We start from the raw sequence: 144,179 nt of genomic DNA, 5'->3' as shown, positions 1-144,179 counted from the left end.
GCTGGCTAAAGACGAAAAGACGAGCGAGATACCTATCAAACTCTTGATTCCCATGCAAACCCTGCATCATCTGTGTTATTATATGCACTGTGAGGATCAGTCGTGCAGAATAGAGTTAAACACAATAGCATTGCTGATACAGCATCTGTGTTAGGGCTGTCAGTCAACAATTTTTAATCTAATCAATTACATGGTGTCGATTAATTAATCAAATTAATTGCACATTACATTTGGCTGTGGAAATAAAAAATATAATTTAAAGCTATTTTTGGTTTAATGAGAAAGTATTAAGTAGGCATTACAAATAGTAGCTTTAGAAATAAATATTTTATTTGATTCCGTTTATTACATATAAATGTTTAGGCTACAACAGCATAACATAACATAACATAAACTATGGAACATTAAAGAAGATAATTTAATTTTTATTTTTTTTAGTTGTTCATGCAATGGAAGTCATTGGGAACCAAAACAGCTTTGTTACCAACAGTTTTCAAAATACAAAAACTTATTTCATTCAGGTTTGAGTAAATTATAGATTTTTGGGGGTGAAATATCCCACTCTTTTCCCGCCTTGCAAAAACAGAAAGTCAAAAAAAAAAAAACATTTCTTGTGCTTGTGTCACATGAGCCACAGAGTTAGACGCATCATTTATGTCTGCAGCACAAACAGCACAAGACAAAACTGAAAGTTATTGGTTTGTTTGAATCATTAACCCTCAGTATGAGCAACAGCCTGACTTTTAGCAAACTCTGCTAACATTGGCCTTTAGTTCTCAGCTATTGATATCTGCTGGCCTCAGTCTGGTCTGATCAATGTTATTGACCGGTTCCTGTGGTGGGCGAGATCCAGTCCACTGTGTGCTGAACAGCTTTTAGTTGCCAATTAGCACCATTTTGCTTCCTTTTTTTGACCCCAGTATTGAATAACACCGTATCCGTCAGTATCAGTCCCTATGCTTTAAAAAAATATTTATTCTCTCATTTAGAAATGCTTCTCTCACCTACTTTTTGAGGCATTAATATCCTGCTTCCCAATTCACTTAGTAGTATGCACTACAAAGGGGTGTGTAACAAATAACAAACAGCATCCCTTCAATGAACACTTGACCTGAAATATGAGTTTAATAGTAAAAATCAAACAGTATTTTTAGATTATGTCTGTCTTATTAAGACTCTGGCTAATTATTGATCATGTGACTTCTTGCTGGGTGTTGTTGTCAAAGTTCACTTGGAAGCATGAGTGTGTGTCAGAGCAAATGTTTCTGAATGAATATGTGTAATAGAGAATGGGTAGAGTTAGGTTTGGCAGCTTTAGACACACCCATTAGTCCAACACTGCTCTGATGTCAGGGGTATCCAGTGTCACTCGCAGGTCCGGGAACATCTTTCTCTTTTAGGCTGGATTTACCAGGTGAGGCATTGTTTTATACTGAACAAATATTTTAAGTCTAAATCAAATACTGAACGTCTCTCTTGAGTAAATGATTGCATGTGTAAGGGTGATTGTCACGAAACCAGTCAAGAATATGTCCAGGGTATGTTTCACACCAAAATCAAAAGAAATTTATTTTATTTTATTATGCTTGTACACTGTAAAAAATATTTTTTAAGGTACATAAAAAAACACTATAAATTTTTTTTCTGATTTCAAAATTGCATGTTTAATTCAATGTGTTTCTTGCTATTTACTTGTAATTATTTATGAAATGTGCTAGTAATGGTTTCAAAGTAAACTCAATATGTTTGTCAGTTTAAACAATGAAGCATATTTTTATGTGATTACCAATATGTGAAAAATGAGCATAAGATGTAATTTATTTATTGACATCATTTATTTAATAATTTATTTATCATGATATTTGTAGTATTGGCTTTGATTTTTGCTATAAAAAATTGCATTCCAATAATTTTTAATGTAATAGGGCAACTTTATTAAAAGAATAGAATCTAATGAGAATCAATACTGATAGTAATATATATATATATATATATATATATATATATATATATATATATATATATATATATATATATATATATATATATATTAATAAACATCTGAATACATTATAAAAATGAACATGTGAGAACAATAATAATGTAATTAAAAATAATTGATTTGTTTCAAGATAGTTTCTTTAATTTGATTTTGCGGTGAAATGTAATTTATTGCAATGTTAGTCAAGGTAACAAAAGCTGGAAAATAGTGAGTTATAATGAATGATGATGAATGAATGAAATTCCAGTGACATCAGATGTCAGTTATGCAAATATGCCTTTTAATATCACATTAATAAAATGACATCATGCATTATGATTGAGTGTGTCATCCACAGTAATGTGAAGCTTTTCTGTCAGTATCACAGACAGAAGTTTCCCTCTCAGCTCTTCTCTTATTTCAGTACCGTCACCTCTCAGGACTGCTCTGATCAACTGGATGTAGAGCTGATAGGCTGAAATTGTGTTGACTTGTGCAGGGCAGCATGTCAGCGACGGCCTCGGTGTGTTTGGACATCCGGCCTGTTTCTGTTGGCCGTGTGGAGAGCTTTTGGGAGAGAGGTGTTTAGTTTCGGTGCAGGGTGCCGCTTGAATATACTTTATTTATAGCTACAGACTGCAAAGAGAAGCCGGTCACATGCTGAGGAGAATTAAGGATAGAAAATCACTCATTTATATGCCCAAAAAATAAAAAACACTGAAAGAAAACTGGTGTAGGGTTTACTTTGAAACATTTTTATAAGATTTTAACTACATTGGCTTATGCTGATCAGAGAGAAACAGCTTCTGCACATTGCATCTGCACATTTTTATTTTTGACAGTGACAGTGATAGAAATGGATATAAAACAAAATTAAATATATAACATAGAAGTATTTATTTAAAATTTGCATAATTTTTTACTTTGAATCAATTTTCTATAACTTCTGTTTTATTATTTATTATTTTAAATAAAAAATAAAACAAAATTTTATAAATTATTATTATTTATTATTACTGCTTTATTATTATTTTTGACTGCATTAGGTTAAGATTCAAGATTTTTATTCGTCACATACACAATTGTATAGAGCATATATAACCAGCAGTGAAATGTGAGGTTAATATCTGCACCAGTGTTAATTTCGTTGACTAAATATTTTCGTCATTATTTTCGTCACGAATATATTTTTGCTGACGAAAACGAAACGAAAACTAAAATAGAAGGCACTGATGGAGACTAAAACTATGACTAAATTGATTGACATTATCGTCAACGAATAAAGGACGAGACGAAAATAGACTGTGACGAAAATCAAATCAGCAGACGGGAGAGATGCGAGGAATGAGCAAAAGAACCGGCAAAACAGAACAGACTGCATGAGAGAAGAGAACCAATCAGAGCCTGACTTATTGAGACGTGAAGCGAAGGTTTTCAGTTTTTATGAGCTCCCGGAAAGTCGGCATTCGAAGAGGTGATAGGGACTTTAAGCAACAGCCTCTGGTGGAACGGCAACGCCATTCTGGCGTTGTATTACGCCTGCGCGAATTTAACTGCTACTTTGTGACGTTCTAATTTAACGGTCTACTACGGGAGAACAGCTGATTTGCCGGAGTCGCTACAACGTGAGAGGTTAGGTAAATAAATGTTATGTTTTTAGACTTATTTACATCATACAATATTAAAAACTCCTCTTCTGACAAAAGATTGTCATTTAACGCCAAAAGCAATCCTTCTCTTGCTTTTTTAAATTATATATTTTTTTGGATCTCAATAAATGAATTAATGCTGCGTTGCGCTGTTCTGTTTTACCGTTGCTTAGTGACTTTTACGTTCTTGGCTACAGCGGTGTGACGGCAAACTTCCGGTCGCTGTAGCCGTTCCATTCGCAGCTGTTGCTTAAAGTCCCTACTGTCTAAAAGAGCGACAAAATGTCCACAGCTCACTTCACGTTTGACGACGAACAAAACAAAACAAAGTGTAAAGCACGCAGAGCGCTCATTCGTGGCAAGAACACAACCAATTTGAAAAGACATTTACAGACGAGCCACCCGGACATTTTCTCAAATGTAATTTTACAACGATGTTCTTTTGTTTATTGAGCTAAGCAAAATTGGAATAGTGCAGTGCGTAGATGTTGTAGCATTAAATATTACGAACTGAAAAGTACTGTAAAATAGCCCCTTCTTCAAATTAGATGCGAGCACAATACTAATACGTAATATCATGATAAATACATTTGATTAATACTAATGTTTAGTATATTTTATAATGTTCTACTTGTTGACAATATCACAAATATTTCTATATTAGTCATGTGAAACATGAATGTTCACATCCTATCATTATACATACAAATCTAGCAATATTGTAGTATTTAAAACATACAATATTGCTAGACAAATGAATACCTTATAAAATCTTGTTACTTTTTTTATCCACCTAGCTGCCAACTTATTAAATATTTACTTTAAATGTATGCACTTATTGTTCAGCTCAGCTGTAAGCTTTAAGGTCCTGGACCTAACGTTATTTTTCTTTTATTGATGGTCAATTGGCAGCTAGTTATTGTTTACATTATCATGACAGTGTTTGTTGCTGCATAAAAGCTTTTGAATCGAAATAAAGACACAGTTGTGTTGAAATAAAGTTGAATTTGTGTTTTATATATTTTGGTTAAGTTTGTTTCCTATACCAGCTGTAAAAAATTGTCTAGTAAATCTGTTATTGATTTTAGTCTTATTTTAGTCGACTAAAAGACCAAGCAATTTTAGTCGACTAAAAGACCAAGCAATTTTAGTCGACTAAAATACCAAGCAATTTTAGTCGACTAAAATACCAAGCAATTTTAGTCGACTAAAATAAGACTAAAATTAAAACAAATCAGATGACTAAAACTTGACTAAAACTAAAAAGAATTATAGTCAAAAGACTAAGACTAAAACTAAATTAAAATTTCGTGTCAAAATTAACACTGATCTGCACATTTAAATAGTATTATTTTAGTATCTGTAATATTTATGTAAAAAAATATCTAAAAATTATAAATTATAAAATGCCACAAAATAAAGCATATTACAATTTGTGACGGTTGGGTTTGGGAAAAACACAAGAGGGTAGGATCCAATTGCAAGTATGGGTTTATTTAACAGAAGGGTAAAATACAAAATAAACAGTCTTGAGAGACAAACAAAACCAAAAAAGGGAACCGGATGAAAACGGGAACTCGGATGAAACGAGAAGGTAGAGAAAGACTCGGGAGACGAGCACAATTCACACATAGGGTAAGGACTCCATACAGACAACAGAGAAAGACAGCTCTATATAGGGAGACTAATGACAAAGGATTGTCAGCACCTGTGCGATTTAATTGGAGTGCAATTACTGTGATGACATGACCAGACTAGCGGAATTAAAGTGCCTATGGTGAAGTGCCTAAGGAGAAGTGAGCTCACTAGGGGACACCCAGGAAAACAGAGACTGACAGCGTGACATTACCCCCTCCCCTACGGAGCAGCTCCCAGATGCTCCACCTGAAACCCCTGAAAACCCAACAGAAAAAGAGGTAGGAGGGAGGTGGAGCGGCGGCGGACTAGGGGGGGGGGGACGGAGGGTCAGAAAACAGAGACAAACAACCAGGTGGAATGGAGAGACAAAGACAGGACAACCAGGTAAAATGGAAGAAAACAGAGACGGAACAACCAGATGGAATGGCGAGGCAGAAGCAGGAGAGGTGAAACACAAAACAAGGAGTCCAGGAGGGTGGTGGACCGGCGGAGGAAAAACAAAGGGGAGGGACGGAGGGTCAGGTCCAAAGGAGGAAAGTAGAAAAACAAAATGAAAACAAAAACATGGGTAAATGGAGGACATTAGGTGATGCCCACCCGGGCGGAACAGAGAGCCATCACACCCATGTGGTTAAAGCAGAAGCCCCCCAGGGCGGAGCGGAAGACCACCACGTCCTCACGGTCAAGGCCAGAGTCCCCCAGGGTGGAGCGGAAGACCACCACATTCTTGTGGCCGGACCCATGGGGGGACGAAGATCACCGGTGACTTGACTCAGTCCTCGAAGATCACCGGTGACTAACCTTGTCTCTGGAAGGTCGACGGTGACTAACCCTGACTCTGGAGGGTCTACCAACACCTGACTCGACTCAAGACTGCCTGTGGAGACGTGAGACACCTCTACTTCGGGCTCTGCCTCTGGAACGGCCTCGAGCACCGCCTCGGTCCCCCGAACAGCAGCGGGCACCGCCTCTGCCTCTGGAACAGCATCGAGCACCTCCTCGAGAACAGCCTCGGGAACATCATCGGGCACCGCCTCGGAAACTACATCGGGCACCGCATCGGGCACCGCATCGGGATCTGCCTCGGGCACCGCCTCGGGAACTGCATCGGGCACCGCCTCGGGAACCGCTTCGGGCACCGCCTCGGGAACGTTCTCCGGACCTTGAGTAACGGCAGACGCCTGTCTCCTCCTCCGTCCTTTATGATGGCGAGTCAGTGGCACCTTATCAGGAGACTCAGGTGTTGAATCGGCCATCTTGTGCTGTGGTGCTAGGCTGGCGGCCATCATGGGTTGTGGCGCTGGACTGGCGACCATCTTGTACTGTGGCGCTGGGTTAGCGGCCATCTTGTGCTGTGGCGCTGGGTTAGCGGCCATCTTGTGCTGTGGCGCTGGGTTAGCGGCCATCTTGTGCTGTGGCTCTGAGCGGGCGGTCATCTTGTGCTGTGACACTGGGTCGGCGGCCCTTTTGTGCAGCAGCACAGGACTGACGGCCATCTTGTACTGTGGCGCTAGACTGGCGGCCATCTTGTACTGTGGCGCTGGACTGGCGGCCATCTTGTACTGTGGCGCTGGACTGGCGGCCATCTGGTTCCACGGCGCTGGTTCGGCCGATCTGCGTTTCCTCCCTCCTCTCGGGACATACTGGGGAACTGGCAGCCCCCAACCGAATCCCGGGTCGACGGGCGCCCACAGTGGAGATCGCTGCCGGACCTCCTCCCGGCTGTTTGTTCCGGAGCGACCTCCCCTGGTTCCCCGGAACACCACTAGGCGAGAGCCCTCGAAGCCACCTTTCTCCCGCTTGCTGGCTGGGGAGAACATGGCAGCAGACATACCGCTGGATCCTTGTTTGATGGAGTCCTTCTGTGACGGTTGGGTTTGGGAAAAACACAAGAAGAGGGTAGGATCCAATTGCAAGTATGGGTTTATTTAACAGAAGGGTAAAATACAAAATAAACAGTCTTGAGAGACAAACAAAACCAAAAAGGGAACCGGATGAAAACGGGAACTCTGATGAAACGAGAAGGTAGAGAAAGACTCGGGAGACGAGCACAATTCACACATAGGGTAAGGACTCCATACAGACAACAGAGAAAGACAGCTCTATATAGGGAGACTAATGACAAAGGATTGTCAGCACCTGTGCGATTTAATTGGAGTGCAATTACTGTGATGACATGACCAGACTAGCGGAATTAAAGTGCCTATGTTGAAGTGCCTAAGGAGAAGTGAGCTCACTAGGGGACACCCAGGAAAACAGAGACTGACAGCGTGACACAATTAGTCTAAAAAAATTATTTTTATTGATTATTATTAATATTTATTGCAAATAAATAATAGTGATAATTTTTACAGTGTCTATATGCATTTATATTAAACTATTGGATTAGATTGGAATAGTAAAATGCAAAATAGAAGGATTTTCAGTGGGGGTGTCATATTTTGGACCCTGGTAATAATAATAATAATAATAATAAATTAAAATAAAAAATAAAAAAAACATCCCCACTCTTCTTTTTTGCAGTTCACTTCCAAATTCTGACAAAAATTTCTACAAGTACAAATATTCCAGATATTTTCTCAGTTGATGTAATGTAAAACAATGCATGATAACTATTCAAAAATGTTCTAAAAATATGTTTTCCATTGACTATATAGCATGTGACACTGTTGGGCATCTAAAACGTTGTATTAGTTGATATAAAGCTGTTTATCAGAATAGACGTCTTTATAAGACTTTTGCAAGAACTTGAAGTGGTTATATATGGGGAAATCAGCATCATGAGCCGTGACATCAGATCTGGAGTCACATCACACATGCATGATGAAGCATTTCAGCTGACCGAGAGAAAACACAGCCCACATGGCTCAAGTTAAAGGGCTCTGACATATGCGGGTACCCAGGGACCCTCGAATCGTTTGTCGCTGTGATCCGTTAACTGAAGGCAATGTATTATTCATCATTCCTGGGCTCAGAAGAACAGCTGATCATAATCCTGCCACTCTTGCATTTTCAGAAACGTGCACTGAAAATAAAAATGGCGTAGGATTTGCTGGCAGTTTCCACACAGAGATCGCTAGTAAATTTCACAAACAAATTAGCAACGCATTGAATTAAACGTGATATTCTGAAGTAGAACAACTGAAACTGAATGCATGATAAAAATAGTGTGCTTTTCCTGTGTTGACTTTTTCTGAGTACGTGTTTCTCTGTTAGCTGGATATGTGATAAAACAGAAGCCAGACTTTTATTGGCAGCTGAAAGCATGACCAAATTAGACAAAGTTTTCAGCAAACAAACATTAAAGGCAAGAGGATATGTTTCAGTGGATGACTAACAAGCATCAGAATTCTTTGGAATTCCGTGGAACTCTGTGCAGCTCTGGGATCTGGAAGCGCTTGTATGTTTGTGCTACTGAAGCGGTGTACAGACTGTGCTCGTCTCTATTGATCCGTGGGTCTCCTGAGTGCTGCAGTGCAGAGGTGCAGTCCCTGCAGATGGACAGGTTATTACAGCTCAGAGCATGTGTGCAGTTTGAGTCTGTAGTCACTGAAGACCTTCATTCAGCTGACCAAAAGTGTGTTCAAATATAAATGACCCTTTTTAGGTAAAATCATTTGTTATTATTGAATTTTATTAATTTAAATATATTTTTTAATTGTATTATTTTACTATTTATTATAATTAAATCAACCTGACTGTTACGTCTGATCGGACAGAAATAGTTGCACATTTTAACAGTGAAATTAATATAAAACAGCATATATATAGGGAAATAAGGGAAAAAAACATTTCACGGCTTTTTAAAGAATTTTTTTAACTAACCAAGTTGTTTTTATGCATTTAAATAATTACACATGCTAAAACACAGAATTAGGTAACAATAAAACATATGGTGAAGAAAAAAATAAAACGTTTCATAGGGCCCTAAACGTAATATTTGGCATATTTGTTTTTGCAGTAGTTTTTGGGGGGTTATTTTTCCTATAAAGATATCGAGATATATATCGTATATAGAGATATAGCAAAATATATCGAGATATATTTTTTGCTCCATATCGCCCAGGCCTAATATATATATATATACATACACATATAAAACTATAAAATAATAATTAGCTAATAATAAATGGTACATTTTATATAATTTCAAGTACTACAATTAAAATTAAAAATAGATAAAATTTTAATTGTATTATTTATAATATTCATGAAATTATATTTATATGCTATCTACCACCCATATAGCCACACCATTGCCATAGAAATTGCTTTTTTTTTTCTTTTTTCATTTATGTGTGTGTGGGCTTGACTGGTTTTGCTGCTCATGCTGTTCCTTCTGCTGACTGATCAATAAGAGTCAGTTCTCCTCCTCATCCGTCTCTCATTACGTCTTTCTTCACTCCATCCTTTTTGTTTCTACCTCATTTTGTGGTTTGAGGCATACCAGAGACATGCATTGCAGATTTTACTTACATTATATATGTAGCAAAAATACCCCAGATATATCTTTTGATATCATTTCCATTCTCTCTTTAGCTGTGATTGAATGTGAAGTGTTTGAGGTTGGACGTGCACACACACTGCACCTTCAGTCTTTGAACAGCAGTCGAGCAGCTTCTGATAAGTTATCTGAACACAGTTGTGTAGCAGCATGCCTCGAGCATCTGTGATGATGATGTCAGACTCCATTCATCACTTTTTAGACCTGATGATGACGTTTTTATTCAGGACATTCTGTGATGCTGAACGGTATCATATAGTGTGTTTTTACATAAATGATAACTGATTACTGATTTGTCAAAAATGTGAATTTGCTCTGTCCCAGGGCACAATGATGCATTAAATTGACCAGAAGTGACGGGAAAGACTTATAATGTTACAAAAGATTTCTGTTTCAAATAAAACCTGTTTATTTTGAACTTTCTGGGGATTAAGGAATTCTGAAAAAGTATCATGATTTGAATATGAAGCAGCTTAATAATTTATTATTTTTTTTAACAATCAGCCATGTTTCTTGAGCAGCAATCAGCATATCAGAATGATTTCTGAAGATCATGTGACACTGAAGACTGCAGTAATGATGCTGAAAATTCAGCTTTGCATCACAGGAATAAACTGGATTTGAGAACATATTCAAACAGAAAGCAATTGTTTAAAATAGCATTATTTCACAATATTACTATAGGTTTAACCATATTTTTAATCAAATAAATGCAGCCTTGGTGAGCGAAAGAGACTTCTTTCAAAAACATGAAAACATCTGACAGACCCCCGGCTTTGGAAAGGTAGTATAGAATGTACATTTTTGGTATTTCCAAAAGCAAATATATATATATATATATATATATATATAAGATATGCTATATAATAAGTTAATAAAATAATACAATTTATACAAATAAAAAATGCTTTAAAATTCTAAAAGAAATCTGTTAAAAATAGCACCAAATATTGTCTTCAGTGTTGTTTTTGTTGAAAATAAATAAAAGCCTTAAAGCTGAATTCACCCCAAGCCCCCCCCCCCCACCTCACTCTGTCAGAATAATTCAAGTCAAATGTGATTAGTCTCTCTCTCTCTCTCTCTCTCTCTCTCACACACACACACACACACACAATGCTGCACTTGTGAACACCCACTTTTTTCACCAAGAAGCATTTTTAACTACTCAGCATTAGAGATACAGTGAGTTTGACTGCATCTGCAGTTACTCTAAACCCTAACGAAGCACTTAACCCAGGAACAAAGAGGGCGAACTGAACAAAAGTGTGGAGTGGAGCGGAGGTTGGCTTGTTTTTTGGCGGTGGAGGGTCCCACATGTCTGGGTTGTGAAGGCAGCCTGTGTCCTGGCTGAACGCGGGGGATCGGTGAGCCTTTTGTTGCTTTTCCTCTTTTGTCGTGGCTGGAGCGTTCGTCATCAGTATGGAGGAGATGATGCATGTGCTGGAGGAGAGCTTTGTTTGGGGGAAGCGTGGGGTTTTGTTTTTGTCTGTCGGACTTGTATTTACATTCATGCATTTAGCAGACGCTTTCATGCCTCCTGCATTGCATTCAAGGTTTAAATTGAATTATGATTAGTTGAGTTTATCAGAGATACTTTAACATGTAATAGCTGGAGTCTGTGTTTTTGTGTGTATTTTAGTGCATTCATACATGCAGTGACCTTTGATCTGTTGGCGTGTAGATTGTATTTGAATGTGCTTGTATTATTTATTACTCTAGCATATATTTTGAAATGAGATAAAGATAGTATTAAATTCCAAGACAAGGTTATCTTACATATTTGAAGGCATTTTAATTTGATCTAAATATAAAAAGTGGTTAAAGTTTATGATCTTAAATAATGTGGCATGTTTAATGCATTTGTGATGACATGGTTTGAATGTTGCTATGATCTAAGTCGATCAACAGTTTAGGATGCCCAACCACTTTTACAGTTCTTTTGTCTGATGTGCCAAATAGAGTCATGTGCAATGATTAAAACGCCTCCCACTGCCGCCACGTCAGTTTGAATCGATTAACTGAACATGCTGCCCAAATTGAGGCCATTTTGCCAATTTGATTTTCAGCAACTTGCACACCAATTTCTTTAACCCTGTCAAGTTTTTTTTTAAGCTTTAGAAAAAATATTTTTCAAAAGTCATTTTAATTTTTTTTTTATTTTTTATATAAATCAGGCTTTTATGTCTCATACGGTATATGAAGCAGAAAAGAGCATGGATTACAAACGAAAAAAAAAAAAATATGCAATTATTTTTTATTAAAAATATGCAATTTAGTGCATATGTGACCAAAAAGTTAGAAATTCTGGTTGTGATATAAATCAATGAGATCGTTATAACAGTATAACATATACTTAAATAAAATATTCATCATAAAAGCTTTGTAGTTTTAAAACATATAATGCAATGCACATGCATATACATGCATATAATATTGCATGCAACGCAATGCAATACAACACATGATGATGGGAGATAAACAAATAAATAGAAAACATGAAGTGTTCATCTTGAAGAATTGCCGTAACACTACAAAAAGGTTCCATTAAACATTAACATTAATTAACATAAACCAGCAATGACAAATACCTATAAAGCATTTATTAATCTTAATTTAGATTTTATATAATGGACCTGAGCTAACATGAACAGCTGTATTTTTATTAACCAATGTTAACAAAGATTTATAAATTCTGTAACAATGTATTTCTCAATGCTAGCTAATGCATTAAATATAGTTAACAAATAGAACATTACTGTAATCATTACTTTTGTCACTAATCATTACAAAAAGACACGTCTACCACAATCTTTAAGTGGACATTTGTACAGAGATGCTAAAAAGCTTTGTGATACTAACTATCAATCGGGTGACAGAAAGTACTGTGTGCAAAAAGTAGATCATTTAAAGTCCTTATTTGTGTATCGAATATGATCCAGTAGGCCTTAAAGGGTTAAAAAAATTGTTGTGAATTTTGGTGTATTTGCGCTGTACATCATCGTCTCTCTCTCTCTGAACTGTGTTCATATTTATTGGTTTCAGTTGAAATCAGCCCCCCTTCTGGTGTCTTAATAAATAACTGGAGGCCCTTAAATCAGCACGTCTCTTCTTGTCAGGTCTGAATAATGGCATGACATCATCATGGCTCTCCTATAATTTTATTATCATTGCAAACACTCAGCAGTCACTTGAGTCATTTGTCAATGTCGTTTTTGTTTGTTTTCCTAGTACGCCTTCAGCGAGCCTTAGTATACGTTTTCTCCCAAGGTTATGTTAGATGTCTATTGTGCATTCAGGTCATGTTTGTATTTGTCTCTTCTCTTTGGGTTCTCGTTCATTTCCTTCAGTGTTTTCACTTTGATCGATGTCCATCACTTTGACGAGATAGTTGTCAATCACTGATAGAGAGTTAAATGATCATGATGCAATCAGGCCTCAAACTGAAGCTGAGTGTTTGTTTCCAGGGATAATGTGGTCAGGTATAAAGTGGCAGTGGGATTTAATCATACTGAATCATTTGTGAAGTCTGGTCAGATGACACCTTTGTGTTCAAAGTCTGCTCTTTTGGTGACTATTCTTTAAGTGAGAATATTTTGAACAGAATATCAGAATATATCCAGATGAATATACAAAATCACATGATTTCTACATTGCTAATCACATCACATTAGCATGTTATTGAATGTTTTGTACAGGCAAAAATGACATTTAATTCAGTTTCCTTTGACAGATTCAATTAGGTATTGTCTGGGTTTAGATAAACACAAAACAATGTAACTTACAAGCAATTATTATTGCAAATATTCCCTGTGTTGTAGGAAACTGCAGCGACATGCTTTGTTTTGATTCAGCTGAAATTATGGTCTTTATCATAAATAGCCACTCCCAGAAATATTGGGTTAGTGCAGGAACTAAATTGGTTTAAAATAACCTTGTGAATCCATCTGAGAGTCTGCACGTCCAGAACAACAGATCTGGTTTCCACTTGATTGCTAAAAGATTCCTCCAGGGGTGTTTTGGGCTCCACTTTTTCTTTTTGTCAGTGATTTAGTAAAAGGCATGTAACCGAATTACAGTTTTAATATTGAAGTGGCTACTTGGGTTGGTAGTCAGCAACAGGTCACCCATTATGGACTTCTGTGCAAGTTTGTAAACTAGTCTTGAATGCTCAGAAAACTAAATTCATGCCTAACACAAAACTAAAAACTTCACTTTTCATGCGTTTTGGACTATTTAAAGGAAAAGTTCACCTAAAAATTAAAATTTGCTGAAAATCAGGCCATTCAAGATGTAGATGAGTTTGTTTATTCATAGGAATAAATTTGGAAAAATATAATATTCCATCACTTGCTCACCTGTAGATGCTCTGCAGTGAATGGGTGCCGTCAGATTGAGAGTCCAAACAGCTGATCAAAACATCACAATAATCCACACAAACCCAGTCCATCAGTTAACATCTTCTTAAGTAAAAAGCTGCATGTTTGTAACAAACAAATTAAACTTTATCGCTCTTGGCTAGTATATCGCCCACAGCTGGAAAGAATATTAGTTCATAATTCATGATAACGTTCATTAAAATCCACAAGCATCTGTGTTTAGAGCAGTTTGGGATTTTTTTTGGTTGTAAACGGTGCTTGATCTGTGCTGATTTCTCTCATGATTCAGAAGAGAAAACTTTTTCACTGCAGAAAGTGATGAATTTAGGCCTATATTTTAGCCCGAGACAACAGTTTGAAGTTAAAACGTCTTAATGGTGGATTTGTTTCATACCAGATTGTAGCTTTTTGCTTCACAAGTTGTTAATTAATGGACTGGAGTGGTGTGGATTATTTTGATTTTGGATTCTGTTTTGGATTCTCATTCTGACGGCACCCATTCACTGGAGAGCATCCAATGCATTTTACAGTGAACTATTCTTTTAAATTACTTGATGCATGGTCCAACTTGACATTTTGATAAAATGTCTGAATGTCACAATACATTAAATGTATTTAACAAAGCATCATTTTCGTGTAGGAGGTAAAATACTTTACTTTGTTGTTTCTTGGTAGATTTTTGCACAATAGTGTTTAGGTTCTTTTGTCATTTTCTCTTCTCTGCAGTACATGGTGAATTGCATTTGTTAGCTTCAGTCCAGCTCTGCCAAATCTCACATCATGTCGGGTGCCTACGATGAATCCGCCATGTCCGACGAGACCACGGACAGTTTCTGGGAGGTCAGGCTCAAAATCTTACTACATGTTGTTTTTATATATTATTTATCACACATATCATCATCATGTATCCAGGCATGTACAGGCAATCATGGCTGTGAAGCTCTGATGGTTGATTACAGTGACTGTCACGTGATGTTGTATCATATTGACTAAATGACTTTCAGTGATGTGGAAGTGTGTCATTCAGCCAAAGGGCAACCAAACATTATATTGAATCAACATGGTATTAACATAGTATTAGAAGTAGAACTGTGTCATTGTTGTTGATTTATCTGCCATAAATTATAAAGCAGACTCTAGTAAGAGCCCATTCACTTTCTCCACAGAGAAATCTATTTTTAACAGATAATATAAGCCTTTCAAACCAGACTTAGCGTGAGGTTTGAAAGCGTTACAAACAAGTAAATATCATTTTGACTCCATATAAAAATGTGTTTGATACAATACAATTTCTGGCATAATCCTAAAAGAGATTTTACAGATTATGTAAGTAAGTATCCCAATGTTTTTAAACAATGTAATTATAAAATATATTTAATTAAAATAAATTAAATAAATGTCTATATATAATTTCAATATATTAAGAATACATTTTATTGAATTTTTCTTTTAAATAAATTTATATTTTTGTTTTATTGGTTGATTAAGAACATGGACTATACTACTCTTACTAAAGCTAGTATATAGTATGCATAAGGCACACAGTATTCAATTTTAAATGTATACTCTTTATGTAATTTTTTATATTATTATAATAATATTTTTATATAATAATTTTTTTTCATGAAATGTAATGTATTGCATTATGTATATATATATGTATATATATATATATATATATATATATATATATATATATAATTACTTAATGCAATATAAAATTACTGAGATAAATTATATATATATATATTATTTTAATATACTTTCTTCAGTCCAAATGAAAATGTTATTGGTTGGTTAAATTAATAAGATGTATTTTTATTATTATTTTAGGTTAGATTACATTTTTATAGATTACATTTGCTTGTTGTATGTTTTTTTTTTATCCATACTGTATGGAACCAAGGACACTGAGAAAGTGGAAAGTCACGGTTTTTCTATTAAATAACAAATTCTATTTAGCTCTAATGCTTTACTGCTGACTTATTTCAGAATCTCTCCATGTTTCTCAGGTTGGTAACTACAAGCGTACAGTGAAGCGAATCGAGGATGGCCATCGACTCTGCAGTGACATGATGAGTTGCATCCAGGAGCGTGCCAAGATCGAGAAGGCCTATGCGCAGCAGCTCACCGACTGGTCCAAGAGGTGGAGGCAGCTGGTGGAGAGAGGTACTGCATGATTGATGATGTGCTCATGGAGGATCCTTCAATAGATTTAAAGTGACAATCTTGAAAGCAAATGTTTTGTTACTTCTTAAGCCAAATAAACTTCTCTTTCGCCCTCGCTTTCTCACTCATTAATTTTAATGTGTTGTTTGTTGCTGCTTGCAGGGCCGCAGTACGGGACTTTGGAGAGAGCCTGGGTCGCTCTGATGACAGAAGCAGAAAAGGTGAGCGACTTGCACCAGGAGGTGAAAAATAACCTGCTGAACGAGGACTTAGAGAAGGTGAAGAACTGGCAGAAAGAGGCCTACCACAAACAAATGATTGGCGGTTTCAAAGAAACCAAAGAGGCAGAAGAGGGTTTCCGAAAAGCCCAGAAACCTTGGGCCAAAAAACTCAAAGAGGTGAGGAGACAGAGCTTTGCGACACTTTCTATTTGAAATATGCAATGTGCAATGATGTTCTTTTGAACTTTGTATTTTTCAAAGAATCCTATTAAATAAAATGTATCATGGTTTACACAAAAGTATGAAGCAGCTCAACTGTTTCAACATTGATGATAATCAGAAGTGTTCCTTGAGCATCAAATGAGCATACTAGAATGACAATAGAAATGGAATCAATATCAACAAAATCTTAGATTTAATCATGCAAAATAAAATATTAATTAAACACGCAATGCACGGCGGCATACTATGGTTTGAAATGTTTATGTGTTCTGTTTCACATACGCAGCATTAGTATTCTACTGCAAATATAGACTTAATGCACCTTTAATGTTATGTCCTGACTTGGAACTACAAGACATTTTGGAAATATCTTTGCTCAAAACGACAAACAATTGTCTTAAATTGCTTATGCTTACCAAATTCATCTTATCTTCACTCTGCAGTTGGAAACAGCAAAGAAAGTGTACCACATGGCCTGCAAAGAAGAAAAAATTGCATCCACAAGGGAGGCCAACAGCAAAGGAGAGGCGTCAGTCTCATCAGATCAGCAAAAGAAACTCCAAGAGAAGTTGGACAAGTGCAAAAATGACGTTCAAAAGGTCAGGCAAGGAAATAATGCATAATATGCACAACATGCATTATTAATAATATAAGAAAAGTTATGTTTACGGTCATGCACTTTACACATTCTACAGAACAACTGGGACATTTCTTTAAATTGTGTGAATGCCATACATTATTGTCAATATTTGGTTTTGTATTTTAACAGTATCCATAAAATTTTGACCTGCTGGCCTGGTTTTTCTTTCGATATGGATTTTATATAAAATTCACGTTGCACTTCATGTGACATTTCTTTCACCCGTCTGTCAACAAAAAATAATAAAAATCAGCTTTTAAAGTTCAACACAATGGAAGCAACAGACGGCAGCGAATGGAAATTTCCTCAAGCAATTTCATCTGCTGTTCATTACACCAGCAGGTCTGACTCCCCAGAGCTTCCTTTCACATTACATCTCCGCCTTTGCAACACTTAATGGGAAACCACACAGGGACGTTCAATAAACGGCCCTCTAACGCACTGTACATCCAATTCATTAGCCTTTAACCTAAGCCAGCATCCATTAGAAGCACTTAACCCAGAGTCCCAGAGGAATCGGCTGAGCCACAATACAACAATAGACAAGTTGGACAGTAGTTGTCTATGAAACCATCCCATTTGCATTTATAAAACTGACCCGTATAATGATGATATGTCAATTATGATAATGTTGTTGCAAGTAAATGCAGGTTTACTCATGTTTCACCCCAGAATCTAAAGTTGTCTTACAAGATTCATAAGCATCTTTTCTTATTTTCATCATTTTGGTGATTCTTAAATTACTGTAATTATAGTTATTTTACATTTAATCAGCATAATGTCACATTACACAAGGAGTCCAGGAATGAGAGTCTTTAATAATCCAAATGGGGAACATAGAGCACACAGAAGACATTAAGAACCGACAAACACTAACAGAAAGGACTAATTAGGGATAATTAGGGAAACACAGGTGCATGGAATAACTAATTAACAGTGACACAGAACACATGTGGAGGGAAAACACAACATAATGAGTCCAGGAGCGTGATTTATAATAATATACACCTTTTATTCTGTATTTCTTTCTTCTTATTATTATTTGTTGTTGTTGCTCTTGTTTTACAATATTTGTGGAAAATAGCACACAATATATATGAAAAAAAATCTTAATTGTCCTAAAACAGTTTTATTTCTTATGAAATATATTTATTTAAAATGGGTTTTGCATTGTCATTATTTTCAAGACACTTAGTAATCACATTTCCCTGACAAATATTCATTATTTCAGTGTGTCTAAAAATTGCTCATTTCTTATTTAATATATCCATGTAAATTGACTATGAAATGGATCATATAAAAATCTATTTCATATTTTTTTCTTTACAGTCCACCTCTAATATTGTCTTCTCTGGCTCATGAACTGGGTCAGAACTTTACTCTCTGTTCTGATTGGCTCGCCTCTTCACATTTGCATAAATGAGGCATCTCATATCCAGTAAGTCAGATGATTTAAGATGCTGTTTGTTCTGTGTTTCAGGCCAAAGAGAAATATGAGAAGAGCCTTGATGAGCTCAGCAGGTGCACGCCGCAGTACATGGAGAACATGGAGGTGGTGTTTGATCAGTGCCAGCAGTTTGAGGAGAAGAGGCTGAGCTTCCTTCGGGAAGTGTTTCTGGATATCAAACGCCATCTCAACCTCACCGAGAGCCAAAGGTAAGCTTCAAACCACTGATCTGATCTCCTAAACCTGGTGCTCGGAAGCCTTGACTTTTCCTGAACATAATACATTCATAAACATGATTTCTGGGTTTTGAGTTCATCTATATGCTAGTGTTCTGTTGAGGAATTAAACTTTTAGCAGATTCAAAATTTGGGATCAGAAAGATGCAATGATGCATTCAATTAATAAGTGACAGTAAATTATTTTTTACAAAATATTTCTGTTATGAATTGTATTATGAAGTAATATTACTTGAGCATCAAATCAGCATATTATTATGATTTCTAAAAGATCATGTGACATTGAAGACTGGAGTAATGATGCTGACAATTCAGCTGCACATCACAGGAATAAATTACATTTTACAATATATTCAAATAGAAAACAGTCCTGTTCAATTTGAATAATTCTTCACAATATTAAAATGTGTACTGTAATTTTTTATCAAACAAATGCAGACTTTCAAAAACCCAACACAAAATAATCTTCCAGAACCTATATCTATATACAGTACACACACACATACACACACACACACACACACACACACATATTACATATATAGACTTATTTAATAAAAAATCATACTGACCCCAAACTATATGATTTATAATTTTTCTCTCCAAATATTTATACTGGCGCATATACAAAATTCTAAATTTTAATAGCCTTTCAATGCCCTGCTCCAACTTCAAAAACATGAATATTTAAGAAAATTGCATGTACCGAACCAGTCATCAGTCTCTAAATAATCTCTGTAATTGAATCTGTACAGCTATGCTGCAGTCTACAGGGAACTAGAGCGAAGCATCACCTCAGCCAGTGCTCAAGAAGACCTCAGGTGGTTCAGCAGCGTCCACGGACCAGGCATGCACATGAACTGGCCACAGTTTGAGGTAAAGTTTGCATGTGGGATCTGTGAAGATGTGCAGGTGCCAGTTACTGAATACCCCTCATAATCCAACCTGTCTCTGCATCAGGAGTTCAACCCAGAGCTGAGCCACTCCATTAATAAGAAAGAGAAGGTGAAGAGGAACCATGATGGAGTCACGCTGACTCAAGTCACACATGCTGTAGATCAGGGCACACCGCAGACTGCAAACCGGGGCAGGTGCTGATGCTTTTGTGCTGTCGGAGCTCTGTGTTGATGTTTTCATCTACGAAGAAACTAACTTGAGCGTCTCTCGTCTGGTTGTTCTCCTCAGCGTGAGCAGTTCTGAGAAGAACCAGCAGTATTCTGCCGAATGGTCCGATGACGAGCAGCCGCCCGCGGCTCAACCAGCCAGCGAAACAAACGGCGCTGGAAATCCGTTCGAAGAGGAGAGTAAAGGAGTGCGAGTGAGAGCGCTGTATGACTACGAGGGCCAGGAACAAGATGAGCTCACATTTAAAGCAGGTGAGAACCATACTGCGCTTCAGAAGATTTTGAAATGTTTTTGAAAGACGTCTCACCAAGGCTGCATTTATGTGATTAAAATGCAGTAAAAAACAGTAAAATTGTGAAATATTATTACTATTAAAAAAAAGATTTTCTATTGTTATATATTTTAAATTGTAATTTATTCCTGTGATGCAAAGCTGAATTTTAAGCCTCATTACTTCAGTCACATGATCTTTCAGAAATCATTCTAATATGCTGTTATTATTATCATTAATGTTGAATATAGTTGTGCTGCTTCATATTTTTGTGAAAACCTTCTTTGATGAATAGAAAGTTTAAAAGAACAGCATTTATTTGAAATAGAAATATTTTTGTAACATTATAAATGTCTTTACTGTCACTGTTTAATAATAATTATATTATTTTGTTTTGTATGTTCTATATGACAGTGAACCGTTGATGAACTAAACTGAAGGTGATTTAATAGAATTAAAAAAATACCTAGAATTTTATTCAGCAGGGATGCTTTCAATTGATTGGAAGTAACAGTAAGTACATTTAGAATGTTAAAACAGACAATATTTTTAATAAAAAAAAAACCATTATATTCATCAAAGAACCCTAAAAAAATGGCATGAAATGGCAAGAGGCATGAAACTAGCACAGTGACTATAAAATGAGAGTTTTATTCTTAAAAATGCTCATCTTTGCATTTCATCCGCTCATATTAAGCACAGGTCCATATGTTTTGGCAGGAGAAGAGCTGACCAAACTGGAGGATGAGGACGAGCAGGGTTGGTGCAAAGGCCGGTTGGACAGCGGTCAGCTAGGCTTGTATCCAGCTAACTACGTCGAGCCTGTTTAGAGCGGTGAAGAGAGCCTTAAAGACTTTACCCCGCACTGCTCGAATGCAAGATTTCAGAGAAACTCTAATGTCCTTGCCTGACTGACTTGCTGAGAAGCTTTACGCAGCGTTTCCTCAATACCATAACGAAAAACAGTATCTACAGTATCCAAAACACATATCATACCCCGGCGAGAGCAGGGAATGATTCTGTGTCTATGTAGCCATGTTCAGTATGATTTATTGTGCTGCTGACATGTGTTCGTGTATGGTCTCCTGTAACAATATTAATGTGATGACGTCCATGAAGCCTAGCATAGCGAGAATCGGCTATGCAATGTGTATACAAGACTTTTATTTTGAAGTGGAGGTTCTGTGTTAAACCTAGTGGCCCTTTCTCGTGTATCAACATGAAATCGGATTTTCAATCTATTTTGCTTACATAATTTGATGTATTTATGGAAATTCAATGAGTAAAATGTAGAGCGGGACTTGCTTTTATGCTAATTGGATGTGAAAAGAGGGCTAGAATGAATCCATGTGGTTGAGGGGAGGGGCTTGAAAATTAAAGGGCTTGATGACATCATTCAACAAGGAGAGTTGTTGTAGAGGCGGAGCATTTTTATTGTTTTAACATATTTTTCTTGATTCACAATAAGACCAGAAACATGTGTAAATAGGGTCAGTTTTGTTTTAATACATCATGATTTTTTCCCCAAGTGTAAATAATGCCTCAAAACACATTAAATTCACTTTTTTTTAACCTATTTTAAGAAAACATAAAAGCCTGTGAACAAATTGTAAGCTTTCACTTAAAAGAGAGCAGAACTTTAGAGAAGTGTCTTGAAACTAGAAAGGACTGCTGTTCGAAGTGTATGGATTTAATGATACAAATTCAGAATATTTGAGTCGGGATATTAGTTATGATTTCATGACCACGAACTGTGGTTCACAGTGGTGTCTGGGCACATGCTATTTCTTCTGCCTTTTGCCTGTTTATGAGACAGTGAATGTCTTTTAACATGAAATCCATAACTGATTGGGGGGGGCAAACTCCTTACTGTAGCACAACAATGTTGATAATAATCTATGGTGATTTAATTTGTCATGTTTTTAGCTTCGCTCAGGCTCGGCTGTAATGGATTGTGGATGGAGGAATCTCTGTGATGTGTATATACTGTATGTTTAGACTGGACTGATGTGCTTTACTCTTCATGTCAGCGTACTAACTGTTCCATTCAAGATCACAATAAAAAACCTCATGAATCTGAGACCAATGCAGATGAGTGAAATACAAAGCTTTGGGTCACCACTAGAGGTCAGGATTGCAGAAGTCCTTTACTAGTCTGATATATATATATATATATATATATATATATATATATATATATTCTTTTTTTTTATTTTTATTAATGCAACCAGATGTACTAGTCTGATTATAGTGTCCAAAAATCTAGAGTAAATTAGCCATATTTCGCCTCAAAATTGCTAGCTAAAAAAAGAAGTAATATTTATCTTAAAGAAAAGAGAAAAATATATATGTTTTTAGATTTGATTAATTACTATTTTTCATAAAAATATTATAATTATTCATAAAAATACAAAAAAGGTATTATTAGAATAAAAATATTGAAATGATGAAATTCAATATGTAAATTGTATTCATTGAATAAATGTATAATATTTAGTCTGAAAATTGTCTTAATTTTGTTTACATCTCAGCAGAAAAAATCTCTAACGTAACAAACTCAAAATAAGTAATATTAGAAGAAAATAATGAAATTATATATGTAATATATAATATTTATTTATATCTAAAAGGAAAAAAAAAGAAAAAAAAATGTCTGGATGCATCATGGTATTAAGTATTTGGAAGGAATATTAATTGTCATGGAAGACAAAAAATATTGCAAAATAAACATGTCTTAAATTAAATCTTTTGTGAGACACAACAGGATGCAAAAAAGAATATTTAATAAAGAAATGCATTAGGAACAACAACTGAATGTACATGAAAAATGACCTCTCAGCTTTAATATAATTGTATAATTACAGATAATATTTTGTAATAACAGCATTAGTGGAAGCAACTGTTATCCAGTGACTCTTCTAGATTAGACTTCACAATAGAGATTTACAAAAATACAAGAGCCACAATAGAAACCTAACCTCTCTCAGGCTAAAAAAATGACTTTCTCTGCTAAACTCAGACTTCAGGACTTAAACCTGTCAATTAACCGTTACAACACACAGGACAAATGCAGTGTATGAAAATCCACAGGCTGCTATAAGCCCTCGTTTGCATCAGTGTGCAATGTGACGTGAGCAGGGAGGTGCGTGCAAAGGTGGCCGATTACTGAAGAAAGTGGAGAAAGTTCACATGGGCGGACTTGAAAGGTTTGCAGTGCAATTAATCACAAACCAGAAAAAAAGGGGATGTTTGCTGGGTGGCAGCCAGAGATTAATGCAAACTCCAGTCTTTCCACTGCAAATCATGGGCAGGGAAACCAAGGTTTGCTCAGAGATTCACACGCTGCGTGTTAGCTGACAGGCAGACCATGCGAGTAACCTGTAACATACTTCAAAGAATATCTACTAAATCTCTCTTAGAGGGCTTCTGTTAAACATCATCATTTATTTGACAGGCTTTTCTTAAAGTAACAGAAAGTAGCAGTGCAAAGCTGATACTACATTTTAACAGACACAGGAGTTTTTAAAAGAGTGCAAGTACACATCGGACATTTCCAAGCACGATTATGTCTTGGAACTTGCTTGCACCTTTCTTGGTTTCACTGTCATGCAAAACCCAGAAGTAGTCTCAGGAGATGTGCAGGAGGGCTTGTCGGTTCTCAGAGGTCGAGTTCACCATCGCTCTTAGACCGGATGGACGAACTGATAGACGAGTCTTTGTGAGACATCTGGCTTGCGGATGATGCCCTTTTTATAGTACTGCCGAATAGAGCGGCTGAGTTTGTCATAGTTCATAGCCGGACGGTTCTTCCTCAAACCCCAGAGACGCGCCACATGAGCCGAATCTTCGATTTTGAAGATCCCTGTGAAGACACACATCCCAAACACGTCCGTTATGGCATTAGGTAAGATGCTTTGCTTACACACCAAATAGCAGAGTGGTACTGAAATGTTTCTAGACAAGTATACTCAGGTCCAGCAATGCCATTGAAGAACAATTTCTGGTTCCTCAAAGACACTCCTTAAATGACCAGTTCTACAAAAAACCTGTTTTTCTTAGTGTGGAGAACATTTTAATACACCAAAGAACCTTTTTCCATTGTCACTCTTAAAAATAACGGTTTCAAAATAGGTTTTCGCAGCAATTCCATAGAAGCACTTGTCCATCTGTCATAGATTGAGTAACATTTTAAGAATAAAAAAAAAACACTATAAAGAACCTTTTGTGGAATATAAAGGTTTTTCATGGAGCCATTATTTTTTAAGAATGCATCTTGGAAATACCTCAGCAAACTTTCATCTAAATGTTCATGGAAAGTGTGGCCTAATTTGAACCGACCGTGGGCATCCATTATTGTGCAGGAGAGCTGTCATGTCCTCACCTTTCTCTTTATTCAGCCAGCGGATGCAGCGTCCGTAACTGTGAGGTTTGAGCAGGAGTTCTCTGAGGAACTGCCACAGATGGATCGGCTGACCAGAACAAGACGAATCCGCTTCAGACCACAGCTCTTCACCTTCTGTGAGACAACACACACACACACACACGCACACGTATGACATTATAGTTACATTTCAGGTAATAAGACATAATAAAAAACAAAATGTAGTCAGAATAGATCATAGCCAGAGCTACCCTTTTTATAAAAAAATGCATTTATATCTAGACTACAAGCATGTGACAGAGCTCAAAAAACAATAAGAGTGTCTGTTCTGAAAAAACAAAGTTTGCGGGACAGAAGGAGTGAAAGTGCAATTTTAAAAAAATATAAATCAACATGTATCATGGACCAGTGTTATTATTATATATAATATTATAGTATTTATTCATATTTTGAACTAGCTTTATTTTTAGAGTTTTAGTAACGTACTAATGTAATTTAGTAATTAAATCATCATCATCATCATCATCATGGTCGTCTCTATTTTTTCTATTTAGCTTTATTATTGTTTTTTTTAATTAAGTAACAAAAACAGTTACTAATAGTTTTAGTTGGAGTTAACAATAATAAGACTTCCATGGAAATTAAATGGTATATGTATATTGTAAGCATCCGTATCATGACATTGCCAGAATATTTATACAAGTTTACAAATGTCAATGAAAATTCTTTATGGAAAATGTCCCAGGATAACCTCTGTTGTTTATTGGCATTAATTGATCTGATCTGAACAGGTTAATCATTAGCTGACAATGACAGTCCTCTGCTTTCACTAGCACTATGCTCTGTGTGTGGTCTGTTTGTAAGGGAATGCCATGGTATTTTTCTGTATATTGGTATCATCTGATCTGTGGTGTTTCTGTGACATACCTCTCATCCTGGTCTCTCCACCTGAACATCTTTCCTTCATCCAAGCAGCTGAATGCACAAAGAGAGAGAGAACTGCAGCATGAATACACATGCATGCAAACATTCTGCTTACAGGACTGAGTTAAGACTGCATTATATAATACCGTTTCTCAAAATGGAATTAAATTGGAATAGAATTAAATAACAGAGCTGGTGAAAGTTGTTTTTAATAATGAAATAATCAAGAAATCATATTTTTCATTTTGAATTACCTGTAATTATATCATTAAGAAATGCATTGCACATACAGTATAAGATAATAAATAGTTGTTATTATTATCATAAAAATAGCAAAAGATATTTATTAATATTTTGACTGCTTTTGTACATTCACATAATGTTCTTAGGATTTTTTGTTTACTTTTTAGTGATTTTATTATGTGTTGTTTTGAATTTGATTACTTTTTAAGTATTTCTATTCATGTTTAACTTATTTCATTTCAGATTTAGTTCTAGAACATTAAAAAAAAAATAGAACATTTCTCATTTTCATTTAATGTTTTTAAGTTGAAAGTTTTTAGCCTATTTTTTTCAATTACTGAAAACAATTTTGAATAGTTTTAGGTTTGTTAACAATAACAACACGGTCACCATGCTTTATTTTTTTTATCGTATTTTAATACGTTTCCTGCCATTCGAAATCTGATTCAACTTCCTGTTTGGCTAATTCAATTCAAATTCACACTGATTAAATGAAAGGGACTGAATTCTTAAATTCTGGATTATGCACAGCCCTAAATTCAAACAGTCATTTGCATGTGCTTTTCATCAGACTATTTGTATTTGACCTGATTTCCAGATATCCAGATGTGCATGTAAAGTTTCGCTGCACTGAGGCGAACGCTGTCGGAAGTCTTCCTCGCTCATGGAGCATAAATCTTTGCCATCCAGGTCCTGGAAGGCCTTCCCCACCTGCGGGAGCCTGTAGAGATGCTCCGTCCACAACAGCCACTTCTGAACGTTCCCACAATTCCACTCCATCGGGTCTGAAAGATCAGATCAGATAAGTGTTCAGTCTGGAGAGCTCAGCCATCTCTGACAAAACACACTGTTGGCATTCAGAGCTGTTTGGACTGATTCCAAAAGTCTTAGTGACGGAGAGCGCCATTCAGAAGAGCAAACAGCGGGGATGGGTGTTTACGTAAGGTGGTGTGACTAAATAAAGACGCAGAATTTAGCATGATACCACAAATTGCATGAACGTGCTTGTAAAATAGGGACAAATCGATAAATCAGTTATGAGCTCAGACAATTATGAGCTATTTTAAGATGCACAGGTATTTGAAAACAATACGTATTTGAATGTTTGCAGCTCATCATCGTTATACGGGAGGGGTTCGAATGTCCTAAAGGAAAGCTCTCAGCACATTAGTGAAACTCCGGTGGATTAGGCAGATCCTGGTCTATGTGCTTTCAGCTGCCTTCAGGGCTGCGGGAGTCAAAGGCCTTTTCTAACAGTTTCATTATGACTGTTTGCTCGGCTCAATCATAACTCAGATCTGTCTGTCACTCACATTGAACAGGAGTGATGAATGGCGAGTTGTTCATTTGAATAAACGTCATGATAATATCAGCACGGTGTGTTTTACTGCGGAGGCTGTGAACGAGACGTGTCATGAGTGTGTTACTAAGTGTTTTTTATCTGTCAACACATTCGGAATGTATTTTACTGAAATATTTGACCTTAATATATGTGAATATGCATGATATACTGGCATATCGAATTATAATCTGTAATGTAATGTAAGCAAAATTTGAATTTATAACAGTTTAATATTGTCTAAACATTATTTGTATGTATCTGGCATCAATAAATGACTTTTATCATGTCTTTGTTATATATTATTAAAGCTGCTTATCTTATTTTGCAGTTTAAGATTGTAAAATCGTATCTTATCTTTTGCCTAAACATCTTTAATTTTGAGGAATATTTAACATAAATATTAAACAGTAAATACATGGAATGAAAGGGACAAATATTTTCTACTCATTGTAGATTTTGGCAACAAAAAGACCAATATATAAACATTTTATTGTTTTATAAACATTTAACAATTTATTGTGATATTTTATTTTACTATATTAATATTTATTAAATATATAAATATTTATACATCTTATTATCTTTATTAATTAAAATAATATTCGATTAATGTTTTCTTTGAAATGTGTGTCATTTTAAATGTATCTAATAATTTAAAAGGTAATATTTAATCATTTGAATAGTTAATTAATTTAATTGAAATAATATTTATATTTTCATATATATATATATATATATATATATATATATATATATATATATATATATACATATATGAAATTTTAATAATTATGTTATTATATTATATTTTATTATTTTAACAATTGTTTAAAAGTTGATTCATTTAATTTAAATAATATTCATATTTTGATATAAGTGACCCTTGACCACAAAACCTCAAGTCTTAAGTCGCAAGTCCCAATAGCCAATAATATGGGTCAAAATTATCGATTTTTTCTTTTATGCCAAAAATCATATTAAGAAAGATCATGTTCCATGAAGATATTTTGTACATTTCCTACCATAAATATACCCAAACTTAATTTTTGATAAGTAATATGCATTGCTAAGGACTTCATTTGGACAACTTTAAAGGTGATTTTCTCAATATTTAGATTTTTTGCTCCCTAATTGGAAAGATTAGAATGAATACCTGGTGTGATGTTGAGAAGTTTGCAAGCGGTCTCGATGTCCTTCAGAACTTCTCCCACTACCAGGCTCTGCACCTGTTCTAAAGATCTCTCCTCCACCTGTTCCTCCAGAGTAGGAGACAGCGGCGAGGCTCCCAGCCCGGGGCTGTCGATCACCGGACACTGCTCCGGCTCCTGACACGGCTCCAGTCTGGGCCCGACGCCTGTGGATGTGGACGAATCCGACACCCTCACCAGCCAGGCAGCATCCTCGGTGAACAGCATGTCAAAGCAGGACAGATAAAGTCCCGGATGTCCTCGGTCCAAGCCGTCAAGACGGGGTTTGTGGTCGATCATCTCCAACCCATCTTCTCGCTTGAGAAGGGCCAGCGAGCTCTCGGTGAAGCCTGTGGAGTGCGGCGGCTGAAGAACAGCGCTGTCTGACTGGATTCGGACAGGACTGGCCATTATCTCCTGCAGAAATCAAAGAGAAGAGTTGTCATTAAACCATACACCTCGATATTATACGATTGCATGTCTATGTAGTGTGTGAAAGAGACGCCGTACACCAGAACACTCAGCAAACCGCTGGTTCTTGAAGGTTTTGGTGCTTCATAGCCAAGCAACTCATCCAACCCAAAGAAAACTCTGAGCCTAAGTGATGCTGTTTCTGTTTTTAAGGCTTTCAGGATGAATGGGAGTGAACGCAGAAAGTCAGTGCAGCATGGGGGAAGCAAACTGGATTTGACTGAGTCACTTACTCATGGGTCACTTGTACAGAATGGTGACTGACACTGAAACAGAGCAACGGTTTGGAGGACTGCTTTCAAGGTGCCGTCCCCGGTCTCCTGTCTCCTGTGTCAGCATGAGTTTTTAATCAAATCGTAAAGAGGAAAAGATGCATCAGATGTAAGATGACAGCAGAGGCGGGGCGGGAGCTGATATCTATCTCCAGTGGCCAGAAGGTAAAGACACAAAAGGTGGGAAGATTGCTTGAAGGAAAGAGCAGCTCGGGTTATAAGTTCACTGGAAGATCATTATGCTTCGGAAGCACGAATAGCCACAAGGAAACATCTTTTTAAACTGCCGACTGAAAACAAGAGTTTCCTAAACAGTTTGTCTTGAAACAGTCATCTACAAAAGCGAAATATGCCTTAAAGTGAAATGCAAGAGATATTGCAGGAAAAACAAGCAAAGAGAACAAAGATGACAAGCTGTTTTGGTCGCATCAACACATGTGGTGTCAAAAAACAGGGATGATATTGTTAACTAAAACTAAAACTGTTAAAAACTGTTTTCAGCTATTGAAATAAAGCTGTACAAATGTATATATTTTAGTTTCAATTAATATTAAAACAATATTTTAATATGTAAAAAAACATTTATTCATTTATTAAATAAAATGTATTTTTTGTTCATATAAAATAGCTCAAACTAAAATAGATGATAAATTAACTAATTAGAAATGTCAAAAGCAAACAATATCTAAGGAATATAGTTTTCAGTAATTAAAAAAAAAAAATAAATAAATATAAACAGTAAATGAAAAACTAATTTAAATTAGAAATATTGTTGCAAATAAATGTTAAAAATCTATTTAAATAATCAATTTAAATGATCAAAACTTGAAAATAAATCAAATGATTAATAAACTGTACTATATTTTTTGAGTGGTTCTTTCTACAATCATGCAAATGCGCTGAAGCTGAACCTTTCCTGAAAAAAAAATAAGCTGTTCTTTGAATGAAGGCTGTGTAATTTTAAAATATGTCTTGGGGCATCTAAGAAACTACTCTGAGGAATGCAAGAAAGCTGTAAAATATTCCCTGTGACAGACACAATGAGCATCATAAATCATGAAGGTCTTGTCAGGGCCTCTACATTACATGAAGAACATCACAGGCAGCCAATGAGAACAAAGCTTGCTTTGGTCAAGCGACTACAACTATAAGTGTTCAAATGTCACAGTTGCATTTGTAAAAGCAGAAACCGATGGTTCACAAGTATTTCTTTATTTATTTTCTCCAGTCTTAAAGGGACAGTTCACTCAAAAATGACTTGATGAAGTCACACAGGTTTGGATCAGCATGAGTAAATGACCAGCTCTCTGGTTTCTGTGTCTTCTTAGACACACAGACGTTTTATTACTAGCCATAAAAGTTTCACATATAGACCATGTGAGGGTATTTTTGGGGCGGCCTCCTCTCTTCATAAGTAAATGCGGGTGTAATAGTTTGATTTTAAGTTCACGGCACAGATGGAGAGTAAGACGTTCTTGTCGGTAATCTGTTGTCATTAGAGCGTATGTCTACAGGACATTCCCCATCTACCACATGTTCTTGGACATCCTCCGTTTGTTTGGACACACCACTGCCGTCATTCATAAAATGGTGAGATCGCTCCACACCCAGCGATAGCGGAGGAAAAGAGGTATAAAAAGAAAACAATCATTCAGCTTATAAAGGATGGATTATTATGGCTTAAACCTTTTATTGTGTCTCTCAGTTGACTTTTACCTCATTTTTAAAAAGCTTTCAAAACATGACCTTTTAAATTCAACTCTATAATACATTTAAACCACAAATATTAATCTTTGCATTTTCAATTTTTTCGCCGGTCTTGTCTAATTTATATTGTGGAAACTGCAGTTATTTCACAGTAGTTAATGCATTGACTAACAGCTAACAATACATTTAGTACTCATCAAGCTTCTTTTTAAACAATACTTTATTTCAAGGGTTTTGCTAAACATAGAACAAACAGACAAGAGTGTCTCAGACAACACACACAAATGGAAAAAGAAGAAGAAAGGAAATCAAGTAAATAATAACAATAATGTTTAAATAAAATAAGTATTAAGCTTTTTAAAGGCTTATTAATGAAAATATAACAAGTATTTTTCATTGTAGGTTCATGCTAACTAATGTTAAGAATTGATTACAATTTCTACTATTTTAATTTAATTAAAAAAAATTACAATAATAACAAATTAATTAAGCACATTTTTTGATTTATTTTTTGTTTTATGAAAAGATCATTTTATTTATTTTTTATTCCAGGACGTATGACAACCATAAATTTCATTTGTCAAGACTTCAAGTAGTAAAACGTGTCAAAACTGCACTGCTGCTGCTGCATGCATCACGCTGGACGCGGCGATGGAATGGCAGAGGGTCAGAGGTCAAACCATTTGTCTCTCGCTCTTTCACATCTCTGTATGCAAACACAAACGGAGGCCCCGGCCCGTATCTTTGAAGCTGGCCTGGAGTAAACCCTAAAGGAAATGAAGTTATCCTTCAAGGAATCCCCGTCCTCATCTCCAAACGCCTGCTGCTTTCACACACCCCTCCCTCTCCTCTCCAAAGAAAAAGCTGGAGCGTGCTTTTGGAGCCGGCTTAGTTTCATGTCTGTAACCTAGTGTCCACTGTTGCTTGCAACAGCTTGTGATAAGCCCATTAGACAGGCACATTTAGTCATATTGACGCTGGCCAGTGGAGAAAAAGCAGTGGTGAGGAGATGCAAACACGCTCCCCAGGCGCGGGATTAGGCCCATGACTGATCCTTAAATGAGTTTGGTTAAAGACTCTAAAATTCATTTTGGAAGGGTTAAGAGACGCTCCATTTGCCAGGTCAGCAGCATTCAGTGCTAAATAACCACTGTTTGTCAGTGTTTCACACCAGAAGACACAACACTGGCCCTTCCCAGCAGTCACACTATACACCTGCTGTATTCATGAGTGGTGCTCTTCTCTAAAAAGCATACAGGAAAGGAAATAAATGATAATAATAAAAGGTATGGTTTTTTATCATATTGCAGTGATTAAAAAAGAAATTAAAGTGATTAAAAAAAAAAAAATTCTTTAATTATCATAGAAATCTATAAATAGCCTAAAATAGACTTCAGTTATTGTGATTCATTTATGCATGATGCACACAGAAGAGAAAATAAATTATAAAAAACTTAAGAAAGAAAGAATGATTTATGAATGATGTACTTGTTTTAAAATCATGCAGGAAAGAAAATAAAATATTTTATATTTGCATTGTGACATAATTTTCTTATTAATTAAACAGAGTACCTAGTTAGGATACATTTTTCTTCTAGTTCTTCTAATTTTCTTTTGTGTTGGTATCTCTCCCAGGATAGTAACCAGCATGGCTCAGTTCAATAGCAAAACATTACCTATTAATAACGAGTCTCACCGCTCGATGAGTCTATTAGGTTGTGTACAAGTGTGCACATGCTGTGCTCAAAGCAAACGTTTCTTACTGGAATAAATGCTCCGTTGACTGCAGGGTTTTAATAACAGCTGCGCAATACTCAGCTTGTTCACATCATAAGGACATAAAAGATTTGGCAATCATTACAAGCAATTAGTGCAGTGGCTCTCCCACCATATGACTGAGCTCCAGTGATGTGTCGCACAACGACTGGCTGATTCTGAAAAACCATCAGCAGAACCAATAAAAACATTATCAAGGTCAAAATGCTGGCTACAAATGCTCATATCCACATAAAGTGGCCCCCAAATTTAGAGTCTTATATAGCACACATAAAATTGACTAAACATCAAACTGAGCTTCCCTTATGAAAGGAAAATATATTTAGAAATAGATTTCTTAAAATATATTGTGATATATTGTAATATATTATTGTCCCTTTTTATTTTCTAATATTTTGTATATTTGAATACATTTAATAATATATTGATGATACATATATTATATAATATATTGCAAAATATACAAATGATTGCCGCTTTCAATATATTGCAATATATTGGAAAAAAAAAAAATATATATAAGAATATATATGCCCAATATATTACATGATATTTTCCAGTATACTGCAATATATTTTTGTTTCATAAGGGTTAACCCTGGGTTATTTTTTTAAATTATTCATGGCTTTACTCCAAATAAAACCAAAAACCATGGTTATAACAGTAACCATATTGACCAAAATTTAACCATGGTTTTATTAAACTAACCATTGTTTAACCTTGGTATTTGTAGTAAAACTGTGGTTATACAAATGGTAAGCAGTCTCCCAAAAAACAATTAACTTACTATATTTTTACTATAATAAAACCATTGTTAATTTTGAATTTTGATTACTTTCGTTAACCCTGGGTCATTTCAAGCCCTGCTCGTGATTCACGGTTCACACTGCTCTTTTGTTTTATTGACATGGGTATAGACCTACATAAGATGACTGTACATAATTAAAACCGGGTTAATGTTCTTATTTACATATTTGCGGTGTAAGTGTAATTGATTGGACAAACACAGCATGCTACATGTTTAGCTACATCTACCAATGGACGTAATCATATTACATAGCTACTGCCCTTTCAAGTTTTCCTCGAATATGGGATGTTCTGTTTAGCTGGGGTTAAAAGCAGATAACCCAGGGTTAAGTTAAGTTCAGTCAGTGACACTGACGTCGCAAATATGCAAATAAGAAGGTTAACACTGAGTTTAGGAACTTACAGTGTACAAGTTTATTGATACCCAAGATTAAGTGTTAACCGCGGGGTAAATTATGAACACTATGAAACGTGAATCAAGATAACTCAGGATTATTTTTACCTGGCATTAGAATGACCCAGGGTAACCAGGCCCTATTTCAAGTGTGAAAAGCCCATGTCAAAACCATAAGACATCTGACATTTAAATGTGTTTTAAGTGTCTAAAGTGTTTCTGAGCCATAATATATTTTTATAATATATTTTATGTCACAGCCTATAGGCTATATGAATGTTCATATTATTGTTTCATGTACAAACTCAGATTGGAATTATTGGGCCACAATAGTAAGGAAATTATGGTTTTAAAGATTAGAGATGCTGTGGCACATCTTTCACTGATTTATAATGAAAATGCAAATTTGTTGCATTGTTCTGTGACACTATAAGTCCACCATCTATCCTGTAAGACTGTAAAAACATTGAATTTTGTCATCGTTTCTTTACACACAACCCACACAGCTGTTTGAACAAAAACTGGCATGGCTTGGTAATATGCAAAGTCCCATATTAAGTCACTCAACCGCTGAGAGCCGCCTTTGATAAGTATCTCTGATTCATTCTGGAAGCTTTAAGATCAAGTGGAATCGTACGGGGGATTTCTTCATTACTCAACATCCAGAGCAGGTGTGATGTACCTGCGCCAAGTTTTCTCAGACAATTGTCTGATTTAGGTTATCTACAATCTCGCTTGAAGCAAAAGACTAGAATCAAATGTCTCATTTTTAAAAGAATAGCTCACTTAAAAATAAAGAAAACTCTGTCATTTGCGTGTTGTCCCAAAACCGTAATTTTGTATTTGAGCAACTGTTTTCCACATAACAAAGGCAAATTGTAATTTTACCGTCAAGCTTAAGAAATGACAAAGAATCAATAAAATACTGCAAAATCAAATGTAATATATATATATATATATATATATATATATATATATATATATAATTTTTTGCAGCGTAAAAGTAGGCTAGCTTATGCAATGCATGTACTATATTTTAAGTTATATATGGACTCTTATGTGTGTTTTTTTTTTAAACAAAAGATAATAAAAATTAGAAGTCATGCAAGTCTGGAACATGATATTTTTGATCCATTGCTTTAAGGAAAAGTTGACATTTGCTATAAGCTAACTCACTCAACAAAACTCAATAATCAGTTTAGTCCTAGTCACTCAATACAATGTTACATTACAGTGTAGTCACAATACCGTGCTTAGCCTCAGTGGAAATCAATAGAAACTTTACTTTTGCCTTTGGGAATTGAGCTCTTTTCTTCTTCTGAAGGATTTGGATGAGAGCCAAAGCACAAGTCACTTGCACTTTTCCCTTCAGGGGAAAAAAACAGTCATTTGTGGTTTGCTGGTGGTGTTCTGGAGGCCAGCCAGATGACATTCGAAAACCTAAGAGCTTTACACCTTCTAATTTTTGAGACGAGTTCCCTTTATCTATCTAAATCGCATGTGAGCGACAGGTGAACTGTGTGTTTCTTGAGATTCTTGAGAACAGGTGCATTTAGAATCATCTGAATTCATATCAGCCTCTGTCAATGACATGAGCTGGTGATAAGGCCGATTGCTTGGTTCCCTGGAGAACTTAAATACGTATATTTATGAATGCATTTGTGTGTTTTGCCACACAAAAACTGCATTACCGGTCAAATGTTTGGACATGCCTACTCCTTTATTATGACCAATTTCTTCATTTGACAAGAATAGTAAAGTCATGTGCAATTAGACTTTTTCGCATGCAATTGTAATTGTTTTGCATAATTGTTTTATTATTTTGTATTCATTTATAGCCACAATTTAGGTGTAGCCAAAATGAATTCAAAGCACTCAAGCGTTTGCAAAAATATGTTGTTGTACTAACATTGCCATTAAGCTATTAAAATGTTAAAACACTAAAAAAAATGTAAAATAAAATAATTTTCTTTATTATGTGAATGTTTAACGCAAAGTTAAAGGGGAACGTTTTATTTTATTATTTTGCAAACATTATAGGAACATTACTTTTGAATATTCTCTAAACCACCATAGACAAATATCCCAAATGTTTCAGAAAAACATTCCACAAACAATGCATAAATAATATTTTTTATTACTTATGGTTTGAAGATGTTATAACTTTGAACAGATGTTGTATTAACATTACTAGAATGAATATTTGTTCATAATGTTGAGATCATGTTCACTGTTAGCTGGGTTTGCAGAAGGTTTTTAAAGTCAGAAATTCAGTCAGATGTGTCTGAAACTGTTGACTGGTGATGCACACTACAAAATATTTGCTTTTCCTTATAAATACAGATAAAAATAGCAATAACAGGTTTGTTGTCCTTGAAATTGGGTTGATAGGAGGTAGCTGTGCAGACTTACCTGTCCAGGTGAACACAGTGTTGGAGGTACGATCAGGAAGGCCTCTGCTTGATTCCGTTGGTTTCTGCTTGTTTCTCAAATGTGGGTCTGATTCTAGGCCTCCTACAGACTCAACAGGGAACGCGACACGCTGGAATTGTGCAGTGCCACATTACTAACCTCAATGACTAATACTGCTAGTTACAAGAGCGTGTGTGTGTGTGTGAGTGAGTGAGTGAGTGAGTGAGTGCACCTGATGTGGGTGTGCTCAAGACTTCAAGTAAGAGTTAGTGAAGGAATGCCTGCTTCATTGACTCCCGTCGCACTTTTATACACAGGCCATATTAAGTTGTGTAAACATTGTCTCAGAGCCCCATTCCCAGCCTGAAGGCGTTTGACATGCCAGGCCGTTGTTGTGGACCACTAACCCCCACCCTCACAGGAGGAAAGACACAGTTACCAGAGGAACTGCCTGATTAAATGTCTGACATCCGGTTTTTAATCTTAAATGACAATAGTTCTGAGAAATATGATCGGGGTAAATATGGCAAGATGGCCTAGATGTTTAGTGAATTTTTATTTTATTTCGGTCTATAGTTTTTATTTATTTATTTGTTTTATTATTGGTGCATGTGCACAAAATCATAGAACCAAAAGAAAGAAAGAAGTTTTATAGAATACGTCTCTGCAAAATATAGAAAACATTGTATGTGGAGTATATACAAATTGGTCATAAATAAAAATGTCACACCAGAATAAATGAAAATATCACACCATAATCTTTTTCATAAAGAAAATTATGTACATTTTAACAATTTAATCAGTAAATTTATTTATGCCAAATATAATTCATTTTCATGATGCTTTTTCTAAATATGAAGAAGCAAATCTGTTAGAAGGATGCATATGTGTAAAAAAACATGCCTTCTTTTAATGTTGTATTTATCTATGTGCAGATGTTATGGTACAGATATATAACCGTTCAAAATGTTTCTTTTGGATAAAAATTTTGATGCAAAACATAAAGTAAATTTCCAGATATTTCTGTGCTTTTGAGTGTGAGAGTTTGTGCGTCAGTGTGCTGATGGTAAATCTGCAAGCACGCAGCATGCCAAAATGTTTGCACAGTTAAACAGACACACCAATGCAAACCACACACACACACACACACTTAATATGGACTTTATTGATAATAGAAAAAGAGAGAGAGAGAGTGAGAGAGAGAGAGAGAGAGAGAGAGAGAGAGAGAGAGAGAATGACTGGATATCAGATCATCATTTTACATGCTGTTCCACAGACTTCTTCAGAACAACCTGATAATTTTAGGTGTCTTTTTACACAGAACAAAATTACTGTGATGAATGCAACAAGATAAAATAAACTTGCACTGTAAATTTATACTGTTTAAAGAATGTTTAGATACTTTTACTGTAAAAAAAAAAGGATTATTAGGATTATGATGTTTGCAGTGATCTAGTCCAAATCTATAGCAGGTTAACACAGGTTTGAATGTTATTTCCAGACTGTAAAGAGTGACAACTGCTCAGATAAGAACTGGGAAATTGTGGAATGTCTTGCTCCAAACAAAGGTTTACTTTGCGCTCCTCAGTATTTTTGTTTGTCTAGCACATTTCCCAGAGGGGGTTCATTTGCATGGCAGTTAGAAAGATTGCAGGTATATGTACTCTTTTCACCGTCTTACTTTGAAACAACTTTCTCATGCACCATATAACCATTTATGGACAGAAAGGTTACTTCCAACGCCAAAGGTGTCCGTTTATGATGAAGTTCAGTTGATCCATTTGTCAAAACGTGCACACCTAGAACTCCCTTGATGCTGTCAGTGGCTCATTGTGAAAGAGTCTTTGCACATGAAAGCCAGAGTTTGAGTTGGGTTCAATCCATAATCCATCAGACTTCTCCATGATGGAATTTGAAAGCATTAGGAATAGTGCCTTTTGGGCATAAGTTTATTTATGTGTAGATGTACCCTCATAAAAGGCTGTCAAGTAGGAAGTGGTGTTGAGTATAAATATCCTTTGAAATCCAAAATTAGCAAACCAAACATGTTATGAAAGGAACTAGTGACGTCATTCACTGTGCAAGATGATCATTTATTTTCTGGCTCCTGTGGTCATCGCAATTTTGTGTAAGTGAAGTAGCTAAAAGAAAATTAAGAAAGGTCTGCTCTGCAGAAAGTCATGAAGAGTAGGCTACCTGTTGTGCCTTTTATTTTTGGATTTTTCCCACTAACATTTATTTTTAACATTAATTTATTTTTTTAGAATAAATTCTGTTGAAAATGTGACACAAAATGTGCCGATGACTATAAGATTAAAATCAGAGGATGACGTAAATGTTCAAGAATGTTGAAAACGTTAGAAAACAGTTATGTACAATTGTTTTTTCCATTTAAATTAAAGTCGGTGTTTCACTAGAATTCACTTTATGGGCAGATTTCCAAAAGCAAATTATTCTGATAAACATCAGGGTAAGACGTGACTGTAAATTTGAGCATGTACTAAACTAGAATACACTTAATTACTTTTCTTCCTTGGTTTTCCTGGATTTCTACATTGATTTCAGCATAAAACATTAATGTAAAAAAAATATGATTAAACAAATTGCAAGCTTGATCATCCTTAAACTCATCAGAGGATTCAGTAAGTTTAATAAAATGACAAGAAGCCTTAGTTATCACTAGCATACTTGGCACTTTTGCATTTGTTTGTTATGGGTCTAACTGCCCATTATTATATTAATGGATTGAAAAACCAAACACATTAGCTAGCAAAATTTTAATAGCAGACAATTATAAAATGTTACCTCTAGGGCCTACAGGGTTAAACGAAATTAAAACATGTTACTACAGATACTTAAGTGAGTCATGCACAAAACAAGGATCACCTGAGGTGAGGCTTCACAATCTGAAAGTGATTAGCCAAATGTAGAAACTTGAGAAGTTGCACTGTTTTGTGTAACACAATGAAGTTGTAGTACTGAATAAATACACTTAGATGACATACATCTGAACGTAACACTTGCCGCCAAACAGTTCGCCAGCAGAACGCACGTTCGCGCTTTCCTTGGCAATCTCTATCAGGCATTTTATTGCAAAACATAAACAACCGCCAACATTTATCACTATTTTAGATGTACACAAGTTCATATATCAGTAAAGTTAAAGAAATGTAGTTTGTAAAACTATGCTAGGTTTTTCAAAAACAACATGTGGTATAACGTTACCTATGTACATCTCTATGTAAATTAACAAAAATGAGAAATTATGTCAATCGTTATGTTCTGTCGATCTTCTAAAGGGCTCAGCATGTTATTGCATCTGATTATTTGTGATAGTTTGGCACCAGGATGGAAAATCTCTTAAATATAATTTCTTAAATATCATTTAGAAGATCAAAAACTGTTAAACACCGTACTTTTTTACAATTTGCACTTTTCAAATCTGAGTTGACTGACATTTCATCAGCTGAACAGTCACTTGACTATGGTCTACAGTTTAAGTTGTACATTTAAGCATTCACCTACCTAATTTATGATGGGTATTGTTCATATTTCTAGTATGCAGTTCAAGCTAAACTAGTATGGAATGATTTAAAAAAACACCACCATCAGAAAGTACTCAGCTTTATCTTACCTATAGGTACTATAGATAAGTCATCTTAAAATGTACATATAGGCCTGCAGTCCCATGTCAAAGATATATCAGTGTAATTAAACTGCTATTGCACACATACAACATTTTAAATAGCTTGACGAAACCCAGGCTTACATTGTATCATCTCGATAGTCACCTGTATGATTTATCAGTGTGTGCAACACAGCAAAGATTGCTGCAAATCGGCTCTTAGGAAAAAGATATTTGCCCTTCGAGACTGCCTGACAGGTTTACTTACCATACCAGCAAACTATTACACCCAACTGGGTAAATACCAAGTCTAAATTTGTGTTTACCTCTCACACTACCGAAGTATAAGGAAAATGCATGTTCTTGGATGATAGATACCCTGCAGTGTTAAAGTAAGTTGTTCTGGTGAAATACACGAATGACAATGCCCTGCAGTCTGAAGTCTTAAACTTCCTTGTTTGCAGTTGTCTTCATGGTACGTGAGGTTTTAGTGACACCGGGAATTTAGGGAGTCACAGGGAAATGAAATAAAATGGAGTCAAACTCTTCCACACCAGGAAACATTAGCTGATAGTTAAACACAAAATGCTTAAGGCTCATTAGACTTAAATCAGTGTTTTTATACAAGACCCCATTAACATCACCTCAGTACAGACCACAGAATTTGCCTGTCGCTTCAACTCCCACAGCCCACACAAGTGCTTGTGAGTCTTGGGAAAAAACAGCTGTCAAACCAAGAGGAAATGCTTTGCATTTGTTTAAGGTCCTTCTATGATCTTACATGTTTGTCAGGTGGGTAATAATATGATAGTGCCGAGGCAAGTTGCACAAGTCCTGAGATGTGAGCAAATATTTGTCTAGATATGGTCTCCTCAGCACAGATCAACACATCCCATCTATGTGTAATTAGTTTAAACAAAGTTATATTCTTCCTGAAGAGCTGTAGAACACCAAGGTTGTACTGGAATTCAGTTTATGGTGAGAAATAGACATGATTTTGGTTGTAAAAGGCATAAAATATAGGCCTATTCTTTACTAGTGGAATTCTGTTGCACTTATTTGGTATATGAGGAATCTTTAAATGGGTTAAAACCAGTTGGAGACGTGTGAATCTCACTGATTAGAGATCAAAATATCACAACAAGTGGTTATTTTAAATAACACATTTTAAGCAAAATACCTCCGAAAATAAGTGTGATTGATTTTACGGTATTGTGGTTGTAAAAGTTTAAACATGTCATGTGACAAACAACACCTGTGGTTTCTCTGCTAGGAAAACTCGACTTCATACATCCACTTACAATCACCAGAATTCAAGTGGATTAAAACGCATTGAGACTTCAAACATGATGAAGAAAAGTGAAGCTAGTCGAAGAGACAAAGGTCCTGCATTTGAGCTCAGGTCATGACATTCAGGTTTTTGGGGCCAGAACTTAAGTTCTTTGTAGTGAATGGGTGCCATCAGAATGAGAGTACTAATGGTAAAAACATCACAATGAACCAAAAGTGATTCACATGGCTCCAGTCCATCCGTTAATGTCTTTGTGAAAAGATGTGTAAGGACACAAGTTGTAACTGTTGGTTCCAGCTAAAAACACCGCTTCCTCCAGTGAAAAAAGTCAACTTTGAATCAAGAATCAGGAGAAAAATCACAGATGCACAGATCAAGCACTGTTTACAACCAAAACAACAGTCCAAAACAATTCTAAACAAAGAATTTAGATTTTATGGTAGTATTTTCTCACTGGAAGAAGTGTTATTATGGGCTGTTTTGGACAAAAGTGTCAGTTTAAAGTTCAAACGCCTTAATGATGTTTTTGATTCTTACAAACATGCAGTTTTAAAATACATTAAGAGATGGACTGGAGTGATGTGGATTATTGTGATGTTTTTATCAGCTGTTTGGATTCTCATTCTGACGGCACCCATTCACTGCAGAGGATCCATTGATCAGCAAGTGATGGAATGCCATATTTCTCCAAAACTGTTCTGATGAAGGAACATTTTTGGCTGAACTATTCGACAAAAATTTTTTAATGTAATGCTTTAAGGTAAAAGGTAAAAAAGAAGAAGTTTATAATTTATTTTGAGAACTGATTCAACCAATCACATTGCTCACTTATTCTGCAGGCAAAACACAAGACGACAGAATCATGTTTCAGTGTTAATTTAATCATACAAATGTTCAATTATACATACAGGAAAAGGCTTTTCATATTTTCTCTTTTTCACTGTGCTATCATAGGACTCTATGCAAACTCTCCGCTCAATCATACACCATGCCACGGTGCAGAATACCCAACAGAGCTAACAGAAAAAAAGAAAGAAATCAGAAAAAAGACAATAATGCAACAATGAATCAATCACACTTCTCACATGCATAAGCAACAGCAAAAAAAAAAAAAAAAACTCCAGAGTGTAATTATAAATCGGAAGGAGGCTGTGAAGTGTGCAGCGCTTGGGATGAGGACATTCACTAAGAACAGCTCAAAGGAAGACCTGACTGATGAAGCGATGGTATCATCCAATGAACTGTTTATGGGCTGAGCAATAGGCAAAACGTCGGTTTATTTCTGTACTAACGGCGACAAAAAAAAAAAAAGACCCGTTTGAGAAAATTAACTTCTTTTATGCTTCAACTGTTAGTGCAACTTTTTGAAATATGGAAGGGGCTGTCCCTTAAAACACTGCATAGATCATTTGCAATGTAAAACTGAAGCCACAGCATTTCGAAAACACTGGACACAAGGTCAGAATTGTTAATGGCAAAATTTTCCAGGTGCATAGAACTGTGGGGAAACGGACAAGAATTGGCTGACATGTTAAATTTAACAGGACATGCTGACACTAATCTATTGCCTTGACAAAGGTCAATTTGGGCTTATTGATTTGCATACTGCTTGAGGATAGCAGCTAATTACTTTAAACGCTTTCATCCAGATGACGTAACGTTTATTTCAGTAGAAAGACCAATAAAGAAAAACATTGTAGGAGACTTGTTAACTTTGTTTTATGTCTTACAAATTGCCTAACCATTGAAACAGAAAACAGAAAATGATGAGTGAAACAGCCAATCAGATATATTTAGCAGGATATAAACATCCAAGAAGCTTTCCATCATACCAAACACAGAGGCACGATTTAAACCAAATTAACTCCACAAAACTCCTTTAATGCGTAAAAATATTATAAGGAGCGTTCCAACTCCAAATCTGCCATTTCAACACACGGCAACAACTCCAGAATACAAATTAAAAGGAATATTTTTGGATAAATGCAAATGCTACCACAGAAAATAACTGGTACCTTAGTAAGATTAAACATAAAAATAAAAAAAAGTGTAGGGAAATGCAATTTCAATGGAAGTAGTGCACTTTCCACAGACTTCAATTGAAGGCACATACATGTCAATGCATTTTCTGGTAGAGAGGTACAAATCCAAATCATTTTCTGTCACAGATGACGTTCACTTGCATTTAATCCAAAATATTCCTTTAAAATGAACTCATTCTCACACTTTCCCCTCATTAAAACACCCTCAGCTCATTTAAAACAGCTTAATACCATCGTAGGTCTAGGTGAACGACAGAAATGTGTGATTGGGAAAATCAATGACATGCTTGTGAACTCCTGGGTCAGTAAACAAGGGAACCGAAGCCACATCTGCTTGCTATCATCTCTGATGGACTGAGTCATTACAAGTGGAAAACCGACATCAGCACTCTGGAACTCCAGAACAACATCAATGTAAACGAATAAGATAACAGCGACAAGATCTCTGACGACAGCTATGACTTGACCTGTGGTGGCAGTACAGATGTATACTTCAATATAATGAGACTCTCACTATAATGTGCTCATGTCCGCTGTACAGGTTGCTGGGCTTCTTTTTTTTTCTTTTTCTTTTTTTACTGAATCCAGAGAACAGTTTTGTAATAAGCAATTACAAGTGGCTGGCATGGACCATATGAAGAAATTACACAATTAAACCTCCAAGTAGGCACATTGACCTTTTTTCTCAAAACTCTTCAGTTTGTAAAGAAAAAGTCAGAGAACACTGATGAAAAATTAGAAATCTACTTGCCGGGCATTCATTCTTTGTTGATGGCTTTTGTGCATGGCTGAAACACTCAGTTGCACACAAATTGAGGTGACTCCCACAAAATCTGTCAAGAACAAACCCTGGACATATTCCACCAAAAAACCAAAAGGAAGAAATGAAAAATTATACTTAGCTTAAAGAAAATTAAGTCTGTTTTTAGGACTTTTAAGATTACCTTTATTGTGACATTATTTTTATGGTAGTGAATGCCAGAATATATATTTAAATTGTAAATATGCCATATGTTAATTGTTTGCATTTAAATTAGGTTTATAAAAAAGTGCAATTTTAAAATTGAAATATTTCAATTAAATGTGACAGTTTGATTCAACAAAAACTATATATATATCTTTAAAGTCCTAAAAACATGTTTTATCTTCTGTATGCAAAATATAAAAATTTTATGCTCTCCTATTGATTTTACTGTGAAACATGACACATTCTCGTAAGATTCACTCATCATTCATTCATTCATCCACCCACCCGTCCTGCCTCTCTTTCTCTTGTGCATTCGTGCACTCAATCACACATCTGAATTTACTGCTGTACTGTGACAATACGGATCAAAAAACGGTGTATTTTTCATTATATCTCTGTAGAATTTCTAGCACTCATCTAAATCTAGCATTCACACATGCGTAACTCAGGTGTTGGTTCAATATTGATTTGGAGCCAAACAGATTTGACCACACATTTATGTGATGTTGTGGTGCGTTGGTGGAGAGGAAGGGTCACCAAGTCTTTAGAGTAAATCTGTTCCTCCTCTCACTGAACCCTGGAAAAGGGCAAAAGCAGCAGCTCTGATGAGCTACTCGGCGGTTTCTGTATCTTAAGACTGTCCGAACGGGAAGGGTCCATTAATGCCCTGGGAAGAAACAGAAACAATAAGATAAAACACTAATGTTAAAGACCATTTGTAAACTTCTTTATTTATTTATTATATATATATATATATATATATATATATATATATATATATATATATATATATATACCTTCAAAACATGTGTGATTGCTTACATTCTTAATAAAAATAAAAAAAAATCTCTGGCTAAAGTCCCTCCTTCAGCGCAAGTCTGTGAAAAGTAGTTTGTCATATCCGGTTTGCGAACGAATCATTCAATGTAACTGGATCTTTTTGAAACGGTTCACCAAATCGAACTGAATCACTTTAGACGGTTCGCGTCTCCAATAAGCATTAATCCACAAATGACTTAAGCTGTAAACTTTTTTAATGTGGCTGACACTCCCTCTGAGTTAAAAAAAAACCAATATCCCGGAGTAATTCATTTACTCAAACAGTATTTGAACATGATTCGTTCGCGAACCGGATATGACAAACTGCATTGTTTTGAACTCTCTCTCACAACAGAAACGGAAGAGAAGACAATGTTGAATAAAGTCGTAGTTTTTGCTATTTTTGGACCAAAATGTATTTTCAATTCTTCAAAATATTTTAACGGGCCCTCTGATGTCACATGGACTACTTTGATGATGTTTTTCTTACCTTTCTGAACATGGACAGTATACCGTACACACAGTTTCAATGGAGGGACTGAGAGCTCTCGGACTAAATCTAAAATATCTTAAACTGTGTTCCAAAGATAAATGGAGGTCTTACGGGTTTGGGACGACATGAGGGTGAGTCATTAATGACAATTTAGATTTTTGGGAGAACTATCCCTTTAATACTGAGAATTAGTTCAAATCTGATGAGTAACAATGGTATCAACACCCAGTTTTACACAGATATTTGGCCTGCAGATAGTTAAGCTAAGAGTCTTTAACTTGTTTCTCTGGGAGTATACTCTATATTGCCAAACGTACTGGGACACCCCCTTCTAATGAACAGGTTTGACTACTTTAGTAATTTCTATGAGTACAAATCTTAATGTTTAAGCTTATAGTGATATTCTAGGGAATTTTGTGCATCTAATTTTATAGCATGAGTTTGGACAAGACCTTTTTTACTCTAACATGACAATGCCTCTGTGTACAAGGCAAGATTCAAAAAGAAATGATTGATTCAGTCAGTGTGGAAGAACTTGACTGGTTCGCAGAAAGCCGAGTCCTGATACCTAATCCCACGAACACCTCTGGTTTGACTTTAAATACGGACCTTGAGCCAAAACCTCATCAGCAAACACCATTGACTTGCACATACACCATATATATTGGGACACCCCCTTCTTTCGAACAGTAAAATGCACTTCTAAAACTGGAAACAAAGCAATGGAAACATAATCCATGTATTTAAAAAATTCTTTTCATCTTGGTTGTTTTCAACACTTTTGGAAGTATCTATTAAATGACTGTATGCATAGGTAACAGTCATTGGTGTTTGGTGATTTGGCTCAAGAAGTTTAAGTAGTCTACTTATGGAAATTACTAAAGCAGTCAAACCTGTTCATTGGAAGGGGGTGTCCCAATACTTGTATAGTGGATGTAGACAATGGGTTTACTGTTAGTAATCTGAGATTTCAACAGTGACTTCTTTAACTGGTTAATAACATTTCTTCATCAGCTCACATGCTTGTATGGAACTCCATCTTGTGGCCGAGAGGTAAAGTTTAAGTCCCTTAAGGGCCTAATAAACAGTCTCTAGATTGACATTCACAGGTACACATCAAGGCCAAATTCAGGACAACAAATTTCCACATGGGGCTGGGAGATAAAATGCCAGATTTTTCAGACTATATATACATATCTCAATATCAATTTATTAAATAGTTTAAAGGCTGTTTTGATAAATCAGAAAACAACCCAAATAGCTTTTTTTTGTTTTTTGATTTAACGAAATGGATCCAGAGAAATTTAGCATTACCTCTTATGGATTGGCCAGAGGCATCAGTTTAAAGTTAAAACAGCTTAATGATGGTTTGGTTTCTCACAACCAGCTTTTTGCTTCACAAGACATTAATTAACCACTGCATGGTGTGGCACAGTACGGTTCACTTTTGGGGGGTTTTCCACTGGGTAAAGTACTTTTTTTAGTACTACCTCATGGCTAAAGCCAATGCCTGGCGGTGATCGTAACATTATAGAGCTAAATTATGGAAGAAAAATAATGGCATATGTCTTTGAAACAAAAAAACATGCTGAATAGAACGAACTGAAAAAATAAGTACATCTGCTTAACGGTCAAAATAGTTCACATCATCATTAAAGCATTTTCTGAGATCTGAGGTCTTATATCACAGTATTAGTTCACTGAGGTGTGTTACTCGTCGTTGGGGAATCCTGGAGTGTGACATATGAAGGGAAACCCAGTATTAAAACACAGCTTCGCACAAGCCATGATACAAAGTTACAGAAACTAAGCAACCGAAAGCAATATACGTCTTCCTCCGATGTCATGTTAGTTCTGTACTTCAGCGTCGGGTAAAATAGCATTATAATCTCCTTTGTGGTAGAGAGAGCAGCCAACATGTAAGCTTTGGGAAACAGCGAAGACCTTTCCACGTTTATACTGGCCCCACTAATCAAAACTATTTAGCTCTTGCTCCATTTCTGCAGATCAGTTTTTGTAAATGACTTAATCATGCATCAGTGCTCTACTGCTATTTCTTCAGTTTCCAGACATGCAATGGTGAATTTGTAGAATTTTAACAACTGAATTTGTGGAAGTCAATTAAAATGGACCAAAATTTGCCTGTCAAATATTATACATCACATTTTTAAACAGATTTTGGAAGTTAATTCTAGATGGTGAATATGAATTTTTAATTCTGAAAATGTGTGTGAAATATTTTTAACTGAAATATTCCCAGCTGTAATAAACAACCACGTTATATTTCATGATCTAAAAATGCAAGCCCTGGAAATACAAAGCAATAAAATGAAAGCACTGTTAATGCAATGCATTACTTTTCAGTTAGTGCTATTCAACATGCTTTTTTGTTTTAAAGACATATGGCGTTATTTTTCTTCCATACTAAATCAACTACACAAGTCACAAATCAGCAATAATGTCAGCGAGCCAATCAGCCCTTTTTGGCTATATGCATGGAAATTCAGTACAGGTTTTTCCAGTATTCCAGGGAAAACGTACAAGAAAATGCTGTTGGTTGGGTTTGGGAAGTATTTCAATCATAAGATCAAAATGAAAGATTGTTGTGAAATTCACCACTAATATTAAATAAAATAAAAATAAAAAATTATTCTAGCTATTTATTACCATGTACTGTTATATTGGAGAATATCAAAGAAAACAAAAACAGTAAAATCAAGTTATTACATTAAAAATATTCCATATGCTTAAAGACAATTGCTGTTAAATCAAATGTCAAAAAATTAATTAATCACTCATTAGAACAGGGCTTGAATTTCGGTGCGGGAATGCGGGGATTGCGCATAATTTAAACCATTCCCGCAAGGTTAGCTTTTATAGTGCGAGAAATTCCCGCACAAATATATTTGCTTCATCTCAGAGCAAATGATTAAAAAATAAATTCACAGATGCGAGAAAAAATATGTCAAATTGTCTAGTCAAATTGTCTTTTATTTTCGAATTTAATTCCTCAATCAGCGCTGGACCGGCATTTTCTGTCTCAGCGCTGAGCTCATAGACAGTAAACGGCGGAGCCCTGGCTGCTGTAGACAGATCATGTTTCACGCTGTCAATGCAGCGGTCTGCGTTGCGCTGATCTTATTCACACTATCAAGTGAAGGTGCAGCATTCTAACATTTTGAGTCAAAATGAGCCGTTTGTGAAGAAATTATCCGCTTCCAAATTGTCGTTGTAATAACGAAACTGAAACATTAAAAAACATTTTGCTCTTTATGGTGTGCGAGTGATAGAGCGCGGCAGCAACGAACCAACTGATCAGCTTACAGCGTCACAACATTGAATGCTCTGCCGAACAGCTGATCATAGCTGTACAGGGCGCCTTTATTATTTTTCATCTCCATAAATATATCTAGTAATAAAGTTAACGCAAGGGCTAGAAATCAATTAATATTTTGTTGATCCTTCTTGTCATCATGGAGAGCGCAGTTGGTTGCATGGCAACGACAGACGCCACGAGAGTGCAAGCGCTTGTGTAAATGAGACTGCGGCGCGCGCGCCCGAGCTTTCCACTTGTTTGAGCATGTGACTGCGCGTTTCCCCTTGTTTTCTATTCATTATGCGCAGCATATTTCCCGCGCGCACAAACACGGCCACAGACAATGAATTGTTTGGTTAGCGTAGTAGTTTAAATATGGACCGTTGGCTGAAGCGAAAGACAAGTTCGGATGATGCAGATCACGATCCAAAGAAAAAAGTTTTCACTGAAATGGAGAAACTCATTCAGACAGCCATGGTCATACCAGTAGCGAGTGTGTCGTGTGAACGTGGATTCAGCACACAAAACAGGATCAAAACTAAATTCAGAAATTCACTGAATAATACAAGTCTCACAAATCTAATGATCATTTCAGAGCTTGGACCTTCCCTTGAGCAGTTTGACTTCAACAGAGCCATCATCAAATGGAAAGAAATGAAGATGAGGAGACAGATGAGAAACTTAGAATAAGTCACATGAAAAAAAGAAATGGAAAAAAATGACTGAAATAGAACTGAAATGTATGAAAGACATAAATACTTATAGTTTAAACTGAGTTCTTAATATCAATTTACGATATCAATATCAAAAGTAAAAAAAAAAGCAAAGAATTGAACTGAACTGAAACACATGAACTGAAATAGACATTAATATATAGCATAGGCCTAGTTTAAACAGAGGTCTTAATGTCAATTTGAAGAGCATGATGTATTTTGTATAAAGTTTTTTTTTTTTTTTTGTTAACTGATTTGAGAACTGGAAATGCACAATTCATGCATACAAATCTGTAGATATTAATAAATGAACATGATTAAATTAGACCGATGCATCAAAAGTTATTCTCCCCCCCATAATCTTTAGATCCCCCCCATGTGACCCATGTAAGGGGGGAATTCCCCCAGTTTAAAAAATTAAATTCAGGCCCTGCATTAGAAGATGTTTTAGAGCAGATACGTTCAGAAATGATATATTTATTGAATTATCAAAAGGCTGAAACCATTTTAGCTGTATCTCCCCTCCCCAGCTGTATCACACATGTGCAGAATGAGGAAAGGTGTAACCAAACACAGTGAATCATCACAATGTGCTTGTCTTTGGTGAGATGTCACAAAACAGGGCAAGGAACAAAAAGGTGACGCATTGTTGTTACATGACCTTCTGAGCAAACAGATCATATGGCAGTCAGCACATTGAGAGGTTTCCAGTGTAGACGTTTGGCATGAAAGGAAGATTTTTAGAGGGTGTTGAAAAGACATGAGTGTTTTATCTTGGTTTTCTGAACCCATCTTGGCTTGACCTTTTCACTTACCTTTGGAAAAAGCCACTCAATCATGAACATTTGTATAAGAATCACAGAACTGGACTCGTGTAACTGAACAAGTCATAATAATCCATTATTTTAACAGACAACTTACACTTACAGCTTGGTGATATTGAATATTCAAAATATATTTTTTGTTACAGATATACAGAATGCTGCCATTAAAAAGTTAGGGGCTGGTAAGTTTTTTTAAATTTTTTATAAAGTATTTTATACTAACCAAGGCTGTTATTATTTATTAGTAAAAACAGTGTTTTTCAACATTTTCTATTTGAATATATTGTAAATTGTAATTTATTTGTGTGATGCAAAGCTACATTTTTTACCATCATTACTCCAGTTTTCAGTGTCACATGATCATTCAGAAATCATTTTAATATGCTGATTTGCTGCTCAACAAACATTTGTTTTTATCAATGTCAAAAGCAACTGTGTTGCTTCAAATCTTTGTAAAAACTGTGATACTTTTTTTCTCAGGATTCATTGGCGAATAGAAAGTTCAAAACAGCATTTATTTGATATAGAAATCTTTTCCAACATTTGAAATGTTTTAACTGTAAATTCTAGTCAATTTAATGCATCACTGGATTGAATTATTAATTTCTTTCTTTCAAAAAAAAAAAAAAGAAAAAAAAAAAAAAAAAAAGGACTGACCCCAAACTTTTGTAAGGTATTTAAAAAGTCTCCTTCTTGGAACTCAAGAGTAGGAGAGCATTTAGAGTGATTTTGATTTAATTGATTTAATAAAACGTTAATGGTTTTATTGGAATATCAGCAAAGTTTAAATTTGTGACACGAATGAAAATTAAAAATAAAAATAAATGCACAATTGAACTTGGTGAGTATCAATAGTGCCCCTGATTATGCAATAGTAGAAAAAATGCCATTAAATCTTTATAACAGTCTGTTTCAATGAACTACTTTCACTCTCTATCATCCAGCCATACTCATGCTTATCTGCATTCAAATCAATGAAATACTCCGAATGGCATACATACCTGGCTGTAAGTCACTACTGATAAGTTGGTTTGGAGACCATTTGGTGTAATATTTACAGAGGTGTGATTGAGTCCATTTTGATCTTGCTGAATGGAGTCCAGAGGGGCCTCCCAGTGGCCCCCGGGGTCTTTTAGATGATCCTCATTGGTGTCCTGCTTGTTCTTCTGTGGTGAAGCGAAAGGGTTGAAGTCTCCCTCCAGACTGCGGTGGGGCTGCGTGTTGAACTCTGTCTCGAAGGAGGATAACTGCTGTGTGACGCCCAGCAGGCCTCCTTCTTCCACACTCAAGATCACCCAGATCACATCTGTACAGCAAGAGGAAAGAGGTGAGCCACATGTCCTTCAAGTCACCAAAGTTGCTTGTAGTACTCAGAACTTTTGCTCTAATGCTTTGAATGGCAAACTATCATACTAACTATTTTTAGAATTCAGTATGCAGAAAGAAAATTATACGGGGTTAAATCAACACGAGTTAAACTGCATATCTCCACAGAAAAGTAAATGAACACAGTGTTCCCACTTTTTAGGCAAACTATCACTTTAAAACATTTGTTGCACAATGTTTGCATATTATTCTATTTTTGAAAGACTAGTTCACCTCAACGTGTTTGGCAAATATTTCCTCACCCTCAAGCCATTCAATATGTAGATGAGTTTGTTTGTTCATCAGAACAGATTTGGAGAAGTTTAGCATTACATCACTTGCTAACTAGTGGATCCTCTGCAGTGAATGGGTGCCGTTAGGGCTGGGCGATATGGAGCAAAAAATATATCTCGATATATTTTGCTATATCTCGATATGCGATATATATCTCGATATCTTTACAGGAAAAATAACCCCCCTAAAACTACTGCAAAAACAAATATGCCAAATATTACATGTTTAGGGCCCTATGAAACGTCTTATTTTTTTCTTCACCATATGCTTTATTGTTACCTAATTCTGTGTTTTAGCATGTGTAATTATTTAAATGCATAAAAACTAGTTTAAAAAAATCTTAAAATAGCCTTATGTGAAATTTTTTCCCTTCAGAAATTCTGTGTATTTACATTTTTCTGGTTGTCAAATGAAGGCATAAAACATTTATTTAATTTATCTTTTAATTATTTAAAATTAAGCAAACTTTATTTTTTGGTAAACAAAGGGGATTTACTATTAAAAATAAAACATGGAAGAAATGTTGTGTGATTATTCCTTAAAAAAATGTTCATTTCATTTTAATAATAGTATTAGTGAGCTATGTACATTCTGCTGAACAATAGTAAAATATTTCTGCCAAATACTTTTATTTTGACGGGTTTACCTTTACAGTTCTGTGTATGTGATACTACAGTCTATGATGTGATATGAGCTAGTTTTACTCAAATCAAATCTCTCGGTGCAGTTCTGGAGATGTTCCTCATGTGTTCACATCTTTATCAGTGATAGGAAAGACGCTGAAATCAGCGCGAGCATCACGCGCTTCCGTGTGTTTAATGAATGAAGACGCGCTTCTGCGCCATTCGTTAACACAGACACGCAGAACATGCAGGATTCATATTTAAATAGACTTTTCCGGGTTAATATTTGCAGATATTAGTCTATATCGCGATTTGATTTAAGTGCATGACCTACTTTTGATAATTCATTCAAAATTTAACCAATTCCGTGACATTCCGCGTTAAACTGTAAATACCGTTTTTATGACTGGATTGCGTCCGCGTTTTCTGCATCGCGGAAATCATTGGGCCCTACGTTAGACATCTGCCTTCTGTTCGTCCTACGCCTTAAAACCAAAGTATCTCCATATAATGGAGCCAGTTGTCCTTTTGTTTTTAGACTTTGTTTTTTAGACTAGTTCTATACACGCGAAGGGAGTGGGGACAAAAGCAAGGAGGCGGGGGCGAGCACAGCACAGAGAAGGCAAAGAAGCAAAGTGGCGGAATCAGAATTAAATATAAACAACATATCGATATATACGATATGTCAAAATCCATATCGTGTTTAAAAAATATCTCGATATATTTTAAATATCGAGATATCGCCCACCCCTAGGTGCCGTCAGAATTTGTTCTGAAGATGTTGGCCTGAGGGTGAGTAAATATTCAGCAAATTTTCCTGGAGCTGTTTTCATGCATGAAAATATAATGCTTAATGAACATTCCGGAGTTAATAATATTCATTGAAATTGGCAGTAACTTCAAAAACTTTTTTATTTGACTATTGCTTAGTGTCACTGGTTTAATGAAGATGAGTAAATATTCAGCTAATTTTCCTAATAATTTTTATTACTTTTAAATGGCTGATTCTTAGCCTAATATCTTGAGAACTTTGACTGTTCATTTATGGACCCTTTTCACAAGACTGTGATGATGCATTTAACTGTCATCAGCATCGTAATTCTCACATTTTATTTTTTTAAATGCATGTACATTTCTAACACTATTCTTTGTTTTATATACCCTTTGCACCAAATTACAAAAACCTTATTTTATTGAAAGTAATGAAAACACTATCATGGAGCTTTTCTTTTGCTATTTGCACAAATTGGAATGCAAAATATATATTTGTGGTAGTCTCCCATTTACTGCTCTTCAAGTTAAACCAACTAAATTTTACATTCAACTATGACGACTTCCGCTGCCGAGAAACCCAGAAATGTGTCTCACCTCCGTAGAAGAGTCCAGTGGCAGTGCACATTCTCCACTGGCCCTGGTACATGCCAGGAACGGCTGGACTGCGCATCTGCACACTCACGTCTGAGATCTCCTGCGGGTCCAGAGAACGCACCATCACCATGTTCACATGACCAAACTGATCCCCGCCAACATACTTCAGACACACACCTGGGGGCCACGACTCTGCACCTGCAGCGAAGACAGGAACAACACTGAAGTCTGACAAAACAGAGGACTTAATGTGATGTGGCTAGATCATCAATGCTTAAAAGAAGCAAAAATAATATGGATATTCTTCTGATATCAGTTAATCTTAGGAAACAATAGTCCATAATGCAGATTTAAATTAGCAAACATGAATTAAAACTGTTCAAAATAACTACAGAGCACATAAAGAATAAGACAGGAATTTACATCTTCCCCAAAAGATTCCACAATGAACTTAATTGTAAAATGTGCCCTTTTGAATTACAATCTGTTAAAGCATAAAACACAGGTGTTCAGCCTGAGCAAGAAAACACTCACCTGTGTTCTGTATCCTCCATGTCTTTGTGAACTGTGTGTCTGGAGGAACGGACTCTCCCTCTCCAATCGTCACATCTTCCACAAAAGACATTGACGGCGTGTTGATATTTGGACTCTCAAAGTCATAATATGCACCAATAGCTGCTTGTAGGTTCCTGATAAGACACCAATACAGACAGATCAATATTGGAGATTCAATGTCAACATAGTTGCGGAGAACAAAACAACATGTTTAAATCAAATGTACGAAAAGCAGATTAATCAGCCAATAGATGGATATTATGAAGCTGAGCCAACAATCATGCAACTTATATGTATGCATTTAGCAAACTTTATCCAGTGACTTACAAGAGAGGAACATAAGCAATTTGTCAAAGAGGCAACAAGATTCATAATGAAGGTTTATTACAAAGCTGAACTTAAAAACTTGGCAGAAGCATAACATACAGTACAGCTATAACCAGACTAATCTATGTAACCTATAAAAGCTGTTATCGAGTCCATAAATAAACTATACACACACACACACACGTGTGTATGTATGTTTGTGTGACTGTGTGTATATATATACACACACACACACACAGATAAACTGAATGATAAAATAAAATAGTAAAGTACTGGTAAAGTCATGTTCAAAACAAAAAAAGGAGGGACAAACTTGTGTTGGCCTGTGTGTAAGACCTCAAATGAAAGTACACTCGTGCATTACGTAACTGAAGAAAACTTTATAACAGTCCTTCCATGTCAACAAACACCAAATTTACACACACACACACACAAACACAAACAACTTACAATCAATAAATTATGCTGCTTATGACCAATAAAAATAAACTAATATATTACTGTCATCAAGCAAAATTTTATTTTTGAAGAGTCGTGACTTAACAAAACTGGACAATGTCTGACTAAAACATAGCGAGCCCCCTACCTAGACAGCATTTTGAATGCACTATCCTCGTCAAAAACAATTTAAGTTAAAAGCCCCAATATGCTGCTTAGATAGGGAACTTATAAGGTTTTGAGACACAACCAGTAACGTTACTGTAGCGAGCCACTAGCACAAACAAGCTAACATGTTTGACACCTGACATAAAACAAACCATATTGTTAAAAAATTGCATTTTTAAGAAGCTAAATGTCTAATATATTTAATTCTATAGTTCATATGAGCTGAAACGTTACATTTGCTGGCTTTGTAAACAGTCAGTTAGCCACTAGCTTGTTGTGTTTTTCGCTTGAGATCCATTTAAACTCCACTGGGCTCACGAAAGCTGCCCTAGCGATGCTATTTATGACGTGCAAGACATTTTAAAGCAATAAATCGTAGTAGAGAACTCTTTATGTTTAGTTCAAGAGTAGGCCGCGCCGAGTCCCCGGACTCACCAGTTGGTCATGTCCAGGAAGAAGGCGCAGCCCGCCGGGTTGAGCTGAAAGCCCAGCAGCCTCTGGAACTCCGAGATGAGGACATCTTTATCCGTGGTGCCCATGCAGCTGAATTTTTGCATGAGCTCCTGATCCAGGTCTATGTCCATGCCCTCCATGAGCATGCGGCTGTCCCGCGGATAAGTTTTAATTGAGTCCGAGGCCTTCTCCAGTCATAACAAGCGAGCCGATAACAAGCTCAGTACGCATGGCTGCGGGCGGGGCGGGGCGGGGCGGGGCGTGACGTTACGCGCGACGTAACTATGGTGCGGACTGCGGAGGAACGTCAGCTGTTGCTATTCGACCGAGTCTGTGGCGTTTCGTAATCCAAAGCATTCATTCAAACCCTAGGCCCCATTACTATGTTACTGTAGTACCATAGTTGCATGTAAGATAACACCGTGGTACTTTGATATACAGGCTGTATACAACGACGTTAAACGAATACCTACTTTTGTATTTACATGGTATGTCAAGAATATGTCCAGCAATTGCATTGCCATGGCATGTGCTTCGTTAATTGCTAATGAATAACTAATGAAGTTGTGTACTCTTACTAAAGCACTGTCGCAATACCATAGTAATGATTTACGCACCCTTATTCTTTAACTGAGTGTATATTTATGTATAAATTAAAATAACAGCACTGTTTTTCACGTAAGCAGGTAAGAAATCCAATGCACACATTATAAATAAAATGATTTAAAATAGTATTTGTAATCAAATTAATTATTTTTTACATTGTTATTATTAAAATAAATGATTTGATTAATTCATTATCACATTTATTTTAAGAAATACCTGTACTATCAGTGCACACGATTCAGTTGTAAAAAGCATTGTTTTAAATTAATTATTTGTTTTAGTTATATTCATAAGAATATTTTCAATGATTTAATTGCTTCAATTATTTTATAATTAAAATAATTTACATTTATTTAATCATTTATTGTATGTAGTTTTTTAAGGGACACTGCTTTAAGAGTTTAACCCCGTTGTTTCTTTATATAATGTGCATTGGATTTCTTAGCTGCATAATTGTAACAGTGCTGTTATTTCGAATCAGAATTTCTCAGAGGATGACTCCACTACTTGCATCACATAAAATGAAAAACCAGGCCCACCATCCCCTGTGAGAGTCTCAGTAACCTGATTAGCCAGCCTGTCAGTAATAATAAGGCCAGGTCTTGGATCTAGGACCCATCGCTGTGTCAGCTAGTGTGAGATGACAAGAAAGACTGGGAGAACTATAACCACAACAGGAGACCAAGGAGTGAGTAACTTAAGATAAAGCAGAATGTGTGTGTTTCACATTAGATATGGGGATGTGGGCTGAGCAGATATTATTCTGGAGCACTTACATTGTAATATACATATGTGACAAACACATGTGATGTTAGTATATATTTTTAATGGTGTAAATTTAATTAAGGAAAGATGGTTCCAAATTACATCAGAAGCAATTCAGAATCCTTTTTGGTGTTCACTGCACAACTATTTTGTAGATTCCATAAAGAACAGACTAATAACAGACAGAATAATAAGAACATTTTAGTAAAATTTTAGAATAAAGACCTTAAACGATTATTATTGTAAATTAAATGTTAACTATTTAATTAAATATAACGTTTATTTTATTATTCAAATTAAATTATTACTTTTTAATTATTATAAAATGAAATTATTTAGTAAAGCGTAAAGACTGTAAACCCTAAGACAAATTACTGTTCTAAATTGAACTTTAATAATCTAACAATTTTATAAAAAAGTTTGTTTTATTATTTAAATTATACTTTGATAACATAATGACAATTTATATTTTTCAATTTTATTATTTAAATTACATTACAATTTACTTATTTTCCTATTTTTTATTATCATTTTTTAAATTTATATTATTTAGTATACAGTAAAGACTATAAACCCTAAGGCAAATAACTATTTCAAGATATTGTTCTAAATTTAACTTTAATAATCTAATAATATAATAAACTTAATTAACTTATAAAAATGTTTAAAAAATCTTAAATTAAACTGTAATACTTGAATGAAATTTACATTAAAATTGTATTTTATTATTTGAATTACATTTTTGTTTTATTTTTATTTTGTAAGACTAAAGACCTGACACCATTCAACATATTGTTCTAAAATGAACTTTAATAATCTCAATAATTATTTCATCACTTTATTGTTACAATTTTCATTTTAACAATTATTGTATTGAATTATTTATAAGAGTCTAACCCCATTGTTTCAGTTGATGTTATTTCAAGCTGCATTAGGCACATTTTAATGCACGCTGTTGACTCATTTGTGCTAAATTGTTTTATCTTCTGAGTTATGCACTGCAGAGAACCGGTAGTGAGTCAAACAGACAGACAGCCAGGGAGGAAGGGAGGGGAAGGAAAGAGCCTTTTCAAAAAACCCATGGAGTTTCTTGGCAAGGGGAGGGCAGAGGAACACAAACTGTGGGTGGACCCCTGTGACAATGTAGATCAGGCACCTAAACCCTCCCTGGTTGAAAAACACTAGTACCACGAGTGCTTACAGTGGTTTGTTCTGCTGTAGATCCGGGAGGCTGCTAGTTTAAGTTTAATTCCATGGATAATACGGGCTTACGCTGAATAATACCTGGTGGACAAGGACTAATAGTCTGCTTATCGCAGGTAAAGAGGATTCGTGTCCAGACCGCCAGACAGACCCCTGCTTTGCTGCTTCCAGACAGAAAAACCCACAACGCCAAGCCAGGAATGTCCAATCTCGCAGCAGACGCTCAGGCCCGTCCAGACCAGTTTGAGAGTGATGGGCCGTCTGAACCATCACCGCAGGCTTCGAGGAAGCCACCTGGGCATCTGAAGTTGGCACGCAGCTTTTCTAAATCAGACTCCGACCTGCTGGCTTCCCCTCATTGTGAGGACGACGGGCCTGTTGGTGGCCGGAGCGAATCCCTGTCCAACTGTGCTGCTGAGAGGAAGGAAATGGAGCAGATGCCATCGTTTGCCTCCGAATGGGACGAGGTAAGAGCTGATGAACTGCAGATTAAAGAGCAGGGGAGGGAGAACATGAAAGACAAACTGTTCAAAGTTTTAAATTTGCACTGAAAGTTACTTTTAATATACACTACCATTCAAAAGTTTGGGGTCAGTATGATTTTTATTTTTATTTTGAGATAAATTAATGGTTTTGTTTAACAAGGATGCAGTAAAGACATTTACGTTACAAAAAATATATATATATTTTTTAAATGCTGTTCTTTTGAACTTTCCATTCATGAAAGAATCCTGAAAAAATGCATTGCTGTTTTTTAAAGCAGCACAATTGTTTTCAACATTTTCAACATATAATAATAAGAAATGATCATGTCTAAGATATAGTAAGTAAACCTTGTCCAAAAACAAAAAAACTAACTGCTAACCAAGCGTAGTGATAGCATTTTTGAAAAGAGTGCTTTTAATTTATTGACTTAAAACTTCCTCTCACTTTACCATAGCATAGTCATGTAACAATTTCATGTAATTGGTCTTTTTTTTTTTGGAGTAATGCAATAATATTAACATGTTACTTTATGAAATTTATACCAGTATACCTACATATTCATCTTAACTAAAGTTGAAAATTTTTAATTTAAAATAAAAAAGTAAGTTACAAAGCGATATATTTATTCAAATAAAGCTTAAATATATATATATATATATATATTAATATTAGATGAAAAGTTTAAAAAGAAAAAAAGATTAAGTTAAAATAAATTTATAAATGCTTTCTTGGAAACTAACCAAAAATATGAAAAAAATATAAAAACTTAAAATATTAATAAAAACTATAAAATTATGTAAGTAATACTAAAATATCACTGGTTCATAACACAACGTGTGACTAAATGATGAAAGAATATAAATTTTTTGGTTGCACTGTCCCTTTAAGAGAGCGAGCTGAAATATCTGTAACTGTCATGTTACTTAAAAATAAAAAGTAACAATGTAACTTTTTGTTTCATTTTTAGAACTTTTATTATAGGTAGCGCAACAATCTAATGTGTTACTTTTAAAAGCACTGGTTGTGGGTGGGAAATGAACTCTGGCAGTGCGTACGGTTGAGAGGGAAGGGAGGCAGTCCTGACAGTATCAGCGCCAGTGGCTGAATGCTGAACGCTTGGCTGGGCCCATCAGTCCTTCTGCTGCTCTATGCTGGCTGCAGCACACGGGGCTAATTGGGCCTTAACTGTCACTCCGCATCTTTTCAGGAAGCTTCCCAGGGATCGGCCCACGCTGCACACACAGGCGCTCCTCTCTCCTCTCTCCTCTCCTCTCCTCTCCTCTCTCCTCGCGCCTCAGCTTTCTTATCATCAGCCCAAACAGTGCAGCACTGCCTTCACACCTCGTGCTAACCACAGTAACAAACACACGTGATTCAATCACTACTGATCCCCTTTATTGGGGCCATCAGCTGAGACTTGTAACAGTGACTAGGCTAGACAAATGTTTCTGTATCTTTAGTAAATAAGACAAAGCCTTAAGCCACCCAAACTTGGACCTCAAAGTGTTTTATCAGACATATCACTGCTTTGAGTGGCTTAAACCAAACAGCAGCAGATTGCTAGGGTTTTATGGGTTATTGTTATAGCATTGCTAAGGTGTTTGTTTAGGATTACTTGATTGCTTGGATGTTGTAAGGTGTTTGCCCACAAGGTTTATTTATATACTATTGCATTATTAATATTTTGTGCTTTATTTTTTATATTTTCAGGTTTCATTTTAATTTTTAATTTAGAATTTGGTTATTTATTGACTTATTTTTACAATTATTTTTTAAATAGTATTTATTTGTTTTTTTAGTATATAGTCTTCATTTATTTTTAGTAATTTTAGTACTTCAGCTTAAACTTATTTATTTCAGTTATGTAACATTTCTGATTTTCATTTAAATTGTTATTTTTAAAATATATTTCTCGTGAAATTATTTTAAGCCTTATTTTAATTTATATTTCAGCCTTAGTTCAATTTCAGTTTAATGGAAATCATTTTTTAAACTTGAAAAATTAGGTATCAAGGAAACATTTAAATTTATTTTTAAGTTAATACACTAAATTGAAATAAAAAATTAATTAAACCTAAATAGTTATATTAAAAATAGTGCTGTCAAATGATTAATTATTAATTTATTTTATATAAAAATATATTTGATATATAAACGTAACATTCATATATTTAACATCTATAAATATATACATGCATGGTAGTGTATTTATGTGTACATAATAAATATAAACAATACACAAACATATACTATGTGAACAAAATCTTTTTCTTTTGGATGGGATTAATCGCAATTAATAGTTTGACAGCACTATTTAAAAAATACACAAAAAATGACAAGAACATATAACAATTAATTAACCGTAAACTGTAAAAATACATAACAAAATAAACCCTAAAATTAAAACTAAAAATATCAAAAGAAAAGCCTATTAATAAGATCTATAATATAAAAAAACAAAAACCATAATACTTTTTTTGTGGACATCTGACTGGTATCCAAGGTTGTTTTTCTAGGTTCTTGTTAGGGTTTCTAGGTCATTGCTAAACGCAAAAGATAATGCGGTAACTTGGCACATTAATATTAAATTGAGTTGTGCAGTCACATGAGTGCATATTTCCATTATTTTACAAATGCTTGACTTGCGCAGCTCGTCCAATCAGAATTCAGAGTCAAAACTATCTGTCTTGCAATAAAAACACTTACTGCTTCTTAACTTTGATCACATTTATACTCAAAGCTTTATGAAATATTATTCTCTGATTCTGCTGAGAAGGATTATATTATCAGATTTAGGTGCATTTTTCAAACTGTAGATTTAACCAGTTTAGCAGAGCTGCTGTCAGATCATCTATACAGCGCTCAGGAGTGTCCTGTTCTCAGAACATCCTGTTTCACATTATATATAGATGACATCTAGAAGACAGAAAATGAGAAATGACTGCAAGAATAAGGTGGTCCTGTTGTTAACACACTAATACAAACCAACTCTGAGCTGAGCGCTAATATACAGGCAGAAAGAGTCAGCCTGCTGGCACACGCTCACAACGAATCCTGTCGCAAAACAGCTGCATCAGCGTTTGAGCGTTAGTCACGGTAATGAATATTCCTCGGACACAACTTCTGAACCGTGTGATCTCTCTGATATAAAAAATGTTCTCCTATAGGCCTGTACTGTGGCAGTCTCCAGTATTACCATGCTATTTTTTATGTGATTTAAATGCAATGTTACTAAGATGGTATATGAATTTTTTTCTTTCAGTTCTAAGTATTACAATCACTGTACCATGTGTTACATGGTTATTGTTTTTTGTTGTTGTTTTTTTTGCAAGAGACTGACCAACTAAAGTGCTTAGACGTTTTAATGTAATGTATGAATCCATCCGCCGGCACAAGAAGCGGAATCCAGCGGCCTGGTTGAAGGTTTAATGCATATTCGGTTTTTTACTTGCACTGCTGAATTTATCAGGATTTAGTTTAAATTTGAGTCTAGTTCCGTGTTCAATTTGACTCCAATTTCACGTGATCATTAAATTAGGGCAACATTTCTTATCAAAAGCTGATCACAGATATCGATTCCTTATTAATTTAGATATTTGAGTATTCTGGAAATCGCATACTTTCAATTCTTTATTCAGTATTATCGCACAGTAATTGCACTCGACAAATAGTGAACCCACGGACACAAACATGTCATTTCTAAACTTACTCAGGTAGTGCAGAATGGTTATAATACCTTTAAGTGAGCTGCACACTGCATGCTCATAACAAAAAGTGTATTTCTCCTATAACCACGAGAGTTACACAGTGTTATGCATGTGACAGTCAGAAATCAGTAGCGCATAATGGTGTTCCCCATGGTTCATCCATTGGTGCTGCAGTATGATCTGTCCTGAACACAGATTTGCAGAAATACCATTACACATTTACCTACTTGAAAAATGATCTGAGAAGAGATCAGAACAAATCAAATATAACAATTGATTATTAGTCAAGTAAATACGCATTATGCAAATTTACACAGTCGATACAAAGATACCAAATCAATACAAGACATCAAATTCATCAAAGGATGCATACCCGACTTCAGGAAAATACATAGTATAGAGTGTGTGGATACAGAATCACCAAGCAATGTTTTGTCACTCACCTTATACAGTATACCAAAATAAGAAAAACAAAGAAATCTTCAAATCAGTTGTAAGAACTTTTGGCTTGTTAGATTCTCGTTGGCCTCTGGGTCACACCTGGCTGGAGATAGATAGATAGATAGATAGATAGATAGATAGATAGATAGATAGATAGATAGATAGATAGATAGATAGATAGATAGATAGATAGATAGATAGATAGAGGAGAGGGAGGAAGAGGGTCATAAATGAGCAAGGACATAGCTTTTGTTTGCTCTCTTTAAAGATTTCTTCTCCAGATCAGTTTAATTGTTTTATGGTTTTGCGTATGGCATGGCATTTGTTTTGTGTGAGATCCTGAATTTATTGGCTTCACGAGGAATTAATTTCATAAGGAAATATCTTCACTCCTTTCACATTTATAAATTTTACTTTTGACGCACAATACTCAAGGCATTCAGCACATGATGATCCAATTAATAAATATAAAACTTTATTTAAAAAAATATATATATCAGTTGCCATAGAGGTTTACATGTTAAAATGACTTAAAAGTTTATACTGAAATATAATTTAAAGTTATTTTAAAATAAGTTGCCATAGAGGTTTACACAATAGAATATATTAAAAGTTAACACTTCAATTTTATTTTTATTTTATATATATATATATAGAATTTTTTTGACTTTCAGTTACAAGACTGGTTTACACAGTAAAACAGTAATAAATAAATGTTATTTTATTATAGTATTTTTATTGTTGTTTTTGTTACCACATAGATTTACATGATTAAATGACTCAAACATTAATATAAAAAATGTATCAGTGAGATTTACACAATAAACACAATAAAATAACACAATATAACATTGATACTGAAATAATTTCTTGACAGTATTGTTCAAACATAAATGTATGAAAATGTGTGCACAGTTTTAACTCTGTCAGTGTGACTATAGCAGCTTTTAGTTCAGTGTGTTAATGTTTCAGCACCTCTGCAGAAAACCTGTTTAAAGATAATTTTGTGTTTGAGTGAATGGTCAAACACACTTTCCACAGATGGCTATATAAGTCTCTTCATAATTCATATCCAAGCGGAAGATGTCAGGGGGAACATATCTTCAGATGGCGAGTGAAAGATGTGCACGGGGAGAAAAGAAGTGGGCGGCAAATGCTTTCACCTGTCTGAGACTTTACGGCTCATTTTTTACACACATGCATTATTTCACTGAGCTTTATTTGTTTTGCAAATAAGCTACAATTGCCATTTATTTTTTACATTGACATTGATTTCCATTTACAAGAATACAAGAATGCATGTAGGAGTACAAGTACAGAAAACAAATGGTTAACACTAAAGCTGCCGATTTAAAATACAAGTAATTATAATGCATTAAAAGCATTAATGCATTTAATCATGCGTCATGACCCGCACAACTTGTTGCTTATCACCAAAGAAAAATGATTGAAATACATTGCAGATTGAATGCATACTACCCAGTAAATACTTGAAACAAGGCATTTATAAGTATGCAATGTCTTCTCATAGTTTGATGTCTTGTTCATGTGTATTAGAATTTCTTTTAATCTAATAATTATTTAAGGTCAAATTTACAGGCCCAAAATGAGAAAGCATTTCTAAACAAAAACCTTCAAATTTATGTAAATGCTTTGTATTTTATTTTATTACTTTTTGTCATTTTATTTTGAATGGTTTTATATGTTTTATTTATATGGCTTGCAGTGATTAATTTAATTAATTAATAAACGATTTACTAAATTAAGTCATTTGGATAATTTAATATGATTATAACTTTTATCATTATTTTAATACACAAAAACAAAAAGATACATTCTGATGTGCATGGTGTTACAGATTGTTAAATGCAAATAGTTTAGAGGTATCTACTGACGGTCTCATTTATATCTTCATATTCTCTCCATTCTTATGAACTGTAAAATGTCAAAGTGTGTAATTTTCCGAACGAGATCCTATCGCATGCGGTGTCTTTAATCAGAGTGGCTCTGTGGTGTCAGCAAGCCACTGGCCATCACTCCCGTCTCTGAAGCCTGTAATCTTGTTACTGCTCTGGCACATGGGAGGATGCAAAGCTGTATGAAATCTTTATTACCCCCGACTTCACATTTTCTCAAGCTGCTGGCTTCTACATATTCACTCATTAGGTTAGACATTGTGTGATGTTCATTATTGCTGTCTCTGCAGAATGAAAATGCTGGCCTTTCATGAACTGTTTTTGGAAGTCCGTGGCTTGAGGCTACGACCGCAATAACTCTTCCACTATGTCTCTGTCTCTCTCAAGTCTACACTTCAGTGAATTCTTGAAGTGTAGGTTTCTACACATTTAGAAGAAATCTGCAGTCAAAGTCCTTCTTACACACTGTATATTTGTAAATGAAAATCTGCAACCCTTCAGTTGTTAAAGGAATATTCTGGTTTAAAAATGCTTTTGATTAACAAACTAAACATTTTGCTCCCATTGTTTAGAGAATTGGCATTGGCAGAAACTGATTTAGAATTGAAGTTAAAGTTTCAGTTGTTGTAGATCATCTCTGTTAAACATGTTGTTTGTTTTTTTTGTCATAAATCTGATATGGGATTATTTAATCTAACTAAAACTAATAAATAAAAATGTTAAAAAAATATTTAGACAAAAAAAGACAAACATTATTACTAAAACTTAAATTAAAGTGAAAATATTTTTTATATAAAATATAAAAAATATTAGCAAAAATATCATAATATATCAGTGTTATTAAGGATAATGATTAATGATATTAAATTATACTTGCATCTAAATAAAAAAATACCTAATATAAAATCAAAACAAAGGATGGTCGCTGTATAATACTTATAGGAATTTATACTGATGCATTTTTGTGTTAAGATAAACATAGAAAGTAAATTTTATATTTACACAAAATTATTTTGCAAAGTAGTTGTCGTCCACCACAATAAAGGGCTTCTGACATGAAACCAACAGTATATCACTAATAAATCCATCTGGAAGTCAATATTTAAAAATATTACAGAAGTAAAATGGGTTTGCAATGGCTAGGCCTTTCCAAGTAAAACAGTATGTGGTCTAGGATTTCTTATTAAATGATAGGAATTTATTGGTTTTACCTTGGAATAGCATGAATTGTTCACTAAGAAAGTAAATAGAGTTCATTTTGAAGCCTAATTTTTTATTATAAAAGTCCTGCTTTCAACAACAGCCGAGTTTCTCTTCTCTGAATGTGAGCTGTAACATGTCTGTACTTCTGAACACATATGAGCAGATGAAGCCTGGAATGAGGACAGACAGCTGAGGGATTCTGGGAAGTGTACCATATAAGGGCGTGATGATGATGCATTGTGCATTCTATAATGGATAGACATGAAAAGTGTACAGAAGGAAGTGAGTACAGTATGTAGGTTACTTGAGAGTGGGAAATGCAAAGGCCTGTATGGCTTGAGGGGATCTAGCACGTGGACCGTGGCATCTGACTGCTAAATGAATCTAGGGGCTTGCCAGCATGTTGACGCCACAAGCACACAGCAGACGAGTTTGCCAGACTTTAAATATTACATCAAAAACCAGCATTTTTCTATTTCAGGCCTCTCCTTAAAGTCTATTGATTGGACAGTAATCTTCACGCTCTTACACGGGTGGAAAACTGTTCTTATGAATGTGATTTTGGTTTGCTTGTTTGGTTGTTGTTGTTTTTTATTATTATTAATTGTTCCACTGATTCCTTTTCGTTAACATTTACAGTTCTGGCTGTTACCAAACCAAGGTGTCTCTGATAATAGTCTTCTTTACTCTCCAGGAGAGACTCATTCTTCTGCATTTAGATTTCTGTGTTGTTGTCTTGGCAAACAACACATATTAATTATGAATTAAAATCAGTTCTAACTAAGTCAAGTGAAGACTAACCTGTCATGGCAGATTACAGTGAAATTAAATATTTAACTGCATTTTATAACCTCTTGTTTTCTTGCTGTTGTATCGTAGATTGAGAAGATCATGAGTCTTATTGCTGACATCGAGATGTCCAAGGAGCATCAACCTGCATCGGAAGGTAAATAAATATGAAAGCTACATATATATGAATTGTGTATTGAAAGGATTTAAAGTAGTTACTGTATGCAGTTGGTTACCTTAATTGATTTTCAAATTTAGGATTAGGAATTTTGCAAAAACAAAGTTACTTCATGTCATGCCAAACCTGTATGATGATCTTTCTTCTCTGGAGCATAAATAACATCAGTGGAGTCCAGTGTTGTTTAGACCTCAGTTTATCTTCTAATATCCTGTATGTTAGCCTTTTTTTTATATATATTTTCAAGATATATTAATTTGATGTGCTTTAGTTTTTTTTCTTGCTTAAGTTTAATATTCATATTTCATTTTATTTCAGCTATATTTCAAATGCTGAAAATATTTGACAGTTTTAGTTTTAGTAAATAATGACAATGGTAATTTCGGGGTGTTCAAACTAACTTCAAACCACTCTAACCTTTTGAGATAAAGACATGAAATTTACCTTAAATTCACAGGGTTTGCAAATTTTTTTTTTTTTTTTTGGGGGGGGGGGGGGGGGGTTATGGCTGAAAATTATTATATCAAAGCTATATAACCTAGAAACAAAATAATGTTACAAAAGTGAACATGAACACAGTGAAATGTGTATTTTTTTGTTTTCAAAGGAAGAAAACAAATGTCGTTTTGCAAGAGAAATAAAATTAATATTAATGCATTTATTAATAAATATTATTTTAGATTACAGTTAGTTTTCTATTGTTTTAAGGTTATATAGTAATATAGTTTTGTATTGATTTTATTTCTATTAATATTATAATGTATTATACTAATAGTATACTAATTCTGATACTATTCTGATTAGGTGTGATACCAAGTCCTTATACGCCAAGGTACTTCAAAGAATACTATTATACTAAGTAGGTACAAAGAATACCATGATACTAGTGTAGTATGTTAAAAACATGGTATTATCCCTGTACAAAAGACAGTGATGTTATTATTTCACCATGGTATAAGTTCAAAAATGCTACAATGATTGGCTTCTTTTAGGTAATTTAGAGTTGCTGAGAAAAAAAGAGAAGGAATTCATTATTTTGTGTTGCATTTATTTTTTTTAGTTTTTATTAAGAGAGGAAACAAATATGTCTTTAAAAGAAAAATTTATATTTAGGCAAATGAAAGCATTTGGCACATTAAAGGCAAAAACATTAGATTAATGGCGGTTATAAGCCTGGTTATAAATAATCATATAAATATGTCTAAACAATTAATCCAGTATGTAAACAGTAGTGTAGCCTCAGTGACAGCCCAAAAATAATTTCTTTGGCTGAATCATCCCTCGGGTCAGAACTGTTTCACTAGTGTCTTTAACAACCAGCGGTTTTCTTTCTCAAGCACATGCTCTCGCTTTTCACCCCAATTGGGTCTGTCTGATATTTTTGTACCTGATATTTTGACATAGACACCCTCCGGTACACAATGGGCACCGAGGGCCTACTTTAAAAAGATGAGATCATGATCCATTTACTGTGGCCATCGTAAGGACACTCAGTAATTAGGACTTGATATTCTTGAGTGGAGCCTCCCAAGGTAGTTGCTATATATGGCGAGAGAGCACTATATTTTAATGGACTTTTCTAGGAGAGATACAATTATTTAGGAATTGAAGGATCTCTTGTGCAGACGTTGCTATTGTACAATGAGACATTATCCTTAAAATTCTCACGGCAGTCTATGCGTAATGAGATGCTTGTTGAGATGTTTGCTGTTGTTGGTGATGAAAATGCCAGTTTTTTCTGAAACGTGATTTATATATATATATATATATATATATATATATATATATATATATATATATATATATACTGTATATGGAAGGCTGTTTCTGCCACAAAATAAAAAAAGGTAATTAAATAAAAAAATTGTTTAGCTTATGTCTCGCAATTCTATTGTGGCATTTACATGTTATTCCAAGGTTTTTTAAAGACACTATAATACTACCATGGTACATCAAAAGCATGTTTTTTTTATGTGTGAGACAACAGTGTTGTTAGCACCATGGTACAATTAAACAAAACTGCTGTCACTGCTAAAATGATTGGCTCCTTTTTGCTAAATTGCTACTTTTTCCTCATTTCGCTCATGTCGTATAAAAGTGTCTACAAAAAAAAAACATGGTGATACCAATTTAGTATAGATGCATTGCTGATATTGTTGACTAAATTCTTAGTGTTCTTCCTTGTTTTGCTTGTTATTTTGGATAAAGACGTCTGCTCAATAAATAAAATGCACCCCAATACTTAAACCTCCTTTAGAAGTGAGGGTCCTCTTGAGTCCGCAGATGTTTGGATGCACTTTACATTTCAAGACTCATTCAGTGTGTGCATGTGAATAGCTCCCTGGCAGGCTGATAGTATGATTCCCCTGCTCTCAGCTGCATGCAGATAATGCCCTACATGCATGCATGAAGCAGCACTCATGTGTGACATTGAATTAGACCACATCACGCTACAGAAAACGCGGTCGACGTCGTCTGTGCAGGAGACATGGGTGCTAGAGTTTGATCATGTCTGGAAAACCAGAATTCTGCCGATTGGACTCGGTTCAATGTGAAGGTGGGCACGGGTGGGATTACATTGAGTGCAGCATGTGCATGGTGCGTTTCGCTGACTTAACATTTAACGCACAACCAGGCCCCTTCTCCCCACCAGTACAGTGACACATTCATGAATTTAATTCCTCTGATGATTTACCGTGGTTTGTGGCTTGGCTGCGATTTAATTTTTCATAGAGAGAGTGCTGAAGCTCTGGAAGCACTTAAGTGGGGAGTGGATAGGGATGGGGTTGCAGGGTGCGGGGTTAGAGGAACCTGTACGGGATTTTTCTCCTCCTTGCTGATCCTAGCTCAGTAGTGTTTGGTTTGGGTTTGTCTCTTGTTCCTTTTTCTGATGGTGTCCTTTCTGCACCAGCAAGATCAGAGAGCCTGCGTGCAATTTTAATCAGTACGGGGAGAGGGGAATAGATAGAGGGGCAGAGAGAAAGAGAGAGACAGAGAAAAGGGGGTGGGGGGATTGATCGCCACAGAGCAAGAGAGTGTGTGTGTATGTCAGACAGACAGAGAAAGAGAGGCATAGAGACGTGAGGGAGGGGGGGTTTGGAAACGAGCGGAGCGTAAATGCCGTGCAGCGGGTCTCAGCATCAGACGGCATATGGCAGCCCTGCAGAGCTCTCGGAAAGGACTCTGTCAGTGAGAACTGGCTAAAAAGCAAGTCGAAGAGAAAAGAAAGCCAGAAACAGTGAGTGAACATGATGCACAGCTGAACTGAGATCTCTTTATGGTGATTACCAGCCGCGGCCAATGCGCTGCCGATGGAGCAATGTGTCATTTGGATGTTTTTCTTTGTGAGCGCTGAATGCAGCTGCTGCTGTGACTGAGCATTCCCGGAACAGGGATGCAGCAATCCTTGCCCCCAAGCGCAAGACCCTTAGGAACGTCTGCAAGAAGAACGGAGCGACCAGAGCAGGGGGTTGGGCTGCAACAAGAGGGACCGTGTCGCCAACTGGGCTTTCTTATGGGGTTATCTGTCCATTGTTGGAGCTCATTAATTTTGGTTGGATGTACCTATGTTTGATGCTGTGTTCCATTTTGGTATGTTTGCCCGACGAGGTGACTCTAAGCTCAGAGGGACCAGCAGTCCTTGGATTACCGTGACCGGAATGCTGCCCGATCGGAGCTGAAGTACCCTCAGGAGCGTTTTCTAGAAGAACGGAGCAACCTGTGCAAGGGGGGCAGGGCTGCAAGAAGAGGGACCGAGCCATCAACGGGGTTTCTTTTAAATTGTATCCACTGTATTTCAATGGTGCATTCCGCTCTGGTATGTTTAACCGGCGAGGTGCGTCTAAGCTTGGAAGGACCAGGAGTACTTGGATAACCGTGACCAGAACGTTACTTTGACTGGTTGGGGAAGGGGTCAAACAGGCTGCTTTCTAATGGTGGGAGGGATTCCTCATCAACAACTCAAGAGAGGAATGGAAAAATATGCCATGAAGATCTTTCGAAGGACAAGCTGTCGTCACGCAAGGCTTCTGGTGGCATTTTGGTGGACTGTTGATCAATGAGTTGGACGGCTTGGTTTGAGGATCCATGACTCTGTTGTAGCAAACTCAGTGACATTAGTATTCTTACCCTCCAGCTGTTCTTAGGGCTTTACTAAGAGGTTTTACTTACAATTTCAAGGACAAGTCTGTTTTATTGAGCCTTGCGGAATGTTCGTTTCATAGGGGCAGAGCAGGGGCAAAGCAGGGCGCACTTTCCTGCAACTTCCTACTAGCTTCTCGTAGATCTCGATATTTTGCTGCAAGCCAAAAGCTGTCCTTGAACTTTTATGATCTTCCTGTCTGGGCAACGTGCTGACATCCCTCAGTTGTTTGAATCAGACACAGAAAAGCTGAGAAGACATTGCTTTGTTTGTTTGCCCTCTTCTTGAGGAGCGACGCCAAATTGTCCCAATTAATTGACTTGACACTCTTCTTTAAAGGACTACCTGCCAAGGTCTACCTCCATACTCCATCAGCCTTGGCCCTCATCTCCATTGCAGTGAGGGCTTGTGGAGGAATCTCCATTACTAGTTTAGTCTGTATATCTGGGGCCCTGCGTCTAGCGGAGGCCCGTTGCTCAAGCCTGGACACTGCCTTGCTGTTGCTGCTGCTGCCCTCAGCTCTGCTGGCCAAAGATGATGTGGCAGTGCCACATCTCGGCCTCCGAGTGCCGCTGCTACAGGCTAAATGGTTTTTCGCTGCTCAAACGCCATCCTTTGTCGGCAGATGCAGCTGGGAGCCGGGTGCTGGAGCAGTCAGTGGGGGAGTGGCTGGAACACTTGGGCTTTCCTCAGTACGAGAGCAAACTGGTGCTCAATGGCTTCGATGACCTGCGCTACATGGTGAGTGGCTTTTGTGTGTGGGGATTGATTGACACAGCAGGTTGGGCAGGGGATGTGGTGAGTTTCTATATTTCTGACTGAAAATATGATAAAAAGTAATATTTTTTCTATGAGTATTATATATATATATATATATATATATATATATATATATATATGTTTCCTTGAATGAGTGTTTTTTTTTATGTATTCTTTTGTTTTGCATGTAATTTTTTGTTGCATATATATATATATATATATATATATATAATTGCATATATATAGCTAGATGGATATATAGATACATGTTTTATATGTTTATGTGTGTATGTGTATACTTAAGAGGTAATTGGTTACAGGTTTGAGTATTCTTGTTCACAAGTACTAGATGTACCTGAAAGTGTTGCAGCAAACTTCCTCTGCTGTCACTTTTATGCAACACTTGATTTTTCAGAAACTGAAGTAAAGCAGAAATGTATATAAATCAGAAGCTAATGTGAATGTGCATACGTTCAGGGGAGTAATGTGATGGAAGATCAGGACCTTCAGGGAATTGGCATCACCGACCCAGGCCACAGAAAGAAAATCCTTCATGCAGCAAAAAGCCTCCCAAAGGTAGCGTGTTTCAGTCCCTATATAGTATTTGGGCATCAAGTGTGAAACCAGGTGGCATTTATTTTTAAAAAGATAGCATGCATTTCATCCACTTCCACTTAAAATGACCTTGGGACTGGTTGGTTAATAGTTATTGCAAATATATCTCAGAAAGTGAAGATTTTGTTTACACTTGGTTTGATATTTTGTCATTAAATGTGATCACATTCTGACATTTAAAGCATTACTTAAGTGTCTAAATGTCTCTCCTGGATTCTCAGAGTGAATTATATATCTTATGCTATGTATTTTGAGATGGCATTTTCTCCTCCTTTAGGTGAAAGCTCTGGGGTGTGACGGCAGCACCTCTCTGTCCTCATGGCTGGAAACTCTGGGTCTTGGAGAGTATCTGCACAACTTCCTGTCTAGCGGCTACCGAACCCTGGACTGCGTTAAGAACCTGTGGGAACTCGAAATTGTTAATGTAAATGTGCTTTTCATGCTGCTGTGTAAGCTTTGTGTGATGTGTGTACTGTGATCTGATACAATGACAGCTCTTTTTTCTCTGTGCAGGTGTTGAAAATTGGCCTTCTTGGTCACAGAAAAAGAATCATAGCCTCGATATCAGAGCGACCGTATGAGGAAGCACCTTCGAAATCCAACCGCTTTTCCCAACTCAAGGTTATAGACACAATTTAGCATCATTAAGGCCCAACATGGATTTAATAAAATGTCAATTTATGATATTCGCATATAACAATAAATCTGATTTATCTTGCTAATGTGTATCAGATTCAGGACCTGTTGTCTCAAAATACATCACCGCTCAGTTATATGGATCCGTACACCAGTCGCTCCATGGATATGCTGCTTCCATTGGGAGAATCAGGCAGAAAGAGTCGAGCGTTGGATCAGGATGGCAGTATTTCCCTTCGCTCCTTCGGTGAAAGATCACGCTCACATGTAAGCACCTCTGTGACTAAGACCACTGTGATTATAATGGCTCATTTTAAGTAATGAATCACATTGGAGTCATTCTGTGAGAAATGTTGCAAACCTTGTAGTTCCACATTACATAATAAATAAAAATCCATAGATAAAGACATTTTAGATCAAGTTTAGTAATTGTGTTTTTTGTTGTTTTTAGTAGTTTTGGGGTCTTTTTATGTCTGTTTTTGTTATTTTAGTACATCAAGATAAACTAAATTAAAATGAGAAATGAGAAATATTGCCATTGCAACTAGCTTAAATGAAAAGGATATATATATATATACATTATTTGAGTTTACATTTATTTTATTTCAATTAACAAACACTATTTTTTATGGTTTTAATTTAATAACCCTGATTCTTAACAAACACTGATGCAATTGTAATTCTTAGAAATTAAGGCAATAAAGAAATAAAATAATAATGTGAATTTTTCGAACATAAATAACAGAAAACAAAAAATATTTTTCTTTGAAGAAGCTTATTTCTGTTAAATGAAGTTTCAGTTCAAGTTTGAGTTATTTGTAATGCTATTTTTAATACTTAAAGTAAATTTTTCATGAAACATATTTAGTAATATTTCCTATTTAAGTTTCCAAATGCTCTCTAACAAATGAGTTAAAATGATTATGAGGTCTTTGTGAAGAATTCATTCTTGTCCATGTTTGAATGCTGATGTCTATTACCACGGGGCACAGTAACACATCTGAACACCACAGAACATGAATAATTCATTCCGCTTTTAAATAAGGCAATTTGTCAATAATTTAAACTCATTATGCTTTTAAATTTATGCAGGAGCAATAGTAAAATGCTGCAAAATACCATTAAATAACTCCACTTTGAATATAAATATACAGTATATCTTTAGTTTTTTTTATTGATGTGACTGACTCAGATTTCATTTGTTGTTTTCTATTAGGACCGTCGTGCAGATCGACATTCGCGTCTAAATATTCGCCCTTCCAGCCACTCCGCCACATATACCACAGTCTCCACCTGGCATCATCACCCTGACAAACTTATCACCGAGTCCTGCGTTTATGAGGCCAGAGTAAGTCTTTTCCGAGGATTTGTCTGTTTATTCACTTCACAATAGATTTATAGCTGTATGCCATTGTTTTCTGATAGGAATGTATTCCAAGCTTTTAACAAAGGCTTGGTATGATAGTAACTTTCTTCAAAACCTGTCAGAGTAAAATAGTATTTTCAAGTTTGTGTTTCGATGAAAAAAAACAAAAACAACAACAAAAAACATAGTATTTCAAAAGGAATAGTTCACCTATCAATGATAATTTGCTGAACATTTACATACACTCATGCCATCCAAGGTATAGATTGGTTTGTTTCTTCACGGAAACAGATTTTGAGAATTTATTGCATCACTTGTTTACCAATGGATGCTCTGCAGTGAATGGGTGCCGTCAGAATGAGAGATGTTTGTAATCAACAAAACCATCATGAAGATGTTTTAACTTCAAACAGTCTCTTACATAATACTTTGGCTTGGAAACTGAGCATATTTCTCTCCAGGTTCAGAAAATATTACTTTTTTTACTGGAGAATGCAATATTATGTATACAGTACTCAAATTTTAGCCTTAATAGTCTTATTCTTAATGATGGATTTGTCTCTTACAAACACACAGCTTTTTTGCATTATAAGACATTAATTAATGGATTGGAGTGGTATGGATTATTTCTGGATTATGGTGATGTTTTTATCAGCTGTTTGGACTCTCATTCTGACGGCACCCATTCACTGCACTGCATTTGGTGAGCAAGTGATGGAATGATACATTTCTCCAAATCTGTTTCCATTAAGAAACAAACTCATCTACATCTTGGATGGTCTGTTTCAGCTAAATTGATTTGGCCAAAAGATAATAGAGATATTTCAGAGTGTGTGCATTAACCAGTTCGGCTCAAACCCCCTTAAGGATTTTCAAAAGGATTGTGACTCAGGTCATCAAGATCAAAAACCAGAGTAAGACAGAGTCTAGATTTAAATAATAAAAGATCCATTAATGAGCACCACATTAAAAATTCAAGTGCTCTTTTGAACGTCATTGTTATTTTTAAAATGTGAATCCTGGGATGAAACTGAGAGAGGAAGTATTATGTAACCTAATAGCGATAGATATATTAATAATAATAGAATTCTAGATTCATAATATTACTAAATATTTCTGTTTCAATCAAAATAATATAAAGCAGGACAACTGTTTACAACATTGATAATAATCAGGAATGTTTTTTGAGCAGCAAATCAGTATATTAGAATGATTTCTAAATAATCATGTGACACTGAAGACTGGAGTAATGATGCTGAATATACAGAAAATCCAAAAGTTATTTTAATAATATTTCATAAAATTGCAATTATATATATTTTTCATTCTTCCTTTTCTAGTATTTAGGTTCTGTGATCATCCGAGACCTACGAGGAATTGAATCTACACAGGAGGCCTGCGCTAGAATAAGAGTACATATACATATATATTAGTCAATATGCTGTTATACAATGTCTTTAATATTTGTTACGTTTTGTGCACAGTTTTGTGAGTCTGCTTTGGTCCATTAATCATTTTTGAAATATATTCTTGCCATCTAATGTTTACCAGAAATCAAAGGATCACAGGAAAGGTCCCGTCATAATACTAAACATCACCTACAAAGGAGTCAAGTTTGTTGACGCAGCCACCAAGGTAAGAGCAACTGCTAAAACACACTGTAACTAAAGTTAACATTGGTTCAGGAGGTTAAACCAACTGTTATTAGTTGTGTTTGCTAAGCCATCACTATCAGAGTTAGAGATTTGTATGACAGTGACCCATCCTGCACTATTTGTGGAACAGACATGAATGATTGATTATGGTTATATATGGTTGCATAGCCCTATGGTTATGAATTAGTGAAATGCTCATGTTTTTTGCGGATGTTTGAAAATTGTGATGGACTCGCTCAGTATTTTTGTACTTTTGCAGGCAATGGTTGCAGAGCATGAGATCCAGAACATCTCCTGTGCAGCCCAGGATCCGGACGACCTTTGCACATTTGCATACATCACAAAAGATCTGAAGTCTGGTTATCACTTCTGCCATGTCTTCACTACAGTAGGAGTGGTGGGTGGTATTTTTGTATTATTTTGCAGATGGGTTGGGGAATTTATGGAAATCTATGGAACTTAATTTGAGGAAATGTAAATGAACAAATATAAACAATAGGGTCTTAAGCTGACATGCATGCAAACTACAAATTACAAAAAAAAGACATTTCTGACTTAGATATAATTGTAAGTAGAACTTTAATAAATTATTTTATTGAGCAACACAAATGCATGTGTGTGTTGATGTATAAAAAACTTAAAAAGATCAGCATTTATTCAAAATATAAATCTTTTTCAACTATATATGTCTATACTATCACTTTGTAGCAATTTAACACATCCTTGCTGATTAAAGTATTGTTCAAAAGTTAAGGTCAGTGGTTTTTTTGTCGAAATTTTAGTCAGTAGAAATTAATAGTTTATTTTTATAGTTATTTTTCAATGTTTTGTTTTGTCCATTAAAAAATATTGAAAAAATATCAGTTTATTTTATATATATATATATATATATATATATATATATATATATATATATATATATATATATATATATATATATATATATATATATATATATATATTAAGAAGCACAATTCTTTACAAAATTTATAATAATTCAGCATATTAGAATGATTTCTGAAGGATCATGTGATACTGAAGACTGGAGTAATGACAGCAAGCTGCTAAAATCAAAAATATAAATATGAATGTTTAATTTAATTTGTTTCTGAAGTAATGATTTTAATGTACACAGGACATACATTTTCTAATATTTTTAACTAAATGTTTTTCTGATAAACTTAATTGAATCTACACAGGATATTAATTTAATATGTAATTTACTATTTATTTTGTTATTAATATTTTTTTTCTGACTGAATTGAATCTACTGTACGTAGGATTTTAATTTTGATTTGACAATTTAATTTAATATTTTCCCCAATACTAGCTATTTTACCCTTAAAATTAAAAAGCATACTGCTTTATGTAAATGAGCTCTGTTGTGATTGGCTGTCCTCTTCACATGTGAAAATGAGTCCAATGTAGTTTCCTCTGCCACTTTTTATGGCCTTATTGAGAGTGAAATCACATATTGTGTGATTATTAAATGACTCTCCGTACAGACACAGACCTATGAGATCATCCTGACGCTGGGACAGGCGTTTGAGGTGGCATATCAGATGGCACTCCAGGCACAGAAAGCCCGTCGTCACAGTTCGTATGCTGGTCCAGCCTCCGAAAACATAGAAACCAAGACCAACAGGCCCACCTCGCAGTCCCGCAATAGCATGCGCCGCTCCACCGTGAGTATGACTTCAGCACATGTTATCTGATATCATATTATCATGAATATACTGTGTTCACATATTTTTGATCACCTCAGAAAACTGTATTTACAGTGTTGCACTTACAATGGATGTCTACAGGCCTTAAATGCAGAAGCAGCACATATATACATATGTTATATTTGAGTTCTACATTTGTCTAAATAGTATATAGTGGTGGGATGTAGTTCTGTTTATGTAAACCTCCCAGATATTGGTATCCTTGTGCATATCGTGGAAAAGTTACTGGTACATTAAAGGATTTTAAGTCTCATGTAACTAAAGTCTTTTTCTACGTTAGAAACCTTGTGCATTTTCTGTATTTTAAAGTTTATTGCAATATATCTTCCTTCATTTTGAGTGCATCACTGTAAACATGATTTTTGCTTGCTTTTACAAACTGTGGGTCAAAATGAGTCTGTGTGTTAAACGACAGCTTGTCACAGATGTTATCCGTGAAACTTTAAACCTAAATACAAAAAGAAAATAAATAAAAATAGACCGAATCGATAGACTTCAGTCAGAGTAAATGTCATATTTAATGGCTGTGAAGTATAGAGGTACAACTGACTCAGTTTCTAAAGGTTTTTCATAAATGTCTTAAGGTCCTTGGTCACAGATTGTTTTCACAAGCATTATTTTCTGCTTTAAAAAACGTCTATATTACATTTGGGGATTTTGAGTCACTTTTGACACAGAAAAATCACAGCACATGCTGCAATGTTATTTGTGCGATTGATTTCGAGAAGCTAAATTTGAGTGTAAATCCTTTGGTCATTTCTATTCTGCAGTTCCTTCTGAACTTTAAGGCTTCTATAAAAGGATAAAGCAGATGTTTAATGATATGATTGTCAAGCACAGGCTTTCTTAAAAATGATTAGATTATTTGCAGAATTGCAAGACAATAAACATGAAGGAAATTAAAAGCTAAAGTTATTCGTTGTTGATCAAGGGACTGATAGTTAGCTTATATTACAGTGTCAACAAGAGGGAAATATTAAGTTAAGTCATTTTGAGATTAAAAAGTTCTGATTCTGAAATGTTGATATCATACTAATTGCTGTAATGTTTTCAAAATGGATTGAATGTTTAAGAGTGATACAGCAAATATAAAAAAAATTGTCAAAAATAAAATCTATTCCCAAGAAAACATATCAATTAAATTAAATTAAAAATTAAATTAAATTTATGCATTTAGCAGACGCTTTTATCCAAAGCGACTTACAGTGCATTCAGAAATATTCAAATATTCAGTGCAATTAGAAAAAAATGTTTATGTTATAAGTGCAGGATGAAAAAAATCAGCTAAAACCATGATAGTGAAACTATTTAAAATCCACCAAGATCATGTGATTTCCATATTTCAAATGTTTTGTTATTTTATTTAGACATATATGATGGCGTGGTAAAAATGTACTGCGTTGTAGAAATGGCCCACAGGTTTAGTTGTGTCGAGAGGTGTCACCTCCAGTCCTGTTATATTTTTCATGTCTTATATTACTTTATTTGGTTGCCGTAAGCCTGTAATCTGTCTCTGTGCTTCTGCCCGGTCCTCCTTCCCAGGGTGCACCTGTGCTTGAATGCCGCTGCTGTTACTGTCACACGTGCTCCGCCCACCGCTCCTCCTACCTCCCGCTGCCCTCTATCAGCCCTGGAGTTCAGGTTCTGCTCTTTCTCTTTCTCTTTCTCTCTTCCTCACATTCTCCAGCACTCTTCTTCCTGTTAAGTCTCTGGCTTTCTCTTCCCTGCCACTTACTCACTTTACTAATTTTCCTCTTACGTTTCCAGTTTTCACTGTTATCCACCTATTTTTTCCCCCCCATGTACATTTTTGGTTGACACTAGCAACAGGTCACAACTTTAAAGTGTGGTACAATTAAATTGTTTAAATTCAAGAGGATTTAAAGGTTGCAATCATGTACAGAATGAAGGAGGATGAAGATATGTTGTGTCATTGCTAAATTCTTGCTTTGGTCTGAGGATGTTCTCAGTATGTCAGCGGAGTAGGTTTGTTTAAGCAAATCTCACATGTCAAGAACATACCTGTCCAGGTGATATTTCACTCGAGTCAAAAGGAAATAAGATATTATATCTTGCATGAAGAAAATTATTATTTAATGATTATATTGGCAAAAAGTGTTGAAAAATTGCAAAAAATAAGGCCTATTACAAAGTGTGTGTATATATATATATATATATATATATATATATACACAGACACACACACACACACACAAACACATAGATACAATATATGTGTGTGTATGCACAGACAATCACATACACATACATTTAAATTGTTATATTATAAAAAACTTTTTTTTAAATGTTTAAATATTTTAGCATTTATACTTCATTGCAGTTAATTTAATATTGCTTAATCCTTACAATAATACAGCAAAAACAAAAACAAAAACATCCATATGCACTATTATGGTAATTCAAATTTTGTGCAGAATTGTCTTGGAAAAAATGTCACAGTGCAGAACTCTAATGGTTCTAAACATAGGCTCATTTTAATGTATGCAAAATGTATATTCTTGAAGGGATTTTGGAGTGAAATATGACCTAGACATGTTTTCAGGAGATTTATTCAATTATAGATGTACTTTACAGATCACTACACAATTTTCAAATTGGGTTTATCATGCCTGGAGCAATGTCTTTAAAATTATTAGCAGGAAAAGTGGAATGAACAGTTTGTGTCGCCTAACATTGTCATTGAGAGGACTTTTCAAAAACAAAGTATTGCGTTTTAAGCAATACTTAAAATGTTGCGTCAGCAACATTGGAGACAGCTATCTTACATTTACACTTTATCAAACTCAAAATCCTCACTTTTTTGAAAACAACTTAAAATGACAGTATCAGGCGACCTTCTTAAGAGACACTACACTAATGATTTCAAGATGAAGATTGTGTGCAAATTGAATTTAAGAATCCATTTGCAAGAACGTTTGTCTGTTAACTAGCAGCTAGAAGGAGCATCTGTTTGTGTATAAACACTCAAACCTGCATCAGGTCCAGATATCAGTGTTGTTGTCTATATCTACGGTGATTTCTCCTACGTGGTGTTCATCCCCAACGGCCATCTCCTCACTTTTGTGAAATGTGGGTTTCCGTTGGCTGCCATTCTCTCCTTCAGTCTCACTCCTCGCTCCTACTTCTCCGGCAGATCGACCCTCTGGAGCCAGAAATGGACCTGCAGTCCCTGGGCAGCACCAGTTGGCTCTACGAACCGAGGGAGTCCTCCAGGCCTTCGAGTAGCACCAAGTATGAGACCACCATATTTTGAAGCAGGGCACGGCCCTTGTCCAATCCCGCCTGCTGCCCCATATCAACCCCACGCCCCATAAACTCGAGTGCCCCGTGCCTTCTCACTGTGATTTGTAGCCTTCCTCAGGGCAAGACTACTTCCCACTCCAGTCCCGACCCCGGCCCTTGCCTGCATTGCCCTCTCGGAGAGCCGTACACCTCCACCTTCCTTTTTTGTCGTCTTGACCAATGAGCGCTTTCTGGAATCCTTGGATTTGCCGTATAACCAGCCTCTTCAAACTCTGGTCCGAAATCGCCTCTTGAAAGCTTCCCTATTTTATACATTATGCTGAATGTTTACGGTTCGGTCCCTCGTGTCAGAGGGTTCTCTATCACAAAACCTCCAAACTTGACACTTGTAGCATTTGTACATCTCCTCATCCGGACGGACATGTTGGCGGAACATTATTAGAAATTAGTAGCCCAACGAGCTCTCTGACTGCAACAGCAATACTAGTACTGTTTTTCAAGTTTACGTACATTCACGGTCATGAATGCAACATAACTAATCTTCCCATCAGCGCTCCTCGAACCTTGTAGCACTAGATCACTTTTTTTCCCTGTAGTTGGACCCACGTCCCCCCCCCCCCCACCCCCTGCAGTTCTTCAGTTTTTCAAAAGAGTTGGGTCTGTAATCTCGATTCACATCCAGTGCTTCCTTTTGTCTTACCAGGCATCTGCAGCTCTGAGGCCCTCGGAAGAAAGACTATGCCTGTTTAGAGAGTGTTTAGAGGTTTGGATTTGAAATGCAATACAGTTTAACTGGGAAGAGTAGAATACAGCCCCAAGAAAGTGGAATAACCAAGACAACATTCCTGTTCTGTTTTCTGGTTGGAATTTAATTGACTTTTTTTTATCCAATAAGGGAAACCATTTTGTTTCGTAAAGTTCTATATTTGTAACTTTACATGGTTAACATCACATAATACGTGTGTGTATATCCTCTATGTTCATTTTGTGATTGATGATTTGTTGTGTGAAATTAGTTCCCTCTGAGACTCCCACTAAAAAGTCATTTGCAGAAAAATGAGACAGAATATTTTCGTAGACATAATAATAGTAAATGTAACTATTTTGAATTGCAAAATAATTCCCACGGTGACAATTATCTTTAGGGAGAAGATAATGAAGCCAAGAAAAGAAAAAACACAAAGGCTAAAGAGAGAGAGAGAGAGAAAAAGCTCCAAACTGCCTTATGCATATTGTGACATGTACTGAACGTTTGGAAAACCACTGTAAGTTTGCACCACTTTGTTTATTCACCCAAAAAAAAAAAAAAAACAGAAGAAAGAAAACAATGTATTAGATGCTAGAAATCTGCGATTTTACATTCTTGATGGTTTATGTTTTGTCTTGTTTCTTGTGCCATGTTCACACTGCCGTTAAATATGAATTTACCCCTCACTTAAAGAAGTAACAACAGCATTTTGAAACCAAATTAATGCATGGGACATTTAAAAGAAGAGTGAAAATTTAAATTTAAAAACCATTTTCTCACCCTTAAGTTGTTCCAAACCTGTTTGCTTTTCTTTCTTATGTCAGACATAAAAGATTTTATGAATAAAGTTGGGAACCAGACAAGTTGCCAAAAGCCAACGACTTCCATGGTATGAAAAAAAAACAATAGTATGTATGTCAATGGCTACCGTCAACTGTTGGTTACCAATGGTTTGATTACCAATATTCTTTAAAATATGTATTATCAGCAAAAAAAATGATGACATGCTTAATTTTATGGTGAAATGTCCCTTTAAGTAGCGACCGTTGCATTTTATTAAATCTGCGTCAAAAATAATGGCATCAATGTCTGTTGTTTATAAACGTAGTCTCTATAGCGCAACGGTCGCTAAATAACATCCAGCCATTTAGGGTTTACGAAAGACTCGTACACATACTGAATGATAATTCAGGTGATTCATTTCTTATGTGATGTTGTGTTTCCAAAACATTGCAGTGTGAACGTGGCTGTTTTTGTGTGTGTGTGGAAAGGACTGTTCACTTTAGTTTGATTCTGGCTGTTATTCACTTCTGAACTGCACTCTGTCTCTCATGTCCGGTTTTATTGAGTAACTTAATCTGTTAAAGTTGTGGTAATTTCTTTGTGACTGTGTTGCACATCCTCAACTTCCAGACATCACAATCATCCTCACTCATTAACAACCATCGTTTGCCGTTGTTTTGTCTCATTTCCTAACTCAAAATTGCCAAAGAGGCTAGCTCAAGATCCATTTCACTCATGCAATCACATCCTGTAACGTGAGCTTTGTGTATTTTTGAAATGCTGTCACATTTTTTATATTTCAGATTTAATTAGCAGTCCTGTCTGGGCTCTGACAACTTGATTGGGATTTAAGCGCATTCCCATTTCTGAATTCCAATATATTTTTCCTTGTGTAGCTGACTCCACCTTTCAAGTTTCCGGACACCAAGGTGTGAATTGAAGGGGACTCAGGTGAAACTTTATGTGTGAGTCCAAATGAGGAAGAAATTGAGTGAGTATGCGAGAGAGAGAAAGAGAAATACATAATTAGCACTTAATGGCTGTACCAAACAGACTGTCCAAAGTTGTTCCTATTGCAAAAATAAACTTGAATAAGGACTCAGCCGATAAACTGATTTGCTGGTGATGTGGAAATGGAGGTAACAAATCATATAATAAAATATGAATCAGCATGATATTCAGTTTGACTGAATCTCACAAAGCAATGTCATATTTCACCCCAAAACCAAAATAAGAGTTTTTGCCAATGCATCCTGTTTTCAGGACTGTGTAGATGACATTATTATCTAAACACATGTTTGCACAATAATTATGCATTACAACTAAGATGTACACTTACAATTGTACTATGTTATCTTTTCTCAATATGATCATAAAGATTTTGACCTGTAATTTGCTTAATTGTCATGACAAATGGGTCAATGCATGGTCCTAAAAATAGGGTTTATTTGCTTCTCATTTAGTTTTGGGGTGAAAGGTGAACATTTCTCAAGTTTTTCATGAGATTCACACATTTATGTCTTTAAAAAGCAAGCAGAACATTTGAGTAATCTCTGGAAAACTGGACTTCTCTTTCCTGAGCACTGTGTGAACATTTTAGTGTTCAATGTTTCCTCTTAAACTGTGGTTTATTTTCATATGGAGAAGGACTTTGTGTGCGACATTGGCAGATTATACCTAAAAAAAAATTATTATGCAAAACAAGAGTTTTGATCTTTTTGGACTCTGTACATTGTTGAACTGCTTGTTGAAGATTTGTGGCATTTAAAACAAAATTGGGTTCAGTTGTGAATCGGAGATGGAAACGTTACGGTTGAGATTAAGTACTTTCATGTAAATCAGCAAAAATATTTTTACCTGTATGTGAAGAATCCAGCTAAATTGAAATCAAATCAGTGGTTGATGCAATGATCTTACTGTGAAATAGCAAAGATGTAGCATACTTAGGCTATTGATTTGCCATATGAAAACTAAGAGCCGAATTAAATGTCACTTTATGGCCACCTATCACAAAGCTGTCTAGCATCACAATGAGTGTTTTATTTTCTTTTTATGGTTAGCAGGTTCCTTAATTTAATGGAAAAGAAAATGGGCACATATATGCTACAGTGGAAGAAAAAGATTTACAGAAAAAAGGAAAAAATGCAAACCCCTCAGGCAACACTTGTCCCTCGCTTTCTCTTTGAATTCACTTGAATTTCTTTTGAACTTCACATAATTTGAGCGAATATTGACAAACGATTTAACACCAATTATGTTAGTATCCTCTTTTTCTGGGTTGGGAAGAGTATGAGGATGTCAGAAACACACTAAGATCAGGGCAGATTGCTTGCACTTGACAACACAAGATAAAATACCACTGTTGGCCTATGTAGAAGGTAAAGTAACTACAATTAAAAGATGTCTAATAAATGTACTTTTTGTCCTGAATGTTCATACTATTCTGTATGTTCATTCCATTTACTTAAGGAACAATCACTATCTCAATGCCATTGAACTAATAAATTCAATAGACTTTTTGCTCTGTTTTTGTCTTTGAATTGCATTTTATTTCACTTTAGCATAATCTATGAATTACACCAGCAGCTGGCTTTGTTATTGCTTTCATTATATTACTCGAGTGATCAAGATGCATTTTTACTGTGTTTCTATTTAAATTTTACACAAGCAGACCAAATCAAAACATAACAGATTTGCATGTTTTAAAATTTTATTTTCTTATAATAGATAAAAAAAAAAGGCTGAAAATCATCCTAACTGTAAATAACCAAAACATCCATCAACGTAATAAATGCACATCTTACACAACACCCTCTGGTCTGTCGTAAATATGAAATCAAAGCCAATTGAAAGTTCATTAAATTTTACAGGAATCTGTGGTAATCCGAGTCACTCGAGCGAACCAACGTTTTCTGAACTGCAGACAATAGTCATCATAAAACACAAATGAGCAATTAACTCTTAGATCGACTGTAAAACCAGTGTAGATATTAGGCCGAGTCTTCTGTGGATATCAGGATAATAAACGTGGTATCGTAGCTTTATCGATCGGGTCGCACCATACCGGGTCTAATGGCTGGCATCATTGGCCGAGCGGGAGGTCGCATCATGTGTGGCCCGGGCATCATTTGCATAGGTCCACCCATTGGTGGCCGCATACCTGGACCTGAAAGAGAGCCGGATGAATGTGATAGTCAATTTAGATTGCAATTAATGAAAATCTTTCACATTAACAGTTATTTTTATAGATAAACCGTCTTACCTGGTCCTCCAGGCATCATGCCGTGAGGAGGAGGACCCATCATGGGGATCATAGGAGGACCACCCATGGGTGGAGCTGGTAACATGCCCGGTCTCGGAGGTCCACCTGCAGAAGAAAAGACAAGTTATTTCTTGTAAATTATATGTTAACAATATAATGGAATCAAATCAAAGTAAAATCTCTATTTATTGGTTTCTCAATGACTGACTGGCAATACTTAAATTAGAAAATTTTATGTGGCATTCACATCATTCTTCCCGAAATGATTAATGTCAGAACATTCAGAAACTTTTGAAAACTATAATGTCCAAATATGCAAACAAAGCATCACTTAATTCAATAAATGTTAATTCATTTCAAGATGAGAAATCTAAACACCAAAATGAGGTCAGGTTCGAAATTCTTGTTTCATTTTGTTCTGAATAAGGATATTTATTATTACCACAAAAATCTGAAAATACTGTCAAAGGACAGAAAAATCTGCATGTTTTTAAGAATAAATGTTATATAAATCAGATGTATGATAATTGAACAAACCCCTCAGTTTAAAAAACTTAATGCAGATATGAATAAATCTGCATTTTGAGAAAAGCATCATTTAAAACTACAGAAACAAATAGAAAACTGGAAAAAGTGAATTTTGGAAGTTTTCTTTCCACTAGTTTCAAAGAGATGTTATGTATAGAAGTATATGGGTAGCAAAATTAATTTTATATGTAATATGTAAAATGGCAATGTATTCTGTATGTAAATGTAAGTTTTCCTATACAAAAATATTGTGCAACATTTAGTGCAAAATCTAAATAAAATTTCAATCATAGAACTTACATTTGCCATTTTATTCTCTAGTTTTAATGTCAATTAAAATACATATTAGTTATAATAGTTGCACAATTAAAATGAAATTGTATTATCCAAATTGATTAGATATGTTTAACACGTCCAAGCAAAAACTGTAGTAAAATTATCATTAAAATGCCATTTTTCCTAAATGCGTGATAATTGCAGTGTGAATTTCAAAATGCACTCTGAGACGAAGGTGCAGCAAAAGGGTAGCAAAATTTAAGAAAAAATAAAATACATTTAAATAATTAATAAATTGAAAAGAAAATGTTGAAAATGCAATCCCATGTGTCCATTAGTCTAAATGCATTTAGGAAAAATGACATTTAAATTATAATTTTGCTACAGTTTTTGCTTAGACATGTTTAACATCTAATCAATTTGTATAATACAATTTCATTTTAATTTTGCAACTTTCAAAGCATTAAAATGTTTTTAATTTACATATTAAAACTAGTGTAGGAAATGACAAATTTTAATTATATAATTGATTTTTCATTTTGCACTAAACTAGATGAGAAAATGTAAATTCAAATAGAGAAATGCATTGCCATTTTACATATTGCATTGTCATTCAGCATTTCACATTTCAAAATGAAGTTTGCCACCCATATGCTTTCATAGTTATGGAAGAAAAATAGCTCAAAATCTCAAAAGACCAAAGCATGAAACAATGCTTTTGCCTGTAGTCTCGCCATAAAAAAAGCATAAAGTTGACTCAGAAATTGTTTATATGCTTTGTAGCTTCCATGAAAGGAAGTGACCATTTCAGAACTTTGAAACGTACTAATATTTGGATGCGGCAGCAGAGATCCGCCAGGTGGAGGGGCTCCTGGGAACGGGGTGGGGGGGATTTTACCCTGCTGGAAAGCAGCCGCTGAAACAAGGCAAAAATGACTTTTAGACTGGAACACTCATCTTTTATAAAAGATCAAGAAATCAGTCAAAATAGTTTATATCAAGTATGCATTTTACGTATAGATCTATGGAAGCGTGTTTCTTCCACAAAATAAAATTTTCTTTAGAAGCCTGACTTTTTTTTCATGCAATTTTAATGTAAAGATCAAAACTGCAAGAAATACTCAGAATACAGACTTTTCCCCTCAAAACTGCAAGTTCACATCTCTCAATTTTTGACTTTCTCAGAATTGCGAGAGTCAGTTTAAATTGTAAAAAGCTAGAACTCTTAGTATATCTAAATATCTATATAAAAGACTGAAGAAAATTATGAAGGTCACAAATATAAACCTTGGAAGAGCACGTTTGTTCACTCACTTGTTTTGTCGATGAGATTCTGAGCCTGCTCCTCCATCCATTTCTGATAATAATCTTTCACATTTTCTTTATGTTTTCGTCCGCTGCAGTGTGTTTTTCTGACTGATGGCTGCAGAGATTAAACATACAAATAATTAATGTCATGTTAAACAGGTCAGATTACCATCAGGTTCTAGATAAACTGGTATTCTTACCGAATCGTGTGTCAAGTATGTGTCACAATAATCACAATAAAACCTGAAAGAGACAAAAACATCCCACCCTTGATTACAAATGCCTTGGAGGTGCTACAGTAAAGCATTATAATACCATAGTAAAGGACTGTCACTATAAAAACCTAACAGAATACCATCATTTAGACTTATAGTCTTCTTTAAGTAATTACTAATTTCATATGAATATTACAGTATGACCATGACACTGTATTTACATGCTACTATTTTGTTTTTGTCATTCTCGCACAACTTTTACTATTAAAAACTGATTCATGCAGCACAAAAATGGCATTTAAAGAAGTGATATATAAATATAACGCTGCATATTGATATAATGACTAATGCACTAAATTAAAACACTTTCTAAATCATTAAAATGCTGGATTAGCTTGAAGAGCTACTAGATCTTGTCTGAGAACCGCGGTTTATTCGCAATGTGGTTTTCTAAAATGCCTTAAGGTATAACAGATAGATTAATTAACCCTCCGCGACTAAAACCGGTTGGTCTGTTTTAATATATATCGTTTAATAGTATAAAATAAACATAAAGAAAGACTCACTTCGGCATCTTCACAAGCGAGACAGCGCGGGGTGAAAATCACCGGAAGTAGAATCTGAGAATCCTTTTACGTCTTTGTTTGGGTTTGGAGCGAGCACGCGCACGCACTGGCGCCACTCTGTGTCTAGGAGGGAACCTGTCTCCGTTTACCACAACATGTATCTGGTCACATTTGACCACAAAATCTAAATACATTTGTGTTCATTTATTATGTTGACAGTTTTCCGCACAAATCCTCTAACATATTTAAATGCAATAACTCCTGGAGTATATTATCATACCTATAACAATGACCATAAAGAGCTCTGACCTTAATATTATTAATATTTGTTTATAAATCAGAATCACTCAACAATAATGAAAAATACATTAGTTCATTTTGATCCTAAAAGCCTTACATTTTAGTAGCAAAAAAAAAACCTTTGTCTAGCTTTTGAGAATAAATAATAATTATTAAAACAACAAAAAAAGTCACTTTGCAGAATATAGTTTTATTCTGACAAATCATTTGAGAAAGTAACATCTCCAAGCAATGCTTTAAGCCACAATATGTGTGAGAAACCATGCAGCTGCCATGAGAAGTTTAACTGTACAGATATTGAAACGGCTCAGCTTTAAACTTTAATGTTTCATGTTGATCGGTCATTCAAAGCTACAGTCACACCAAAAGCAAAACCATTGCTTTTAATAAAGGGCCTGCAAGATAGCACAATGTCAAACAGGTTGCAACACCTTTTGCAGTTTTACTATCTTAAAATTTGAGCCAGAAGCATGAAAGTTAATATGAGGCCTTTAAATAATATTTTTTAGTAGTCAGTATTATGCGGTCTAAAAGTGTTTGAGAAACAGGATGTTGTAAGGTTAATAGAAAGATTACACTTTTTAATAAGCCTAAACTCACACTTCTGTTCTGACAAACTGAGATCATACATTTGATATTGCGGTTTCAGATTTATTGCAGAATAAGTGAAAAATCTAGATTATTTCATTTACCTCATATCTTCACAAAGAACTTTAGGTTCAAACAGTATAACACTCAAATAGTCATTCTAAACCAATCTTGAAAGAGATACTGATCGTATTTAATGGGCACGTGTGTCAAAATAGAATGCATATATTAGAGTAAACATGACATTATTAGCAACCCATTTTATTTCTTTAATGTAAGATATCGGAGAGAAATAGGATATTCAATGGCAAAAAAATAACCTTAGTAGCCAGTAATTGTTCACTTCTGGAATAACATGCTCAACAAGAACATGAATCAAAAAAGTGTTCAGTTCAGTTTTGATTTCATGTTCACTGAAACTTGTTTAATAAACTACATTGAAGGTCAATGAAATTCTGCCCTTGGTATTTGTTAAAGGATCACTTGATAAAACAGGAAAACCGCTTAATATCGTATTTCTTTCCAAAGCAACAGGAACCATTATCCAAATATTGAGAAATACATAGCATTTTATTTAGATTAAAATTTACACAAGATGCTTTCTGTGCTTTTAAAACAGACCATGACTTACATATTTTCAGTAGCCATCCATGAATGATAAAATGTTGGTCCTAAATAAGAAAAATTACAATAGTAATTTTGAAATGATGCGAATGCCATCATAATGCTGATTGAGGGAAGTTGCAGGATTATCATGTGATGCAGCATGAAACTAATGTGGACCATCTCAACATCATCCGGATTACATACGGTGACATGAGCAAAACATCACATAACATCCAAGTCACTTCTGCTCAATCTCTCAGAAGACCACAGCAGCTTCTGTCAACATGCCAGTCCTGCCGATGTGCAACCTCGTACACACCAGCTGTGGCACATCTGTTTCTAAACAGTCCTCATAGGTTGGATTTGGGTGTCGTGTTGACAGGGATGGCTCTGAGCTCTGTCCGCATGCACAAGTACTCTCCGATGACCGCCATGAGGGCCATGCAGGCCACATTAACCAACCACCATGACAGGGCGGCTGTGAGATGGGCGTTATAGATCCAGCAGCCAATCACGTGAAAGAAATGCACCGTCACGGTGAAGTCCAGACACTGCTTTCCCCGTCGGATGAAAAACCACAGGCCAATAGCGCTGAAAAAGATACACGGAGCGAAGAATGACTTCACATGGCAGATAAAAGTGAGATAAATGCTTGGAATAGGATGGTATTAAAGGGTTAGTTCACCCAAAAAATGAAAATTATGTAGTTAATAACTCACCCTAACGTCGTTCCAAACCCGTGAGACCGTGAGACAGTTTAAGATATTTTAGATTTAGTCCGAGAGCTCTCAGTCCCTCCATTGAAACTGTGTGTACGGTATACTGTCCATGTCCAGAAAGGTAAGAAAAACATCATCAAAGTATTCCATGTGACATCAGAGGGTCAGTTAGAATTTTTTCAAGCATCGAAAATACATTTTGGTTAAACATAACAAAAAATATGACTTTATTCAGCATTGTCTTCTCTTCCGGGTCTGTTGTGAGCACGTTCACGAGACTGCAGTGACGCTGCTGACATGTTATCTTCATTATTGGGTGCCTTTCTGGACATGGACAGTACACTGTATACAGTATACTAGCTCTCGGACTAAATCTAAAATATATTAAACTGTGTTCCGAAGATGAACGGAGGTTTGGAATGACATGAGGGTGAGTCATTAATCACATCATTTTCATTTTTGGGTGAACTAACCCTTTAATATCAACTTACCATGTGAGAGAATTCAGAGTGAACGCCATCATAGACAAGCGACCTTGTGTTGTTGAAAAGCCAAGAGCCTTGACAGAAAGTAAACTAGTTAGCTGTAGTTCTGGGTTGACAACATCAAATCTCATTCATCTTCCTTTTGATGAACCCTATTTGGACAGTTACCTCATAACTGAATATCTGGTCGAGTGATCTACTGGTATGGACCAAACCATCAACACCAGCCAACCACAGACCCAAGAAGCTGTAGAAGATGCACTGCATGAGAATAATCTGGGAGATAATGAGGACTGGATCCCAGACATAGCTGCGGAAATGACTGCCCATCTCACAGAAGATGAGAGGGACAACACACGTCCCAAAACAGGCTCGATGGGAATATTAACAGCGGCCCCGGGATTTGAGTCTCAACCTAACAATGACAAAATAATAATAGTGCATGGTTCAGTTAGTTTATCGGTCCATGTAAATACCATGGTAGATATCCATTATTTTTTAACAAGCGCGAAAACGTAGATATACTACGTAAACCAACACAACACAATACAACAGACAAAATAACTAATTTACAGCTATTCAGTAATATTAGACAAATACGCACTAGCTAGCATTCACACATTATAAAGTCAAGAATGGTAACGTGCTATCTTATGTTATTACATAGTTACACAGACACATTTAAAACAATGTCAACGGTATGTCATTTTAAGTTCACAAAAATATAAATGTAAAATGCCACTGCGAACGGGCTATTTGTTAGCATTCGCTAGCTAAACATTGCTAACCAGCGACTTTGTTGACATCCGTCTGTGAGAATTCGAATGATGTGAAAACACGAACCCCTATTAAGACATATCCTAGGTGTGATGCTGAGGTCAGTGAGGACGCAGACAGAACGAGATTATAGAAACGTGACGCTTTATCTTAAGGCTAATAATATTTTTTTCAACCGGATGCGACACTTTGAGCCGCGTTTGATAGCGTGACGTCATCACACGTGTGCGTGTGTCTCGCGCGCGCCGCAGTTTCGACACTTCAACGTCATCGGTCACATCAAAACAGATAATCCCGCCTCTTACTATGCCATTGAAATAGTTGGTCAATTTATAACATTTTAAGTATGCTAGTAGCACCTTGACTTAAACTATTATATTAGTTGATATTAAATATAAATTGAAAAAAATACTTTTATGCATTTAGCAGACGCTTTTATCCAAAGCGATTTACAGTGCATATCAAGATAATAGATAAATTATTAAATTATTATTAAATTATTATTAAATTATTACATTGTATTATTATTATTATTATTATTATTATTATTATTATTATTATTATTATTATTATTATTCGATTTCTCCTTATTTCATCGTCGAAATTTACTTATTTTATAATTTCATAGTCTGTGAAACGTAATCCAAGGCTTTCTTTCATAATGCATATTGCCACATATTGTGGCTATTCTCACATCATTCAAAATTGCTCCCATATCGACTGGTACTGTGCCTTGATTTGCACTGGTTTTCCTTTGTGGACAGGCTGTGTGATCAGCAGCTCTTCCTTTGAGCACCCATTTCAGTTTCATCAATGGTTTTGTTAGTTTTAGTTTATTTTTTTTTTATTGTTTTGCGAACACATTTCTATATATTTTATTTTATATAGTTTTAGTAATTATATTATTTTGTTTTATTAGTAATTATAGTTTAGCAGAGCAAACAGAACACTTCCAGTGAAGACCAAAGCAAGACATTTAATTTCATCAAAGTTTTTTTGCACTGATTAGTTAACTCTTGTGCAGACATCTTAATAAAAATAAAATAATGGTTTGAGACTGACCAAAAAAACAAAACAAATAAATGCAACTTAAAAGTATACAAGTAAAAACTATGAAAAATTCAGACAAACTAAAAATGCAGCACAACAAAACTAAAAATGCAGTTTAAAGTTCAATGCAGTTCCGGACCGTTCCGGCCCACTTTAACCTCTGGTTATGTACTCTTTAAGATATTCTTGATAGAGGTTGACCATTAGTGGATTTTACCGATACCAGGTTGTTGCTAGGTAGATGCTTACTAATTTGTGTGTGTAATTTCTGCAGTCATGATTATTTTCAAACAGGTCTCCTGAAGACTTCACTGTCTGCCTTTTTAAAAAGGTATTTGAATTTATACATTTCTATTAATTAAAGGTGGAGTATATATTTGTGGTTGCTAGTGGTTTAAATTAGTATAGCAGTCCATATTCAAAATGTTGTTTCTGTTTTCATCCTCCTCAGACCAGATTGAGGACACACAAGAGGAACAAGCACAATTAACAAAGAAAGGTGATGAGTCTTGCGATGTAAGCTTACGAGTTGATTAATCCACATTTTACTAATCCTCTGGTCATATTTTTAGGTAGATTTTGAGGCTTTTAAGGTTGGGTAGAATCTGCCATCTCTGATGTAGTTCATTTGTTGCACTGTGTTTTCCACTGTCTGGCAAGTGTGTCCAAATACTATTGGTTAAACTGACAGTGGGTGGAGTCACACAGACCAAAACAAAAACAGACATTCTGACACAAAAAAAAAATTTTCAAAGTAGAATAACTGGATGTAGCATTGTTTTGTTTTTGTTTTTTTCTTGGAGAAACAAGTATGTGAACTTAGCATGTTTCTTAAATAGCTGCAAATGTTTTATAGCATTTTATGCTTTGGTTCAGTCAAAATAACATACAGCATTTTTAATAAATGCAAAATCTTTACTTCATGATATTGATTTTTAATTAAAGAAATTACACTCACAGTCTATACTAAACAATGTCCAGTGTTTTCTTGTGGTGTAGTAATGCATAACATGAATGAGTTTGTGTGCAACCAAATACAAGCCATGAGCTGAAAAACTTACTAAGGAATATTGATTGTTTTGTTCTTAGGTGGAAAATTGAAACCTAAAGCATTATGACTGTAACGAATATTGGTTTGTTCTGCTTATTGGTGGTAAATTGGTTCTGTTCATTTCTGTTAAATTGTCCCATTTTACTCTGTAAACTAGTTGCTTTGTGTGCATTTCAGAAGTGTAACAAATCATCCACTACTCATTCTTAGCCACATGAGGCTACAAAATATTTGTATTACATTCAAAAGAGAGCTGCAGAGTTTTAGGATCTATAGTATCGATCCATAGTTGATCTAACAGTAGTAAATTCACTATACAGTTACACTGCTTTTACATTCAGTATTTCAGCACAAAAACAAAACAAAACAACAAACATCATATTGACCATATTCCAACTTAAACAGGTGTGGTATCATTGCGCTTTGAATATTTAGTTCTAGTCATTGTCATTCTGTCCAGTGCAAACAGAACTCCTTGCAATGCAAATAAAGCCTATTATTGAATGTTCACAAAACCTGCTATTTTCTTGACGCATTTATGCTGGAAAAGTGATGTTTGTATATATTTTCGAGACATCATGGCAGCAGTAATTCATCAAATGATGGAAAATTGCATTATAACTAGGCATATTTCCAGACACACAGTATAGACGTGCTCTTTCTGCATTTTAAAGAGCTGATTCGGGTGCATGGACTGCAGTAATGCCAGATTGCCGTAGTTCGCTGCATCCTTCACAATGTAGAGTGCAGAACCAGAATGCAAAATGGAGAAATTTGTTGCATGAATCTTCTGCACTACTTTTGGGTATGTTTGTGTTGTTTCCTGATTCGCATAGTTCTCTCAGCCAGTCAGTTGCAACAATCCCAGACAGTGTGTAAAAGTCTGTTCCATTTTTGCAACACCTCTGGGCAGCTATTTCAGGCACCCAAGACCAAGTCTGAAAAGAGAACTTGAATGTGGAAATCTCAAAATCTAACATAAACGGTCCCATAAATGTGTCTCTTAAGCTCAAATAATGTTACAAATTCATGCTAAACCAGCCAATGCACATATACAGTCCTAAGTGCATCTCTCAAAAAACTGTTTCTATTTCAACTGGAGCTCCTAATAGCAGCTGCAGCGATGCAATGACTTTACTAATTGCCTATTGGCTCTTTTATGTAGTAGGCGGGATTATTCTGCCATATTGTGCATTGCATCTCCATCATTGTATATTTAAATACTTTCATTCCCCCTTAGTCTCAGTCTCTACTGAACTTGGGTTTTCTCTGTGATCGGTCCAGGACTATGCTGGCTCAGGATGGCTGATGTAGTTTTACAAAGCACAAATCGCTGGATGATATGAATCAGTGTATCATGGAAGCGCTGGATGCGGAAAGCGTACACCAGCGGGTTGAGTGCAGAGTTGACGTGTGACATAAAGATACCCACGTAAACAGCACTCTTGGGCACGTTGCATGTCGGGCAATAAAACACAACACAGTTCATAATATGCAGTGGCAGCCAGCAAAGTGCAAACAGAAACAGAACTAGTGCTAATGACTTCGCAAGTTTCAGCTCTTTGCGGTAGTATTTGCTCGAGTCGCAGGTGGCCTCGGCTCGACGGTTGAGTTGGCGGCAGATCACGCGAAAGATCTCTGCATACAGTCCGGTCATGATGATCAGGGGCACCACCACCCAAACAAAGAAGTTGAAGTAGACCATGTAATCCATCCGCATGACTTTGGTGAATTGGCATTTGATGGGCGTCGTGCTGACATTTCCGGGTGGGCTGAGGTGCCAGCCGGCCATCGGCACTAAACCAGTCAGAAACGAGATGAGCCAGCACAAACCCACAGCTACCCACGCCCGCCTCTGTGTAACAATGATGTTGTACCTGTCAAAACAATGCAAAAGCAATGACATAAATTACTTTTTAAATACAATCATAACCACAAATGAAATTGCAGGTGTTCTATACAATGCACACTAATGTTAGAAATATCATGCATTAGCACATTAGCACAATTTTCTTAGTTCACCCAAACAGTTGACAGTAGCAAATGACTTCCATAGTTTGGAAAAAATACCATGGAACTCAATGGTTACCAACATTTTTCAAAATATCTTCTTTTGTGTTCAACAGAAGAAAGAAACTCATGGAGGTTTGGAACAACTTGAGGGCGAATGTATGATGACAGAACTGTCATTTTTGGGTGACCTATCCCTTTTTTTAAGTAGGCTACTGTAGTCCTAAGCAGCTAAATTCTTTACTATGTCTGAATGGGATGGTGTATTCCTCAAAACATTCACTGTTTCTATTACAACTGGATCTCCTAGCTTCATCAATTGCCGGTTGACTTTTTTATTTAGAAGACGGGACTTTTTCCACCATATTGCGCATTGCATCTCTGTCTTTGTATATCTAAAGACTTTGATTCCCTTTAGTCCCCTTTGTTGGTAATGGTCATAAATGTTAAATGTAATGTAAATGTTGGTGGCTGGTATGTATTTGCTAAGGGCTTGTAAATGGGTTTACTGCATTGCTAGGTGGTTGCAAAAGTGTATGGGTAGCTGCTCACAAATCTCTATGATATTCTCTTTCCAGATTTAGACTGTGGGATATTTTTCCAACGTTTTATCATCCAATAGATTTTTTTTTTTGTCCAAATTAATATTAAAGGATTTATTTTATTTTAGTTTAAAATGACAATGAGTTGCACATGCCTTAGGCAGTACAAATACATTTTCTAAACCTCTTTATTTATAAGATATAAATTATGTATTTTAATATATTTTAATATATTCAATAAACCATTCGCCACAAATGTGTTACATAAGCAGTTTAAGTCACATGCCTTCAAACATCAAGCAAATGAGTGGTTAGGGATGCTGCCAAAATACTTTCAGACCATTGAACATAATTCCCCTTGACAGACACTGGAGGTTTAATTTAGCTAAAAGCCTTGCATTACACTAGCCCATTGATTTGCATTAAAGAAAGCAAAAGATATATTGCTGTCCTGCTGTCTAGCCAAGAAATATGCTAAAACAAAGCATGCATTAATATTAAAGCATAATAGCTACATGACAAATGCAACTTGAATATATATTTATTTATTCTAATTTGATGGTTTGGTGAACAAACATTACATTTTAACAGTCATTTCCTGTTACAATTTATATGTTGTATATGTTAGCTGTAAAATGTTTTCAATGTGAATTAAATATGGTGGTTTATTTTAAAGAAGGACCCAAAAATATACCCAAAAAATTTACACACAATCTAAATTTTTATGTTTCAATAATATAATACCACATTTGCAATGGTCACATGACATGCAAGTAAAAAGACATGCCCCTTTTACACTCTATTCCTTCAACTGCTTGTTTTCTTAAATTAAAAAAAAAAACGGTATCTTCTATATTCTTTTTGTATTCTATCTATCTGTTTTCTTTTTAGTTATTATACAATTAACAAAAAGCCAAAAAAGGCCTCTAATACTAGCTTGCTTTATTCCTTTTTTATTCATTATATATATAAAAAACCCTGCTATGTATACTGCATTATTCTAACTGAAACTTGTTACACAACTTGTGTATCATTGCTCTTTTGTTGATTTTGCTTCTATTGTCCTCATTTGTGAGTCGCTTTGGATAAAAGCATCTGCTAAATGACTAAACGTAAATGTAAGTAAACAAGGAAAATATTTCATCATTATTAAGTGTTTCAGACTCACCTGGTGGGGATTTTGACGCGTAGGAAGCGGTCGATGGCGATGGCCAGCAGGGACAGTATGGAGCTTTGGGTGATGGTGATGAGGAGGCAGGAGATGAAGAGGCAGGTGTAAAACAGTGTGTTGAGACCCAAGCTGATGACCACTGCCAGCGGAATGACAAGAACTCCAACTGCGATATCGGCCAGTGCCAGAGAGACAATAAAACAGAAAGTGGGGTCTCTGAGAGCCTGATTCATGTAAACCACCAGGACCACCAGCACGTTCCCAAGCACTGACACCAGAGCGATAGTGCTCTCGATGGAGATGTAAATCAAGTCCACCTTCTCCAAACTTTCAGTTACTGTTGACATCTTCACTATCTGTAGCAGTGGTTCCTCCTCCACCATGGCACTGGGTCTTCTATAAGAGTCTTGTGATGTCCTCAAAGGCTGGTATGTGATGTCATTTAATTTGTTTTAGTATTTATGGCACAGGTAGTAGTGCAACTGCCCTGACTTATTAGTTAAAGCCATTAAAAGCACGTAGAGTTTCTTCAGAATGCAGCTCCATGTGATCTGTTGTTACTTTGAGTGGCCGTGTGTCTTGTTCTCTTCATCTTGACGAACTCCTGCTTCTTCTCCTGTTGCGTAGGCTCTGCTGGCTGGGAAGGGAGGGGCGGTTCATTCTCTGCAGTACTATTTCTTTGCCCACTGCTCGTCTCACTCACCGTATCTCTCTCACTTTCTCTCTGTTTACATACTTCTCAAACCTCAAAACACCATTGGCACTTTGTGCTACTTTTAAATTCCAGTTCATTTAAATCGGATTTGAATCGGTGGAAAACAGGATACGGAATGGTAATTTGATTTAAATGGAAGAAAACTCTGCTGTGAGTGTGTTTTCATACACATATTTATTAGTTTCTTGAAATTAACTGATATTAATTTTGATTGCTTATTATTTCTGTGTTTATTTCCAGTTTAATGCCACTTAGAAAAAAAAAAAAAAAGAAAATTGACCCAGGCTACATTTATTTGATTCATATCGATGTAATGTTGTAAAATATTATTCTAATTTATAATAGCTTTTATCTATTGAATATATTTTAAAATGTAATGTAATGTCAGCATCATTCCTCCAGTCTCCAGTGTCACATGATCCTTCAGATATCATTCTAACATACTGATTTACTTCTTAAGAAAAAATGTTTCTGTTGAAAGCATGCATACCTTTTTCAATAGAAAGTTCAAAAGAAAAGCATTTAATAGACAGAAATTATATTATAAATGTTTTGTTAGTATTACTGTATTGGTACTTTTTAAATCAATAATATCCTTAAAAAAAGTCTTACTGACCTCAAACTATTGAAAGGTAGTGCGTATATATTAATAAAATCAATTGAGATATCAAATTAAGTCGTTTCAAGAAAGTGATCTGGTTTTGCCCATTTTGTTGAAATATCTTATTTCAGCTCAGTAAATTCCTTTTCATGTCATTCCAGTTCAAATTCCTGTTCAACATCCAGACATCTAATTTATAAACTGAAAGGGAGCCAAAACTTGATTTAATTCGGAATCAGGCACATGCTTGTCCCAGAACCCTGTTTCCTGCCTCATCTCCATCACTGCACGGAGAGACACATAATTTGATATTCAAATGTTTCCACCCAGGAAATCAGACATCATCTTCATCAAATTAATTTTCAGTAATGTTCACTGTAGTGTGGTAATGGATATGTCTCAGTAATGAGGGAAGCACTTGCCATCCATGATAATTTCTTCTGACACAGGGGAAGATTTTATTGCACTTTTATTTTCATTTCAGAGATCAGAGGAATTCTCATTTATTAGATCCATTGTGATTTCAACTAAACGTCATAGATGTTTTTTTTTTTTTTTTTTTAAACTCTTTGGAGAATAATAATATTATAATTGATGTAGATCCAGATCTGATCATTTGTGATAAAATTTGTTGAGAAATGTTTGAGTTCATATTAAAATAATAATATTATGGCACTCTTCTGAAACTCTAGAGGAGACATGTGTGGGGTTTACTGGGGTCTTTTCTTCTCTTAAGTTCATTCAGAGTTCATTTTGTCTTCTTTTAATATTGTTATTGTCTAGACGATACACCTGAGACATTAAAGACATCTCATTGAGGATTTTCCTTTCCTATGAGAATCTATGTTATACTTCAAATTCTTATGTGCTCATTAATTTAAAGTTACAAAACATGGTAAATACATTAATTCTGGTGAATTAAAAAAAGAGATTTGTTAACTTACAGACATTTTACTCCATATTTTATTTTATTTCACTTTTTATTTTATTTTATTTTTATTCAACTTCACAGCCCTTTGACATCAATCACATGTCAGTGTTTTATTATTTTTTTATTTATTTTGAATATATTTATATTTATATTATTATATTATATTTATATTTATATAATTATCAGCTTTTCGTCATCTCAGGAAAAACCTTAAATTGGACGATTCTGATTGGATTCTGATAATGCAATGAAATGCCACTCCACTTTGCCAAGATTTCATTTCATTCCATTAAGATGTTGCAAACCCCTAAATGTCTTTCCAGGGAAATTCACTACTTTGGATTTAGTATTATTAGTGATATTTGCATTGCTATTGTTCATAATAAAGATGAGTGACTCATCATGCACCGTTTGTGTTGAAGTGCTTTTATCTTTAAGTGACTTTACAAAGCGGGTTATAGTTGCATTGCATCTCCATCTTATCTTATTGTTTGCATGCAAAGGACAATTTACAGTTAGCAGACAATTATAGCTATTGCTTAATGCATAATGCAACACTCATGCAAACCTTCTGGTAGAGACTATATCATGCGTAACCGCCTGTGCGGTTTTCTAGAGACTAGTGACAAGAGAACCATAAAGGCCTGAGCTGTCATGGCGACGTATGCTGTCATCTAATTGAAGAGAGATCGATGTATAAAGCACAAAGGCTTTAGGCCCCCCCCATAGGACTTGTGCGGTAAGCATGATGCATAGAGCAGTAATGATTGTTTACGTCTGTCTTGAGGTTCAGTGATGATGACGGTTGAAGAGTAAATGGAAATGTGCTCTAATAATGTCTGCAATTACATACAAACCATTTTACTCATATAAAGGGTGCGATGCAAATGATGTGGATCTCATACATTGATTTACACTTTGTCTTTCCCCTAAAACAAGTGAAAAACTGATTTACACTGAAGGAGAGACCCAAGCCATTTCTAGAGACACTGGAATATCACAGAAAATGGATATTAGGGTCAGTTATTTGGCAGAAATCTTTTAAGTGTATGCATGTCAAATTTGCAGTGTAGTCAGTTGTGTGGTGACAAGTGAAGAAGTTAGTGGTCAAAGACGAGTTACGCAAAACCTGTAGTTCCTGAAGTAGAGCTTTCGATTTGTTGGGGATGGTCTGTTGAACATTATTTTCTGAACAATCGACTGAGCAGTGCACAGAATATCGAGCAGCCGTACGTCTCTCCCTCACAGCTGTGTTGTCATTTGCATCAAATTAAATACAGCATATAGATGTGTGGTTTCATAACCCCTGGTTATCGTGCCGCTGATGAGAATTGATTTGGATATTGCTTTTCAACCCTGCGCCAAAAGGTGTATTTCATATTTTTCCAACTTCACTCAGCAAAATGAACTCAAGCGATGTTAGGAAGAGTAATAATGTGGAAGATGATCATCATAAATCCTTCTCATTCTGCTCACGTTGTTTGGACCTAGGCCAATATTACGTTGTATAGAGGAAGGACAAAATGTCCTGTGAAAACTGAGACTTATCTCACTGAGATCCCGTACTCCTCCCAGAGGAACGCCCCAAACGTTCCCTCAGGATCAGCATTGTTCACTTTCACATGGCCCGATGCCAGTACATCAATTAAAGAGACTACAGTACAGCGGGAACGTCCAGTCTAATATACAGCAGAGTCCAACCATCTGAGAACACAATGATAATCTCATTAAAACAGAAAACTAAAGGATTTTAATAAGTGTTACGATGTGAAAGGAATATTTAAGCTCTTACATAGGGATTCTACTCTTGGTCAGGAAAAATCTTACAGTGTATATATATAAAATGTATATACAATTTTTATTTATTACATGTCATTTGTGTGTATATATATATATATATATATATATATATATATATATATATATATATAATGTCACAGACTTGGGGTACAATGGCTGGTAAAGGGTTTTTTCAGAGCTGAAAAAGAGCACTCTGCCTAGACAAACTCCTAAAACCTCATCTTTCACAGAAGAAAGAAATTCTTACACGTTTGAAACAACATGAGGGTGTGAAAAATGACTTTGCAAAATTTTCATTTTTGTGTGGCTGATGTTTTAACTTTGAAATTTATGAAGTTATAAAGGAAGGGTGTGGAAGGTCTGACATGCTGCACATTATGGCTCAATAAAAAAAATAAAATAAAAAAAAGGCTCAGAATGACTGTGTCAGTTTCTCGTCCTCTTTCATCACGATGACATGTAGGTCTGTCTCGATTTTTGTTGTGCAATATATTGCCCCAGAAATAATCTTTATTATTGTCATTTTAAAGACCATTTCATGCCACTGAATATAAAATCATAATGTAACAGCATAAACTGCAAGAAGGCCTACACACTTCCAAATAACAACAAACTTTTAATTTTTGGAATATTTAGATTGTTGAAATTAAGGGTCCAAATAGTAAATACCTTAAAAAAATAACTAGTAAATAAACTTTTTTATTCAAAGTAATTTGTAAAAAGGCACAGATACCATTATATTTTAATGATAGCACGAGACATAACAAATTAAACAATTTGACAATTTATGAATTACCATAGAAAGTTCTAAATTTATCCGAAATATAATTTTTTGTAACATTTAAATGCATTTACTGTCACTTCAATGTAATACTTCCTTGCTGAATTAAAGTAATAATTTCATTCATTCAAAAAAGTCTTACTGACACCAGGCTTTAACAGTAGTTTATTTATATTATTTATGGCTAAGACTGTTGGTGAGATAAAAAAAAACAAAAAAAAAAAAACAATACAGGTATACACTGTTCATTGAAACACATGTTGACTATACCTGGGCCAGTTGTCATAAAAAGTTAAGTAACGCAAAACAAATAATTGTATAAAAGATATTCTACAGATATTTTAGTAATAAATTTTATACATATATACCATATCAGAAATTCATGAAAAACATTTCAGCCTCTTCATTCTACAGTTGGTGTTTTTTAGGTATCTCAGTGCAGTTTTACATTCTTTTGTTAATTACAAATATGACAACACTAGAATTACAGTGTATTTTGGAGCTAAAAACTCAAGACGAATATTCTAATTTAGAAACAAGGCATATACAAATCCACTGCTGGCTATTTCTTTTTACTTCTAGCCTGTCTTATTGTACGTGATGGCAGTCTTATGCTAACCGTCCTGATTTGCGATCAGAATGACCTTTGGTTTGGCTTTCATGCTGCATCTGGCGGTGCTGTTCTAGGTGTTATCCGAATTCTGTATATCTCTGTTCTCCTCCGAGGTTGTCAGCTTCATGAGGATGCTCTTATATGCCATCTTAATCTTAGGGACCTTGAATGCGTACACTATGGGGTTAACGGCGGAGTTAGCGTGAGAGAGGAGGATGCCGATGTGAATGGCGACACCGGGCACTTTTACACTTAGGTAGTGTTCCATCGCATTCATTATGTGCAGCGGGAGCCAACAAACCACAAACAGGACCAGAACCAAAGCCAGAGAATTGGCCAGTTTACGCTCTTTATGGTAAAATGACGTGGACTCCGCGCGGTTCCCGACTCCTTTTCTCAGTTGTTTGGATATCATATTGAAGAGTAACAAATACAGGATCATCATGAGGATGGTGGGTGTAAAGATGCAAGCGAGGAAGTTGAAGTTGACCATGTAGGACATGTCTATAACCTTGATGAAATCACACATAATAGTGGTGTTATGAGTTGTTGTGTTGTTTTTTGTGTGCCATCCGAACATGGGGATGAGGCCTAGTATAAAAGCAGAGAGCCAACATACAGTGACCGCGGCCCACAAGTGCTTCTTTCTGACTGCTCCTCTGTACCTGGAAATTAAACATTTTATTAATACAATATCAATATAATTTGTATAATATTCATAATACAGTTATTACTATTACATTTTAAAAGTTGTGGGTTTGGCAAGGTTTTTTTCTAATGTCTTTAAAAGTATCTTCTGCTCACCAAGGCTGCATTTATTTCATCAGAAGTATAGCGTAAAAACAGTAGGATAATATTGTGAAATATTATTAACATTTTAAATAACTGTTGTCTACTGTAATATATTGTAAAATGTAATCGATTGCTTGATCAAAGATGAATTTTCAGCTTAAGTTGTGCTGCTTCATATTTTTGTAGAAACTATGATACATTCTTGTTTTCAGGATTTTTTGATGAATGGAGGGTTAAAAAGAACTTGTAATATGAATCTTTTTTTCAATTTAATGCATCCTATATTGAATAAAGTATCTGGTTAAAAAAATTATAATTTCTTAAATTATTTAGCATTAAATGTAAAAAAAATAAAATAAAAAAAAAAGTAAATTACAGACTCCAAACTTGAAATCAATGGCGTCATGAAAAGTTGCCATTTAAATGCTTATAGATCATATTAAAAAGTAAACTTATTAAATCACATTAAAACATATTAAAAAGTAACTTTCGGAGGCAGTGCAAGTTATTATAGTTTGATTTGAAGACCATGAAAACATTTCTGTGAAATAAACACATTTTTAATGTACGAAAAGATTATTTAGATTTCATGTTGACTTAAATAAGGGTTATGTTTCAAGTTGCACATTACTTAGAATCATAATCATCTTTAAGATCTGCAAGCATTTGCTTTCCTCCTTATCAGCGAGCTTGATCAACTTGGCAACCACACAAGAAGGTCTACAAATATGCATTGCAAAAAAAAGCTTGTCTATGAAATGTTCAGACCTGAGAGGGTTATAAACACGCAGGTATCGGTCCACAGCGATGGCCAGCAGGGAGTGAACGGACGCCTGGGTCAACACGATGATCACACAGCTGAAGAAGAGACAGCCGTAAAAACTAGTTTCCAAACGTCCATCAACCACCACAGCGAGAGGCACAGCCACTGCTCCCACAAGAAGATCAGCCACCGCCAGAGACACAACGAAACAGAATGTGGTCTGACTAATGGCACGGCACGACCACACGGCCCAGATCACCAACATGTTCCCCAGGCAGCATCCTGCAGCGATGAGTACCTCCAGGGAAGTATAGACCACCTTCTCACTATCAGACATGTCTACAGTAGGCACAGGAACTCTACAGGAACTTGCTTTAAGTAGTGGTGGTTGAAATAGGAAGTTGTCTTGACACATGCAGAACCAAAGATGCTCACACATGAGCAAATCGTTTTTTGCAAGATCATGACTTTGGCCTGGTTTTCTCTGAATTTAAAAAGAAATAAAGAGAATGTTTCAGAAATTTGAAAACAAAATGTTTATAATTAAATAACCAAAATATTTTTAATTATAGGTGACCACGGACCACAAAACCAATCTTTAGTGTCAATTTTTCAAAATTGAGATTTAAACATCATCTGAAAGTTTAATAAATAAGCTTTCCATTGATGTATGGTTTGTTAGAATCAAACAATATTTGGATGAGAAACTATTTGAAAATCTGGAATCTGAGGGTGCAAAAAAAAAAAAAAAATCTAAATTCTGAGAAATATATAAGTTTTTATATATTTACAGTAGGAAATTTACTAAATATCTTCATGGAACATGATCTTTACTTTATGATTTTTGGCATAAAAGAAAAATCGATCATTTTGCATACAATGTTTTTTTAGCTATTGCTAAAAATATACCCCAGCGACTTTGACTTAAGGTTTTGTGGTCCATGGTCACATATTTAAAAACTAAGTTGATATACTACCATTCAGAAGAAAGATTTAAACTACTTTTTTTTTCAGTAACAACACATTAAATTAATCAAAAGTGACAGTAAACACATTTATAATGTTACGAAATATTTCTTTCAAATAACTGTTGCTCTTTTGAACTTTCTTTTGAACTTTCTAAGAAACATGAAGATAATTTATTTATAATTAATTATTAATTAATTCATTTTTAATTATAATTTCAACATTGATAATAAGAAATGCTTATTTCTGTTTCATACATAAACATATTAAATGTAGATCAAATACATTTCAGGATCAAATAAATGCAGCCTTGGGGACCGTATATAAGAGATTTCATTAAAATATTTACCAATCACAAACATTTAAACAGTATATGATAATGCATTTTTTAGGTAATTCATTTGGCCACTATTTACATTTAGATTTTTGCTAGCGCCATGCTCTCCTGATTGATCTATATTTATAAATGTCATGTGCTCTAATTTCTCTGTTGGCACCAAAAGCAATACACCCCTATAGTCATGTGCCATAAAACTGTGGCTAAGCTTGTGGCTGGTTAATCAGGAAGCTGCTGGTTTGATAATTTCAAGTGAGTCAACTAAAATAGTTTTTGTGCTCTCGAGCAAGATATAAACTGATCACAATTGCATTTATATATATTAATATTTATTGTGCATGATTCATCAATGCAGAAAAACAAATGTTCAATCAATTATGTTTTTGAAAAAAAAAAATTTCTTTCAAGTGATGTCACCCTGGACATGCTGGCAAGTAATGATCCGAAAACAAGTGTTAGTATTGGTATATCCCCTCTAACTTATCATTTATGTCATTCATAAGAAGTAAGTTCATTTTATTTTATTTATTTATTTTATGGTGGCTGTTTCATGACTGTCGAACAAAAATAGGATTAAGAAAGTTTCATTTGAACTCATACTTCTCTTCAACAACAGTTTTCGCTTACAATGACTGAAAAACGTTCACTGAACTAACCTCTTATTAAATGTCAGAGTTACATTTAGCACTTCTTCATGTCAAAATGACTGAGATGGCCAATCAAATGAGAGAATGTGGAGGCAGGGCTTTAGCGTTCACTTCCAAACTCGCAAACTTCCCTAAGCACTTCCCCTTGAGAGAATCCCCACTGACACTTTTAACTGCATTCCACTTCATGAAGTGAATGATGGGAGTTTATATGGACAGATCCTCTCCCCCTCCATTTTGACCTAATATTTACACATCAGTTAGCTCCATAGACCACAATACCATAGATCATGTCATCATCGCAGATCCCATTTAATTTATACCAAGCCCAAGTAACCAATAAATAGGAAATTGCAAAACAGCACCAGTAGTGGGCACTCGTGCAATGTAATCAATGATGTACATCCGAGTAAACGAGATGATGGGAAGTTAGCGAGTAAAGGGCATAAAAATTAGCTGTAACGCAGCCAATCGTTTCATTCCAAATGGGAATTATCACCCTGCAAAGGGCACTTCAGAGTGAAAACATTCATGGCCGCCATATTGCAGGATAGTTCCAAACTTAAGTTCTCAAATCTGGATTCCTTATTAATTTAGATATTTGAGTGTTCTGGAAATCCCATACTTTCAATTCTTCGTTCATTAGGGACCAGATATCGCATAGGAAATGCACTCGGCTGATAGTGAAACCACGGACACAAACATGTCATTTCTAAACTTACTCATATAATGCAGAATGGTTATAATACCTTTAAGTGAGCTGCACACTGCATGTTCATAACAAAAAGTGTATTTTAGAGTTACACAGTGTTATGCATGTGACAGTCAGAAATCAGTAACGCATAATAGTGTTCCCCATGGTTCATCCATTGGTGCTGCAGTATGAACACAGATTTGCAGAAATACATTACACATTCATCTACAAGAGAGAACTGTATAATTCTAATGAAACAATTAGAAGCCAATTTAGAAAAGATTATTGCTGTTGTGAATCACACTGTACATAGACACTGTAGCCAAATCGGAAACAGCCCAGTGTTCCACATAGGGGACAAACTAATTTAACATTGTCACACTTAACACACATGGTCTTAAATGCATGGCAAAGCACTCAGGTGTTTTAAAGAATAAACGTAACTAGCATATGCGCACATGAGTAGAACAAACAATTATGCAGTGTGCTCTTTGGGCATTTGTTTGTTTAACCTGCATTGAAAAACCACTAAATGATCCTCCTCCGGAAGAGGTCTGTAGGTGTCAAGGCTTTTTTTTTTCTTGGCAGTGAGAATAAAACCCATTTCCTCTTTCCAACTTTCACTCACACAGAGGCTTTCAGTCCTGTAAGCACAATGGTATCAGGTGGAGAATTCCTTTACATCTCTCTTGAAGTGCTCATTGCAGTGGGATGCTGTCTGGGCAATATGTTGGTGATCTGGGCCGTGTGGAGAAGCGGAGCCCTGAACAAACCCACTTTCTGCTTGATCGTGTCTCTGGCAGTGGCTGATTTCCTGGTTGGGGCTGTGGCAATTCCTCTGGCTGTGACTGTGGACCTCCACATCAAAATCCCTTTCCATGCCTGTCTCTTCATCAGTTGTTTTCTCATCGTTCCTCTACAAGCATCAGTGCTCACCCTCCTGGCTATTGCTGTGGACCGATGTCTGCGGGTTTGTATCCCTTTCAGGTGAGTTGGCTTCCAGAGGGCTTTGAAATGACATGAAAATTGGGCTGTAATGCATGGAAAGTTTGTTGAAAGCAAAAGCAAAATATTTGAGATTCTTTAGTATCTTTAAATTAAAAATCTATTACATAATCAAATAAAGCTCATTGATCGTGTCAGCTCTTGTGCAGATTGGGTGCTTATCATTTATTAATTGTGACCCTGGACCAATGTCTTATGTCACTGGGATATTTTTTAGCAATAGCCAAAAAAAAAAAAAAAAAAACATTGTATGGGTCAAAATGATAGATTTTTCTTTTATGCCAAAAATCATTAAGTAAAGACCATGTTCCATGAAGATATTTTGTAAATTTCCTACTGTAAATATATAAAAACACATTTTTTTTATAATTAATATGCATTGCTAAGAATCCATTTGGACAACTTCAAAGGCGATTTTCTCAGTATTTTTATTATTTTGCACCCTCGGATTCCAAAATTTCTAATAGTTGTATCTCATCCAAATATTGTCCGATCCTAACAAACCATACATCAATGGAAAGCTTATTTATTCAGTTTTTGAAAAACTGACTGTAAATTCAAATTATCACGACAGATGTGAAGGGGGAGAAGAATTTATAAGTGCATCAGGTTTTTCATCAAAAAAGAGTGCACCCTTGTATCGTCGCTCATAGCTCGTCTGGAAGTCTCACTCCTCGTTCCTCGCCTCCTCACAGTGCAATTAGAGAACTGAGATGGGTTGAGCCTAGAAGGGATACAGCTGCAGCTACCGGGCATGTGCACATGCATTCTACCTATAATAAATTAGATGTTAAGTTTTGTGAAGAAAGCCACTCGCAGGAAGCTTTTTAGCTGTGTTTATGATCAATATGCATAACAGTAACTGTAAAATATTAATATTAGGTATGGAAATTACATTTAGATTTTTAATTTTAATTTGCACTACTGTGGACACTTTTGGCATTATTTTAACCACCAACCAACCACACCCCTGCCCCGCCTGCACTGTCCTCTTTTTGGAAAGCTAAAATATGGTCACCCTAGTACAATGATCTCTCAATCAATGCAATTTTGATCAATGCAATTTTGGTTGCTCAGTTCATGACCCCTTTAAGGCATCTTTTAAATGCATCTCAGGAATGCAAGTGCAGCTCCTATCTCTTTTCAGAAGGAGATTGTAGTTGTATTTATCTTAATTTGAACAAGCCTCTTGTTCAGCAGGAAAGAATCAGAGCGGTCAGGGGCGTGTACTTGAGATCGACTCTGTGGGAGAGTGAGTGGGACATGGCTCCACTTCACTCACTACTGCACAAACTCAGGTCCTGAATCAGCACAAGATGTTAGCACCCTATTGGGAAACTGCAGGCTTCACTTTTCTTCAGTGGAAGAGAGTGAATGTGTGTCATCTGTCTTTTTTTACAGTATGAGGGGCCGGACAAACCTTAATTAATTCTGGAACTCCCACACACATACATTTCCCTTTCACATGCATATATTTTTGCTTCACACACACAACAAATTCTCCTTTCACATGCATATATTCGTACTCTCACACAAATGCATTCTTCATTCACATACATATACAGTATATAAATATATATAGTGGAAACGCAAGACGTAAGTGGAAGGAGTATAGTGGAAATGAATAGTATACCGAACTCAACACTCTGGGACCTTTTATAGCACCTGTACATAATTCACATGTGACACCCCCCCCCCCCCCCCCCCGCCTTTTCACCACCCGCTATTTGGCGATCACACATATTCTCGCCCACAGACACGTGACACATTATCTTCATCGCCATTAAAACCACACATCACTGAAATATAATCACTTATAGCTTCTTCGCAAGCATAGCAATTTGGCTTGACGTGTTAACCACACAGATCATGCCCGTATGCAAGCAGTATAGCTGGGTAGATGTTCCATTTTGCAACCAGGTTGCAAAATGCATCACCTTCATCTTTCCATCTTCTGCCTAGCATAGCGTATAACAACTCTGTATCAAAAAATATCACCTTTAGGGTGTTAATGGATGATGAGCAAAAACATGCATTCGAAACCCTTATCTTCTTTTAGCTGGAGTCTTAAGTTGCAATGACCCTAAATCATCGGTTAATGTTTGCAACCCTATACTGATCCTATTATATTCAGCCATCTCTTTTATCAGCTTCATTATTAATATATCTTATTCAAAGTTTCTTGTTTCTGCATCGATATTATCACAGTTCTCAATTTGAAGTCCATATGGTGTTGATGTTTCATGTTTCTTCTTTGCTTTTCGGCACTTTTCCACTTTCACTTGTTTTTTGACTCTCCTGCTTTCTACTGCTTGTAGCACTTGAATCATGAGATCACCAAAGTCAACATTTATGTTACCTGCTTCACAATTTCCTATAGATTTTGGCCCAGTCGGAGGTTGATCCGAAAACCACATATCTGCCCCATTACTGGGAAATGCCACAAAACAGAAGGAGTATAGTGGAAATGTAAGAAGTATACTGGAAACGGAAGACGATCAGGGTCACCGGGACAGGTCCTGATCAGTATGGCTGAGGTAGATGAGGTGGCCGCAGAAGTATTTCAGCAAGCTATGTGGGTTTAAAAGAAAAATAAAATAAATATTAACATTGTATAAAAGCTACATTGCCTTGTCCCTTGAGGATGCAGGATTTCTTTTCACTTATAATTTAGGAAGTGAATAAAGTGAGAGGTTGCAAGTTAGGGACAGCGATGTCTTTATATTATTTCCATAACTCAAGATTTTGACTTATTGCGGTTTGTTTATTTTTAGATTTAACTGACATTAATAAATATATAGCTTCACTGTAAAATTGTGAGGAAGAGCTGAGCAAGTCTTGCACATGTATTTCCTGGTCTGAGAGTGACTCCCTGCTTAAACAGGAAGTAATGGATACCAAAAAAAGAGTTACAAATATATGTATGTAAAAGGAGAATGTATGTGTGTGAAAGCAAAAAATGCATGTATAGAGAATATACCCGTATTTTCCGGACTATAAGTCACACTTTTTTTCATAGTTTGGCTGGTCCTGCGACTTATAGTCAGATGCGACTTATTTATTAAAGGGGGGGGGTGAAATGCTCGCTTTCACTCAATATCCTGTTAATCTTGAGTACCTTTAGAGTAGTACTGCATCCTTCATAACTCCAAAAAGTCTTTAGTTTTATTATATTCATAAGAGAAAGATAGTCTGTACCGATTTTTCCCGGAAAAACACAAGCCGCTGGAGGCGTGACGTGTGGGCGGAGCTAAAGAATCACGAGCGCCAGTAGGCTTTTGCGTCGAGAGCGTTTGGAAGCTGTGACATTACCCAGAGCCGTTGAAAAACATATTTAACGGCTCTGACATTGCCTTGAGGAAAAAACCATCATCCAAAATAAACCATGGCTTACAGTCAGATTCGGCTGTTTATTTATGATCCAGAATCAGATCCCAAGGCTGAAACTGAACGAGAGCAGCATCAGCAACGACTCGCTCCGAGCGGGGCTCGAACCCGGGTCTCCGATGGGAGGCGGACGCACTAACAAGGAGGCAGAGATATTTTAAGCAGTTTTACTCACCGCCTGCGGTTCCAACACACGATCGTGGCCCTTTTTCGTTGGGATTGCATCATCCTTAAGAAATCCGTCGTCAAACTGGCCTGGTCTCAGTGCTCTGCTATACGGGAGCGCGCGCTCTTCCGGCAGAAGTGCCTTAGGACCCATATAAGGAAATTCCGCTCCATCTAACGTCACACAAAGCCATACTCGAAAAAAACTTTCCGAAACTTGTGACAAACCGGAAGGAGTATTTTTGGAACAGAAATACTCCTTCAAACGTACAACTTAATTTTTGAAACTTTGTCCATGTTTAGCATGGGAATCCAACTCTTTAACAGTGTAAAAAACTCAGTATGCATGAAATAGCATTTCACCCCCCTTTAAAATTAACTTGACATTTACCAAGAGTAATGAACTAAGAGACATGAACCAAGAGAAAACATTACCGTTTACAGCCGCGAGAGGGCGCTCTATGTTGCTCACTGCTCCTGTAGTCTACACTGAAGACATAGAGCGCCCTCTCGCGGCTGTAGACGGTAATGTTTTCTCTCGGTTCTAAATAAATGCGACTTATAGTCCAGTGCGACTTATATATGTCTTTTTCCTCATCATAACGTATTTTTGGACTGATGGGACTTATACTCAGGTGCGACTTATAGTCTGAAAAATACGGTATGTGTGTGAGAGAGAGTTGAAATGCATGTAGGTGAAAGGAGAATGTAAGTGTGTGAAAGCAAAAATATATTTACTGTGTGTGAAAGGATAATGTAAGTGTGTGAAAGAAAAATATATGTATCGTAGGTGAAAGGATAATGTTTGTGAGAGTGCCAGAATGTATTATGGTATGTACGGACCCTATTATATTATATTATATTATATTGGAGAGGTGACGCATTCAAAAACTTGAAACAACTTTGGAATTAGAATTATCTTAAACTTGGAAAGGGACCGTTTTAGAATTTTGAAAAATGCTTTTAATAAAAAATATGTAAGTAATGTTTTTAAATAGAATATTATTAGAAATAGTTTTTTTTAATTATTTATTATGACTATTAATTAGTTATTATAATGTGAAATAGAAGCAATTTCAGAACTTAAATTACATTTACAACGTTTTGCGTGATGTTCATTTTAAAGTGTTCATTTGATGTTTTAATTGTAACGTATTATTTTGTGTATTTGGTGTAACATATGTTGACATGCTTCAATGTTCAAAACACATTATTTTTCAAATACTGTACATTATTGTTGGTACTCCATGCCCAGCCTCTCTCAAGCATGTTTTCTAGTTCCTCTTTCCAATAAGCACAGTCTGCTCTGATCGGTCAACTGACCCAGTGCATTGTGATTGGCTGAACACCGCAGGCACTATTCAGAAATGTAACACCCTTATACACCACAGCTTCATCTTTCAAAATAAATGTAACAGTTAATAATGCCCTTAGTGTTACCATCAGTTCAAGCCCAAAAGGGGAACAGAGTCACATGACAACAACAGTGATGAATCTCGTATGTGTTTGCATTACAAAAGTCACGGTCGGTTAAGACAGCTGACTCCACTGTGTGACCCTATCTGTCTCTGTCTCACACATACACAAACACAAACACACACACACACACAATGCCCAAAACTCCACATTTGAACAGTCAATAACAAATACTTATACTAATAACAAAACACACTTACAATAGCTGATTCCGAAGCGCCAGATTGTCGTAGCAAAGTCAGAAGTACCTTCTCTCCTAGGTCCATGAAATGGTCTTCTATAAAATGCATTGCTGTTCTGTTGTAAGTAATCTTAAAGATTCCTAGATGCATCTACTTTCAGAAGGCCAAATAAAGTGCTTTTGCTTTCCTGGATACACACACATCTCCCTTACAAGACTGCTTCAGCAATGAAATTGCATCATATAACCCCTTTAAGAAATATTGGTAAAAATTGGTTTTGATTCTCTTCTTTGCTCTACAGGTACAAGGCTACAATCACTAAGAAGCGCTCATGGTTCCTCGCCGCTGTGTGCTGGATACTGGCATCTTTTCTGGGGTTCTTACCCATGTTTGGATGGTACAACCATGACACACTGACACGTTACAACTCCACCTCCATAGAATGTCAGTTCCTTGATGTCATTCCCATTACATACCTGATCCACTTCATCTTTGAAGGCTGTTTTCTTCCTCCACTGGCAGTCATGATCGCTTTGTATTGCTACATCTTTTTTAAAATTAGAAGTGTTAGAGCAGGTATGTCAGCTGAAACCAGTAAATGTAAAAAAAAGGAGCACCAACTAGCTACCTCTCTGGTTTTAGTCTTGGCTCTTTTTATTGTTTGCTGGCTTCCGTTACACACGATACAATCAATCACATACTATAACCAGAGTATACATGTCCCGTCCATTGCTTTGTACTTTGGCATTCTCCTCTCTCACGCCAACTCGATGGTTAACCCTGTAGTGTATGCATTCAGAATCCCTAAGATAAAGCGGGAGTACAGGAAGATTTGGAGGAGGATGATTTGTCAACAGCAGCAGGCAGATACAAACAGCAGCAGGACTCCTGCTAGTAACACCACCGACAGCCATGATGGACGAGTTCATGTGAAAATCAGTCCACAGGGGGGAGCCACTGACATGACTGACTCCACAGTAAAATAAATAAATCAAATTTGTTTGTAAATGTAATATAAATTATATAAATATAAACATGTAAATACATAATATTTTATACATAAATATTTTTTAAATAAAAACTGTATATGTGTGTATTTATATAAAAAAATGTACACAGTACACACACATATTATATAAACAAAACTTTTATTTTGAATGCGATTAATTGGTTGACAGCACTAATATATATGTTTGTGTGTATATATAGCACTTTTTTCCAGACTAAACCTTTCTAATCTTACTTTGGGTTGCAGTTACACTGTTCTGCCAGTAGGGCGCCTCAAAACACCACAGTCAAAGTCTGAGAGTTACTAGTTAACAAAGTCCCTTTCAAGTATACAGTATATTTATAGTCTTTGGTAGTTAACTGAGTAACTATGAGCTCTGGCTGAATGTGGATAATTAATAGTGCACATGTATCTGTAGTTTATTGCACAATAATATGTCTGTACAAAATTACAAATATGATCCTGCAGTGTTGCAATTTTTTTTTCCAAATAATAATAATAAAAAAAGCTTCATTATGAAGTACATATATGAGATTTTATTTGTGACTTTCATGATGTCTAACAAATGTTCATAATGTTCCTCTTAGAATAAGTCACTAAAAGAGTCACCCATTATTTAAATGTAACATTTACATTTAAACATTAAGCAGTCACTTTTAACCAAAGCGACTTAAAAAAAGAGAACAAAAGAAGCAATTAGACAAACAAGGGTAGTAATAAGAGCTGTGACAAGAAAATAATAGAATAGAAAGTGCTAGTGTTAGAGGGTCAAGGTATATATATATATATATATATATATATATATATATATATATATATATATATATATATATATATATATGTGTGTGTGTGTATATGTAGATATAAATAGATCAAAGACGATCATTTTATTGTTTCATCAGGATAACCAAAACTGCTTTGCTGATACAATAACACTCTGAAATGTAAAATAAAAATAAATCATATTAGCAAATAAAATAGCAGTATTGCAGAAAAAAATTTAAGTAACAGTGCAGAATAAACTAAGAATGATAACAACTGTAAAATAAAAACAGTATGATACTTTATATAATAAACATAAACTTAAAAAAAACTTTGTATGTAAAATACAATAGGAACTAGGAACTATGATTTTCTTTGCTTTTAAATAAAATAAAGGAGTATTGCAATAAACTGTTTAAATTTTTTTTCTTAACCTTTTACTGTTCCTATTGCCAAAGCATAAAAAAAAAAGATAAAAACACTTTTTTAACCCACCGTGGTTAAAAACCGAGGTATGTATTGAACCGCGGGCTAACTATTGTTGCATCCCTAATATATAACAATAAATATAAAATTTTAGATTTTTAGTTTTTTTACTTGGCTAAAATCAATAAAAATATATCCATAATCATAGATTCAAAATAAAACACTGGCTATAATAAAATAGTATGAACATGAAAAGTATGAGCATGTACAGCACTCAATACTTAGTTGGAGCTCCTTTTTCCTGAATTACTGCAGCAATGCGGCGTGGCATGGAGTCGATCAGTCTGTGGCACTGCTCAGGTGTTATGAGAGCCCAGGTTGCTCTGATAGTGGCCTTCAGCTCTTCTGCATTGTTGGGTCTGGCATATGGCATCTTCCTCTTCCCAATACACCATAGATTTTCTATGGGGTTAAGGTCAGACGAGTTTGATGGCCAATTAAGAACAGGGACACCATGGTCCTTGAACCAGGTACTGGAAGTTTTGGCACTGTGTGCAGGTGCCAAGTCCTGTTGGAAAATGAAATCTACATCTCCATAAAGTTGGTCAGCAGGAAGCATGAAGTGCTCCAAAACTTCCTGGTATATGGCTGTGTTGACCTTGGACCTCAGAAAACACAGTGGACCAACACCAGCAGATGACATGGCACCACAAACCATCACTGACTGTGGAAAGTTTACACTGGACCTCAAGCAACGTGGATTGTGTGCCTCTCCTCTCTTCCACCAGGCTCTGGGACCCTGATATCCAAAGGAAATGCAAAATTTACTTTCATCAGAGCACATAACTATGGACCACTCAGCAGCAGTCCAGTCCTTCTTGAAGCTAGACGCTTCTGACGCTGTCTGTTGTTCAACAGTGGCTTGACACAAGGAATGGGACAGCTGAAACCCATGTTTTGCATACGTCTGTTCTTGAAGCACTGACTCCAGCTGCAGTCTACTCTTTGTGAATCTCCCCCACATTTTTGAATGGGTTTTTTTTCACAGTCCTCTCCAGGGTCCCAATATGGACTATCCCAATTGCTTGTACACTTTTTTTTTCCTACCACATCTTTTCCTTCCCTTCGCCTCTCTATTAATGTTATTGGACAAAGAGCTCTGTGAACAGCCAGCCTCTTTTGCAATGACCTTTTGTGTCTTGCCCTCCATGTGCAAGGTGTCAATGGTCATCTTTTGGACAACTGTCAATTCAGCAGTCTTCTCCATGATTGTGTAGCCTACAGAACTAGACTGAGAGACCATTTAAAGGCTTTGCAGGTGTTTTGAGTTAATTAGCTGATTAGAGTGTGGCACTTCAATATCGAACCTTTTCACAATATTCTAATTTCCTGAGATACTGAATTTGGGATTTTAGTTGTCAGTTGTAAACAATTTGAAATATATCACCCTGTCTGTAATGAATAAATTAGGGCTGTCAAAATAACACGTTAATTTCAATTAATTAATCTGAGAAAAAAATAATGCGTTAAAAAATTATGCAGATTAATCCATTCCATATTGACCTTTGAACCTGGAGCCACTCTAGCCACCATTCGACTGTAAACTGAAGGAGGGAGAAGAAAACACGATGGCGCTGCCTGGATCATTGATTGGAACTTAAAAAACAGCCTGATGGAAGTGTTGATAAAAATAAAGTCGTCTGCAATGTCTGCAGCAAGTAATTTGCATATCACCAGATGGCGTCCACTCTAAAGTACCACATCAATGCAAAGCATCCAGGAGTTAACTTTAATCCGGAGGTACGACACGTCCCATGATACCAACTCTAGCAGTCAACGTCATCTTCAAGATGCCTTGTTTGTACAGTGAAAAAATCTTCTTACTGAAGCACTTTTAAATTTATTTTCCTAACATATTGGGTCATATTGTTATGGCCATTATTTAAACAATGAAAATAATAATAAAAGAGTTTTTAAACTTTAATGTCGCTATTATTCATTGAGTCATTTGAATTGAAATATTTTATACTTTCACAGGAAAAGTAATGTATGCGATTAATTTAGATTTATTAATCACAGAGTATGTAATTAATTAGATTAAAAAAATTAATCGATTGACAACCCTAGAATAAATATAATATACACGTTTCACTTTTTGAATGGAATTAGTGAAATAAATCAACTTTATGATGATATTCTAATTATATGTCCAGCACCTGTATTTCAGTATTTCCTTCTTTGTGTCTTCCTGATTTCCTTTTAAATGATTAGTCAAATAATCAACAGTTAGCAGCGTGCTAGCTTGTTCCACCTGCAGGAGTGACTGTGTGGCTGTCACGGTTGGTAGAACCGTTGTCTCTGTTGATCACTATGTGGGTGGTGTTATGTGTGTCTCTCGTCTGCACTGATTGTTTTATGTGGGCGTCTCCGTTAATTGTTCATCAGCTACAGCTGCCACTCATTACCTGCTCCCTATTTATTGCCCTGTCTTTCATATTGTTGTTTGAAACTCCCTGTGTATGTGCCTGTTTTCTTGTCTCTGTTTCATCACCATGCTGGATCGCCTAACTCCTGGAACCCCATCCACTCACCTCTCCACTGGACCACCCATCTCAGTTCCTGCGTCACGCTCTCCTGGTGACCAATTCCACCTCTACTTCCTGGCCACCTGTGACTTTCTCTCTCCATTCTGTTATCCTCTTACCATTTTCATATCAATTCATTAAATTGCTTACACTTGCATTTGCTTCCTCGCCCATTCCTTTAATAACAATGGCATGAAGCAGAGGTGAGCCGCACAAGAAAAAAATGCCCGATTTCTCCTTGCACTCTTCACACGCCTGTGGTGTTGCATGCCATTTAATTGCTCCATTTGAATGCAGATTGTCTGCCTTTATATAACTCTATGTTGTCTGCTAGCAGAGCATAAAAGGGAGGGAAAAGGAAAAAAAAACACAATGGCTGCCTTCCTGCCATCTTAAACGAGTGTGCAGTTACAAGTCAAGAACATCAAGATGAAACTGGCTTGTATGCTACTTATTTCAAGAAAGCTGATCTATATTTATAAATGTCACGTGCTCTAATTTCTCTGTTGGCACCAAAAGCAATACACCCCTATAGTCGTGTGCCATAAAATTGTGGCTAAGCAGGAAGCTGCTGGTTTGATCATTTCAAGTGAGTCAACTACAAACGTTTTTGTGAAGTGACATACAGCCAAGTATGGTGACCCATACTCTGAATTTGTGCTCTGCATTTAACCCATCCAAAGTGCACACACAAAGTGCACACACTATTAATACTGTATCACCCGGGGAGCAGTTCGGGGTAACGTGCATTGCTCAATGGCACCTCAGTCATGCTATTTCTGGCCCGAGACTTGAAACCACAACTTCAGGGTTAGGAGTCAAACTCTCTAACCATTAGGCCACAAATTGTGCTCTTGAGCAAGATATATAAAGTAATCAAAAACGCATTTATATATATTTATATTTAATGTGCATGATTCATGAATGCATTTAAAGAAAAAAAAGTTGATTATATCTCTGCCTCTGAAACAAATTTCTGACATCACCCTGGCCATGCTGGCAAGTAATGATTTGAAAAAGAAGTGTTAGTATTGGTATATCTTCTCTAATTTATCATTTATGTAATTCATAAGAATTAAATTCATTTTATTTATTTTATGGTGGTTGTTTCATAACTGTCAATCCTTCGTATTAGCAGAAATGCAACATTTGCGATTCACCCTAGAACAAAAATAGGATTAAGAAAGTTTCATTTGAACTCATACTTCTCTATAATGGTTTCCACTTATAATGACTGAAAAACTTTCACTGAACTAAACTCTAATTAAATGTCAAAGTTACATTTAGCACTCCTTCATGTTAAAATGAGAGAATGTGGAGGCATCAGTTTGCTCCATGTCATTTAATTTATCCCCACCCCAAATAATTAATAAATAGGACATTGCAAAACAGCGCCAGTAGTGGTCCCTCATGCAATATAATCAATGATGTACATCCGAGTAAAGGAGATGGAGGGAAGTTAGCGAGGGAAGGGCATAAAATATAAACTGGAATACAGCCGATCTGGATTGGGAGCGGGTGGGAGTAGGTGGTCAAAACAAATATAGCGCAAGTCCTGCCATTCCACAATTTGGTGCATAAAAAGACTGCTGATATTACATAAGAACTAGGCTAGCTGCAGTAGTTGGTATCACACGGCCGGTGCATTCCAAACGGGAAATATAGCCCTCCGACACCATATTGAAGGGTAGTTGCAAACAGAAGTGCTCAAAACTGGTCACTTCAAAGGGACCTTCGGAATGAAGGATATCGAAGGGTACAACTGATATACACTTCGGGCTCCCATGATCCTTTGCGCAGATCTTTTGTGTGATGATGGCATCTTCGTGTGGGCATGTAATGATGACGCAGAAGGGCACTTCAAGAAATTTTGAAGCAACCCTTCGAAGCTCTAATTCTGGAGGGTAAACCATGTTTGCACCTTGACGTGCTGCGTTTGGTCTCATACTCTATCGCATACCTTGTCATTGTTGTGCGCTTGCTTAGACTTTTGTTGTGATTAAATGTAAAGTGTGTTCAACCACTAGCAAAAGACATAAAAGAAATAGTCTTTGAGAGAAGCAGTTAAATCAGCTGAAGTTAAAAGCAGATTGTTAGTAAACTGCGGCAGGTCTCCTGTTAAGCCCTCCACGTGTAAAGACCAAAGACACCATCGACTCTGTGTGACTCCACCAAGCAGGGACACTGGCAAGGGATAGAAGTATTGTTTTGATTAATCCTTTTTCCTACTACTTGTTTCACTTCTGTTTCAGTTTTTATAACAAATTCTTACTATGTGTTTCCAGATCCCTACTATCACTACCACTCGCAAACTATGCATCACACACTGTAGGCAGCATAATCCTAACAACCTGCACACTTTGCCTATGTATGCTAATACACTACTTTCTTTTTTCTATTTGGTCTCTTGAATTGCCAGTCTGCTGTAAACAAATTTCATTACTTCTATTATTAGTCATTTAAAGCTAAATCTCATGGCCGTGACCGAGACCTGATTCAAACCAGAGGACTCTGCTACACCTGTGGCACTCTCCAATAATTTCACATTTTCCCACCCCCCCTGTTTGACCGGAAGAGGTGGAGGTAATGGTCTGCTTCTCTCTGAATGATTGGAAATATAATCCTTTACCATCTTTGGGTATCAACAGCTCCTTTGAATCTCATTCATTAGTTGTCTATCCATCCCCCAGGACCACTAGGTAACTTTTTGGATGAATTAGATGGGTTGCTCTCAACTTTTCCTGAGGATGGCACTCCCCTAGTTATGCTTGGAGACTTTAACATCCACCTAGATAAACCTCTATCTGAAAACTTCCACACACTGCTTGCCTCTTTTGATCTCAACCGACACACTTCGGATCACTTCCTCCTCACTCTTAACCTCAACATTACCTATGCTCACTCTCACCCTCCTGGCTATCTGCTATGGTTTTATCTTCGCTTCCTTCCCTAAACTATTAGCATCTTTTGATGCTAACAGTGCTACTGATACTTTCTGCTCCACTCTTACATCTTGTTTAGACACTGTTTGCCCCTTGTCTTCCAGGCCATCTTTTTTTTCAAATTTGATAATTTTGAGTTAAAAATACTGAATGAATCATCCATGTGATTCATTTAGGCTAATTCATAACTGAATGTGGCATGATAAACATTTTTGCTTGAACATTTGTTTGCTTAAACATATGTGTGTGTTCAGTATACTCTATGAGTGTAATGCTTCATTATGAAGTTGTTTGTGTAACTCACATTTTAAAACTACTACTTATTACTGAACCTCTTAATTTTTTTTACAAATAATTTTCAACGTTTTTAAATTCCTTGTGTTGTAACAATGTTCCTGTTTGTTGTTGGCGTCTGTACTGCGTTTGAGCTCCATCACTATATTCTTTTTATCTACTATTTTTAACTTAAAAATAAATTTTATACACCATTGTTTCCGTTTATATAACGTGTGAATATATCCTCTATTGTATTCTACAACAAAAACAATCAGAGCGCCTCGCTATCACTAGCTTTATTTTGATCTCCCGGGTCCGCTATTAGCTTATAGCCCGTTAGCATTAGCGGCGTGGTTGCTGCTAACTGTGCTTACATTGTTAATACTCTATTCACACACATTACCGCTGCTGTACTCACTGTTACTTGCTTTAATGGCGGACGAATGTCTACCTTTGATTGCAGGTGGGGACACGCTCAAGCTGCATTCTGCATTCGAGCTCGAGGCCGTGGGGAAGCAGATTCGTGACCTGGAGGTGAGGCAGGCCCAGCTGAAAGAGCAGAGAGCCGCACTGGAATCATCCCGGGCTGACGCTCACAAGTCCAGGGTAAGTATACAGCGTGCTGTTAACAGTCCCACCACGTCTACTCTGTGTGTTTCTCTGCACAGGCCCGGTGCACCCAGGACGCGATCTTCCCAGATGTCCTTCACTCCGACGCCGGGACACCACGGACCCTGGGTGCATCCACAGCGGAGGACGCGAGCCGGGCCCTGGGCGACGACTTCTCCCCCTCCTGCCTTCGAGATCTCCATCCAGAACCGCTTCGCTCCCCTCCGCAAGAACAGGACGCGATGCTGTGATCATCGGAGACTCCATCGTCTGACACGTCCGTGCTACGTTAGCCGAAGGTAAAGTGCACACTCATTGTTTGCCTAGTGCTCGTGTTCTCAATGTTTCTGTGCAGATACCCGCAATCCTGAAGGACGGCGAGAGCCCCAGAGCGGCCGTGCTTCACGCCGGGGTTAACGACACCACGCTGCAGCAGATGGAGACGCTGAAGAGGGACTTCAGGAGCCTGATCGAGATGGTTCGCAGCACGACGCCCGCGCTGACGATCATCGTGTCAGGACCACTGCCCACGTATCGACGAGGACACGAAAGGTTCAGTAGACTTTTTGCTTTAAATGAATGGTAGTTGTCATGGTGTAAAGAACAGAAACTGCTATTTGTAAGAACTGGAATCTTTTCTGGGAGCGATGGATTGCACCCCAGCAGAAACGGAGCGGAGCTGCTTTCTGACAACATCTCCAGGACACTTCGGTCCATGTGACTAGTAAGACAATTCTCAAATAACCAATATGATGAGTTTTGTTTCACCCGCTTAAATGAAAAAAGTACTTGCACTGTAAAAACTATTAAGACTGTGTCTGTTCCCTGAATAGTGAGGTCAAAATATAAATATAATGTAGGATCTAGAAAAAAAAAATCTTATCGTAATTAAACCAGAAACAAGTAAAGTAAATGAACAAAAACAATTTTTTAAGTTTGGACTCTTAAAAAATATTAAATCACTCACACCCAAAGCAGTTATTGTAAATGAAATTATCACAGATAATAGTTTTGATGTACTCTGCTTGACTGAAACCTGGCTAAAACCAAATGATTATTATGGTCTAAATGAGTCTACTCCACCAAACTACTGTAATAAGCATGAGCCCTGTCAGACTGGTCGTGGTGGAGGTGTTGCAATAATATATAGTGATATTCTCAATGTTACCCAGAAAACAGGATACAGGTTTAACTCTTTTGAAATACTTCTGCTAAATGTTACACTGTCGGACATACAAAAGAAATCTAATGTATCTCTTGCTCTGGCAACTGGTTCGGTAAGATGGCCGTCTGTTGTCTCTAGCCTTAATCGTGTTTGTGTTGTTTTTACTAACTACTTTTAACAATGTGGACTCTCTACTTGTGTATGATCGCCAGATACTGCTGAACATTAGATTAAATATGGAAAATATGCTAATTTATAATTCTGGTGGATCGAAAACCTTACCTCACCTGCATGAGTTACCTGCGTATCTCTGCCGAACGCCGTTTCTTGCTCGAAAGAAAAAGCGATGTAAACGTCGGGGGAAACGTGGCGGCCTGCTGATAAAAATTAAATCCCGTCTGGCAGTTTCCCGTAATCTCCGTAGAACATTAGCGGAGTATCAGATAGATGACTGCAACTATATTTCCATGCGTTCTTTGGATCCTGTCCACACCTGGCTGGTACCGGTGGTCGACGCACACAAGGAGTCCAGGGCTCCCCGTTCCGTGTCTCCCCGCTTCCGGAGAGGTAGAGTTAACACATCGTGCCTACGGGTGTTGGATCGTGAGCCCTGGATAGCAATTAACCCAGCTCCGGCCAGGATTGCCCTGGTAAATGCCAGGTCGCTGGTAAACAAAACTTTTATCTTAAATGACTTTTATACCTCTAATAACTTGGATCTACTGTGCGTGACTGAAACCTGGATGAACGAGGGTGAGTTAAGCCCCTTTTCGGAGGTTTTACCTTTAAACTGTGACTTTTTTAACTCTCCACGACTTACAGGACGGGGTGGTGGAATTGCGATTATTTTTAAGGAAAAATTAAACTGCCGGCGTGTGATGTGCAACTTCTACTCAAGCTTTGAGCTGATTGTATTTGAGCTGAATCAAGCTGAACCAGTGCTATGCGCTGTGATTTATCGTCCTCCCAAATACCATAAAGACTTCATAAACGACTTTTCCGATTTTCTGGCTGAAATCATGCCGAAGTATGACAGAGTTTTAATTGTTGGAGATTTTAACATCCATATCTGTTGTCCCTCCAAGCCATTGGTTAAAGACTTCTTAAATCTCACGGAGTCGTTTAACTTGATGCAGTTTGTGGCTAGCTCTACACATGAGCACGGACATACATTAGACCTGGTTTTATCGTGTGGTCTACCTGTTAACAATATTAATGTTTGTGATGCTACTTTTTCTGACCACATGCCTGTGTTATTCGAGATTTCTTGTTTCTGTAGTGCTAAACCATGTGCTCCTGCTCGTCGCTGTCGCGCATTTAACTCTTTAACTGCAGAACGGTTTACTGATGTTTTTAAAAGCGCAAATATGGCCTTCTCAGTGTCCACTCAGCATTATAATACTGATGAGTTAACATCATTGTTTTATACTTCTTGTCAGAATGCACTGGACATTGTTGCCCCTTTCAGGACTCTTCGTGCTAAGTCAAAATCTGAACCATGGCTAAATGACATTACCCGTGCTGCTAGGCAGGAGTGCAGGAGAGCGGAACGCCAATGGAAAAAAGATAGGCTGCAGGTTTCGTCTGAGATCTTGAAAGACAGCTTGTTTAAATATCAAAAAACTGTAAAAATGGAAAAGTCAAGGTATTTCTCAAATGTCATCGCAAATAATTCTCATAAACCTCGTGTTCTGTTCAACACTATTAATTATGTTTTAAATACATCTCAACAAATGAGTTTGGAATTTTCCAAAGAAACATGCGAAAACTTTTTGCAGTTTTTTAATGACAAGATTGTGACTGTTAGAGCCAATATTGTTCACCCTTCTGCTGATATGTCTTCTTTCTCTGTGTGCTCTTTTGTTTTTAATCAGTTCGAGCCAGTGTCTCTTGCTTGTTTAAAAGACATCATTGACAAAATGAATCCATCTGTTTGTCCCACAGACATTATTTCCCCAGATTTCCTAAAAAAGGTTTTTGACACCCTTGGCCCTAAAATACTAATAATTGTAAATAGTAGTCTCATTCATGGAGTTGTACCCCTACATTTTAAACACGCAATAGTGGAACCACTGATGAAAAAACCCAATCTGGATTCATCGGTTCTTACTAATTTTAGACCCATTTCGAAACTTCCGTTTCTTTCCAAAATATTGGAAAAAGTTGTTTTTAAACAATTAATGTCCTTTCTAGACTTACATGGTTTGCAAGAAATGTATCAATCTGGTTTTAAATCACTCCACAGCACAGAAACGGCCCTGTTAAAAGTTTATAATGATTTATTATTGGCCACTGACACAGGTAACTATGCTGTTCTTATGCTGTTAGATCTTACTGCTGCTTTTGACACTATAGATCACAATATACTGATCTCTCGTCTTGAGCATTGTGTTGGTATAAAGGGTGCCGCGTTACAATGGTTTAGATCTTATCTGGGTGAAAGAACTTTCTCGATACGTCTTGGGGAATTTGTGTCTTCTACTGCATCTCTTGTTTGTGGAGTCCCTCAGGGTTCCATTCTTGGACCCATTTTATTTTCCTTATATATATTACCTTTAGGGTCCATATTTAGGAAACATGGCATCTCATTTCACTGTTATGCAGATGACTCGCAACTCTATCTGCCTTTAAAACGAAACAATGCAAACTCTATAGCACCTTTGTTGAGATGTCTTGAGGATATTAAAGCCTGGATGGCCTCTAATTTTTTAAAGTTCAATGAAGATAAAACTGAAATCATTTTGTTTCGACCTGGTGGTACCATCAATACCCCTGATGTAAATCTTGGCGACTTAAAGTCATATGTGAAGCCCGTTGTAAAAAACCTAGGTGTTTTAATGGATGGTGACTTTAAACTAGATAAACAGATTAATTTGGTAGTTAAATCGTGTTTTTATCAGTTAAGGCAATTATCTAAAGTCAAGTCATTTGTATCTTTTACTGATTTTGAGAGGGTCATCCATGCTTTTATATCATCCCGCCTGGACTATTGTAATAGTCTCTATGTAGGCATTGGTGAGGCATCTCTAACACGTTTGCAGAGGGTACAAAACGCGGCTGCACGTTTATTGACAGGGACACGCAAACGAGACCACATTACACCTGTATTAGCTTCCCTTCACTGGTTGCCAGTTCGTTTTAGAATTGATTTCAAGATTTTACTTTTAGTCTTTAAATCATTAAATAATACTGCTCCTAAATACCTCTCAGATCTATTACAGCCATATGCTCCATCCAGAGCACTTAGGTCTGCTGGGCAACTGCTTTTAGTTTCCCCCAATGCAAGATTAAAGAGCAGAGGTGACCGTGCCTTTGCAGTAGCGGCCCCGAAACTCTGGAATAATTTACCTTTGTACATTAGGCAGGCATCTTCACTTGCTGTTTTTAAATTACATTTAAAAACATATTTGTATAGTACAGCATATAACACAGTATGAGAGTTACCTGTTAGGAGTTCTTTTAAGTGTGTGTTATAAATCATTATTGTATTTATTGCATATTTTATTGTGTTTTTATTTATTATATTTTATTTCTTTTTATGCTTTTTAGTTCTACTGTTTACTTTATATTGTATGTACAGCACTTTGGTGAACACCTGCTGTTTTAAAAAGGTGCTCTATAAATAAACTTTGATTGATTGATTGATTGAACTGTGTATAGACCACCAGGGCCGTATTCAGAATTCCTAAAAGAATTTGCAGATTTCCTCTCAGACCTTCTAGTTACAGTTGATAAGGCGCTAATCATGGGAGATTTTAATATTCACGCTGATAATACAAATGATACATTAGGACGTTTACTGACCTAATAAACTCCTTTGGAGTCAAGCAAAATTTCACCGGGCCCACTCATCATTTTAATCATACACTAGATTTAATTTTTAATAACTGATATTAACTATTAACTATCTCAGCGTTACCGTCTGGGCAGAACTATTGTTCCAGCCACCAAAGAAAGATTCGCAAATAACCTGCCTACTCTATCTCAACTGCTATTTGTACCCCAAAATACACATGAATTAGACGAAATGACTGACAACATGGGCACTATTTTCTCTAATACATTAGAAACTGTTGCCCCCATCAAATTGAAAAAGGTTAGAGAAAAACATACTGTGCCATGGTATAACAGTAATACTCACGCTCTCAAGAAAGAAACTCGTAGTCTTGAACGCAAATGGAGAAAAACTAACTTGGAAGTTTTTAGAATTGCATGGAAAAACAGTATGTCCAGCTATAGACAGGCTCTAAAAACTGCTAGGGCAGAGCATATACACAAACTCATTGAAAATAACCAAAACAATCCAAGGTTTTTATTTAGCACAGTGGCTAAATTAACAAATTACCAGACGCCACCTGATTCAAATATTCCACCAACGTTAAATAGTAATGACTTTATGAATTTCTTCACTGATAAAATAGATAACATTAGAAATACAATAGCGAATGTAGAATCTACAGCATCTAACACTTCAGTTTCATCCATCGCACCCAAAGATAAACTGCAGCGCTTTACAAATATAGGACAGGAAGAGCTAAATAAACTTATCACTGTCTCTAAACCAACAACATGTTTATTAGATCCTGTACCCACTAAATTACTGAAAGAGCTGTTACCTGTAGCCGAAGAACCACTTCTCAAAATCATTAACTCGTCGTTATCTTTAGGTCACGTCCCAAACCTTTCAAGCTGGTGGTTATCAAGCCTCTTATTAAGAAACCAAAACTAGATCCTAGTGTACTGGCAAATTATAGGCCTATTTCAAATTTTCCATTTATGAAAAAATTTTTGAGCACCTTCCTGCATAAAAATGATCTGTATGAAGAATTTCAGTCAGGTTTCAGGCCCCACCATAGCACAAAAACTGCACTTGTTAAAATTATAAATGACCTGCTTCTTGCGTCAGATCAAGGCTGCATCTCATTTCTAGTCTTACTTGATCTTAGTGCTGCGTTCGACACCATAGATCATGACATACTCATAGATCGATTACAAAACTATACAGGTATTCAAGGGCAGGCTCTAAGATGGTTTAGACCCTACCTGTCCGATCGCTACCATTTTGTTTACTTAAATAGTGTGTCATCTCATTTATCATCAGTAAAATATGGAGTGCCACAAGGATCCGTCCGAGGTCCCCTTCTATTTTCAATATACATGTTGCCCCTTGGTAATATTATTAGAAAATACGGAATTAGCTTCCACTGTAATGCTGATGATACTCAGGTATATATCTCAACGAGACCAGATGAAGCTTCTCAATTATCTTAGCTAACAGAGTGTGTTAAAAATTTAAAAGATTGGATGACAAATAATTTTCTCCAATTAAATTTGGATAAGACAGAGATGTTAATTATTGGACCAAAAAACACTACACAGAATCTTGTAGATTACAATCTGCAACTAGACGGATGTACTGTTACTTCCTCTACAGTCAGAAATCTGGGTGTTGTATTAGACAGCAATTTGTCTTTTGAAAATCATATTTCCAATGTTACAAAAACTGCATTCTTCCATCTTAGAAACATTGCCACGCTACGACACATGTTATCTGTATCTGATGCAGAAAAGCTAGTTCATGCATTCATGACCTCTAGACTGGACTATTGTAATGCACTTCTAGGTGGTTGTCCTGCTTCGTCAATAAATAAGCTACAGGTAGTCCAAAATGCAGCAGCTAGAGTCCTTACGAGGTCAAGAAAATATGATCATATTACCCCAATTTTACAGTCTCTGCACTGGCTACCTATTAAGTTCCGTAACAGTTACAAATTATCATTACTTACCTATAAGGCCCTAAATGGTTTAGCTCCTGCGTACCTAACTAGCCATCTACCACGCTACAACCCATCACGCACCCTAAGGTCACAAAACGCTGGACTTTTGGTAGTTCCTAGGATAGCAAAGTCCACTAAAGGAGGTAGAGCTTTCTCACATTTGGCTCCCAAACTCTGGAATAGCCTTTCTGATAATGTTCGGGGTTCAGACAAACTCTCTCTGTTTAAATCTAGATTAAAAACGCATCTCTTTCGCCAAGCATACGAATAATGTATCTTTTAAATTGTGACTGTAGTTGCATCTGATCAAATGTGCATTTTTATTCATTAGCTTGGGTTAAACTAATTCTACTTTGTTGGATCAGCAGCTATGCTAATGATGTCTCTATTTTGTCTCTATGTTTTGCCACGGGATTTACATCCCGTGGTAACTAGGATTTACACAAGCTCCAGTCTGGATCCAGAACACCTGAGAAGAGATGATGCTGACCCTCAGAGGACCTCAGATGATGCTAACCCTGAATCAACAAACAGAACTAACAATTATTGCTACATGTGTGACTGAATTATATAATAATTATTAATTAATAATATGAATAATGTTCATCGTCTAGCTGACTACATCTTGTATTCATTTTTTCTAAAAATCCTGTCAAACGTGCACAAACTGACAGTCACCACTGTTAAGTACTACTAAATATTGTAGAAACATAATTTTCTGTAAAGTTGCTTTGTAACGATTTGTATTGTAAAAAGCGCTATACAAATAAACTTGAATTGAATTGAATCTTATTGTTGTGATTATTATTTTTTATTATTTTCTTTTATGTAAAGCACTTTGAATTACCTTTGTGTATGAAATGTGCTATATAAATAAACTTACTTTGCCTTGACTTTGTATTTAGGAAAATGTTGCCTTATGGCAACAGTGTACCACAATGGAAAATGGCCAAAAAAGTAGTTTTTCTATTAAATTATGATTATCTTTTCTATTTAAATTGACATTTCTTTTAGATATTGATAGATTGTTATACTTGGAACTCGTGCAAACCAAATGTAGGTAGGTTCCTATCATTTAACCTTCAAAATGGTACTTAAAAGTATTATTATAATGCTTGCAAACGGACAAATTTTTTTGCTTTTGTACCATATATGGATATCAAATTCATCAACTTTTTATTGTTTTACATACACAAATTTTCCAACAAAAAAAAATATTTTTGAAAGTAAACGTAAGTAAACGTATGGTAGCTTGGAACATGCACCTATACCACGTAGAACATGAAAACATAAAATACAGGTATTATGATAGGCGGCTCCCTGAAGTAAAGTGAAAAGTGAAAGTTGTCACATTTGCCAAGTTTGGTAACCCATACTTGTAATTGGTGCTCTGCATTTAACCCATCCAAGTGCACACACACAGCAGTGAGAAGTGAACACACCATGAACACACACCCGGAGCAGTGGGCAGCTATAGATCCAGCACCCGGGGAGCAACTGGGGGTTCAGTGCCTTGCTCAAGGGCACTTCAGCCATGGGTACTGAGGGTGGAAAAGAGTGCTGTTCATTCACAATCTCCCACCTACAACTCCTGCCAGCACCGAGACTCAAACTGGTGACCTTCTGTAACTAGTCCAACACTCTGACCGTTAGGGCACAGCTGGCCCTCAGTGTGGGTTTTTCCAGTCCATCCTGCAAAAACCAGTTCCTTTTAGCTGTGATGCAAAGGTGCAAGTCACATTTGCTGCCTGCACTTCATGCGGATGATCCCCCTGCAACCAGGGTATTTGCACTTCCCTTTCTTCTCCATGACAGGCCAACTCAGCACTCTTCCTAATGCCCTTTCCATAAAATATAACTGTATTCATTTTCTGAAAAGAAGACATAATTTTGTTATTTATACATAAATACAACTATACTACAATAAACACTTCAAATCATTAAATAAATGTGATAATTTTATTGATGCTACTATCTATAAAAAATCCCAATGGGTAAATACATTACTGCAATTCCACTGTGGTACAGTGTTGCCATATGGCAACGCACCTATTTTTCCATAGTGGTACAGAGTTGCCACATGGCAACCTTGATATTTTCTTCATTTACAGTAAAACTATGTTAGACAAAATTGATTTATGAATTAAAATATCTAATTTACTTACCAAAGATGTTGCAAAAATCCCCCTTGACAAAAGATGTTTAGAAATTAGGTTAATAGAGCAATTTCTGGAGCACTTCAACGGGTGAGGTTGTGAGGTTGACCATGGGAAAGGAGTTTTGGGAGGACATTCAGTTGCCATGTGACTTAAAAACAGCACATCATTGGCTACCTTAAGGCCTACCCTTTTAATTCCCATAATTTCATATATCGTAGTTTTTTTCAGAATAACAAGGAAATGAGTATAAATTAATTGTACCATAGAGGGTTAATATGCATCCTCCGGAAGAGCTCTGAAGGTGTGAAGGCTTTTATTTTCTTGGTTGTCAGAAAATAGCCTATTTCCACTCTGCCTGTAAGAGCAACTGTCAATCTAGTACTCACACAGTGGCTTCCAGTCCTGCAACCACAATGGTATCAGGTGGAGAATTCATTTACATCTCTCTTGAAGTGCTCATTGCAGTGGGATGCTGTCTGGGCAATATGTTGGTGATCTGGGCCGTGTGGAGAAGCGGAGCCCTGAACAAACCCACTTTCTGCTTGATCGTGTCTCTGGCAGTGGCTGATTTCCTGGTTGGGGCTGTGGCAATTCCTCTGGCTGTGACTGTGGACCTCCACATCAAAATCCCTTTCCATGCCTGTCTCTTCATCAGTTGTTTTCTCATCGTGCCTCTACAAGCATCAGTGCTTACCCTCCTGGCTATTGCTGTGGACCGATGTCTGCGGGTTTGTATCCCTTTCAGGTGAGTTGGCTTCCAGAGGGCTTTGAAATGACATAAGCAATGGACTTTAATGCATGCAAAGTTTGTTGAAAGCAAAAGCGAAATATTTAAGATTCTGTACGACCTTTAGATAAAAAAATAAAATACATAATCAAATAAAGCTCATTGATCATGTCAGCTCTTGTGCAGATTGGGTGCTTGTCATTTCTTATTTGTGCATCGTTGTTTCTTTTCCTCATGCCTTAGCTCCAACCACCTTATAAGGGTATAAGGGAAGAATACATTAAAAGAAAATGGGGACAGTGGAATCAAAGGAATAATTATTTGTACACTGCAATATTCTTGACCACTCAAGCATCATTTCATCATGTCATCAGCTGCGCTAAAGAAATCTGCCCTTATTGTTTTCGAGGTTTGTTATTTAAGACATTTATAAGCTGCAGCTACTGGGCATGCACACATCAATATAGCATAATTTTTATGTCCTTCAAGATAGCTGAGTTCGATCGGTTTTCTGGGTCACAGGCTCGAGGACGGAGCAGTGAGAAAATGAGGAAGCATCAATTTGAGTATTGAGAAGCCCCCCCAAGTCTGCATTCCAGTCCACTTTTTTATGATGAACTAAAAGTAAAAAGAAAAAAGTAAAACTATTGCAAGTATACTACAGGCAAAGTTTAAATATGTTGTATTTAAAGGCTGATATTATTATTTAAATTAAATTATTTTATCAATATTATTAATGATTAATTAATAGACCACATTATAAGTTAATAATATAATAGGTTGATAATATTAAGAAGTGTGCATTGTGCAAATAAAGTTAAATTATAGTTTTTTTATCACTAAGTGACATATCAATAAATATGTGTCAGGACAGATACTGTAACTCGAGATTCAATTGCAAGTGAATAATCCCTTTATTCACGAAAAAAACTCTAAAACTCTGAAATTCTATGTACAGCTGGTCCTTGGCAGCACAGGGACTACAATGGGCAGATCTCTGAACGCAATCCAACGAGGAACATTATGATAGATAAACATCCACTCCAAACCGAGTGAATGGAACCCAGGAGATGAAAAGCAGAACTGCAAGGAACTCTGTAAGCAAACAGAACAATCCAACAACTGAACTAACAAAAACAGAGATATGATAAAGCAGCTCTGACGAGCTGCAGCTGATCGTTAATCAGCGTTCATGAGTTGCCCAGGTGTTCCCGTAGGCTGTTACCTGTCAATTTAAATCATCAATAAGAGAGTGATCCAATATGTCTCTCGCAGGAACCCAATTTCTGTCCTCCAGACCGTAACCCTCCCAGTCAACCAAGTATTGAAATCTGTGTCCCCTTCATCTCGAGGGACCAGGGTCTCAAAGGGACTGACAGCAGCTGCAGGAACCCGCTGGGGGTTGATTGTAAGTCTTACTAACCGTGCAAACCGAGCAGGCCAAAACAAAACCACAAAATGTCTCGAGCCATAGAAGACCACTAGAATCGTCGCTTAACCAAATAACCGGTATGATTGACCCCTGGATGACTAGCAATCCTGGAACAATGACCGCAATGGATGACATTGGACCGCAAGTTCTCAGGCACAAATTAACAGCTCGGTGGACAACCGCATGGAGGCGTTACCCCTTGTAAGGCACTACGAACCTTTGACAATCTCCCAGACAAATGCAGAGATGACCAGTCTCTCCGGTACGATGGAACCGGGAGAACACGGACGCTACGAACAATCAAAAATACAAACAAAGCATTGGGCTTGGTGTTTTTAGATCCTGTGTGGTAAGAGATGGAAAAATCAGCCTGCCTAGAGAGCGGATCTAATGTCTAATGTATAGGTTTTTGTGATCATTCCAGACAATAAAAGGTACCCCGACCCCTCTTACCAATTATTCAAACTCAGCCACTGTTCCAAGGCCAACTTCACGGCCAACAGTTCTCTGTTACCAGTATCGTAGTTGTGTTCAGTGGGAGTCAAATGATGGGAAAAATAAGTGCAAGGGTGCACCTTACTGTCTGCGGAAGAATGCTGGGAGAGAACCGCTCCAGCTCCCACCTCTGATGCGTCGACCTTCACCACGAATTGACGTGAGGAACCAGGGGCCACAAGAAAGAGAGCCGAAAACAAAGCAGCTTTTTAGGTTGGAAAATGCAGCTTCGGCTGCACTAGACCACCTGAATGTCACCCTGGTGGAGGTCAAGGCAGTCAGAGGAGTGGCTAGCTGGCTGTAATTGTGAATAAATGTCATCCAGGTAAACATATATGAACTGATCAACCATGTCTCTCAGCACGTCACTGATGTGTGCTTGGAAGACTGCGGGAGCATTAGACAGCCCAAACGGCATGACCAAATATTCAAAGTGCCCCCTAGGGGTATTAAAAGTGGTCTTCCATTCATCCCCCACCCTGATACAAGCAAAATGGTAAGCGTTGCAGAGGTCCAACTTCATAAAAATGGAAGCTCCCTGCAACTGCTCGAAAGCTGAAGACATCAGCGGCAAAGGATACGTATTCTTTGCTGTGATGTTATTCAGCCCCTGATAGTCAATGCAAGGTTGCAGGGAACCATCCTTCTTCCCCACAAAGAAAAACCCTGCACCAGCAGGAGATGAGGAAGGGTGGATGATCTTGACTGCCAAAGAATCAGAAATATACTTCTTCATGGCCTCCCTTCCCGGAACGGAAAGCGAGTATAGTCTGCCCTTAGGCGGAGATGTACCTGGAAATAAGTCTATGGCACAGTCATAGGGATTATGAGGAGGAAGAGAGGCAGCTCGAGACTTACTGAACACTTCCTTCAGGTTCAGGTACTCCTTGGGCACATTATACAGGTCCATGGATTTCTCCTGAAACACAGAACACAACACAGAAGAACAGGCAGACACCAAACAAGACGCATGACAAAAACTGCTCAAAGCACAAATAGTGTTCTGTTGCCAGTCTATGTGGGGATTGTGAAGTGACAACCAGGGATGACCCAACACCAGCGGAGCAAGCGGGGAATTGATCAACACTAGTCTAATCTCTAAAGTGATAAGTTTGATGGCTACGGTGACTGATGGCATAACCTGAGGTAGACGGAGATAGGCTGAGGTAGTGAGACCACCGGAATGAATAACTGAGCCACCAGTGATGTGTCAATGAAACTGTCCTCAGCTCCTGTGTCCACTAAAGCCTGGCAGGTATGTAAAGCGTTGGCACACTGTAGTCTGACCAGAAGGAGAGTAGCTGTAGAGGATTTCTTGAAGGAAACTCCACCTGTCAATAACCTCACAGGCTCTAGCTTTTACCGGACAGCTTGTAACAAAATTCCCACTCGCTCCACAGTATAAACATAATCCGTTGATCCATCGACGATCCCTCTCCACTCTGGTCAGTTGGGATCTGGATCTGTTCAAAATCTGAAATGGGACTGACTGTGTCACAGGTGAACTTGCACATCTTTGTTGATCATGACGTTGCAGATGGCTGTCCACTCTTATCGCCAACTTGATCAGTCCATTCAGAGTTGTGGGTAAATCCAACCCGACGATCTCCTGTTGGCCATGGTCAGCCAACCCATGCAGGAAGTTGTCCCACTGTGCCTCCTCGTTCCATTTCGTCTCTGCCGCTGGGGTTGCGGAAATCAATGGAATAGTAAGTATCTGAACGATTACCCTGTTGCAGATCCGTCAGTTTCCAAGCCGCCTCACATCCTGAAATGGATCGATCAAACACTCTCTTTAAGCCTTCTGTGAAGGACTGGAACGAGGCACAGCATGGTGATTGGCTTTCCCACACCGCTGTTCCCCAGAGCACAGCGCGTCCTGAAAGCAGCGTGATCATCAATGACACTCTGGACTGCTCCGTAGGAAAAGACGTGGGATGAAGAGTGAAAAACAACGAGCACTTAGTTATAAAACCGAGGCAGGAACTCAACTCAACTCAACAGAAACAGACAAACTAAACATCCACTCCGAACCGAGTGACTGGAACCCAGGAGATGAAAAGCAGAACTGCTAGGAACACTGTAAGCAAACAGAACAATCCGACAACTGAACGAACAAAAACAGAGACATGATAAAGCAGCATTGACGAGCCACAGCTGCAACTGATCACTAATCAGCACTCGTAAATATTGTCATTAATCACTTACCCCCATGTTGTTCCAAACCCTTAAAAGCTTTGTTCGTTTTCAAAACACATTTCAAGATATTTAGGATGAAAACTGGGAGGCTTGTGACTGTCCCATAGACTGCCAAGTAAATTACACTGTACTCCAGAAGAGTATGAAAGACATCATCAGAATATCACATCTGCCATCAGTGGTTCAACTGTAACATTATGAACTTTTTGTACCCGAATAAAACAAAAATAATGACTTAATTCCACATTCATTCTCTTCGCATCACTGTAGCACTCCTTCATTGAATCCGCCGGCCACACCGTTTCAAGCCCGCCATGTGTCATGCAGGTGTGGATATTTTTGTGCCAGCTTAGCTATTCGACACTCCAGTGTATTCAGGAAATGCTGTTCTAAGAACGTCAAAAAAGGTGGAGTTCCAGAACACACCCACCGATTGCGTAACCGCCATGGACTAATGGAAGCTCAAAGGTGTTTAGGAGCCAAAACAAACTCCCCCAGAAAGTTTGCTTTGGTGAGCTGTTTCAAACTGCCAAAAATAACTTCTCATTTTATCTCGTTGTGCAGGGACATGGCATCAGAACATGGTAAGGGGCGTAACATTTCCGTCACACAATTGAGGCATTCGGCCAATCACAACGCACTGGATAGCTGGCCAATCAGAGCATACCTCACTTTTCAGAACGATAAGCTTTGTAAAAATCAACACGTTTCAGAAAGTCAGGGCATAGGGGAGAAACAATTATATACAGTATGTGGAAAATAATAACCCCTTTAAAGTTTGTGTTATTAAATGTGTTATTAAATTTTTGATTTACACAATATTTTTTTCCCATCCGTGACCATTGTTTGCTACCGTATCTTCCGGACTATAAGTCGCACTTTTTTTCATGGTTTGGCTGGTCCTGCGACTTATAGTCAGGTGCGTCTTATTTAGCAAAATTAATTTGACATGAACCAAGAGAAATGAACCAAGAGAAAACATTTCCGTCTACAGCCGCGAGAGGGCGCTCTATGCTGCTCAGTGCTCCTCTGAAAACGGCCTCTCACGGCTGTAGACGGTTTGTTTTCTCTTGGTTCTTGGTTCTAAATAAATGTGACTTATAGTCCAGTGCAACACATATATTTTTCTTCGTCATGACATATTTTTGGACTGATGCGACTTATACTTATAGTCCGGAAAATATGGTATTCTGATAATATTAAATAAAAAATTTTGTGCAAAATATTTTTACTTGCGTTTTAAATTTTGGTTTCACACTTGCAATTTTTTTTTATCTGTGACTGCAATACAATTGGCAGGGATTTGATCCCATAGCAGCTGTTGTTGTTGTTTACTAAATATTTTTGTTCAATAAATAATATTTATATAAATAACTGCCTTCAATATAAGCTGTTTTGAGCTGGAGTCTGGGGATGAGCAAGAACAGTTGATTTTAGTGGAAAACATGGAGATCCATATTTTTGTTTGTTGTAAGAAGAATTTTGTTTATGATTCTCTGTTATGTTTAGATCAAATAATCAAATAAATGATTAAATAAAGCAGTTTTATCATGTCAACACCTTTGTGCAGATTGTCTTGCTTTGAAGCAAAATACTTTTTATACAGTTTCTTTGCTTGTAATGAAAAATATTGAAATTGTTTTTAAATAGTATATTATTAGTATAATATATTTATAAAAACATGTATAATTATTTATAATAATATAAAATAGAAAGATTTTTTGGGCCCACTTTAAATAAAATATAACTACAATGTAAAAACTTACAGTATGTACAAAATAAGTGTGATGTACCAATTGAGTATTTCAAATGTAAGTACATAGTAGTTAAGGCCACTTAATATAAAGTGAGACCACATTTTCAGATCCTAATGCAAAATTACTTGCAACATTCAGCACATAGTTCATAAAAAAAATATTTTTTTTTATGCTCTTCTTTGCTCTACAGGTACAAGGCTACAGTCACTAAGAAGCGCTCATGGTTCCTCGCCGCTGTGTGCTGGATACTTGCATCTTTTCTGGGGTTCTTACCCATGTTTGGATGGTACAACCATGACACACTGACACGTTACAACTCCACCTCCATAGAATGTCAGTTCCTTGATGTCATTCCCATTACATACCTCATCCACTTCATCTTTGAAGGCTGTTTTCTTCCTCCACTGGCAGTCATGATCGCTTTGTATTGCTACATCTTTTTTAAAATTAGAAGTGTTAGAGCAGGTGTGTCAGCTGAAACCAGTACATGTAAAAAAAAGGAGCACAAACTAGCTACCTCTCTGGTTTTAGTCTTGGCTCTTTTTATTGTTTGCTGGCTTCCGTTACACACGATACAATCAATCACATACTATAACCAGAGTATACATGTCCCGTCCATTGCTTTGTACTTTGCCATTCTCCTCTCTCACACCAACTCGATGGTTAACCCTGTAGTGTATGCATTCAAAATCCCTAAGATAAAGCGGGAGTACAGGAAGATTTGGAGGAGGATGATTTGTCAACAGCAGCAGGACTCCTCCTAGTAACACCACCAAAAGCCATGATGCACGTGTTCCTGTGAAAATCAGTCCACAGGGGGGAGCCAGTGACATGACTGACTCCATAGTAAAATAAATACAGACTAAAGAAATATATATGTATATATAGCACTTTTTTCCAGACTAAACCTTTCTAATCTTACTTTGGGTTGCAGTTACAATGTTCGTACTTTAAACGCCTTAAAACACCTCAGTCAAAGTCTGAGAGTTACTAGTTAACAAAGTTAACTAAAACTTTCAAGTATACAGTATATTTATAGTCTTTGGTAGTTAAAGCTACAGTTGGTAACTTTTGACGCTCTAGCGGATAATAAACAGAACTGCTTGCATCTTGCGGAATAACATCGTAGCCGGATCTACTTCTCTCTGTTTATGTCTATGAAGAATCACAAAGGTACTGGGTTACTCCGCCGCGGTACCCCCGAAGCAATCTAAAATAGTCAGAATATAAACACTTATTATAGGTGTACTCTAGTGATTCAGGACAAGCCAAAAACACGGTTTGGAAAATGAATTCATGGTGTACTCCCTTATTATATACATTTTGTAAATTTTGAACACAGAAAAAAGTTACGGACCGCAGCTCTGATTGGTTGTTTCTTACTGGGAGCGATGTATTCCTGCAAATGGCAATAGGAGCACTGGGAGGAGCCATAGGAGCTTGATTTTTTTCACAGATTATCTGTCTCATATTCTACTGTCAGGACATAATGACAGGTTTAACAAATATGTAAAAAATAAATTTTTACAAAAGTTACCTACTGCAGCTTTAACTGAGTAACTGTGAGGTCTGGCTGAATGTGGATAATTAATAGTGCACATGTATCTGTAGTTTAGTGCACAATAATATGTCTGTCCTAATTACAAATATGAGCCTGCAATTTTGCATTTTTTTTTCAAATAATAATAATAATAAAAGCTTCATTATGAAGTACATATATGAGATGTTATTTGTGACTTTCATGATGTCTATCAAATGTTTATATTCCTCTTAGAATAAGTCACTGAACGAGCCACCTTTTATTTAAATGTAACATTTACATTTAAACATTTAGAAAAAACTTAAAAAAAAGAGAACAAAAGAAGCAATTAGACAAACAAGGGTAGTAATAAGAGCTGTGACAAGAAAATAATAGAATTAGAATAGAAAGTGGTAGTGTTAGAGGGTCAAAAAATAGATAAATAGATCAAAGACGATAATTGTATTGTTTCATTAGGATAACCAAAACTGCTTTGCTGATACAATAACATTGTGAAATGTAGAATAAAAATAAATCATATTAGCAAATAAAATAGCAGTATAAATAAACTAAGAATGATAACAACTGTAATATAACAACAGTATGAGACTTTACTAATATTTGTTTTTTTATTGACCAATTTTAACATTTACAAGTCTATCATTGTTTATAATGATGTGTTTTTACTCTCGTTCATTGTGTCTCTCAAGGAAGGCAATAGACTGTATAGTTATCACCTGAATAGGATGAGATCCTTCCCACAAACTATACAACCTACTACCTCAGCTTGAGACACACAGATCTGCAGGTTCACAGGAGGACAGCTTCAGAATAGAGAAGATATAGGCTGAGGTCAAAGTGTTTCCCACAGTTTCTTCAGTGGACCGCTGGTCAATCTGCCTCCATAAGAAAGACAGTAGATTGTATAGTTATCTCAAAGGGAGGTTTTATACTCCACAACTATTCAATCTACTACCTCAGCTTTAGGGACAGAAACAAACACGGCGTGGATGTCGTTTCTTCTCTGAATCTGCACTGGGATAAAAAAAAAAAAAAGAAAAAAAAAAAGATTTATTAGGAGTCATACACAATTACATTAAAAGGCTTTTTTATTTATTGATAAAAGTCTGATTGATCTAAAAACTTACATTTATTGATCTTAAAATTATTATTTATTAAAAAAAATAATCAGTATGCCTAATACACATATTCATATATTAACAATAAATATACTATTTATATATTGTCTTCTTACTTGGCTAAAATCAATAAAAAATATCCATAATCAGAGATTTAAATAAAAACGCTGGCTCTAATAAAATCTCCCCATTTCTTGTCGTTCACAGTGACTTTCAGAAGTGCAGAAGGAAATTTGGAAGTCGTTGATTCTATTTCAGTATTTCCTTCGTTGTGTCTTCCTGATTTCCTTTTAAAAGATTAGTCAAATATTCATCAGTTAGCAGCGTGCTAACATGTTCGACCTGCAGGAGAGACCGTGTGGCATGAAGCAGAGATGAGCCGCACGAGGAGGAAATAATGCCCGATTTCTCCTTGCGCTCTTCACAAGTCTGTGGTGTTGCATGCCGTTTAATTGCTCCATTTGAACCCAGCTTTCCCAGCTGTCTGCCTTTAAATAACTCTACATGTTGTCTGCTAGCAAAGCATGAAAGAGAGGGAAAAGAAAGAACCAAACAAAATGGCCACCTTCCGGCCATCTTAAACGAGTGTGCAGTTACAAGTCAAGAACGTGTGTGATGAAAGATGAAACTGGCTTGTAGACTACTTATTTCAAGAAAGGTGAATGATTGCTGTATATTGCTAAAACTGAAACCTTTATAACCCTAACAAAATGACTGTGACAATACCATCTTTCAGTTTGATTTCTATATTCTGGTAAGTGGGGGACTTTTGAACATGTCCAATTCTTTTATTTTTTTATTTAGTACTGCCGTTCAGAAGCAATAGAAGATACTTGCATGTTTCCCAGAACACAGATTAAGTACAATTTACCTCGATCTTCAAATTCAAAAAGTTTTCACCCCCCCCGGCTCTTAATGCTTCGTGTTTCCTTCTGGAGCATCAGTGAATGTTTGAACCTTTTTTAAGAGTTGTGTTTGAGTCCCTCAGTTGTTCTCAGTGTGAAAAGATGCATCTCAAAATCATAAAGTCACTGCTGGAAAGGGTTCAAAAATGCAAAAGAAAAAATCTGCAGGACAGGGAGGGTTTTTCTGAAGAACAGAGCTCAGTTTAACTGTTCAGAACAAGCAAGGGACTCATGAACAACCATCACAAAAAAAACAAACAAAAAAAAACAGTCGTGGAGGATATTTTAATCATTTCAGCTGTAAACATCTTTAATGTAAAATGTCTAAAAGCACTAAATATAAAATAACATGAATTTTATATGATTGCTCTTATTTTGTTAAAATGATCACTTCACAGATTCTGCATGGGGTTCCCAAACTTTAAAACTTTATGACGTATGAAATAGGAATGTTTGCATTGTTCTAATACACAGATGATGGCGTCCCAGCATGATGGAGCTGTGGTGGATGTCTGGCAGATGGGGGTCACCCAAGAATGGACTGCCATGGTAAAGGGGCGGGATGGCGGCACCGTGTCTTTGCATAAATTAGCATGTGAACCGAGGAACTGAAAGACACTGGGGCAGGACATTAACATTCTGGATTCCTCTTTGGCCTAATTAATGGCAGTGATTGAAATGTTTTGGCCTGGCAGTTGGCCGAGACAGCGGGGACCCGGCGGAGAGTCTCATAATTGAGATGTTGGATCAGTTAAAGGGCTGAGGAATCAAAAAGTGATGCATTTATGTTTAACCCTCTGGGTCTCTTCAGTCGGAACTTAGGGAACAAAAAAATCTTGAATTTTGTATAATTTTTTGCTTCAGTGGAATGGGGTGACATTTGGTGAGTTTTGTCACTGCATTAGCTATGTGAACACACACACACACACACACACACACACACAAAACCCTACATGATTTAAATGTAACAAAAAAAAATATTGTAAAAAATAACGGGGGAAAAAATTATCCTAAAAAATGTATAAATATTGCATAGTATCATACAATCCCCTCAAAATTCTAAATAACATAAAAAAATATTTATGAACAAAATATTATACATTGATTTTCCTGGAAAAACTTTTGACTGCAAAGGTACCAAGTGTGACCCAAAAATGAAGAGGCCCAGAGGGTTAAAACAAGAAAAATATCTGGCAACGGGGTCAGAAAATTATTCAAAGGTCAAACCAGGATTTTTTAGTCTTTTGACCTCATTAGCAGATTTTTCTGAGAAGGATATAAGTCCTACTAATATTATTTAATTTTGCATCTCATGTAAATATATCTTGATTTAAAAACGTTTAGATATTTGGACTGGAAAACAAAACACAATTGGTTTTTACGGTGTGCATTTAAAATGTTTTATAGGCCATAAATCTGTGTAAAAAGAGCACATGTGCCATATAAATAGTGCTAATAACTGGTGTTGTTTGCAATAGAGTCTGATGTAAGCATGTTGCTAAACTAACTTGCTATGCTAATACTAAATTTTTAGTCCAATTTTAGATTTTACTTTTCAGTATTTAATAAAATGTATGTTTCTAATCATTATTTCTCTCTGTCTTCCAGCTCGTTGTAATGCATTCTGGGATCCAAGGACGTCGGCTTGGATTTTTTTTGGCGTGGGCTTATGGTGCATAAAATGTCGTCTAGTTAGGCAGCTCACTACATTTGCTGTGTTTATCTGGTGCTATGGCTTCGTCTGACATTTTTCTTGGCTCTCAAAAGGACTATTTGTTATTCCATCACAGTATATGGTCCACGTCTCACTGAAGTCCATGGATCATTACACAAAGTAATGGCTATGTCAACATGAGGCTAAATCTTCATGTCTTGTGAGAGATAATATATGCAAAGCTCTACATTAACAGTAAAAAGCATTTT

At 36.2% G+C, this 144,179-nt stretch overlaps 10 protein-coding genes and 1 long non-coding RNA gene across 17 annotated transcripts; 5 read left to right on the top strand and 6 right to left on the bottom strand.

Annotated features, from left to right (window-relative positions):
- The first annotated feature begins 10,855 nt into the window (after positions 1–10,855).
- pacsin1b (protein kinase C and casein kinase substrate in neurons 1b) lies at positions 10,856–22,559 on the top strand. Its single transcript, XM_052559588.1, has 10 exons — positions 10,856–11,136; positions 14,875–14,988; positions 16,161–16,317; positions 16,480–16,715; positions 17,204–17,359; positions 18,881–19,056; positions 19,839–19,959; positions 20,044–20,174; positions 20,269–20,459; positions 21,200–22,559. The coding sequence occupies exons 2-10, from the start codon at positions 14,929–14,931 to the stop codon at positions 21,307–21,309; spliced, it is 1,338 nt and encodes a 445-aa protein (XP_052415548.1). The 5' UTR covers positions 10,856–11,136; positions 14,875–14,928; the 3' UTR covers positions 21,310–22,559.
- A 686-nt stretch (positions 22,560–23,245) lies between these two features.
- On the bottom strand, positions 23,246–36,609 carry LOC127960046 (SAM pointed domain-containing Ets transcription factor-like). Its single transcript, XM_052559589.1, has 6 exons — positions 36,396–36,609; positions 28,523–28,973; positions 26,615–26,812; positions 25,788–25,835; positions 24,861–24,995; positions 23,246–24,341 (listed from the first exon to the last, which is right to left on the bottom strand). Exons 2-6 carry the CDS (start codon positions 28,965–28,967, stop codon positions 24,163–24,165), a joined length of 1,005 nt encoding a protein of 334 aa, XP_052415549.1. The 5' UTR covers positions 28,968–28,973; positions 36,396–36,609; the 3' UTR covers positions 23,246–24,162.
- A 5,562-nt stretch (positions 36,610–42,171) lies between these two features.
- LOC127960047 (protein ILRUN) lies at positions 42,172–56,331 on the bottom strand. Its single transcript, XM_052559590.1, has 5 exons — positions 56,059–56,331; positions 54,670–54,824; positions 54,136–54,333; positions 51,487–51,791; positions 42,172–44,987 (listed from the first exon to the last, which is right to left on the bottom strand). The coding sequence occupies exons 1-5, from the start codon at positions 56,220–56,222 to the stop codon at positions 44,952–44,954; spliced, it is 858 nt and encodes a 285-aa protein (XP_052415550.1). The 5' UTR covers positions 56,223–56,331; the 3' UTR covers positions 42,172–44,951.
- On the top strand, positions 51,665–53,565 carry LOC127960053 (uncharacterized). The gene is made up of 3 exons (XR_008154324.1): positions 51,665–51,812; positions 52,157–52,220; positions 53,522–53,565. It is a non-coding gene; the product is annotated as an uncharacterized LOC127960053 (long non-coding RNA).
- Positions 56,332–56,895: 564 nt separating the features above from the next.
- Positions 56,896–85,583, top strand: anks1ab (ankyrin repeat and sterile alpha motif domain containing 1Ab). 5 transcript variants are annotated; one of them, XM_052559584.1, is made up of 16 exons: positions 56,896–57,370; positions 58,767–59,117; positions 67,283–67,349; positions 72,137–72,252; positions 72,748–72,846; positions 73,163–73,309; positions 73,399–73,506; positions 73,618–73,788; positions 74,738–74,869; positions 76,228–76,299; positions 76,439–76,522; positions 76,802–76,939; positions 78,048–78,227; positions 79,812–79,910; positions 81,424–81,521; positions 82,237–85,583. In XM_052559584.1, the coding sequence occupies exons 1-16, from the start codon at positions 57,323–57,325 to the stop codon at positions 82,250–82,252; spliced, it is 1,926 nt and encodes a 641-aa protein (XP_052415544.1). In that variant the 5' UTR covers positions 56,896–57,322; the 3' UTR covers positions 82,253–85,583. The 5 variants fall into 5 exon arrangements, with proteins under 5 accessions (XP_052415544.1, XP_052415543.1, XP_052415545.1 ...); XM_052559583.1 differs by having other exon boundaries at positions 56,900–57,370; positions 81,424–85,583; XM_052559585.1 differs by lacking the exon at positions 81,424–81,521 and having other exon boundaries at positions 56,902–57,370; positions 83,961–85,583.
- Positions 85,584–85,756: 173 nt separating this feature from the next.
- On the bottom strand, positions 85,757–89,341 carry snrpc (small nuclear ribonucleoprotein polypeptide C). Its single transcript, XM_052559593.1, has 6 exons — positions 89,220–89,341; positions 88,639–88,681; positions 88,445–88,553; positions 87,957–88,046; positions 86,327–86,431; positions 85,757–86,230 (listed from the first exon to the last, which is right to left on the bottom strand). The coding sequence occupies exons 1-6, from the start codon at positions 89,225–89,227 to the stop codon at positions 86,106–86,108; spliced, it is 480 nt and encodes a 159-aa protein (XP_052415553.1). The 5' UTR covers positions 89,228–89,341; the 3' UTR covers positions 85,757–86,105.
- A 937-nt stretch (positions 89,342–90,278) lies between these two features.
- On the bottom strand, positions 90,279–92,938 carry LOC127960245 (protein SYS1 homolog). Of its 3 annotated transcripts, none has more exons than XM_052559875.1 (4): positions 92,657–92,938; positions 92,086–92,332; positions 91,924–91,991; positions 90,279–91,304 (listed from the first exon to the last, which is right to left on the bottom strand). In XM_052559875.1, the coding sequence occupies exons 2-4, from the start codon at positions 92,245–92,247 to the stop codon at positions 91,064–91,066; spliced, it is 471 nt and encodes a 156-aa protein (XP_052415835.1). In that variant the 5' UTR covers positions 92,248–92,332; positions 92,657–92,938; the 3' UTR covers positions 90,279–91,063. The 3 variants fall into 3 exon arrangements, with proteins under 3 accessions (XP_052415835.1, XP_052415834.1, XP_052415833.1); XM_052559874.1 differs by having other exon boundaries at positions 92,706–92,938; XM_052559873.1 differs by having other exon boundaries at positions 92,761–92,937.
- A 1,600-nt stretch (positions 92,939–94,538) lies between these two features.
- Positions 94,539–99,215, bottom strand: LOC127960097 (adenosine receptor A1). Its single transcript, XM_052559647.1, has 2 exons — positions 98,516–99,215; positions 94,539–96,672 (listed from the first exon to the last, which is right to left on the bottom strand). Exons 1-2 carry the CDS (start codon positions 98,899–98,901, stop codon positions 96,045–96,047), a joined length of 1,014 nt encoding a protein of 337 aa, XP_052415607.1. The 5' UTR covers positions 98,902–99,215; the 3' UTR covers positions 94,539–96,044.
- A 4,082-nt stretch (positions 99,216–103,297) lies between these two features.
- Positions 103,298–105,871, bottom strand: LOC127959953 (adenosine receptor A1-like). Its single transcript, XM_052559455.1, has 2 exons — positions 105,520–105,871; positions 103,298–104,624 (listed from the first exon to the last, which is right to left on the bottom strand). The coding sequence occupies exons 1-2, from the start codon at positions 105,849–105,851 to the stop codon at positions 104,030–104,032; spliced, it is 927 nt and encodes a 308-aa protein (XP_052415415.1). The 5' UTR covers positions 105,852–105,871; the 3' UTR covers positions 103,298–104,029.
- A 2,625-nt stretch (positions 105,872–108,496) lies between these two features.
- Positions 108,497–116,041, top strand: LOC127960285 (adenosine receptor A3). The gene is made up of 2 exons (XM_052559924.1): positions 108,497–109,145; positions 114,675–116,041. The coding sequence occupies exons 1-2, from the start codon at positions 108,691–108,693 to the stop codon at positions 115,357–115,359; spliced, it is 1,140 nt and encodes a 379-aa protein (XP_052415884.1). The 5' UTR covers positions 108,497–108,690; the 3' UTR covers positions 115,360–116,041.
- Positions 116,042–132,249: 16,208 nt separating this feature from the next.
- LOC127960287 (adenosine receptor A1-like) lies at positions 132,250–139,550 on the top strand. The gene is made up of 2 exons (XM_052559925.1): positions 132,250–132,828; positions 138,884–139,550. The coding sequence occupies exons 1-2, from the start codon at positions 132,497–132,499 to the stop codon at positions 139,455–139,457; spliced, it is 906 nt and encodes a 301-aa protein (XP_052415885.1). The 5' UTR covers positions 132,250–132,496; the 3' UTR covers positions 139,458–139,550.
- Positions 139,551–144,179: the final 4,629 nt, after the last annotated feature.

The sequence above is a fragment of the Carassius gibelio genome, chromosome B6 (genome assembly GCF_023724105.1).
Source record: "Carassius gibelio isolate Cgi1373 ecotype wild population from Czech Republic chromosome B6, carGib1.2-hapl.c, whole genome shotgun sequence".
Classification (NCBI taxonomy): domain Eukaryota; kingdom Metazoa; phylum Chordata; class Actinopteri; order Cypriniformes; family Cyprinidae; genus Carassius; species Carassius gibelio.
Note: the sequence above shows the minus strand (reverse complement) of the source record. Positions and strands in the feature narration are given on the sequence as shown.

Bases quoted from the DNA above. Each gene is read 5' to 3' on its own strand.
- pacsin1b (XM_052559588.1), top strand. From the start codon at position 14,929: ATGTCGGGTGCCTACGATGAATCCGCCATGTCCGACGAGACCACGGAC. The intron at 14,989-16,160 runs GTCAGGCTCAAA...CATGTTTCTCAG, and splicing joins CCACGGACAGTTTCTGGGAG to GTTGGTAACTACAAGCGTAC. The intron at 19,057-19,838 runs GTAAGCTTCAAA...GAATCTGTACAG, and splicing joins AACCTCACCGAGAGCCAAAG to CTATGCTGCAGTCTACAGGG.
- LOC127960046 (XM_052559589.1), bottom strand. From the start codon at position 28,967: ATGGCCAGTCCTGTCCGAATCCAGTCAGACAGCGCTGTTCTTCAGCCG. The intron at 26,813-28,522 runs GTATTCATTCTA...CTGATCTTTCAG, and splicing joins ACTTCTCAACATCACACCAG to ACCCGATGGAGTGGAATTGT. The intron at 25,836-26,614 runs GTCAAATACAAA...TTGTGCATTCAG, and splicing joins TCTGGATATCTGGAAATCAG to CTGCTTGGATGAAGGAAAGA.
- LOC127960047 (XM_052559590.1), bottom strand. From the start codon at position 56,222: ATGCTCATGGAGGGCATGGACATAGACCTGGATCAGGAGCTCATGCAA. The intron at 54,334-54,669 runs GTGAGTGTTTTC...TCTTCGCTGCAG, and splicing joins ATGGAGGATACAGAACACAG to GTGCAGAGTCGTGGCCCCCA. The intron at 51,792-54,135 runs GTGAGACACATT...CTTGCTGTACAG, and splicing joins CACTGGACTCTTCTACGGAG to ATGTGATCTGGGTGATCTTG.
- anks1ab (XM_052559583.1), top strand. From the start codon at position 57,323: ATGACAAGAAAGACTGGGAGAACTATAACCACAACAGGAGACCAAGGA. The intron at 72,253-72,747 runs GTGAGTGGCTTT...GCATACGTTCAG, and splicing joins TCGATGACCTGCGCTACATG to GGGAGTAATGTGATGGAAGA. The intron at 73,789-74,737 runs GTAAGCACCTCT...GTTTTCTATTAG, and splicing joins GTGAAAGATCACGCTCACAT to GACCGTCGTGCAGATCGACA.
- snrpc (XM_052559593.1), bottom strand. The intron at 88,554-88,638 runs GTAAGAATACCA...TAATCTCTGCAG, and splicing joins CATACTTGACACACGATTCG to CCATCAGTCAGAAAAACACA. The intron at 86,432-87,956 runs GTACGTTTCAAA...TTTCTTCTGCAG, and splicing joins GCTGCCGCATCCAAATATTA to GTGGACCTCCGAGACCGGGC.
- LOC127960245 (XM_052559875.1), bottom strand. From the start codon at position 92,247: ATGGGCAGTCATTTCCGCAGCTATGTCTGGGATCCAGTCCTCATTATC. The intron at 91,992-92,085 runs GTAACTGTCCAA...CTTTCTGTCAAG, and splicing joins ACCAGATATTCAGTTATGAG to GCTCTTGGCTTTTCAACAAC. The intron at 91,305-91,923 runs GTAAGTTGATAT...TATCTTTTTCAG, and splicing joins ACTCTGAATTCTCTCACATG to CGCTATTGGCCTGTGGTTTT.
- LOC127960097 (XM_052559647.1), bottom strand. From the start codon at position 98,901: ATGGTGGAGGAGGAACCACTGCTACAGATAGTGAAGATGTCAACAGTA. The intron at 96,673-98,515 runs GTGAGTCTGAAA...TTGTTTTGACAG, and splicing joins CGCGTCAAAATCCCCACCAG to GTACAACATCATTGTTACAC.
- LOC127959953 (XM_052559455.1), bottom strand. From the start codon at position 105,851: ATGTCTGATAGTGAGAAGGTGGTCTATACTTCCCTGGAGGTACTCATC. The intron at 104,625-105,519 runs GTCTGAACATTT...TTTAATTTCCAG, and splicing joins CGTGTTTATAACCCTCTCAG to GTACAGAGGAGCAGTCAGAA.
- LOC127960285 (XM_052559924.1), top strand. From the start codon at position 108,691: ATGATCCTCCTCCGGAAGAGGTCTGTAGGTGTCAAGGCTTTTTTTTTT. The intron at 109,146-114,674 runs GTGAGTTGGCTT...TTTGCTCTACAG, and splicing joins CGGGTTTGTATCCCTTTCAG to GTACAAGGCTACAATCACTA.
- LOC127960287 (XM_052559925.1), top strand. From the start codon at position 132,497: ATGGTATCAGGTGGAGAATTCATTTACATCTCTCTTGAAGTGCTCATT. The intron at 132,829-138,883 runs GTGAGTTGGCTT...TTTGCTCTACAG, and splicing joins CGGGTTTGTATCCCTTTCAG to GTACAAGGCTACAGTCACTA.